The 119,706-nt window shown below is 53.7% G+C and overlaps 4 protein-coding genes across 9 annotated transcripts; 2 read left to right on the forward strand and 2 right to left on the reverse strand.

Annotated features, from left to right (window-relative positions):
* The first annotated feature begins 7,666 nt into the window (after positions 1-7,666).
* CBFA2T2 (CBFA2/RUNX1 partner transcriptional co-repressor 2) lies at positions 7,667-73,946 on the forward strand. Of its 6 annotated transcripts, none has more exons than XR_012045087.1 (12): positions 7,667-7,782; positions 55,196-55,339; positions 59,208-59,449; positions 61,611-61,700; positions 62,286-62,467; positions 63,113-63,366; positions 64,082-64,167; positions 65,248-65,443; positions 67,359-67,427; positions 67,793-67,983; positions 71,203-72,951; positions 73,104-73,946. XR_012045087.1 is itself a non-coding variant. In XM_072878763.1 (12 exons), exons 3-12 carry the CDS (start codon positions 55,222-55,224, stop codon positions 71,485-71,487), a joined length of 1,713 nt encoding a protein of 570 aa, XP_072734864.1. In that variant the 5' UTR covers positions 7,748-7,782; positions 12,388-12,546; positions 55,196-55,221; the 3' UTR covers positions 71,488-73,946. The 6 variants fall into 6 exon arrangements, 4 of the variants coding, with proteins under 4 accessions (XP_072734861.1, XP_072734862.1, XP_072734864.1 ...); XR_012045088.1 differs by having other exon boundaries at positions 71,203-72,122; positions 72,455-73,946; XM_072878763.1 differs by adding an exon at positions 12,388-12,546 and having other exon boundaries at positions 7,748-7,782; positions 71,203-73,946.
* A 524-nt stretch (positions 73,947-74,470) lies between these two features.
* Positions 74,471-105,335, reverse strand: NECAB3 (N-terminal EF-hand calcium binding protein 3). Its single transcript, XM_072878765.1, has 13 exons — positions 104,857-105,335; positions 99,813-99,837; positions 98,634-98,742; positions 91,626-91,651; positions 91,181-91,278; positions 81,739-81,875; positions 81,427-81,548; positions 81,025-81,104; positions 80,531-80,584; positions 79,752-79,864; positions 77,984-78,061; positions 77,544-77,635; positions 74,471-76,656 (listed from the first exon to the last, which is right to left on the reverse strand). The coding sequence occupies exons 1-13, from the start codon at positions 104,947-104,949 to the stop codon at positions 76,628-76,630; spliced, it is 1,056 nt and encodes a 351-aa protein (XP_072734866.1). The 5' UTR covers positions 104,950-105,335; the 3' UTR covers positions 74,471-76,627.
* On the forward strand, positions 83,450-84,577 carry ACTL10 (actin like 10). Its single transcript, XM_072878838.1, is given in 3 exon segments — positions 83,450-83,969; positions 83,972-84,129; positions 84,131-84,577. Coding segments are annotated over 3 exon segments (1,125 nt in total).
* Positions 105,336-110,443: 5,108 nt separating the features above from the next.
* E2F1 (E2F transcription factor 1) lies at positions 110,444-115,001 on the reverse strand. The gene is made up of 7 exons (XM_072879480.1): positions 114,650-115,001; positions 114,028-114,118; positions 113,192-113,411; positions 112,568-112,720; positions 112,297-112,411; positions 111,978-112,182; positions 110,444-111,735 (listed from the first exon to the last, which is right to left on the reverse strand). Exons 1-7 carry the CDS (start codon positions 114,842-114,844, stop codon positions 111,485-111,487), a joined length of 1,230 nt encoding a protein of 409 aa, XP_072735581.1. The 5' UTR covers positions 114,845-115,001; the 3' UTR covers positions 110,444-111,484.
* Positions 115,002-119,706: the final 4,705 nt, after the last annotated feature.

Here is a 119,706-nt window from a genome sequence, read left to right on the forward strand (position 1 = left end):
CATCCCAGGCCAGCAGCTGCACGGCGGGCGAGGAGCAGGTGGCAGCCCCACGTCCCCTCGCACGGGGCGCGATGCTCGTGGGATCACTGTGTCCTGGAGGGCCGGATTTGGGATCCCTGGCTCCGCTCCGAGCCCTGACACATCCCCAGCCCCGCCGGCTCCCTGTGTCCCTTCTCTCCCCTTTCCAAGGGAGGTTGAAAAATGCACCGAGAATCTGCTGGGGGGAGTTGAAAACCCAAGGTAGGAGCCAGCTGAGCGCCGGGACAGGCACGTGGTGGCTGTGAGCGTGACCCCCACACAGCCACGCCAGCCCCAAACCCTCACCGAGCTGCCGGGTGGGACGAGTGCACCCACGGCCAGACATGGGATGGAGGAGGGGACGAGCACCACAGCCGACCGGGAAGAGCCATCCCCAGCTGGGAGGAAGAGGCCGAAAGCACAGTGCCAAGGATTAAGCCGAGAAGGTGCGTTAGGAGCAGAGGGGTGAAATAAAGTCAAACAGCGGATGACGGCAGAAGTGGCGAGCTGCAAGACGCACCTAAAGCTCCTTCTGCTTCAGACATCTGCAAAAAATATCCTATTAAAACTGAAATCGGGATCCTACCCCTGCCTCCACTCATCCCCTATTTACTGAGATTCCGAACACCTCCCGGGTGGCAGCTGACTTTTGCTTTGTGCCTGTGTCAGGCACACATGTCCCGTTGCTGAAAAATTATTAAAAATTATAAAAACACCATAGCAAACCCCAGAAGAGGGCTGGGTGCACACATGAGGATGGGGATGGCCACAAGAGCTCTTCATGGAGGAGCAGAAAAAACCAGGGGCTCTCCAGGGGTGTGCAGCGAGCCCCCATCCCCGAGCCTGGCTGGGGGCTTTGGTTGAGGGCGAGCCCTCTGACGGGGGCTTTGGTTGAGGTTTGCGAAACGATCACCCCTCAGAAAAGTTACGGGATTTACCCCACAGGTGCAGGTCTAGCTGGAAACGGAGCACAGCAGCCAAGCTGGAGGCGATGCTGCCGCCCAAGCGGCATTTCCCACCACGGGACAGCCCTTCTGCCTCCCCAGAGCCCCTCTGGCCAAGGGTCTGCTCCGAGCATCCCCAAACCCTTCGTCCTCCAGCCCATCTGCCGCTCCCCGGCTGCGACGTCGGGGCAGCTCCTGCTCCTCATTAGAGGTCGCAGCCCCTGAGCAAAGATTAATCTGGCGCTTGTGCGAATTTATCTGCTTGAAAAGAGAGGGACCGGCTCTGACCTCACAGTCTGGAGACTGGTGGGGAGTTTACTATCCCCTGAGCTGTCAAGCCAGTTCCCTGCAGTACCAAGCTGTTGTTCTTGGCATCTGCTAGGCAGAAAGACTATGAAACACCCCAAATATCTGTTTGTTTTAAAAGGTAAATATTAATTTCAGGATGCTGTTTACATAAGCAGACTCTTCGAGCTTGAAGTCATTGCCTTTTGCTAGTTGTCACATGGTATTAGTGTGTATTTAACATTTATTTAACTCTGCTTGGTCCTGCTTGTGCCAGATGGCAGGCAGCCTGCGTGGCTAGGCACGGGCTTAGCTGAGTGCTGCTCTGAAGTGAGAAAAGGGGGTGGTTTGAGACTGAAATGGTAAAAGTTTGAGCAGTTTTGCGGCTGCAGGTCCCCGAATGGCACCAATGCACACTGCGGCTCCGGTGTCCCCGAGGCTGGCTGGTGTCCCTGCCCCCAGAGCACGGCAGAAGCCAAAAGCAAGACAACCGGGGAAGCACCATCCTCTGACAAGTCCAAACCAGTGCAGGGGCTGGGCCTTCCTCAGCTCTTGCTGTGCATCGGAGCCAGGGCAGGGTCTAACAACTTGCCTTTGACTCGCCAGCTTTGCATCACCTTGGCCTGATCCTGCCTGGCACTGAGCTCTCTCACTGCATACGGGCAGCAGGTCTGTGGACCCTGGCAGAAAGCTGTCCCTGCAGAGGCCATCGCGGTTTGCACGCACCGAGTGGGAAACCCAGAGCTGAAACCCTGAGCTGCAGAAGTGTGCGGGTGTCTGGCCGACCAGCAACCTGGAGGAGCAGATGACATGGGAGAGGACCTGCTTGCTGTCTCCTGAGGTCCTGAACATCAAGTTTCTTCATCTCAGTGAAGAGCTGAGAGATCTCGCCAAGTGATGCGTATCCCTGATACACGGCCCTGACAACTGAATGCTCGCACGTCTCTTTTCCGCCCCTCCAGTCATTTACTCTGCCCGCACAGGGCATTTTGGGGGTAATGCAGCACTGCAAGTGTCACTGCTTTCTCAAACAATAAAGAAATGCAGCCAGATGGCCTTTGGAAAACAAATATGATATTCAAGACAGCATCACCATCTTTATGGCTGCAGCAGGCACCCATGAGCTTGAATATACAAATGGAGGAGATCTGAGATGGTTTCAGGGACAGGATTATGGTTTCTAAGCTGGATGGGATGCTGTCGGGTTCAAACGTTGATGTTTGAAGAAAGGGACCTGTGTGATAAATAGTATCCCCAGATTTTATCACAGAATTATTGCCCGTTTGGGCTCGATAGCTGCTGTGTGCTCTGCCTCCCACCTGGTGAAGAGGTCTCATCCCACCCCTCCTCTCCTCCAGCGGTTCTTGCTCGATGAGGTCCCACCCTTCTCCCACCTGGCACTCCGGCCACTCCGGGCAGTGCTGACCTGCCTTCGTGCACTCACATCGTGCCAGGAGAAACACTGACCGGACACCAGGACTGACCTCGGGAAACTCCACCAAGCCCCAGACCTCCCCTTCCAGCACCATCTGCCCGCTCTCCTTTCAGTCAGCTCTCGCCCATGTTAATGATGCTTGTTCTAAACTTTCCGTTTGGCCTTGTTTTGAAAACCAGTTCCCAGTGAGGGAAGCAGGCAGGTTACTCTGCCACGACCTGCCCTGTGAGATAAACCCTTTATCTCATTTCCCACTCATTTTTATGACAGTAATTACTCTTTCTTCAGCTTTTTTAGAGCTACACACGCCTGCGAGATGAGAGATTTCCAAATAATGTTCCCTCCTGCTCTTGTGTTCGCTGTTCTTTGATCAGACCCATTAATCCTTGCCACTAGGTTTGCCTGCCCTGTAGAGGGAATGGGAGGACTGAGCTAGTGTGGGACCTGGGAGGCGACAGCGAAGGGGTGAGGAAGAGGCAGGACAAGGCTGAAGGAGCTGAGCTGTGGGGAGCAAGAACAGGCATACATCTTTGTCCGAGAGAGCTTGTTCCAGGCCAGGGCCATGGTCACCAGCTGAGACCTCCACCCACCTGGGAGCCACCCTGCTCCCTCCTTTTAACACGGGTCTGCAGAGAGGATAACAACCTTCGACTGCTCTCAGCTACTTCACCAGCTGCAGGGACCGAGTCTAGGAGCGATATCTAAGCGTTTCAGACCTTCTGGTGAGCCACCTCGGTCCGTACCCTGCTGTACAGGGCCTCCCTTGAGGTGGGGTCTCACACAGATCCGCACTTTGGAAGAACAGGAGCAAGGCTGTGAAGTCCTGCTCCCAGAGACTGAGCTTCCCACCTGCAGCCACCTTTGCCGTGTTGGTGGACAAGCTTTACTCAGAGGGGGACTCAAGGCCATGCAAGGAAGGAGGTTTCCTTTGGTAGGGCCTTTGCAGGAGCTGGGGCAGAAGCTGGAAGGAGCACAGTGAGTGAAAAAGCATCAAACCCAGAAGGGTGCTTTACATCGGTGCTCAGGTATGGGTGAGGACGTGGCAGGACAGCAAACAGAACGAGCTGTGGTGTGGGATGCCAGCAAATAAGCAGAGCAGGCACCAAGTACCTGCTCATACAGCAAGAACCGTTCCCCCATGCACCAAATAGAGGAGTGCACCATGGAAAAACACAGTCCATGACTTGACTGTTTGTCTGACATGCAAGGAAATGTGATCACATGTTTAAAGATGATGGGGGCATTTCCTGAGTTGTGGAGTGCACGTGTGAATATTTTAAGAGGTTTTGTGTTTTACCAGCCATAGATATATAACATGTATAGTGGCTGTGTATTCATAGTCCTAAAATTTTTTGCAAAACTGTGGATGCTCAGTCGAGTGTGATATGTGTATATATATTTAGACATACATATCTACCTCTCTAGGATGCATGTGCCCTCATACTGCACCGGGCTGAGAAGTCTTCTGTCTCTTGTCCCGAATACATCACATTTAAATGGTTAAAAAAAAAGGGTTCCAAACAAAGTCCATGTGCCTTTAGAACTTCTTCTCTAATATACAAGCCTATTTCAAGGACGTACAGAAACATCAGGTAAGTGAACAGGTGTTGCTCGGTTGGACACAGAACATAAATCCATACTCATAAAGGCTGGCTGGGTTTTTTTCTCTTAGAGCAAATAAACCCTGCTCTGTGTACCAATGTACCAACAGAGCAAAAATTGCAACCGCCCCCTTCCTTTGATGGCGGCTGCTGTTTCCCAACCCGTACCCCAGCTCCAGAGAGCACGAGACAAGCTCAGCTCACTGTATGGCTTAAAATCGGGGGGGCTGGAGGTGGGGAAGGGCTGCTCCCCGCAAGGCAGGCTACGGCAGCGTGTGTCTCAGGGTGATGTGGTCCCCCTGCTCACAGACCATCAGGATCCAGAGCTCATCCTCCCTATAGGACCATGCCCATGCCCCAGGTCTCGCCCACAGCCCTGGTACCACTCATCTCACATCTCCTGAGAAAGAGCACAGAGAGCCCGTTCCCTGCTCACACCTCTCCGTCTCTGCAGAGGAGATGTTGGATCCGCTTGCTGGAGGAGCGGCAGGACGGCCACATTTAAAACATGAGTTTGTTTCTGTGGAGAAGTCACATATAACTATGGAAATGCCCCCAAAGCTGCTGTCCTGAGCTCCTACGTCTTTCACTGGCATTGAGGTCTGCAAGATCAAGCCCTGTATGTACCCCATCCTGGTACTCCACGGGTATTGTGAGTGGCATTTAGTACAATCCTCTCCTCTTTGGGGTTTCCCTCTGCAACTGTTTCATCTTTAGAAACAAAGCATCAATGCACATAATGGAGCTGCTCTGTGCCCATCATGTCTTTACCTTGGGCGACGCCAAAGCTGTTGAACAGAAAGGAAGATGAAAATACATTAGCTCCTCCTTCGAAACTTTCCCCAGCACATCTCAGCACTCTGCTTTGCAGTCCCAGCCCTCCTTGCCTCCTCCCCATTCCGAGCAGTGACACTTCACACCAGGGCATGTCCCCCCAAGGTCATGGTGCCCGGGAGGGATGGGACACGGAGCAGGGCAGCAACGGCCCCACGCTGTCAGCACGGGAGTTCCCATCTCCTCCTCCGCACTCAGGCACATGGAGGGCTCCAGCATGGGTGAGACGCCAGGCTGCGGCTGGGGAGCACGGCCAGGAGGCTTAGGGAGCTGCTCCCATCACGTTGGTGAAGCTTCTGATGGAGCCCAGCCTGCCACTCTCCTAGCGGCTTCACAGGCTTTGGAGACCAGCTAAATTAAAACAAAGCCCTTATCAGCACCCACACAACAGTCCTTTCTGCTTCACCAGTGTACATTTGGCCACAGCAAGGCTGTAGATGACACTGAAATGAAGTGGTGGTAAACACAGGCCAGAGCCAAGCTGCAGCCAGCGCAGCAGGAGATAAAAGCCGCGCGGAGGATGCAGGCTCTGGCAGACAGGCTGGTCCAGGGAAGCGCTGGTGCCTCGCAAGGGGAGGAGGCAAAGCCACAAAGTTAAAATGAGGACGATGGGACTAGATGGATGCTGCTGTCATTTTAGTGCAAATTTGGATCTGCTCCATCACAGGATGTCTGGGCCCAAGAGATGCCTGTTCCTGGCCAGCAAACTCGAAACGAGCCCGTGGCTCCCTGAGCATCTAGAGCTAACCACTGCCAAGCTGCCGTGCGCCACAGCTCACCCGTAGCTGGGCTTTCAACAGGCTGCTGGCCAGCAACCACCAGCCCAGAACTGGGGGATTCAAACCCATTTTGTTGGGAGTGTGGTCCTACTGGGAAACAGCAGCCCTGACCTGTGTGCCCTTTTTTCCCGGGAGCCGAGTAGGGCTCCCAGCTCTTACTGCCTTGATTATACAGGCAGCAACTTGAGGGGATAGATAGTGCCTTAGGGCAGCCAGTTTGGATCTCCTGCTCCATCCCAAGAGCTCTCCTTCACTGGTGATGAGCTCTGCCAAGGCTGAGCCAAGAGGCGGCAGGACATCAAGAGCAACACTGGCACCAGCACGAGTTGCTAACTGGTGGTGAGGACATCTACCTAGGACAGGAGACTGGGTCATGGCCTTGCTTCCAGGACCACATATATATTTTATTGCTGGGAACAGAAACCCCAGCTATAACCCAATTTGCAGACACACGATCGTCCTCCTACAGCTACTTTCAAGGCTTTCGGGAAGTCCCTGACCCAGCTGGCCTACTTGCAGTTTCCCTAGAGAACACCCATCGTGGCAAATCCCTCCGGGATGGGAGCAGGGTTGTGCTTTGTTTTCAGATGCCGATCGGACGTCAGCACAAGGCTGCAGCCTCAACAAACCCCGAGCAGGACTCTCAGGCTCTCAGTGTAGCTCTCACAGTCACAAAGTCTGGCATTTCTGGGCTTTGAGGGACCTACCAGAGGTAAATGGTACTCAAGCTTTGGACTTTGTCAGAGTCAAAACACTCACGTCTCAGCTCTGACGCAGAAATTTGACTTAACTTCTGGGGTTTTTTCCATGTAAATCTAAATGTGTTTTCCTGTGTCCAGACTCCCTGGGGCATTTGTGGAAAAGCAGCAGCCCATGGGAGATCTCCTGACACACAAAGCTCCCTGGCCAACAAAGTCACACCTAACTATGACAGCTTGTAGCAAGGGTTTTCAGGTCCCCCCCTTTCCACAGAAGAAGGACCATGGAGTTAGCTGGTCCTTGGGAAGAGCCCCATTATTCCTTATGGCAGCCTTTCAATAGGTAAAGGCTTCTAAGAAAGATGGAGAGAGACTTTTTACCAAGGCTTGTAGTGACAGAACAAGGGGCAGCGGTTTTAAACTGCAAGAGGGTCAGTTTAGATTGGATATAAGGAAGAAAGTTTTTACGATGAGGGTGGTGAGGCACCGGTTGCCCAGAGAAGTTGTGGATGCACCATCACTGGGGCATGAAGGTTGGATGGGGCTTTGAGCAACCTCATCTAGCGCAAGACATCCCTGGGGTTGGACTAGATGATCTTCAAAGGTCACTTCCAACCCAAACCACTCCACGATTCTTCATCCCACTTGTCCTGCAACTCTTGAAACATCATCCCCAGGACCTGATGTCCCCTCCAGGCCAACCTGGCCTCCTCACCGAAACCAACCCCCCGGGCACGGGGCTGCAGCTGGGTTGTGGAAAGTGCAGGAGGCATCTCGGACACTTCGGTTATGATACCTGAGGCCCCGGTGCTGGGCTGCGGACTTTGTCCGTAGCCCAGCACCGGGGCCTCAGGTATTGTAACAGCCCTGTGTCAGCCGGGACACCTCAGCGCAGAGGTGGGGAGAAGGTGCGATGGTTTTGGGGAGGCCATAAACCACAACTAGGCTAAAATTAATAATTAAATTCATCTATAAAGCCTCGCCTCTGACCAAACAGCGGCCTCCCGCTCCGCTAACCTGCAGCAGGCCGGGCCTCCGCCGGCCTTGCCGGGGCGGGCCGGGTAGGCCGCGCCCCCGGTAGCGTCACGGCGAAGGGCCGGGCCGGGCCGGGCCGGTGGGGCCGCGGCGGGGAGCGGGAGGAGGCGCCGAGGAGCCGGGCGATGGTGGGGATCCCGGGCGGCTGCCAGTGTAAGAGCCGCGGCGCGGGGGGGAGGCGCCGACCCGCTCGGCGCCGCTCGGACGGGGGCGAAGGGCCTAGCGGGGCCGGGGCCGGGGCCGGGGCCGCGGCGGCGGTGGCGGGGACGCCTCGGCCTGGCCGGGCCTCAGGCGGCGGGGGGCGGCGCGGCCGGAGCGGCGGAGCGGGGTGCAGCGGTGGTGCCGGCCTCGCCACCGGGCTCAGCCCCCCCGCCCCGGGCCTGCCCTGCCCGGCCGGGGGGTGCGCAGAGGGGTGCTGCGCCCTGCTCGGCACTTCCAGCTGCGCACGTTTATATATAAACACGGATAATGTACGTGTTTGCTTGGCGTGCGTTCCTCAGCGTGCGGGTCATCGCCCTCGAAGCGTGAGGCAGCCGGGCGAGGAGCGGCCTCGGGGACCCCCACCTGCAAAACCAGCCTGGCAGCAGCCCTGCGGGGTGGCCCGCTGGGTTTATTTTTAATTTCCAGGCTGGATGGGGTTTCGTGACCCAGCGCAGGGCAGGGCAGGGCAGGGCGGGCAGCGGCAGGGCCGGTGCCGGCAGCCCCCGGGGTCACCCCGGCGCTCGGCCGGGAGCAGGCGGGTGGGCTCGGCGGTGCCGGACCTGTAACGTGCGCTCAGGTGGGCAGTGAGCGGGCGTGTGTGCGTACGTGAAGCCTGGCTGTTGCAGCATCCTCTGCTGCTTGGGGTTGGGAAGGCGAATACCCGGAGCTCCGTTTTCATTAATTTCTCAAAGCAGGAGGTTTGTTTCCCGAAAAGGTTCACTCTCTTTGAAAGCCATGAGGTTGGCCCGACAGCAGGGAAGCGCGTTGCTGCTGCCCAGGAGCAGGGTGCATGGTTGGCTTGTGCCTCTCACCATTTTAACCTCCTGATGATTTTTCTCATCTGTGCTTGTGCGCACAGCATGTGTTTATCCACAGTCGGGAGTGGACTGCGAGCTGTCCCGGGCTGAGGATCGAGGTGCCGGACGGAGCCGCGATGTCCGTGGGTCAGGGACGCACAGGCTGACAGCCTGGATGGGCCACTTGCGCACGGCTGGATGGCAGCCTCGAGGAGACTCTGTTGATAAGTCATAGTTCAGTGAAGGGAGAAAAGCAGTTAAAAGTGCATCCCAAAGCTCAGAGGAAATGAGGGAATTTTAAAATGAAGTGTGATTGCTTATAGGGAAGCAATGTAAAGATAGATGCTGACGCTAATGTGGAAGCCACCCAGAAGGCTGCATTCCTGATACGGAGAAGGAATTACCGAGTGCTGGAAATTGCAGAGGGTGGGTGAATACTTTATCGTGCTGCTTAGTGCAAAATGTGTGGAGATGTTCGGAGTGAGGTTGTTATCCCTTAAGGCAGTTACAAATATTAGTCTGTCAAAGCATGCGGACTTGAAACAGCCAGTGGCCCAGGTGGCTGCCGCGGGAGGAGTGCCCAGCAGTGAGCAAGCTGTGTTAACATCCACGTGGGTTTGCAGAATCCTGGGACCTGACTGACGGGCTCCTAACCTCGCTGCCAGAGCGGGCTCTTCATTTTGTCTGCCTTGAAGAAAAGACCCCACAGAAGGAGCTCGGGTGAGATCATCGCTGTCCCAAAGTCAGCCCTCTGTGCCTGATCTCCTTTCTCCAAGCTCCCTTTGCAGTTGCAGCAGAGGAACAGGCGCTTCCGAGGGTGATTCATCTCACCAGTCTTGGACACCTCTCTCTGGATGAGATGAATTACGTGCAGGAGGTGCCTGGGCTTTTTCATTGACTGCAAGGGGAGTCCAGGATAACTGGCTCAGCCTTTGGCACGAGGAGTTAGATGAAACAAATCCCACCCAGTGTGTCTGCTCATGGTGCAGCTTGATGGTGTATGCAGAGACTGGTCAGATTCCCTGTTTCTCTTAGGCTGAGCACTGGGAGGAGATGGGCCTTTGAAATCCTACTTAAAAATAATTGAAGCTAAGGGAGACAGCGATCTTGTGCCTAAAGGCATAGCTTCAGGGTGGGTATGTGAAACCAGTTCCTGCCTCAGCTGTGGCACTTTGTGCAACCTGGGGCCAGTTGTTTGAATGTTTTTCTGGATTGTGGCAGGAATGTATAAATGTATATGTAGCCACTCAGTTTTGCAATTTTAAACCATGTCTGAGAGCAGGGCTTTTCATCTGGGTCCTGTTGACAGAACCGGGTCAGGAAGCCATTGCACTGACCTTATGCCAGCAGGTACAGCAAGGCCGTAGCCCCTGGCCAGAGAGGGTGACAAGCATCTGGGACGCTTCTGATGGCTCAGCGGCAGCTAAAGGATCATTTCTTATAGAGCTTTAATATGCCTGTAGTTCAGCATCCATTGGTGAAGCGCTAGTGATAACCCTGAGCCATACAGCTGTTTTATAAGGATAAGCACATAAATATGCATTATAGCCTTCGGCAGCTTTATAGGTAGAGCAGGTAACGATGTCCTGTTAGCGCCAGTTATTGAACAGGCTGAATGAATGCTGGGGCACAAGACAACACTTAGTTCTTGGGTCTAGCATCTGCCCAAGAACACTGTTGGATTTTATCTTTGGGCTCAAGAAAGTGAATAATCAGCTGTAGACTCATAATTTTTATAAGCACAAATTATATGCATTGCCTTGGTTATCAGCCCAGTGATTTCTTCTGTATTATGAATACAGTTACTGGCAATGTCAGGAGGTTGCTTGATTTCTTTGTGTATGTATTACAGGGAAGTGGTTCAGCGCTCAGTGTGAAACTAATGATCTGGAAAGAAAGGAGAAATGTGGGACTGCTTGGAAACTTTGGGATGTTCTGTATTAGTGTAAGGCACATACTGACTCTCGTGAACATGCCTTTCTTACATGGGTATGTCCAATGCGCAGAAATTAAAATGGATCTTTCAGGGACTTACTCTTGATATTCATATGCTGTAAAATAAAAGGCTTAAGGTGTTACTCTTCCCTTGTACCAGTCTTCAGGAGAGTGAAATATACTGGCTTTTTAAAGCAGTCAGAAAAAAGAAAAAGTTTTTTTAATTATTTGAAGCTTCTCTGAGGATAGAAAAGAGCATATACTTCAGGTAGAGCCCATGTAGTTGACTCTCTTGAGAGCAGGACTGGAGTGGAATAGTGAGCTGAGTACGGTTTCCATCAGCCTGAGCTGCCAAAGCTTCGCAGCTGCCTCGACACGTTGCCATAAACCACTGGAGCGGGAGAGGGGAGAAGGACTCCTCGGGTTTCCCTTTTGCTGTCAAGAACCAGAGGTAACCTCTTTGACTTTGGAAGAAGGAGGTGGCTATAAAACCCATGCAAGTGAGAGTGAATCTCTCTCTTCCCCCTCTGATACAGAAAGTCCCGGAGGCAGTGCTTCCACCCAGACAGGTGATTGACCTGGAACTCTTCCAGACTGAAAACCACCTTCCTGAAGGCACTTGTCCAGCCAGTGTCTGGGGCAGAAAACTTCTCCTGTGTCCCTGTTGCCTTCCCATCCCTCCCTGCCGCACCCCACGTGTGTGCACACCCATGCTCGATTCAGCTCCGAAGCTGTCACTGGACGTTCATTTTGGCTGTATTTGTGCACTCCAGGTTAATCAGCCCTGACCTTAGAGCTCAGCTAAAACGTTCTTTACTCTATTTCATGTTCTTCTCGAGAGAGAAGCACTAACTTCTACAGGTAGTAACTTATCTGACGATTGGACTTTGAGGTCAAAATCTGCATGTTTTCCTCAAAGACATGCTTTGCGGTCTTGGTATAATTTAAAGGATGAGACTATTCAGGCAGGGATTTTCTCCAGTGTAGATTTATGTTGGTATTTAAGACAGTAGTTGATAATAGCCCTCAACCTTGGGTTAGAAGGATATTTTCAGAAGATAAATGGCGTGCTGTAGTCTTGACTTTGGGTCCATAGGTGACACTTTGAAGCTTTTTGAATATTATAGAATTCTCTCATTACAGGTATCATTTTGAATGGAAAGTGTAGCATTAGTCATTTTTTTTCTGCGAATGTCATAAAATAATCGGACAAATCCTTAGTGAATGCTTGCAGAAATACTGCTGCTTTTCTGTGAGTGGACTCGATAGACGCACCCGTTTGTTAGCATCAATACCAGTTTCTGCCTGAACTAAATACATCTGCGTTTTTTAATCCTCGTGATCTCTTGGGAGTTGCGCTTCCTAATAGTGCACCTAGTTGCTGTAGCAGCAAGTTCCTCCACATATATCACCTGGGACACTTCCGCCTGCCTTTTGTACGTGTTTTATCACGCCATTTCTGACAGGAGGCAACAGGGGAAGGAGAAGGAGGTATAAAATCCTACAGGAAAGAAAACAGGGAGGCTGTACGTGGTTGGTGTACGTGGGAGTAGGCTGGTCTGGCGAGGGCTGGTTGGGTCGAGCGGTCGCCGCACTGGTGGGACTGGGCTGGTGGCAGAGAGCAGCTCGGCAGTGCTGGGGAGCCCAGCCAGGGACCCTCCCTGACGCCCGCCTGGCTGGCGAAGACTCTTCAGCTGCCTTATCAGGAGTGGTGAGCACACAAATGCTTAGCCTAATAACTCATTACATCCCGGCTATCTTTTGTGTCTGTTAGCCAACAAATATTTGCTTTATACTTCTAAGTTGTTGTGCATCCTGCCTGCAGAGTCTCTTTCCATCTGGCTGGAGGTGCTTGAACAAACGGAGATGGAAGAGAGGCTGTAGCGCGGGGTACGTCTGTACGGTCGCACGTTGTCCTTGGCGGGCAGAGCTCTGGGACACTCACGGTTGTCAGCTTGGAGCACAGGCAGCTTTCTTTTCTTACGTGAGTATTGTGGGATACGGTATTTTGTGGCTGTACTCTTGGGAGCAAACATTTCAGTGGGTCTTGGTTAAGCAGAAACTTAATTTAACACTTTTTTAAAGGATGAGGATATCTCAGCCTTCGGCATTTCCAGGTGCGGATGAGATTAATTTGCTTATCTTAGGTGATGGCAGGTAATTGCATGTGCTGGGGAGGTACTGTAGTCAGGATGTTAAAACACAAAGAAGTCAAATGGCTCCCATGTTCCTCCCCCGCTGTGCAGGCTCTTTTGCATTAAAACACCCCGTCTGGCAGATCTGCAGGCAGGAGTCTTCCCTCCTCCTCCTCCTCCTCCTCCTCCTCCTCCCCGAGTAGGTTTGGTGGGGGCCAAGAAGCCACTGATGAATTGTGACTGCGAAGCACTGAACTTTGAGGGGAGATGAAAAAAACCTTTGAAACATTTGCTGCCCTGGCAGCGTGTACGTGGGTTGGTAATGGGGTTTATCTTCTGACATCATTAGGATCTCTGACATTTCTAGCTTAGAAACAATAACTCGCCTTATCCGTCGTCATGTTTTTGTAATTAAAGACAAAGCTTGGTAAATATTTTTTAAATGATTGAATTTCCCAAGTATGGAAAACACATGTCGGGAGTCAGGCTGGCTGCGTCCAATGTGCCTTTTCCCATCGCGCCCCTTGGAGCACGCGAGTGCAAATGCAGATTTAGAGCTGTGGGTGACAGGTTTATCTGGGATGATTGGCAAGGATTTATAAACCAGGAGGGGATTTACTTCACTCTCCCTCCCTCCTCTTCCCCCTTGTCTCCCCTGCTCCCCGACCCCCGTCTCAGAAATAGGAAATTGGGATCACATTAAACCCTAATTGGTTTGGCTCCAGCGCTAGTTCGGTGGCTGCCAAATAGTTAATTTATTGCGTGAGAGTTTGGCCATGTGTTGAGAGGCAAATTTGCTTGAAGCAAGGGATCTTTGTAAACGGTACGTCCATTCCCGTGCCAGGTCCTGTTTACAGCGGCACCGGAGTGGGGTGCGGGAGGTGCTCTCCGTACCCGTCCCAGCAGGATGGCGAGGGGAGAGACCCTGCCGTGGGGCTGCCGTTCTGCCTTCCTCGCTCCCCGGCCGCAACGCTTCCAGGAATAGTTGCCTAAAAGAGCTTAAAGTGATTTTAGCTGGACTTGGTGATCGACGTTTGGAAACTGCCAGCTAGATAAGACGTGGGAGGCTCTCAAGAGAATAAATGCATCTGTTTGGGAGATAACAGCAGGCCTGGGCTGTCACCGCGGAGCAGGGCCAGGTGGGGAGTCCCCGGGGGTGGCAGGATGGCTTTTCCTGGATGATGTGAGGAGGGGCAAACGGGAAGCAGGCGTATCTGGCTGGCTTCCTGTGGCCCTGCAGAAGCCCTCCTTGTTCCTGCCCTTCTCCGTGAGGTCGGTGGCCGTCAGACATCCCAGATTTGTCGTTGCTTGCTGTTGGATCCCAGGCATCTAGTTGCGTTTGGCTTCTGTGAAGGTTTCTGGAGGTTGGGCTCCAGCAGAAGAGCTTGCATGGGCTTGAAGGACAAGCAGCCCTTATTTAGGCTGTCGCCGATGCTGTGTTCACTGGCACTTGAAAGGGAGTTATTTGGATTAAAGAGGAAGCTGCAGCCTGAGTTAAAGACTCACTGCTAGCGTGGCTCCGGTTTTGGAGTATGATTTGAAAGAGGCTGTGTAAGGAATAAATCCATGGCTGTGGCACTTTCTTTCATTTCTCGCTGAGTTAAATAACAAACTTTGTGTAAGGGAGCTGCTTCCAGCTCTGAGGCAACAGAATTATTACCGCCGTGCTCAGCGTCGCCCATTCTGTCAGCTGCTATTTCCATTGTGAACTTGATACCTGAAGGCTCAATATTGTGATCCTTTAATTTTCAGCTGCTAAAACGTACCATGCGAGTTGGCTAAAAGGGAAGAGCTCAGAGGGGAATTTGAAATAGTTATGCTGTGGGAGCAGTGTGTTTCTTTGGGTATTTCTTAAGTGCTGAGCATTTAGGAGAAATTGGTAGGTAGTAGCAATGCACTCTTAGCAATACTTTTCCTTCTGTAGCTCCTGCTTCCTGGGATGTAATAAAATCCATTAAGTTCTATTTATGATCTAAGGCCCAATATAGTAATAGTTTTATTTGGATAATTGTGGCTGTTCTACCGATAATCAGAATACTGAACACTTCCAGGCATACTGCAAAACCCAGGCTGTGTATTTAGGGGGGTGCAGGGTTGGCACGGCCAAATGTTAGCCAGTTTTTCTGAGGAGCCAGAGAGACATCAGTTCAAAAAAAAGCCTGGATCAAGCCGAGCATCTTTGTAGGAAGGCAGCTCCTGCCCGCGGCCACTGCACTGCGGCCGTGCTGCCCTGGATTTGCCAGCCCATAGCATGGAGGTTCTAGCAGGGTTAGGCAGGCAAAAGGGAGACAAATTGGACAGGTATTGGAAGCAAACAGCAAGGGTTTGTTTTGGAGAGCATCTTTTCATCTTGGGTCTGAAGGCAGGTTAAACATTCATCAGGGAGCCACTCACCACTTGTGCATCTCCTGCTTAGTTTGAAATGCAGCCATTTCTGGGATGAGCTCCTGTAATTACTTTAAAGTACATCATACTTCCACCACTTTTGGCAGGAAGGAAGGAGGAATACTGTGCTCTATCGCCAGACAAAACAGAAATCAACAATTGGGATTTTTCTCAACGAGCAGATCTATCTTCTCTGCCATTAAATCGGAGTTGGATGGAAGCCTTGTGCCCATTTTGCTTTCGCGATGCGAGCGTGGCGTTCTGCAGCACGCAGCCCGTGTTCACGTGAAGATTTAAAGCAGCAAATTCTAGCCAGAAATTCTTTCTAGCGCTTTGTTTTCCTTCTGCTGTTTGCTTCCCACTTCGCACTACAGATGCTAATGGATCACCTTCCCATGGTGAGTAACGATACACGCCGTACTTTACGTTGTGCTGAGAAACTGTTGTCTTCAGGACAGTTCTTTCAGAGATGCATTCCCACTCCTAAATCATCGCAGATCGGGCAGCACTGAAAAATCTTCAAGCCTAGCTTGAGATCACTTGTGTCAGCCTAAACACCTACCTCCTGTTTGAGCCTGGGCACGTACTTGAAGATATATCAGTGCTTGTACCACGGTTGGGTGCATGTACAAGCTGATGCATCCAGGTTTCTAGCTTTCTGTGCATTCTCTACTCTCTTCTTCCTCCCCCTTCGTAGTTGGAAGTTGTATTAAACTTGACGTACTCATTGCAGAGTTGTCCGCTTCCCAGGACCAAATTTTTTGCCAGGAGACCTGCTTAGAGGTGGAGAGAAAAGGCAGCCATCTGGAGGATGGTTTCCAGAAAAAAAAATAGGGCAAATTTGTTGCAACCACGAAGCAAACTAGTTTAGCGGATCTGGGAGAGCATCCCCGGGACCTTTGCGGAGATTAAACCATTCAGGGCTGTGGGATGGAGAAGCACAGGGGTAGGAACAAATCCTGTACCTGGTCTCTGCTGTCATCCATGCATCCATTTCTCCAGCCAAGCCACCCCTCACCTGTAAAGGTGTACACAGAAAGAAGGGATGAGAATTTAGAGATGCAGGCAGTGGCTGGTTTGTAGAGCTTGTAAATCTGACCGTGGGGTATCAGGGACTGCAAATCAGCATCACACAAAACTGAATTTTTGGTGGATTGTCTGCATCCATTTACTACTGTTCGTTTACTCCTCGGCTGCAAAATACCTGACTCCAGATTACTGCCCTTAGCCCACCTGAGTCTCCACATTTCAGAATATACACTGGTCGGTACCTTCTTTTCCCCCAGAGGATGATTTTTTCCTGTGAAGGTGTGGTCTGCCCTCTGTATCTGGGCACCTAGAAGTTAATTTGATGGAATCTGCTAAGGAAGAATCTTGGATAGCAGCAGATACCCCTCTTTTGGAAAGCCTATGGATGAGGACCTTGCAAAGGGAGCAGCAGAGACGACCTGTGCCCGCTTTGATTTTAGCATTGCCATCCCTGCTGCCCATATCTAACAGCACCCACTTGGCCTTGCACTGGTTTTGCACTGCGGTACTCCTAAGATGTTCACAGGCACTTGTCCGTCCTTTTTCTACTTGAATATACTTGTCTCATTGAACAAACCTTTTTTTTTTTTCCCCCTGTGTAGCATTGATTTTAGCAAGAGGAAGAATAAAACCTCTTTGTGCATGTGAATGGGTAAACAACTATCAGAGCACACAAACTGTTGGGCTGGTAATTTTTAGATGTTTCTTGATTTGCCTGCTACCAGTTTTATTTAAATGTTAAGTCTTCAGTCACTGCAGCTACTGCGTTCATCGGGTTTTATTTCCCATTTAATAATTACAGCAGTTTCCCTTGAGCCCTGTACCTCTAATTAAGAAAGCGAAGTTTGATAGAAAGTTAATGGAATGAAATTTGTTATATTTTTATGGTAAAATGTGCTCACAAAAATAACATTTGTAGACTCAGTCACTACTCCGGAACATTGTTTACCACATCTCCTTGATCCTCCATCAGTGCTGATGACTTTTCTGATGGTGTATGGACAGTTGAGCAAACCATCAGAGACCTGGATCTCATCCGTGCAGAAATTCTTGCCTTCGGTCTCACAGATACCATGCAAGATAGTTTGGTTGGCGTAGGATCTCCCCTTTCCCTTTTGCATGTGTCAATAAGGATTGCCTCAGTTCCCACCAGCACTGCACTTTTACTGTCCTGCTGGTGCTCTTGGTGGTGTTAGGTGGCCTGGGAAGCCCTGGAGAACCTGGCAGCACCGCACGGAGCTGGTCCTGCTTCAGGTGGAATCTGGGCAGATGTGACCCAGCCACCATCCAGGCTCTGAGAGCCCAATTCGGTGAAAGCCCGTTGTTATTTCAGGAATATTTCTTATGCCCAGTGACCTGTGAGTGAGCCCTGGTAGGAACAGCCGCCGGAGGGGCACCTCCCCGCGCCGTGCCGCTGGGCTGCAGCAGTACCTCGGTGCCTCCCCCAACACACCAGCCACCCCGCTCTGCCCCGCACGAAGCCTTCCTCGGCAGAATTTTGCAGCAAGTTGCTTTTTGCGCTCCTTTGTGAAGATTTCTACAGCCATGGCTGGTCCTCCCAGTCTGAAGGCCAGGGTGATTCCGGTTCTCCAGACAGACCCAAAGAAAAGCAAAAAAAAACCCAGATGGGATGAGAAGCAGTGGCATGTGTGGGCTTGTTCAGGTGACCACATGCAGTAGTCCTCTCTCTGCTGACTCTGCTTCTGCAACATGGGGTGAATCTGTAGATCAGCAGGAGCAACCGGGATGAGGATGAGCCAACGGACAGATCTGCCTGCGTCCACGCGGCATGCCAAGAATTTAAATCCGTCACCGATGGTACTGTCCAAATGGCTGTGCTTCTCCGAGCAGTGGCTCCGTGAATGGAGATGCACCTCTTCGCACCTGTTTTATAACACAGAAGCAAAATATTCGGGGCATCCAAATAGTTTATGCCCTGACAAACAAATCTGGCAATGGGAGCGTGAGTTTCCATCTCATTAAGCTGTTGGCAAAGCTCTGGTAATTCCAGTCACTGATACAGCGCAGGAATTATCCCTCGACACAACTGGTTGTGTCAGGTCAGAGCATCACTGTTTTTTCTCAGCAGTTGTGTGTTTATACTTGAGGGTAAAAGAAAGTGTTGAAATGTCAGTTCAATGGGTTCTTCTCTGGTGCCAGAGCAAGGTCTCGCGAGGTCAGAAAACAAGTGTCTGAGGATTTCTGCACAATGAGCATAAAGTGGATTTTTACATCTAAGTTGTAATGCAGAATTGTTTTCAAATCTAATGGGTTTTTTAATGCAAAACCTGGCACAGATTCCCAGTTTTGCAGAGACTTGAAGGTTCAGCTTGGAGGTCACCAGCTCAACGGCAGCCCAGGTTGGCTTCGACAAAGTTCCTGCCTTCTCATGGCTGTTTGTTGGTCTGTATGAAATCAGGTCATGGTTTTGGTCCACTTTCTTGGGGACAGGTTGGCTATACCATGGTTGGTCCCATTTTCGGCACGCAGGAGGTATGCCATGAGTTGGAGCGATGGAGCTGGATGAGCTGGAGATTGTGGTGTCCTCTGGCTCCTCTGGCAGGCAGAGGATGAGGCATTTTGTTGAAGGGGTAGCACGCAGATGTCAATCGGCATGGGAAATTTGCCTCCAGTACTGTTACAGATTTTACGGTGTCTTGCAAACAAGAGCGAGCAGTCTGCTCTCCCCGCCTCGTGTTACATTACATGGCTTGAGACAGGGGCATACAGAATTCATTTTAGAGGTCCGTCGTCCAGTCCCAGAGACTAAGGAATGTTTTAGTAGGGCTTTTATAAAATTTATATGCTTTATCAAAGGTCCTATTGTTTCCTCATTAAAGCAGGATTATCCCTGTGGGATTAGCTGTTCTGCATGGGTCAAGAAGACAGCCACACTCCATTTTCATCGTAAACTCCTGCCTGCAGAGATGTACTGTGAAACGGCCAAGGCAAGTGGGAGGCAGAGTACCCAGGAGAAACAGGGATGCAGGTGTTTGGAAACGGGACCCAAGGGGAGCTTCTACAAATGTTGGTTTGATCCGACTTGACTCTTGAACACATGGAAAAATTTTAGCAGGCTGCACCTCCAGCACTACTTCTTATCATTCGAATGTCCCATCTCTGAGAGTCCTTCTGGCATTAAACAGCCTCTGTCGTTGGTGCAAACCTTAGGAGGTGAATTTGGAGTTTTTCCATATGCTGAAACAAGGAGGCAGGAAAACCTTTTAATTTGCACAGGGGTCTCCTATAGTCAATACAAGTTGACCCCGCAGGCTTTCTTGAACTAATTCCTGTCAGTTTGTCTTTGCAAGATCTAATTTTTGCCCTCAAATTATCTCCTTTCTTCCAAAAGTTTATTACATCTCATGGATTATTTTTCCCGTATGACTATGATTCTGAATTAGGTTCAAGTAATCTAAAAATCACTGCTAAGGAACAGATAGCTTCTTTTACCGATGCTGTAGTGTCCAGGCGTTTGGAGCCTACTGGGAAGTGGTTTTGTTTGTGTTTTTTTAACTGCAGTGTCTGTCTCTGCAGTTTGCAGTCGCAGAGTTGCATATTCTTGTGTTCCTAATATAAATGTTGTCATCACTGAACAAGGACTTGCAGGAAAATGGTGAAAAGAAATGCTGAAGCAGCACTGCTAATCAGGTAGATGTATTACACTGCTGTTTAGTTGTAAGAAGTCTCCAAGAAGAAGAATGAACTCTCGGACTAGAAGCCTGCTCAGACTGCAGTATTAACTTGAAGAGAGGTGTTATTTGAAATGGCTGCTGTAAAAATCCCTCAGAAACTGGTTTCAGTACTTCTCTTGCTCTGCTCATAATGACCTTCCCTAGAGAATATGTATTTGTCATCTATTTTTCTAGATCTGCAGAGAAGCAAAATTCAAAGTACTCACGCTATAGCGTGGAGCATCAGGTCAAACAAGAGCAGCTAACGGCACGCGTGGTCTGCCCTGCCCTGCGCCCAGCAGAGCACCCTGCGAGCCTCGCTGCCGGGAGCGCTTGTGGTGGCTGGGCTCAGCTGCAGCGTAAGTGTACGATCCTTGGGGCGTTTGATGCCGGTCTTCAGCCCTGAGTAGGACCGGCGGTGTGTCTGTCACTCATCTCTTCCACACCTTCAGGGGTTTTTTTGGTGGCTGGTCAGCGGAAAGCTGACCGTGGTCATTAACTGTACGTAAATGAGTCGTGCTGAACTCAGAACTCGGCGTGCACCATTTCAGGTTACTGGGGCTGAAAGCAGCCAGGTTGTTAACCACGAACGCAGCATTTACAATCCAAATACTGATACGGCCTTAAGTAGGGCAGGAGCTGCTCTAAGTGTAATCTCCCCGGCAGCGGGGCAGGGCTGCGGCAGGCCAGGTGTTTGCCTTGAGCTGCAGCTGCTCCATCTGCAGAAGCAGGTGGGGACGTTCAGGACCGTCAGCAAAGCACAGCTGGGAAAAGCTCAGAGCAGCCCCACAACGTGCTAGTTCACCTGGGCAGAGCACACCCCGAAGCAGAACCCCCGGCGATAAACACGGCTTCACCTCAGCCACGGCTCTGGGTAGGATTAATGAAATGAAGAGGAAGGAAATATATGCTCGAGCAGGGTTGTTTTTTTTTTTTCTCGGTAGCAACACAGCCAAATCAAATCGGCTATTTCCAGAATGTTGCCTTTTAACTGCCTGTGCCGTCAAATCCAACCCCACTTTGGAGAAGTTTTGCTTCTCTTTTTTTTCATCTCTTACTCCAGGTTTTTATTATTGTTTTTAAAATTAAGATGTTTCTTTCTTATTCTTTCCCGAGATCTTTTTTTTTTTTTATAACTCATGGTGTAGAAAATGAAGATTTTGACAGCTGTTGAAGTTTCGAGTTTACTAAATCTGAGTTTTGGATTGGAGGTAATTTTTGGCCTCTTCCTCTTTCCCCTGTGCATGTTAATTAACCTCAGTGTACAGCCATTTGACTTCTTCTAGCTCTTGACGGTTGTCTGAACGCCTACGTCCGGTGCATGGTGTGGAGGACCTTTGACTTCTTTGATGGGATGCTCTCACCAGACGCTCCTTTCAGTCTATTGAAAAATCTTCTCTTTGTGCCATCTCAAGTGTTTTCCAGCATCTTACCTGTCCGGTCTGTGGGAGCAGACGGAGGCAGGGGGTGCTGGGCGTGCAGGAAGCAGAGCAGGGTGCTGCCGACCGCTTGCTCTGCTCGCTCCACGGCTGCAGGGAGCTTGCCAGGAGCAGCATAAAGCACGAGCGGGTCCTCCTTTCTCCTGCATAGAAATGATAAGGGATCTGATGGCTCCTGTCCCTTTGCGTAGGGACGGCATCACCTGGATGTAAAGCGCTCAGATCCAGGGCAGGCAGCTCCTCGGTAATGGTGTGTTTCCTCTTAAGCACTTAGGATGGAAAAATAAGTTTTGGGAACTTGGCATGACTCTCTCCTCCCCATTTCTCTGACTCTGTTGGGAATCGTGTTGGTGGTGCTGTTGGGTTGACACGGAAAGGGCTCGAATGCCCAGGCAGCGAGTGGAGATGCGCACCTCTGCATGAGGTGGGTGCCCTAAATCTGTGCTGGGGGCAGCTCCAGCCAAAAGTGCCAGGTACAGACGTGGTGGTGTTGGAGGGAGCTGATGCCTCCAGCTATTATGGGCCTCCTCTTTAGCTGGGTTGGTCTTGAGCTTTTGCATGTTAAATCCTGAAAGTTTTTAAGGGTGGGTGGGCGGGCTGTGTGCTTTGTCAGCCTGGTTTTCTTCAGCTGTTTCTCTTGAGAAGCTAGCTGTATTTTTTTGAGACTTGATTTTCTGTACCTGTTGTGTTTTGTTGAATGAGTTTGTTTCAGAAGAATCTTCTGATTGAATCATTCTTCTGTTGGAAAATATCTGTTTGCCAAGACAGAAACTTTCCCTGGCACCAGTGTGTGCTCAGGAGATCAGAAACCACCCTAGGTGCTCTGTAATTGTATTTACTAAACTGTACAACATGGCCTAAATAAATATTTACTGGTTTGAATATCTTCTTTGGCATCCTGGTGGAGCGCTGGCTGCTTGACCTCTGGCTGTCCCGATGTCTCCTTGTCTTGTGTAATTTTTGAAAGAGGGTTGGGTTTTTTTGTTTAGTTTGGGATTTTTTAAATAACCATATGGAAGGGGAAGATTTTAAGTCCAGGTTTTACAGGATGGGGCTGTTTCTGCCCAGGCTGTTTCTTGCTGAAGGCAATAAATGGTGTCCTCAGCTCGAGGTTTAGCATTCAAAGTTGTACTCTGACAACATGGCTTTTCTTCACGGGGAAGCTGCTGCGAAATTTGGGTGTGAATTTGCAGCGTACCAGCTGCTGCACTGACGCCGTCTGCAGAGACGCGCAGGGTGCCGGAGCGCCTTTGTGCAAACCAGCTTTCTGCGCTTCCCTTTCAGGAAGGCTTCGCGGTGGCACCGCTGCCAGAGACCCGCTCTGCAGCTGGCACAGCCCTGCTTCGGGGTTAAAGCGAGCTGCCGCTCTCTACGCTGCCCGGTTATGGGCGGTGGTCGCACCATCACTCAAACCTCTCCAGTTGCTGGTGGCCGTGGAGAGGAGGGGGCTTGATCGGGGGCTGAGCTTGGGGGTGAGGGTGGATCCTGGCGGATCCTGGCGGATCCAGCAGCACCCCCAGACACCACTGCGGTCCCATGTGTGTGCTTGTTGGGAGGGAAGGGGCCAGCCCGGCGTGACCACGGGCCGAGCTTGGCTGCTGACCCTTGCAGGAACAGTAATAGGAATGACAAGGGATTTGGACCAGAGGAGAAAAATTCATGTTATTGCCTGAATATAGTTTTTCATCCTCTTAAAATTCTTCTGTTTCTTTGAAGTGTGAATCCCAGATGCTAAAAAAGTATTTTTCCAGACATGGCTATGCTGTCTTGCTGTGTATTTTCCACCAAATTGCTGAATTATTGTTTTCCTTCTGGCCTTCAATTTTTTTCATAGCTTTATCTTTTTGTCTGGATGTTTTACATGGCTAAAACTTGATCCTGTCTAGCATACCAATCTGCGAACTCCCACGTGAGACAGCGTCCCCACCGAGCTATCGCATAGGACAGGAATGCTGGCTTTTTTTCCTGGAAACTTGTAAACATGAACTTCCTGTTGACAAGAGCTGTAAATCTGCAAATAGGCTCTGCTTCCGACAGAAGATGAAGGTAATAAAATTTCAGGTCCTCGTTCACTGAGCCCGGTCCTCCTCAAGCTGCGTCCAAACACCCCAGAGGCAGTGGAAGTGCAGAGGCACAGGAGGGAACCTGCTGGTTGCTCTGCACCTCTGGAAATGAGTCTTTCCCTTTATTTTTTTCCCCTTTTCTTTAGGCACCCAAATATGGATGCAGTCCTAATAGAAGCCAGTTGGAGAATCTCAAAACCCTAATGACTCTAAAATGATGCTTCATCGCTTGTTTTCTCCTTTCGTTTCTCCCTGCCTCTCCCACCACAGAGCTGATCTTCACTTTTGGGGAGTTAATTGCTACATCCAAAACAGGCCTTTTTGGATAATCAGCTGGCCGAATTCTGGCAGCTGCTAGAAGACTTGGCATGTTACCACCCACATCACTAAATCTTGCTGTTATTTCTACTTCCGAGAGGAGATCTGGTGGGACGCATAACCCACGCTAGTTGTTGGGTTTCCCCTTCTATGTTTAATGCTTCGCTCTTCTGCGTTTCGTGCAGCAGCAGCTCGCGAGCCTCATCCCACGTGGGGCTGGGGGCTCCTGGCAGCAGCCGGCTGCTCTCCCTCTGCCCTGTAATGCTGATGCAACGTGAAGCTGTGGCTAGCGAGCCGTATGCTTCACCTTCCTTCTCCCGGTGCCCAGACAAGCATGCCCCAGCTCTCTGGGGGACGAGGCAGCAGCATGCAGACAATAGCCACCTGGTTCCCCGTGCCGGGTGTTTTTCGGAGGCCGATGCACGCTATATTTCTGGGTAGGTAGCAGACGCCCAGGCAGGTGGCTGAGCTCAGCTCGGATGCCATGGGCTTTAATGGTTGGGCATGACCGTGCTGATCTTCAGGATCGACTGTTGGGGATGCTGAGGCTTCTTTGTGCTATCAGGGAAGGGATGGAGGCAGGTGAGGGACTGGGAGATGGTGGAAGCAGAGAGTGGAGAAGGGAAGCAGAAATGAAGTGAAAAAAGAGATTAAAAGCATGGTAGAGGAAAGCGAAAAAGGATATAGAAAGGAAGGAGGAGTGGTTACAGGACATGGAAACGAGGAGCAACAGGCAGGATAAAAGGAAGATCTGGATGGAGGCTGAACTCTCTTAATAAGCATCACATTAATTAATAATTTCTCATGCGGCAGCACTTGGGTGTGGATGAAATCCAGCCCTTCTCAGCCTGACCTCCGCACTCTGCTCGCTCGCCGCCATGCTGGTTTCTCCTTGGCTTCCCGCCCTAAGCGAAACCGCAACCTTTCCGACTCCTCCGGGCAGAATGAAAGGCACATGGCAGCGGTGTAAGAGGAGCCTCTCGCAGTCGTCTGCGCTTGGGTGGGCGTGCTGGTTCTTTCGTAAACTAATAGCTCCCAGCAGTGCTACTAAATCAGACTTGGTGGAGCCGGGAGTGGAGAGTTGGAATGCCGGGCCAGGCGCGCAGGGCTGCGCTGGGTTGTTTCTTTTTTTTTTTTTTTTTTTCTTTCCCCAAATCCACCATTAGTTGGGTCCAAAGGGCCAACTGACAGCAGGAGAGGGGGCTGGCATGGGTGGACTTCGCAAGAAAAAATGTTTAAAAAATAAACCCCCAAAAATAAAAATGAAAACCCTCAAAAAACCCCATTTAAAACATAATTTTTGTTGTTGTTTGGCGAAGTGAAAAGAGAGGGAGCCCCGTTCAGTGCTAAACCTGCAAAGCCAACAAACTGGGATGCTACTGGAGAGCCCTGCTTAAAATCCTAAACTGGTGGTTTTACTTGATAAAATGAACAGAACAACAGAGGATTGGTTTTTTTAAGCGTCTTAAAGGCAGGCTGTGGTTTGGGTGAGAAATTTGGATTTTTTAAAAATTTTTTTAAAAATCAAGGTTAACAGGTTAGTGACAACTAATTACCGAGACAATAAACCTCCTTTGGTGCCTGTCCCATGCCAGGATGTGGCTAGGCAATGAGATGGGGCGTTACCACCTCCTGTGAAGGGCCAGGCAAGGACCAGAGCCCCAAAAGCACTGTCCCAGGGACTGGAGTGGAGGGAAGCTCAGGATGAAGGGGAAAGGATTCTGTTAAAGGAGCCCAAGATAAAGAAAGAAAAGCCGTTATCAGGGGAAAAGCCCCAGCCTGCAGGAGGGAAGTCACCGGTGCAGGAAGCAAGCTGGGCCGGAATGACCCTGCTGTAGGGAAGGGGCTGGGATCCATCACATGCATTTTATTGCTCATATTTTTGATTGTAAATGCTGCCCTTTCTGGAGCGAGACCAAAACCACAAGTTCTGCTAACAAGTCCTGCTTTGATAAGCTTTAACATGTGCTTTCTTAATTGTTAAAGATCTTCCACAGGGCAGGTGGTGGGGAGCGCCAGGAGCCCAGACTTCAGAGTGGGGTGTCTGATCCGGGACGCAGCTCTCAAAGCACATCATCTCACCTGCAGAAGGGAGGATTTCGGCTTCCAAAGCTTGGCTGCACCATAAACACACACTAAAGGGGCTGGTCCTCTAAGGACTCGGGAGAAAATGTCAGATCTAGGCAGGTAACTGGGTTTTCTGGAGTAGCAGGGTGGTGCCCGAGTCAGCTGCAGCAGAGCTCCATCAGCACCGCTTCCAAAGCCAGGAATCCTCCTGATCCCCCACCTGGGGCGTTGATGATGATGAGGGTCACCAAAATTACAATCAGAGGGGAGTGGACGTATGTATTTTAACAAATCCCTGTAATCAAAGGGAGCTACTATCGATCTGGAAAATATTGTCAAGCTGCAGAGCTGTTGGGCTAGACTTAATCCTCTGCAGGCTGGGTTTTACTCTCTCCAAATAGGATTACTCATTTTTTCCATATTTCTGTGTTTGGTTTAAATACCCGTGACAGCTACAGAGGCTTGGATTTCTAATCAGAGCAAGGGTGTTAGATTTAGGAATTGGTGTGTTGTTTTGGGAGGGATTTTCTGGATAGCCCATCAGTTCCTAGGTGTGTTTTCTTTACATATGCAGTCATATAACAGGAATAAGGTAGCTTTTGCTTAGATGCCCTCCCCCCCCCCCCCAAATCAGTGGCCAGAGGCAAAGTTTCAGTAACTTCTCTAGGTTGTGCTTAATTCCTTGTTGCACCTTTGCTCCCACTGTTTTTTCACCATGTCTGATCATAGTTGTTCTGGGTGTAAATTCTGCCAGCTCGGTTAAGGCCAACTTTTAATATGTTTTTTCCCCTCTCTGGGCCATATTTGAAGTGACACAAAAGCCAAACGCTGCTCACATTCACTCCTGAAGGAGGCAATATGATTAGATTTACCTGACAAATTAAGCTTGTTAACATAATCTGCCATGTGCTAATTTAAATAATGGATGTATTGAAAAGAGGATGTTTGTTAAATGTGATAAATTTGCTAGGAATTGAGAGGTCTAATCTCTGTTTGGGGGGGTGCATGCCTCTGTCCGCTGAGCTTGAACTCAAGTCAGCAAGCCTCCCATGCAACCCCACCAGCATCGCTTCAAAGGGAGCAGTCCCTTCTTGGTTCCTCTGGCTTGTAAGTAAGGCATAAAGAAGGCAATAAAATGTTTGACTTTCCTGCCAGACCTGAGCCTGGAGGAGGAGGAGGAGGATCCCAATTGGTTTCCATCAGATTCCAGTTAGCATGAATTTACGGTTTCCACTTAGCCTGATAAATGGCTTTGGCTGCCTGGGTGCATTTGGATTTATTTTTCTGTGCGATGGAAAGTGGTCAGCTTAAAAAGGCAAAGGCTTTCTAGGGTTGCCGTCAATACAAGTGAAACTTCTTTCCGAGGTAAGAACACAGCAGGCAAAAAAATAAAACCACGGCGTGTCATGAGCTATGGGTGGAATTGAAGAGAAATCAGAAGTAGTTCGGGTCTCTTGTGCTTGCTGTGGCAATGGGCTGTGATAGGCATAAAAATTCCACTGGAAACTGGAAAAATTCTTCAGATTTCCTCGCTTTCCTCAGAAACCACACTTAGCAGCAGGTATCAATAGCTCCTAGTGTTCAAACTTTGTTTGCATCGTTCTTTCCATGGAACATTCCCATGAGAAGAAAGCAGAAGCAGATTAATGCAGCAAGCAGGGGAAAGCAATTTCTCCCGTGCTGCCTGCAGTCCTCCTTCCTTCCACTGTAGTGGTGATGCCCAGGTTACAAAATCTATTTTAATGCATATATGGGGAGCAGGCGAGCCTCTTGGTTATGTACAGGTGGTGCTTGAGGTTGGTAGATGACATGTCTCGGTGTCTTCTATTAGTGCGTTGCCTCTGCTTCCCCCTGCTTGGTTTGTAAAGGTGGTGGCTGAGCAGGGCACGGCGTGCGGGATGCTTTCTCCCGGCTCGCTTTGTGGTAACAGGAGCTGCCACATCGGCACTGCTGGAGAGACCGGCTGGTGGTGGCATGCTTGCCTGCGGCTCCACGGACCTGCCTCTGCCGGCAGCGAGCTTAGGGATGGGTCACGGTTTGGGCAAGCTTAGGCACATAGGTTGTGTTTAAGATACAATCCATGCGCCGTTCAAAGGAGGGTTTGTAATGGCTTCTACTCAAGGCGCCCAGGTGTCCCCACTTTTAGTTTTTATGCATTGAGAGCCCAAAACCACTCATGCATCTTCCTTACTCCGAGGCTGAGCCATGAGGTCTGGCGTGTTCCTGCCCCAACCCTGGCCAGAAGTGGGGACGTCTGTCCTGAGCATGTTGGGTTTTTGGTAGAAGTTGGCCTGTGGACACCATGGCAAAGGGTGCGTATGTATTCATAAAGGTTTATGAAGTCAAATCATTGTGACTATACTTAAAATACTTGGAGTGGCCTGAGTTTTTGACATTTCAAACTACTTTAGGTTGTAAAAATAGGGAAAAGACTTATTTGGCTATGGGGTCACAAATGACAACTCAGTTGTCATAGTTGGGGGCAGCTTTTGTTTATGCAAAGTGAAACATTTACAAGCTGTTGCGGTCCTTAACTTAAAATATGATTAAAAAAAGAAGGTGGGGGAACATCTAGTGCTAGTTACCTATTTCAAATAAACCCTCCAAGCCCCAGGCCATCCCATGTACCTTATAAGAGGGCTTTCTCTGATGACTCTGACCCAGAGACCTTGCAGCTCCCAGGCTGCATCTCTTGAGCATCTTCTGTTTGTCATGTAGCATCCCCCTCCTTTCGTGCTTGGACCAAGGTCAGCTTTTGAATTCACTGGCCGGTTTCAGGCTGGTTTGGTGATGTCGGGGCAGGGCTGGGCAGGGAATAGTGGTATCTGAGGCTAAATGCTTAATGCCTTAAGCATAGGACTGCATCCATCTGCCTGGTACCATCTCCACTGGGGGCAAAGCTGCAACATGAGCTCGCTCCTTATAAGACATCAGGGAATCCACGAGGGCCACCGCTGTTGGGATGACCCCGGCCAGGAGGGCTCCTGTTGGGGACCTCACAGCACGAGGCGCCGGGGAGCAAATCATGAGACACAAGTCCATAGGAAAATAACTTTATTAATTCTGTGCTCGTGGAGCTGCTTGTTTTTCATCTCCCTTCATTGTCTGTGTAATTTAGAGATGATTTTTCCAGCTTGTGAAATATTGAGAGCTTCAGTATTTTGCGCAAACTTCATCAAAAGTGTCAGAAGCCCCAGCAAGCTAAACTTTCTGAAATTAAATGCTTTATTGACATGCCTTGCCAGCAGCCCTACCAGCAGGGACTGTGATTCACTTTTTTCTAACTGAAGCATGTGAAATCCCTGCTCTTAGTGGAGGTTGGGAGGTGGGAGGGTAGCTGTAGATCTGTGCCCCCTCTGCCTGCAGCCAGGCTGCCCTTCTTGGAGCGATGTGCTCACCCAGCAAGGCTGCAGCAGCTTCATGTGCTCCTACAACAGCGGAAAGTCTCCTGCCAGTTATCACCCAGCATCCTGCCTATGCTGGCGGGCCCGTCCTCTGCGGGAGGAAAACATGGCCCGTTCATGAATGTATGCTATGCCTGCTCACAGAATGCTTGTTAATACTTCCTTTAAAGCACTTTTTTTTCCTCCCCTTACAGCCTTTTCCCCTCCCAAAGGGAAGCAGAGGTACCTTAAACTAATTAGGGGTAAGAGGCAGAGAAGCCGGGGGTGAAGGGTTAGGTGGGATGCCAAGGGACAGTACTTCTAGAAGGTTTATGGACGTGGCTTGGCAGTTAGCGGTTGCCTACCAAAGCATTGGAAATTTTATAAAAAGAAACATTTTGCTGTCTGTGGGCAAGTAAATATCCCGCCACACTTATACCAGCTGCGGAGAATTCAGCTCATGTGATTTCTGGGCTTTTAAAAAACCAGCATCCCTCAGCTTGGGCAATGGCAGGCTTTTAGTTTGCTGTCCTGGCAAGGTATGTAGGTCTCTGGTTCTCAAAAAAGTAGCTGGAGGGAGAGTTAGTGTTGCCTGCAAAGATTTGGAAAGGATTATGTTGAGATCTGAAGCCTCTCAGCTCAGAGGAGTGTGGATTCACCACTCCAGTCCCTCCTGAGATCTGAAAATGTGCCTGCGCAAGGTCTGCAAGCAAAATGCAAATGTTGCTTCTCCTCCTCGGGTGGTTTTATGGGAGCTGGGAGGAGGATGGTTTGGGCAGTAACTGGAGGGGTGGTTGCCTCTTCGCTGGGGCAGTACCGCAGGCAGCCAGGGATGCCTGTCTGCATGGCAGGAATGCTGTTGTGTAAATCCGTGTTTCCCCAGCGCCCGGCTTGCGGTGAATGGTGCTGGGCTGATGGGATTAGTCAGGGGCCTCCACTTAATATCTGTTGTTCACGCTGCATGTCGGGGAGCGGCTATTCAAAATTATCAGGAGGTTTGTAGGTGGCAGAGCGGCCACGTCTGTGTATTAAGGGGGGAAAAATGTCGTTGTGTCCAGTGGGTTTCTGTTATGAGCATCCCTTGCTGCTGCGAGATCCCTGGTGGAGTTTACTCCCTGTATAAAACATTTTGGATTTACATTTTCCTTTAACACTTCCTCTTCAATCCGAGTAATATGTTACACATTTAATTGCTCTTCCTTTGAATTTTCCAGTCCTCGTTTGGTACCCTTGCAACATCAGTATCTTGTTATCTTGTTGTTGCTTCTAATTGCTAACACATGCCAGCTTTCCAGCGCTGCAAACTCCGGCGCTGGGGCTGGGAGGAGAGTTTACAGGGAAGATTTACATGCATGGGGAAACCTTCAGAAAATTAATTTGCTAGTTTACCCAACAGCTTATCTGGATTTCAAAATTGAGGGCTAAGACGAAGGCTGATTTACACCGGGTGCTGCGCAAGGCAGAGCTGATTTCAGGAGCGCCTGTGCCGGCGAAGCCCTCCTTTCCTCTCGCTGCCCCGCCGCCGTCTCGCTGTTATTGCCGGCCATAAACAAATTACGTGTATTTAACAAGTTAATGTCAGCCGGGCGGCGAGGCGCTGGTAGGTGTGTGCTTGGTGACATCAGCTGGCGAGCAGCCTGGCAGCAGCGCGGCGCAGGCAGGGAGCAGGCAGGGAGCCGAGGGTGTGTGCCTCGAAGCTGGGTATTCTGGCAAGGTGGAGAGCTGGTCTGTTTGGCAGGACCTTCCCATCTGGGATCCATCTGTGTTTCCCTGGAATCGGACAGGCGGCTCCAGGCAGTGAGAAATCGCAGATGTGCGGGACCTGACACATGTCCAGCTAATGAAAGGAGAAGGCAGGCTGGGCTCCGGCTGCGCTCGAAGATCACGAGCGGAGGAGGAGGAAGAGCGCTTTTATTTGTATTTCGAAGAAACTAGGTGTATTCAACAGCAGCTGGATCGGTGCAACCTTGCTGTTTAGGGTAAGCAGTAGATGGGTCTATTTTTAAACGGGACTGGGTAAGGGCGCAGCGTCTCTGGGGGCGGTGGGGGATGCTCGGGGGGATGCTCAGCCGCCGCACCGCCAAGTAGGTTTGAAGAGCGATGTGGGTTTCGCCGCGCTCTGGGGAGAGCCTCAACCTTCAGCGCAGGTAGAGGGAGAGGGTGGGAGCGGCACCGTCTGCGGCGCCTCGCCACCCAGCTGCCTCCGGTCACTGCAGTGGCTCTGCTGGGGGAAAACTTCAACAGAGGGGCCGGCTGCATGCGTGGATTCTGCAGCTGAAAAAATACTAAACTCTCTCTAAGGAGAGCTGCATTAGAGCTCTCTCTATGTTGCTATGGAATGGGTTGTTTTTTTTTTTCTTATTTTTATTCCCCCCACCCCCAATGAGCAGAAGGCTGGGATTCAGCATTTTCTGGGGAAATGGAAAAGCAGGAAGGTTTTTGTGTATTTTAGCAGAATGTATTTTTCCACTGTGCCTAGCCTTACTCTCACTGCTGCATGCTGATATTGAAGCTGGGGGGGTAAATCTGCAGAGACGGATTTCTTCCATCAGCTTCCAAATTTCGTTAATTTTCTCTGTGTTTTCAGTGCTGCTCTGCATTGTGGCAGAGGCTGCTCCCTTTTTGTCTTTGCGCTCCGCGAGCAGCAACTGATGCTACCAGCATCTAAATCTCTCGGATCAATTTTGCGGTACCGGAACAGACCTCCCTGCCCTATATATTTTTGCTGTTGGGCTGCAGACTGCTGTATTTTCTTTTATTCCATTGTAATCTCCCGATCCTGCATGTGTATTTTAAACCTGCACTTCCCCCCCCCTCCCTGTTTTTTGGGAAGGTTCAGCAGTTGAAATTGCTCCTCCAGCCCTCCGGAGTAGCCGCTTGTACAGATCCCTCTGTTGCATGTTTGCTGAGCCGCTGCCCCGGCTGTGCGCTCTGCGAAACATTACCGATTTTTTCTCCCCCTCTGCAGCAGCCCTTGGCTCCTGCGTGACGGTACTCGCAGTCCATTTTGCGTGCTGGCAAAATCCTGCCCGCCACGGGAGATGCACCAAAACCAGCACTCAAAGTTTGGGGAGCTAAAATGTGTCTGAGGATCGCTTGCTATCGAGCTGGAAAAAGCGAGAGGAATATTTGCTAGGCTGTCTGGTGCAGGATGGTTCCCTTTGGGGCACTTTGCTGTTGCTTTGTCCAGGTTAGTTTTAAGCGTGCCTAATGACAGGGTTTCCCCGGGGAGAGCGCGGTGCAGCCTGGCCGGGCTCCCTGGCAGGGTGCTGTGCTGCTGCATGGGCTGCAGCTCCGCACTCGTCCGGTTCTGCCACTGCATGTGCCACCTTAAGGTTTTCCTTCTCTTGCAGCACGCAAGCATTTGGGTATAGGCTTTTAAAAAAGGTATATTGTAAGTCTGCTTCTACAGACCCGCCAGACACCTTCTATGTGTCCCTCGCTGTCCCCGGAGAGGAGGCAGAAGGAGCGGGTGCTGCCTAATGCTCTGCGACTTCAGCATCTCAAAGTGCACCAGCACAAAGGAGGAATGAAAACCAAAAAATCTCCAGCAAAGCCGTACAAAGTGTGACAATATCTAAAAGCAAAGAGCTGTGCTTCTCTGCTGCGGCTCTCCCGAAGAATTCCCAAATTTGTGAACGCAGCGCAGTGTGTTGGAGCATCTGCTCCTGCGGTCTCTTTGCAGGTCGGGCGCTGATTAAGCAAACGGAAGTTTTACCGGCATCAGGGCAGCGTGAGTTGGCCATTAAACAACTAATTTGCCGGTGTCTTGCTCCAGCCCTGTGGGAAACTTTTTTTTTCTTCTCGGGTTCCTCTATTTTTGGAAAGGATTTGGGGTGCCTGAGGAGCTGAGTGCTTAGGTGAGAGAGGTGGTTGTATTTTGGAGAAGAGGGTGGCTTGAAACTCAGTGGCCAGTCGTAATAGTTTTATAGAAATGAGGTAGCGCATCCAAGTGAAGACTTTTTTTTTTTCTTTTTTTTTTCAGAATTGTCTGCTGGATGATGTGATTTTTCACTATTAATATGGAGAAGATGTTTAGTCTGATTTTTGGGACTACCTAGGCTTCACCTAAATGACTGGGGGTCTTTCCCAGCCAGGTACCCCTACCCCAGCACATCCACTGGTTGGAGAAACCTGCAAATAATGCAAAACTAAGAGGCCCCAGTGTAAGAAGCAAGGTAAAAGGGGTAAAGCAAAGGCAGTTTGAGCAAATATTGCCAACAGGAAAGTGCAGTAAGCCAAGTGAAGGATTTGAAGAGTGAGGAAGGAGCAGAATTGCTAAAGGCAAGGAGTATAAATCGTTAATCTGAGAAGTCTATTACACAGGGAATGCCCTGAGGAAAAGAGCAGAAACTCCATTTAATAGTGAAAAGGCCAAAACAGTGCTGCCAAGTCGGGTTCTGCTCTGCCCGGGGACTGGAGCCACGGCCCCTGCTTAGTTCCAAGATGCTGCTATTTTTGCAAGTTGCATCTGCTGGTTTTCGCAGAGGCTTGTTTAAACCCGCTGAAGCCAAAAGTGAAGGGAGCTTTTCTCACATGAACTGTGGGTCAGGCTCTTGGAGTTTTTTTCTTCTGTTTTATTCCTCTTGGTCTTACAGGATCAGTGTCCCTGAGAGAGCGGGGTTTCACTTCTTAATGCTGCCTTGTCTGTCGGATCGAGTGTGAGTCCCCAATTATTTTACTGTTGCTTTACAGGGCTTTGTCATGCATCGCTCACGGTGGATTTTGGCTTGTAGGGGTTACCGTTGGGGGACAGTAGGCAAGAGGGAAAGAGCATTGTTTGAGTTCAGGAGCTGAGTTTTCAAGGCAGCCAGCTCTTCGGTCCCCAAATCGACCCATAAACGCAGTTAACCATCAGCAGCGTTTTGCAGGAGGCAGCGCTCTCCCATGGATATGCTCTGGGATGGGCGAGCCAGGTGGCCTCTTGTTTTTTCCAGCTTTGTTTTTTTTTTAGGGTTTGGACAAAAAGCAAGATTTGTTTGACGTGCATGTGTGATGTTTATAGTATAGCTGGATAGCTGAGTAAAGTCATTTGAGGACTTGGGCATATGTAGCAGATTTAAGGCAACGCTGGCTAGTTCTTAAACGTGAACAGGAGACGGTCGTAATCTGTTGCCTGTTGGTTTTTTTCCCATAATAAGAGCTGGCTTATCTATGCTTGTTCTGGGCTAGATTGTAAGCTTGCCTTTATCCTAGCATCTAGTGACTATTTCCATATCAGATTGCTTGTTAGAAGCTAGGTATGAAATGTGTTTCGACAGACACTCCAGAGCGGTCCCTGGGGGCAGCATTGCTGCAGGTCTCTGGGAGCCTGTTCAACTTTTATTTTCATGATGGAGACTGTCTTAATTGATGCAGCGTTCAGGGAACGGCTGGAAAAACCTTTGTTTAGAGCAAGAGCAGAAGCCGGGAAGAACCGGTGAGCAATGATCCCGCAGTTAAAGTGCAGCACGGAGAGGCTTGGGTTCAGTTCCTGGGTCTGCAGGCAATTTTCTGAGGCAAGACCTTGACCTTAGCGCCGCTTTGTGTGTCGGCGGCTTACGTCCGAAAGGACAATAGCGATTTCAGAGGCTTCGAAGCATTTTAAAGTGTAACTGTCATGCCTTTTATTGGGCTGGGCAGTGGCATTTTTATAAGCCAAGCTTAAGGTTTTAGAATAATGTGTATTGAATTTCCTTGGCGCGCTCCCAGCTGCAGGACTCCTGTCTTTCGTGTCCGTGGCAGGACTTGTGCTGTTGAAGGAGGACGGTTGCAGGTGGCCGGAAGACCACTTAGAAGAGCCAGGACTGTTGCAGATCTGCTGCTTGGTTACTCTCCAGTCCTACGGAAACTACAAAGCCAAGAGTCAGTTTCCCTTCCAGCAACAGGACACCACAACCTGAAGGTGGGACGCCGCACAGCCATCCGTTTCAAAGGCATCTCTTTCACCAAAAAAAACCCAAGAAAGCCCCGAAAGTATTGATAACCATCACTGAGCTCGCCCCAAACGAGGGGATGAGGAGGAGGAGCACACTGCGGCCCCGAAACAGCTCAAACCTGTTGCTCCGTGGCAAGCTGTGAATGTTTAAAGACCGGGTATTACTTAGGATGCTGGCAGAGCGTTGGGGGAGCGGGTTATTGTGCGGGGAACAGATGTGCCGTGCGCTGTTGCCGCGTGCCGGCTCTGTGCCGCTGCTCCCGGCACCAGGTGCAGCCATTGTTCCGGCTGGTCCCTATTCATCCGCCCTCGGCTGCCGCTCCGCGCTCGCTCCCTCATTGTTTCTCCAGGAAATTAGCATTAAAAACCCATCCGAAACCCCCACGTCCCTCAACTGCAGGTGACTGTTATTGGCCCCAGCTGCCACCCTTGTGCTTGATTACTTCCATATGGGGTTGTGGCAAGAAGTAGGATCCACTTATTGATTTTTTTAGATTTTTTCCCCTTTTTTTTATTCCCCCCACCCCACACAGACACTTCAGCACTCGCAAGGAACAAAACCCTGAAATCTATTAAGCCCCCGATAGGCTCCAGTTGCTATTACAACTGGGATGAACATTTTACAAGCAAAGCTAATTACACCCTCTCCCTGCTTTCTTCCTTTCTTCAGCCCCCACCCCATAAATGTAAAATAACCAGAGGGCAATTGGTAGTAAATTAAATCTTTGCAGTGTCCTGAGAGGAGGTTTTCTTGCTAGCAGGAAGAAGTCTGCTGGGCTTTAGATGTTTGGTTATTTGGGGGGTGTTTTTGTTTGGGTTTTGTTGTTTTTTTTTTTTTTAACTAGAAAATGGGAAACTCTGGTCTCTGGCATATTGCTGTGGCACACCTATTAAAGGGACACACAGATCCCAACCTGGGTCTGGACAGAAAAGGAAAAAATAATTGAACAAGTGGGTTGTTAACTTGTGAGCGTAGTCAACTGTTGAGAGGAGCCAAAGAGAAACTACGCACCAGTTGAGGTTACAAAATTCTAGGAACGACATGATTTTCTCCTGGTACGGTTAATCTGCAGGGCAGCAGGGTGCATGAAACCCCAAACCCCCCGAAATCTCTTCTGGGTTTCCCGCTGGCAGAGTGGCACGGAGCAGCCCGGGCCTGCCTCGAGGCCAGACGTGCTGCAGTCAGTAATAGGAGAGAGGGAGGGGGGCATCTCTTGCTGCCCTCCCTAGGACTTGGAAATGAACCTGTTCTGCAGAGGCACGGAGCAGCTCCAGCGAGGAGTACGGGTGGGTCGTGTCCCGTGACGAGGGGACCAGCCCACGCAGCCCTGACCTGGTTTGTGCCAGGCAGGAATGGAGGAGAGCGGCAGCTCGTCTCCGCGCTGGAGGCATCGGGCATAGCTTTCCTCTGTGCTTCTGTTCAAACAACTTGAGTGACAAAGCCCCGTCCGAGTCTGGAGGTCGGTCGGAGTGTTTCTCTCTACGGAGAAACGCTGGGTTTCCCTGATGACGCACTGGGCCTCCCAAAAGGAGCTTGGCTGTGCTGCAGTGTTGCAGCTGACGAGGTTTGTGCTGGTGGCTCCAGACAGAGCCGCTTGCTGGCAGATAACGGTCCTCAGAGCACCACGACCGAGGTGTTGCATGCTGCTGCCTGTGCCTGAGCAGGCTGCTTGAAGATGGAGGCCCATCAAAGCCCGTTACGGCTTGTGAGGCTATTTCATAGTTAATCTGTAGGTTTTGTGTCTTTGTGTTCCTGGTGGTGCCTCAGCAGCCACTTCCATGGGATGTGCCTTGTTCCGTGCCGGTGGTGGGCTGGGCAGCCCTGGGCAGCTCATGCTGAGACCTGGCAGGGCGCTCTGGTGTGACAGTGGTGCCACAGTCTGCTGTTGCGGTACAGATACACAGATGCAAACCTCTGTCTAGAAAAGATCCTAGATGTTCTCCTCTCTCCTCAGAGCACCCAGTTAATAACTGTGAATTGTCCAGATTGAAGCAAAAAACAAAAAAATCAGTACAGACTCTTTTTTTACTTTACTTCTCCACTTTTTTCCACGTTATGATGAGTCTTTAGAAAATAGCTCCTACCAGCGGAGGAACCGTATTAGGATGCTTGGGATGGTCAAGTCTCTAGACTGGCTTTCTCCCCAAGTCAGAGAAGGGAATTTCCATTTCCCACCCCCATGTCTTTCACATGGAAGATATGTTCAAAACAGACAATGACTTTTTATTCTTGATCTTTATTTTATTCTTGACTATTTATTCAATGATAACGCAGCCCCTTTGGGCAAAGAGTCCCTGTTGCTACTCTGGAAGTAGATGCTGCAGGGAGTCTTTACTCAGATACAGAAATCTTTGGGAACGGCTGGGGCTTGGTTGGTTGATCTCAAGATTCGTACATGCAAACTTACTTATAGGTGGGGAACGGACTTGTCCTAAGACTTTGTGTCTCAGCATTGGTTCTTTGGCATTTTTGAGGTTGACCTCCACCTTGAGGTCCATCCTGCCTTGACAGGTGCCTTGACAACTGCCAATGCAGTTTGTGAGAAGGATTTAAAATAAAAATTCCGGTTGGCATCTGAGGAGATGGCTTTAACTGAAGTATTCAGGTTATTTAATGCATGTACCTCCTTCCTGATACAGACCCATCCTGGCTTGACTGCCCAGCGTGGACCACCCAGATCTTCCTGGGAAGCAGATGTGCAGGTGCCACAGCGTAGGTTGTGCGCATCTGGTAGTGGACGAGCGTGGGGAGAGCGTGGGGAGAGCCACCGGCTAAATCGGGTCAGAAGGATGGATGAAGCTAGCAAGACAACCTAACAGGGTATCTTGAGCGATTTTCCTCATACTTGTTTTAAACCCTTCAAAGTCAAATCTCAAACTTAGGGGGTTTCTTCTCCCTAATTAAATTAACAGGCCATATGGTGTTTACTGTGAGCGCCTGCAATATGGAAGGAGCTACCTCCTGGATCACTTTCTTTTTTCAAAAGAAGCTGCTTTACCTGATGTCGCTGTTCTGAAATGTTCTTTTCAGCAGCGGGCGCGAGGGGTTATTTCAGCCACCTCGCTGCTGTTGGTCTCACCTTCTGATCCAGGGGATGAGCTGTATCGTAACCTTCTCTGGTTCTGCAGCCGCCTTTGTCTTCTCCTGGCTTTTGTAATGCCGTTTTGCTGCTTAGTGGGAGTGTGGACAGGTCAGGGGTTTTTCATGCTTTTTCACATGCAGGTAATGATTCTTGTTCTTGGAGCTGAGGAGCATAGAAAACAGCTCGGGGTGGTGGGGTTTTTGGGGGTGGTGGGGTTATTTTTAACAACTACTACTAATTTTTTTTTGTTGAGGATAGCATTACCATCTCCGGAATGTGTGAAACTGAAAGTTTTGTAGAGTTTTGTTCTTTATTAAATGGACTGTTTTAAAAAAAAGAAGTTACTTTGCATGTGCTGCTTTTATCTTTACATGAAATCTGGAGGAGGAAATGAAGACTTTGAGGAAGAAAACCATTGGTTTGTTATCAGACCCTTGCATTTAGATGAACAGGAAAGTAGGGTAAGAATCTCTAAAACTGTAGGAGAAATGTAGGAATGAAAAGTCTCAGATTTTGCTGTCTGTTTTCAGCTACTCTAACTTATTTAGTAGGGTTTTTTGGTAAGCATATTTCTTGTGTGAGTGGACTTTGCTGTGAGCTCATCCCGCGCCTCTCCAGCGGTGTACGTTAACCTTTCTCTGCAGCCTTAACTTGTTGACGCATCTTTTCTGTAGGGGCTTGGTGTTAAAAGGAGGGCTGGATGACCCTTCATCTTCAGCCAGGCTCAGCTTGTTCTGGGGTATCCGAGCTCCCAGAAACAGATACATTTGCGTCCGCTGAAACCACCCTGCCGCATTAGCATATTCCCTGTAACTTATGCTCAAAGGGTGTTTCTTTGCAGAGAAGCCTCTCTAAAGATAGCATCGTGAAGTTCTGTGTTGTCAACCAGGGACACTTGATCTAAAAAACAACATTTGATACACAGACAAGGTTTGCAAGTGCCATCTGGATTCTGGGAGATGAGCTAGGTTGTCTCTGTTTTGCATACACTCACCAGGAGGAAAAAAAAGTACATGTGGGCAGATTAATTCTTCAGGATCACCTGAGCAGGACCGTTTAGTCCACACGAATGTCCTCGGTGACATGGGACACCAGTGTAATCCCATACCGCTGGGCAGCATGGGCCAGTGTACCTTCTTAGTGTGCTGGAAATAATTCTGTAGTTCAGTGGTATATTTACTGAAACCCAGGTGGAATCAATTCAAATTCCCTGGGGCCAGTAATATTTTAATCTACTATCAAGCATACTGCAAGGCAGAACCTGCAAATGATGCAAAGCCCTGCACAAACGGGCATATTTTTAGGGAGGTGGGGATGCAGGGTACGCAGATGTCTTTGTCTGGCTTCAGTTCTGCATGGTGGAGAGACTGTCCTCAAAAATATGCCAGCGCTAAGAGCAGAAACCTGGAGAACACGAACATCAAACACAGCCCTGGGTTGAACAGCAAACTTACTGTCCACATCTTCCCAGGGATATGTAGGTTATAAAACGTATTTTACTTCAGGGCCTGTTTCTTGACTTTCTAGTCATCCTCTCATATGCAAATCTAATTTGCCTAATGGGCTGGTGAGTGTAATTGAAAGGCAGCCTGCACTTACACGATAGTGAAACGTCTCACCTGTGCCCAAGCACAGATGGGTCTCTGGCTCGCTGCTGCATCATTAGAGGAAATTTATAGGCACTGTGTCACAGGCTTTGCTGTGACCGGGAGAGGAAAATAGCAGTTTAAAACAAACTTGAGGTTTCGCTGGGTTTTTTGTTTGTGGGACGGGCTCTCTGTTTCCTGGGTTTGCAGTTTTGGTGGTTGCAGTTCTTGGTTAACATCATCTTTGTCTTTCCCTTGTGAGCAGGCTGATGTGGGTTACTAGTAACTGGTTTAGGACAACCCTAAGAATGACGAGTTGGAAAGTCTTTTCTGTGCTGTGTTGCAGCCTGATGCTTTGAAAGCAAGTGCATCGACAGCTGAGCCAACACCTTCACTCCCTGGTCCCTGTGCGTCACTGAATCTCCAGAGGTTATCCATGGAAAATCTCCACCTCTGCTTCCCATGAGAGAGAGGGGGAGGAGGCACAGCAGAGACAGTTACTGCTGTGCTTCCATCTCTGCTGGGGTCATGCCCTGAAGAGACCAAGAAGTAGTGAGCTTTAAAGGCTCTCCTGTCCACCCCCATCTCTCCATGTCTGGGCTCTGCAGGAGATGCCGGCTCGTGGTGCTCCAGCACCGCACCAGTGGCCCCACTCCTAACGGTGTGTAGGTGCCCATCTACATCATGAGGCTCCTAAACACCTCTAAAACCCGTCTCTAAATGTGTTGCTCCTGTGCTTCCAGCTCCGTGGGACGGTGGAAAGCTTTGCACATGCTGATGGGGTTTGGGGCGAGGGGGAAGGGCGATTTGTGTAGCGACGTGAGGAGTGGTTTTAAGAGGCAGAATTGTCATCTTGGCAGGGCTCCTACGTGTGTCATTGATCGGGAGTGAATATTAGCTGGGCAGCAGTTAATGTACTTAGCGCCCAAGTGAATGAGGCATGCTCTCTAAAGAGAGCCAGCATGAGTTATGGTGTGATTAGCGAGTCTTGGCTACCTTAGGTACATTGACAGGGTAGCAAGATGGCTGTTAGTGCATGCAGTGCTGCCAGCATTGGTGCAAGGGCTGCAGTAGTAAAGCCACAGCAGGCTGTGGGGTGAAGAATGCTTGTGGTCCTCGGTTCGGACTTCGGTGCTTGTAGGAAGTTGTAAATAATGGGTATGAAGAAGATTTGCCAAATCTTTTCCAAGTTCCTCCTTGATTTCTTGGACAACTTGCCCAGTTTTGGATAAAGTTTGCTGGAACTGCAGCCCTGGAGCTGGCTGGTGGTGGGTGAGCTGCTGCTCTTCAGCCTCCATCCAGAGAAGGGAGACTCCCTGTTGGACTCTGCTTTAGATTTGGAAAAGAGAGCAATCGATAGGACTTCAGGGACTCAAGGGGGATTGTTTTTCTGTGTCCTTCCTTTATTGTTTCATTTTGGGTTTGTAGAAGAACTTGGATGGTGGTTTGGTTTGGGTTGGATTTTTTGTTTTGTTTTTGCAGAAATGACCATTGTTTTCACCTAAATTAGCCCTTCGGACTCTGAGCTTCTGGACTCCTTCCTTCTCCAGGTGGTCAGGACTTGTACCTGTTCTGTGCTTAACAAACAGTTTTGGTTTTTTCCAGTTTAATTTAGGCTTTTGGTAATAGCTTTGGGTGTCCTTGGTATTACTTGTGCCTCTCTGTGATCTAATTGATTGTTATGGATTAAATGTGGTGTTCTGCCTTGATCTTCTCACTTCTTTAAGGAATGGCCTTGCTTTTTTTTAAGTGGCGTTATTTACCAGTTATTGGTAGCGGTGCTTGGGCTGTTGGCGCTGGTACTTTGGGTCTGTCTTGTATGCATACACTTTTTAATCTCAGTTCCCATATTACTCAGTTTGAGTATTTTCTACTCACTGGATACCCTCACCCCTTAGACGCCAGATCTGCTGTACCAGTTCTCATTAGCTTCAGATCCCCGCATGCTCAGCGGTGTTCGTGATGCTACAAGAAATCCAGATTTGCTCAGTACTGGCTATTTTTTGAGGTCAGTGGTGGTTTTTTAGGTTGATTTATAGTGGTGGGAACCAAATCATCAAGGAGCACGGCTTGGAAGATGGAGGACTGAGAGAGGGATGTCTTCTTAAATTGTTGTTTTAAAGCTTCTGACCTAAACCTCCTCCTGTATGTCTTCAGTAACCAGGTTTAAAGTTCTTAAATCTTCAATTACTGGATGATTTTAAGGGGAATTTGTGGTGGGTTTGAGTCCATCCTGTTATTTTAAATGAGATGTCCTTCTCTAATGATTTCCAGGCTGTTCCCCTTTTACCTCGTATTGTATGATCTTCCAAGGTGCTCCGGGATGGCTCTGCCCTACGTCGGCTACATGTTTCTGTGAGGTGTGTCTGTACTTGCCTCTCCGGTCAGGCTGAGTAGTGCAGGACTGAGAACTTGTCCAAGGCATGGACAATGCCCATGTTTGTACCCAGTGAGGCAGGTCAAGCAGGATCACCGTGAAGGTGCAATCTGATCTCGGGGATGCTCAGGTAAAAAGACAAGCTTACATAGACAAGGGCTGTCTCTCCCGAAGGAGGCTTGTGTTTTCCTCTTGCTGCTGTGGTTGAAGCATTTCTGGGTTCTCTGACGACACAAAACTTGAGTAAACCTTGCTGTCAGCAGCTTTCTGCCAGCCCAGGCCATGCCATCGCTCTTCACGTGTGGGTGCTCTTCCCGCTGCCCCGCAGGGTGCTGCTGGGGCTGCCTGGGCAGCAGAGCCCACGCCAGCTCTGCCCGCTGTGGGAGTTGCTTGTGGGGTTTCTTGATGCCTCTCCTGGTTCACGTGGGCTCTGGAGGACAGCAGAAAACCTGCAGTTTTGATCCCCAAAGCGTCATGGTTATGAGCTACTTGGGAGTTCCCGCATGGCGGGCTGGAGAGCGGATGGGTGTTGAACTGACAGTCTGCAGCCAGGAGCCTCAGGTCTGGGGCGCAGGGATTTTTTTACCTGAGACCTATTGGTCTGAAAGATCCTCTTAATGGTCTGTGGGAGCTTCTGTACAAACAAAACAACCTGTACATATCCCAGTAGGAACTGGTGCTGCATGTGACCAGACTGGTTCCCAGCAGCTAACAGGGAGCAGAGGTGCAGCGGTGGGCAGGACTGGAAGCCCCAGGAGCCATGGCGTTGGGATCCAGGCTCCCCCGGCACTGCGGCACGAGGCTTCACACCAGCACTTAGCTGCTTGGAGTCAGGGGTTAAAAATGCACCAGGAAGCAAAATGGCCCCTGCTTGATGTGACGCTTTTCTCAAAGGAAACTCCCTAAATGATTGCTCCCAAGCAGGCAGGGATTCATCCTGCAGCGAGCAGAGAGGGACCGCTGGTGGGAAGCCTTTGAGCAAAGGGGTTCAGTGCGCTGACCCAGAAACAGCATCTTTCCTGACATCTGCTAAATTTCTTACAGAATTGGCTAGAAAATTACCTCCTCTTCCCCAACTTTATTTTTCCTACTGAAACTAAGAGCTGGGATATAAAATACCAGGTGGTGAAAAAGAAGGGTTGCTAGCCTGGTATCTCAGAATAGACCATCACTTTTTCCCCCCCCCCAGCTTCCAGGAATGAACCAGACTCGCAGCATGGAAGCTGCAGGACCCAGCAAAAATCCCCAGGGAAGGGGCCTGGATGGGCAACAGTGTTCCCCTGGGGAAGCCGTGGGAATACCGGACTCGCAGCGCTCGCCTGAGGTTTTTGCAGCAGCCTGGCAGGAGGAAGAGGGCTGCGTTGCCAGCGGGCGCTGCTGCGGTGTCGTAGCTGTGGCCTTGCTGTGCAGCGCTGGCGGCTCTTCGCCTCGGCCGTCTGTGAGCGGAACGGCGCTGCAAAATCGCAGTGCTGCTGCTGCTGAAATGCTTTTTGCAGATTCCCCTTTTCTGAACTGTTTTGTTAAAGAATAAAGTAGGGCAGCCGAGGAGGCGTGGGGTCCCAGACTTTCAAATGGAGTTTGTTGAGCAGTGGTGAGATGAATTTGTGGCTTAGATCTCTTCTGTCGAGGTCTTGCTGATGGATTTTGAGCAATGAGCACTGCTGATGTTGTGTCTGCTCGGACACCTCTAATTGCAACGTCCATGCAAGAGGCTCTTGTGCAGGACGTGCTGCAGAGAAGCTGCATAGCAGCCAAAACCCTCCGGGAACGCTTCCCCTGGGTGAGACAACCCTACAGCCTCCCCGAGGCTCCTCCAGACCTGTACCTGCGACCGGAGAAACCCAGCAAGGGCTGCAGTCGGGGTGACCCCGCGCTGGCTCCTCCACGGGGAGCCACGGTGGTGGCCTGGGTTCCCCCGGCTGCAGCGAGGTCACTCCTAGGAGCCTGCTCCAGCATCTCTGCTGCTCCGAAGCCCGTTTAAATCAGTCGATGCATTTCTGTTGACCATTATGAGCTGTGGAGAGCCCCTTGCAGCTAATTAGTAATAAGAAGATGCCAATTAAACACTGCTCCCTGGGCTCTACCACCACTTTTTCAGTACTGCTGGGCTGGAGAAGGTAACAAAATGGAGCTTAGTGCGTATGTGTTTCATCTGGAGAGCAGGAGAAGGGTGGAGCTGCTTGTTAAATGGCCAGCAATCCAAGTTTTAAAAGGATTTATGAGTGCTAAATACAATCATATCCTAAAGGCTGTCTCAAAGCCTCTGTTAAGTTGGAAAACACTTTCAAAAGTTAGAGCTTGTTTCACTGTTTTCCCCCTTTTGGGTCGCCCAAAATTTTACAGGTACAAAAGTTGCAGCTTTATTTACTGTACGGCATTTAGCCTAAGCAGGAAGAAAAAAAGATTGCCACTCCCAAAATTACAGCGCTCAGTTGTTCTTCTATATAACCTATGGAATTTTTGGTAACAAATTATTTTCTTTATACCTCAACAGAGTTTAGCACAACTTTTGGTTTAAACCAGTTCTTGCAAAAGTCTAAAGTTTTAAAGGCAGTTGCATCCCTTCTGAAGTTTTCTTTCTTCAGCACTTGGGTCCTGTTTCAGAATTAACTGCATTTAATGTTGTTACCCTGTACAACAGGCTGGTGCTCTTCCAGAGAGGGCTTACTCCAGCTGAAACCGGTGGGTATTGAATAGGCATCAGAACTAGACCGCTACTTAGAAATAAGAAGAGTTTGAGTTACTATAATGGGTCCCTCCACAGTCAAAAAGTGCTGCTGAGGAAGGTCGAAGATGGGGAGGAAAGCTGTGATACGCCGGTGCTGGGTGTGGAGCGGTGGCAGAGCTGGTGGCTTTGGTGTTGAAGTGCAGAGGACGGCTCGCACGTCTTGCACAGTCGCTGTGCTGCTGGACCGTGGCAGAAGTGAGCGTTAGTGTCCGACGCTTCACTTTGGGCTGCATGGTGTGTGCACGGGCGGCTGGAGAGGAGGGAGCCTGGGCAAAATGCCTGCCTTCCTTCGTAAACGTGGTCCTAAACTGCGGCAGAGTTTAAAGAATACTAATAAGCGGAATGGACGTCCGGTGCTGGCATTGTCGGGGAGGCTGGGTTAGCGTGTCCTTCAGCCACGAGTTTCCCACGTGTTGGGTCACTTTTTATTCTCTGGAGTAGACTTGGTGTTTACTCTCTGGACCCCAGAGGGGGGAATCGCCCTGTCCATGGCCTTGCTGCTCTGGGCAGGGAGCGATTTCAGACCTTTTGGGGGCAACCCCTTAAAGCCAACTTTTTTAATGACTTCATATCTAAAAAGTATCTGAGATGGTAAAAGTGCTGTATATCATTCATATAAGCATGGTTAACTCAAGTCTTGCTTTCACTATACATAGCATTTACTATAAGTGAAACTCAAGCTCTTTTTTTTCCTGACATAACACTTCTCTGTATGTAGAAGCCCCACAAAATAATAATTTAAAAAAAAAAAAAAATCTTTGATACCGAGCTGTTGCTCCAAGTCTCTTTCTAAATGGTATCCCTTTTGTACGGGTTGTGTCTGGGCTCCACTGGACTCGGGAGCCGTTAATCTTCCTGGTGTTTTTTTCCCTGCAGCAAATGAGAGACAGATGTTCCCATCTGGAAAGTTTGCTCCCGCCACCATCGTTTTGCTCGGAGTTGGAGGACTTGGAGAGCAGTGTGGCAGGCTGAGACTTTTAAGAACTAATTTTTCCATGATTGTGATAATTGCCTGTTTGATATCTGTAACTGCTTTCATTTTTCATTCAGAGTGCTTTAGCCTAATAAGTAAATAGTGCGGAGGAGTAAATGTTTCTTAATATTGTAATAGGAGTGGATGATTTTTTTAAAAAAAAAAAAAGGCTTGATTCTGTAACTTTAAATGGAACAACGAACTAATGAAAAATTACCAAAATACTTTAGCAGTAACTAATCAAATGAATTAGCAAGGATCTCCGGCTTGAACACAGCTGCCCTGCCTAGCCCCTGCCTGTGTCCCAGGTTATAACCCCGGCCAGGGAGGTCTGAGCAACCAGAGGGGCGGTTTTGGCGAGGGAGGAGCGCTCCCCCAATCCCCAAAACGCTTCCCATCCTAAAACAGAACCGCTGGCTGCTCTGTAGGCTTTGGTTTCCAGGAATATATTCTGCTGGGATATATTCCAGGAGTATATCCCTCCCTTCGGGGTGGCTGTCTCTGATGGGGGCAGAGCAAGCGGCTGGCGAGGATGAGGAGGGTTCCCCGCCCTGGGGCATCGCGGGCTCCCCGGCAGTGCTCAGAGCATCCCTGTGAGACAGCCCATGAGCAAAAGCTGTGGGCAGGGACTTCAAGAGTTGAGCTCGGGTCCCCAAAACTTAGTTGTGTGGGCAGGGAATTGCTATGGCATGTTGGTAAGAGCAGCAACAGCTCCCAGGTGGCTGCTGTACCGTTTTTAGGGCAGCTTTCACGGTCTGAGTAACCATTCCCGTGCTCCTTCATGGAAGAGAGAGCAGGAGAGTGGGGGGTACCACCCCAAAGTGGTTTGTGTTCTTGTAGAAGCAAGATGACCAGAACTTGGGGGGCTTGATGTATACCCCACTCTGGGGGCTGTTGGATGCTGTAGTTTGTGGGATGGATCCTGCGTCCATGGGTTTGCACCACTGGCCCTGGTATGAGTCCATGGACCGAGAGGAAACCAGAGCTAAGGAGGCAGGGATGCCGTGCAGGTGGGTTTGTGCTGATGGGTTTGACGTGGACAAGGTGACGGCAGAGCTGGAGCTTCAGCCGTCTTGTCAGGGTGGGAACACAGCAGAAGAGAACTGCGGTGAAGTCCAACGTGTGCTACTGATGAGTTTGTAGAGCCAGGCACATTAATAGGTTTTTATAAAAATCACTGAAGGGCAAGATGGATAAAGATCTGCAGTCTGCCTTCAGGAATAAATTATTAATCTTATTTCCCTTATTAACTGCGTTCTGGACTGGTTGCGAATGATAACATACTTTGCTCTTTCAAGTTCTTCTATCTGAGTTTCACATTGAATTGAGATTTAAAGTGAAACAGCTGTGTGTGGGAGAGGAATAGATGGCAATGGAGATACACGCGTTTATTTTTGATTTATAAAATGCCTATCCCAGGCTCAGCAGCTCCCTCCTGTGTGATGCGAGGCTCTCCTGCGAGGCGCCGAGTCCTCTCCACTCCCACAGCATCTTACAGCTCAGGAGCCTAGATGTGCTATAAAACCAAGCTAAACAGGGTAAAAATAGGCTGATCGCATTTAGTGGAGGAAGTATCTGTACAGTAACATAAGTTACCCGCTGCAACAGATGCTATAGTATCGTCTTAGCCAACTCCGTGCATTGGCGTGGAGGGAGGGAGGAGGATGGAGAAGGGCCTCAGTTGACCAACATTTGCTGCTGACCTGTTTATGTGACACGCTCGTGTCTCCCAGTTCTGGTTGTAAATTATCATTTATTGACTTGAACAAAGGGAGACCTCTGGAAACCACCCTACATGCAAATAAATGCCAATATTTGTATAGAAATGCAATCTTGACTGCAAACCTCTTAACATCTCCCTCTCCACCAAATTGGGACTAACCCAATCATCCTTTTTTTCCTAGGGCTGCTGTATTGGCTGCCTTGTTTCCTTCCAATGCTTATCTTCAGTCTTCCCCCTCCATCGCTTTTTGATGCAGTGATGCTGCAAAATGATAAAATATTGGCTCTTTCCTCGACAATGTGATTTCAGTTTGAGCTTGGGGGAAGCTATCTGGAAGCAGGTGATGGAGGGATTGCAGTGGAGTAGCAGTAAACAGCGTCTTCTGCAAGTCTGAGTAATAATACTCTTCCTTTGCATGTAGATAACCTCTCATCTGCATGCCTTGGAGAACTGCAAAGGTGCTCTACAGATGGCTTAGAGCCGTCAAGGGGAGGGAAAGGCAACCTTAGAGCGGAGGAAAGATGTTAATAAAATTTAAATGTAATTCTTCCCATTTCTCAGTTCCTAAATGTGAAAAATATTAGCTTGGTGGAGACTGAAAACAGATGGTGAGCAGTTGGAGCAGATAAGCATGTTATTCAAAATAAACATTCGCCAAAGCTGGGGAGGTGGCGAACCATATTTCATTTCACCCTATTTACATTATCAGGTCAGGTTACACTGATGCTGCCTCTCGTTTGCATTCAGACTATCAACAGGGAACCCTGCGACGCAAGCCAACTGCAGCGTGTCCTTTTCATCATAGACGTGTTTGGGCTGGAATGGATGGGTTTGGGCCATTTCCCTGGCTTTTTCTCCAGGACGATATATTGAGCTAGTTATCTTAAAACAGCTCTCCTGGGCTGTAGGCAGGGTCCTGCCAACCACCAGAGAGGGCACCGAGGTGTGTCCTTCCTTAGTTTCCCTCCTTCAAATGGTCTCTTTATTCGTTTAGACAAGCTTTGTGTTGCTTTATCTTAATCCAGAGACTCTTACCCGTGTAAGCAGTAGGGAAACAAGCCTCTGGCTCAAAGGACTGTTTCTAGGCTGTAGAACTGACTTGTAGGCAATCTATAATTCATGCCTCTAGTCCGAGTGGTCATCTAGGGTGGAAGGGCCAGTGAGGAGAGAGGTGTGTCTGGAGCGTGGCTTATCTCCCTTGCTTTGATGAATGTTTTGGGATGGGCTGAATCGCCTTTGGGAGCATCTGTCTGTGCTTTGGCTCCAGAACAAGCTCAGACCTGGCTCCTGGGTGACCAAAGAATTGCCTCTGCCAGACTTAACCTCAGCTGCTGCTACTGGGATGATTCTCCAGTCCCTTGCTCTCAAGAGGCAGGTATGATTTTGGACTCTTAACTTTTTTTGAGGTGAGGAGTGGCTTTTTAGGTTATGAGCATATTCTGCCTGTTCTAGATGAAAGTCAAAAACATCTGCTCTGATTAAACCTCTTCTTTCTGTATGAAACCGTTACATACTTTCTCTCCTGAGACTCTGAATCACTGGGCAAACCCTTGTACACAGTCTTTTGTTCAAAAGACATCAACTAAAACCAGAACTTCATTAATTTACAGACCTTCAATCTAACCACTTAATGGTCAAAGCCTTGTTGACAAGGTCTGATTTTTGAGTCTGCTCTCTCTGTCCCGCAAACTGCAGAAGGGAAAAGCAAACCCTTCCCTGTGCATACCTGCCAGTTATGCAGTGCTGTCTCATGTTTAATGTGTTTTTCTCTTATTTCTTCCAATGCGTTTCATGTTTTGACTTCTACAAAAAGCTGGAGCGCTCGAGTCTGGCAAACGGGTTTGTGAGAAGCAGTTCCAACTCCATGCAGCTTATTTATAAATAGGATCTACAAAATTGCTCCCAGGCCAGGCAGGTTCCTCCTTCCTTCTTAACTCTCGTGACAGTGAATCAAGGGGAATCCTACACCTGCATCAGGAATGGCTTGAAGATATCCATGTTCATGCTGTACATGCCCTCCAAACACCCAGACACGGACTTGTGGAGGAGGAAAGGCTTTACTGTCTTGAGCTGATAGCAGGGTTTAAGAGCTTGCACGTACTCCATGTGCTCACTCATAGAGGTTGCTGGATGGTGCCCATGCAGACGCTACCATGTAAATTCGTATAAAGCATCCGCGTTTTCTGCACTGTAGCAGTGGCTCTTTCTCTCTTCCCTTGCTCTCGGCAAGCTCGTGGCTCTGCCATCACAGCTAGATCAAGGCTTTCTCTTGAGCATCATCCTGCAGGGTGGAGCCGCCAGCCTCGGGCACTTGGTAGCTGCCCATCACCTCTTCAGAATGCGACCGCGCGTGTGCGAGACACAACCCGGGACTCGTAGCCCCAGCAAGGATGCGAGACAGGTTAAAGATCCGCTTTTTGTTAATAAATGTAAATCTCCCATCCTGATGTTATTCTGCTGTCTGTCGGAACTATGTTTTGAACTTTGGGAAGCGGATGGGGAGGAGACTGTTTGTGTCTGTCTGCCCCCCAGGGTTATTCCTGGCTCTCTTCTCCGGTTCCTTATCTTGCTTTTTGGGGGAAGGTAACATCCAGTTTTCCTCATGCAGTGTTTTTATTTCTTTTTCATTACTTAGTTTATTCTCTAATTGCCAAAGGCATGTAAGGATTAATTTAAATTCCAGTGTATTTGAGATACTCCCTAACTTGTCACTAGTTTATTTTCTTGTGCCTTTTCTCAAACCCACAGGCATGAAGAGATTAATAAAGCGGCTTCTTTATACAGTTCACAACACGAGTAAATGCTAGCCATTCTTCAGAGGTCACCTATCACAGCAACGCTCTCTTTGTACTAAACAGCATAGGTGGAAGACTTCTTTAAAGAAAATGAATATGATGAAATCTGTCTCAAGTGGGTGTTGAAGCTGCCCCTTCTAAAACGTGCTGCTGTGTTGGAGAGCTGGAGCCCAGGTCCCCCGGGAGCGCAGGAGTGGGACTTCTCTGAGGACCAGTCGAGACCCCAGGGTTTCTCCTGGTGTGCTGTCCTGTTGTCTCACTTAGCTCTTTCTCCTCTCCAGAAAGGAAAATCATCAGCTGCACTTAATCTTGACATATGCTCCTTTTTAATTTGTTACGCTAGGATGTGAACTGGAGCAGCAAAGGAAATACGGTGCATACCAACAGTCAACGCAGAGAGTCAAATAAAACTGCGGCCTTTCAGCGCGTCGCTGGAGAGCAGAGGGATGAAGGGTTTCAGGTGTATTCAAAGCTCTGGGGCTTTCTAGTCTTCTGCACACCTGGGCTCCTTAAATGGGACAAGCGAATATATAGGGCACGCAGCATAAACTGGTATGTGCCTACAGCTGTCCTCACCCAGACAGCAGCTTTGCAGCATCTGAAATCTGTTACTCCAACCGCTGTGAAATCTGGTCTTCAGGCTTCATTGGCTTTTGGAGAAGATGAAATTCTTGCATCAAGCCAAGACTAAAACAGCATCTCCGTGATCGGGTTTCGTTTTACTCTGAGTGAATCATCTTCCCATGCGAAACTCCAGCGTGTCCAAGGCTGGGGAGGCAGCTCTCCCACCCGGCCAGGTGGCCACGTTGCTGACGCCTCTTTCCCTGGTTAACCTTTGCAGGTCCTGGGTGCAAAGTTGAGTGTGTGTCACTGCAAAGTTTGACGTTTGGCAGCTTGACGGCAAAAGTGTTGTGCCATAAACACATTCAATCTGTGTCCTGCGGGCACTGTTTGAAAAACAATGACACAACATTTGTAAATGTTTCTAAATCCAGGTAGGGTTTGGAAGGAGGAGTTTTTGAAGGAAAACAACCCAATGTTTCCAGTTTAGGCAGGCGTCCTGCTCTGACACTTGGAGTATTCGGTCATTGACAACAATTATTCTTCTTGGAGCATCATCCAAAAATCTATTACGGCATTTGACTCTTCAGCGTGATGTCAGATGGCTGATATGGTGGAGTGACTTGCAGGCATTTTGAGGAGCATCTTGGCATCCTCTCTGTGCATCTGGGGGCAGCACCGAAATGTTGCCGTTGGTGAGCCAGTAAATATTTCTGAACATTGAAGTGCGGAAGAAAGAGCGGGAAGGCGGCGTTTCTCCAGGGACCGTCTCACTGGCTCACTTCTAGCCCCAGGTCAACTCGAGGCTGACTCAAGTCCTCGTTTGCAGTCTGGTTTGCTCACATGATTCTCATTAAATGGATGTATTTAGGCTAAAAATGAGGAGTTTTAGAAAGATGTTTTTTATCTGCGTTTATAGATGCCCCAGGTCATTAGCAGGAAGCTTTTAAATTTAACAATCCTGTTTGCTTCTTGTCTGTCGGAGTGAGCTCAGAAAAGAAGGTGTTGGCTTCTTGTGGGCTTCGGTTTGGGTGTCTCACGCAGTAGCCCAGCAGTAGCTGGTTTTATTTTGGGGTTATAAATTCCATGTGGCGCTTTTTCTCCCCCCGTAAGTTAACCAAATTAGTTCTGCTTTCTTAACGTACCCTAGGAGCGTTTTAGGAGGAAAGAGGAGAAAGCTTACGGATTGGTTTCATGCTCTGTTTCTCTCCAGAGCATGGCAGTATCAGGTTGGCCATGTATGCCTGGGGAACAGGGTTTCGTAGGAGGGGGGTGAAGAAGATCAAATGAGGCGGCGGGTGGCAGCGCGATGGTATTTGGGGTGCGCGGTGGGAGAGGGCGAGCAGCAGGCAGGGAGCGATGCGATGCTCTCCTTGGCATGCCTGCAGCTGGGCAGGCGTAGAGGTGGGCGGAGAGCTTGCAGAGAAGAGCGTGAGCCACATCTCACGTCTCCGTCCCGGGACTGCGTGCAAACAGGTCGTGGTTCTCGCGTATTAGCTCACGGTTTTGCAATTATTCCCGTATTCTGAGCAACCATGTTTCTGTGCCCTGATGGCCATCAGGCAGCTGGCACCGAGTGGTGGATAGGCACAATTAGCGCTGTTTTGATTGAAAAATTTGGGTCATTTAGCAATGTTTCCCTTCCCTGCCTGAGTGAGTGAACTCGGACTTTTTGTGGTAGAAATGCCCCTAACTTCATGCGCTAAACCTGCTCTCTGACTATTTTGCTGCATTTATTTAGAGAGGGAGGAAAGGCAGGGGTTTGTCTCCTCCCGTTCTTGCCAGTGAACTCACCTGCTGGAATGGGTACCTACGTGCCTGAATGATGTCATATTCCTACATCAATACATTGTTACTCATCTGAACGTCATATTCACGCATGGATATGGCAGGGAGAGTCTGCACATCAGTGTTAATCATACGAAATTTGGACCAAATGTATGTGAATAGTAGTTTGCAATATTATATTAATATGGTCATTATATGTTTAATAGTAGTTTCCCATGGCTTCGCTATCTCCCCGCTTTGTTCATGAAAGCAAAGTCTAGCAATTTTTTTTTTTTTTTTTTTGAAAGCAGGCTTAAATTAATGAAGACACAAACTTGCTGCCATGGAAGTATTGTGGACGCAGGTTTTACAGCGATTCCAGCCCCACCAGCCCGGTTATTCCAGCTGCACTGAAAGGGCAGCAAAACAGGGATTTTGAGCACGTATTCATCTCTGCTCCCCCTTCCACAGATCATCCTGCAAACAGCAGAAAACATGCTAGGAATAATGAACTTCATTTGTTACCTTGCTGGCATTAAGGATGACTTGCCATAAGGAAAATAAATGAGCCAGCTCGTGCCTGGTGTGTGGTGGCAGAGCAGGTGCTGGTGGCTCACGGAGCAGATTCCAGCCAGCAGCACGAAGGGCTCGGGTGCCAGTTCGCGTCTTCTCTGCTCTCGAAAGCAGCATTTTTGTTGTCAGGAGTTGCGAAGTAGCAGGTTTTGTGGCTGTATTTCAGTGCAAAACTTTGCCTTCTATTCAGTGCTTCCCTGCTTTATGGGAATACAGCATTTAATTGCTTTGCCAGAACTTGATAGCTGAATTTCTTACAGCTGATAGATATTTATTAAAACTGTGGATTACAAATTAGATTGTAATCTAATTTGATTAGATTACAGTATGCACTTTTAATACCTTTCCTCTGTGGCTTAAAGAGGCATCAGGACTGGTTCTGGGAGGCACAGAGCCCCTGTGCACGTGTCATTTTTCAGCCGTGCCCCCTTCAAGGGGGTGCACTGAGAGCCCCCTCGGCTGTCTCACCAAGCAGCAATGCTCGCTTGTGTCCAAAGCGGTGCGCTTGGCCGCTGCCCTAAAGCTCCGGCAGACTTTTCTGCTTGCCGACATCCGAAAACTGCCTGAGAAAATTCACTGGTCTGAAACCCAGCTTGCATGCACCGGAGAGAGGTGAAAGATGAGTGTCTGCACCTCCATTGCCTCCCAAGCCAGGGTGCAGATGGGCGTGCTGGGAACCCATCGATGTTCCTGCACGGGGCCGTGCTGGAGCGCGGTCACAACTCGTTAGCGAGCTAATCGAACGACGCGAGCGGCGGCTTGAGGAGCAGGGAGCAGTGACCACGTTCATGGAGGGGCGATTTGCCACATGTCACATCGTCTGGGGTCGTGAGCTCCGCAGCCAGGCGGGCGCTGGAGCCGCCAGCAGCGTGATGCGGAGCACCCCGGGGTGGTGGTGGCTCCCGTGGGAGCTGCGCTTTGGAGATGCTTAGGCTTTGTCTGCTGAGCTGTCTGGATTTAAAAAAGAAAAAAAACAAAAACAACTCCCCCCAAAAAATCGCCCAAAACCCCAAGGCTTGCATAAGCACGTATTTCCTCCTTTTCTCTCGTTTCTCCTCAAGCGTGCCTCCTGAGGCTGCTTTTAGCCACTGGAGCCAGGAGTGTTGCCACACTGTTCAGCTGAGCTGGGACATCCCACCAGAGCCTGGGTCCGCAGGAGGGACCCTCAGAGGCTGAAAAAGAAGCTGTGGTGTGAGCTGGCGATGTATTGGACACTAGAGACTGCACACAGGAGAGAGGGTGTGAATAGCCAATGTCAGCTCATCTTTACAACCCTGGGACCATTTCGGTCGCTTGCTGGCACAGCTGCACCAGTGCACCCTGCGCACCGGGCTGGCACCCCCCCAAAAACCGGGTCGCCTGTTGCATGGCTCTGCGAGAGGTTGCAGTTCCTCCCGAGAGGCCATCTCGGGGCCAGGCAGCGTGGACACAGGGCACGTGCAAGGCTGCATGCGTGCTGGCATGGGGAGGCTGCGCTGGGCAGCGAGGACCACCCCGGTGTGAGGGAGAGGGGGTGCAGGATCATTTAATTGTGAGGGGTTTTTTAAAAACAAAGCAAACACGCGAAACTGGTCAGAGAGCTGTTTGCCAAAGTGGCTGCTTCGGAGTGTGTTGTTGCTGGTTGGGGAGCAGGACTGGAGGTGAAACCTCGCACCCTGTGCTGGCGAGGTGCACGTGGGCATGCCTGGGGAGTATGGAGGGGGTCTTAAATGGGGGGGAAGCAAAGCAAACAGGCAGAAGTACTTTGAGGAAGCATCTTCAGGCATGAGGGGTGAGAAGGTGTGGGCGGTCAAGAGACTGGGATGGTGAACACGGGCATACTGATCCTGCCCAGCAGCATCCCGGGACGCGCGCTGCACCCTGGGTGCCTGCGCCCCAGCTCGGGGCCGTACCCTGACTCTTCCCTGTGGTGGCTCGGGGCCGTGCAGAGCAGCGTGGGAGCCTTGCGTGACTTCCCCCCTGCCTCTCATCTTCACCCTTGCAACTGTACTTCATGTACTGGGTGGGGAAATGCCTGTCTGTGACTCACTAAGTGTTACCACCTTCTCTTCATACAGTTGCTGGTGAGAAGAGGGTGCCAGTGATGCCCGGATCGCCCGTGGAAGTGAAGATACAGTCCAGGTCCTCTCCTCCCAACATGCCGCCACTGCCCCCCGTGAACTCCGGCGGCCCCCGGCCAGTGTCCTTCACCCCAACTGCACGTAAGACCCCAGTAACGCTGCTTTTCTGGGGACCAGCCCTAGCCAGGAGGAAAGGCTCTGCTTGTAGAAGTCACTGGGGATGTCTCAGCCATCGGCCAGGGCTGCTTGCCAGCATGGCAAGCGTTGACCATGCTGCACGGCTGTAAGGAAGGGGGGACTGGGGCTTTCCTGCTGTCCTGCTACGTATGCAGGACATATAACAGGGTCTGTAATTCCCCCCTACCCCACTGCCTGCTCCTACCTTGCTCCTGGTACTGCCTTGAGTCCTTCTCTTTGCAGGTGCAGCCTTGATTTCTGTCATAAACTCCTTAAGGAATTGAAGTCTTTTATCAGGTTGGCTTCAAACAAGCCAAGAGCTGAGCTTTTCACTGTATCTTTTGGAGGAGTTAATTCCTGCTCTGCTGTATCTCACTTTGCAGACAGCGTTTCTGCAGCTGAGATTAGAAAGTTTTCCTTTTTTTAATTTCCCAGCCTCAGAAATTCCTTGCTGTCCATCCAGATTCTCTTTTCTCCATCTTCTCTTTATAATCTCCTATTAAGCCACAGTCGATCATGGTCCTGCCCAGCCCTAGCGCAGCCTCACACCCACTTCTTCTAGCAGGGTGCTGCTCAGAGGTGACTCCACGGATGGGATGGATGTACAGCCTTTTCTTATAGCCTAGAGTCTTTTTTTTTCTCCCTTAGCCAACATTTAAGCCATATAATGCCTTTTAAAAAGCATTATTCCAGAGCAAAGCTGCTTTACTTTGTTGGGCATGGAGTTATCTGACCCTGGCACGTACATATTTTCCAGGCTCTCCTCACCTCTTTTCCCCCACGCTGACCGTCTCCCTAGCTGGTTCTGCATTGCTTTGCTGTCCACAGCAGTGTCTGGGATATCTCACAGTTTCACGCTGGCAGTGGATTTTGGAGATTTACAATCCAGCCTCTTTCAGGACACACACTAATGTATTGCATGATGCTGGCAATAGCACTAATCGCTGGGTTATCCCGCCAGACACGTTGTCCACATCTTTATGCGCTGAGGGGGTTTTAATGGCTCTCCTTTTGCTCAGGCAGAAAAAGACCATTAGCAAAGTGACAGAAATTAATTTTTCCAATGAGGTTGCTTGGCACACTGTTAAGGGCCAAGGAGCCTGAATCTGCTGATTGCAGATGACTTAATTGCCTCTTTCCAAGATAGATGAGAGATGCAACCTGTGGTGAAGTTCATTCTTGCTTCTTTACTTCTCACCGAAGTTGCACCGAAGGGTCTTGGTCAGAGTCAGCGGGTGTGTGCCCTGCCCTGTAAAGGCCCACGGCTTGGGCAGGCGAGGAGGAGCACGCTGGAGGAAGGCCATGCCTGCCTGTGGATCGCTAACAAAAGGGCTGGAGAAGCAGTGAAAGCCTTCGACTATTGAGGATCTATGGCAGAATTTAACACAGTAGCCCTAGATGATGACTTTTGCGTTCCCAGGAATTTAGCATCCTCCTCTCCCCAAACCAGTAATCCCACTGGTCTCAGTACGCCACCTCGCTTGCTTCAGCACGGTCTTCTCACCTGGAAATAGAGGTCCCAGCCTGGCTCTGTGGTCTGTGGCAGAGCAGATCCTGGTGATGCGCAGGATCAGATAACTGCCAGCCGCCCTGCGGTAACGCCGTTTGCAGGAGGGTCAGGCAGGGTAAGCCTAAAAACGCAGAGAGCGGTTATAGGGGCTGCATCTAACGGCAGCCCCGACCCGACGCCGCTCGCTCCACTTCTGTGGCATCACCAGAGTCCATCAACGTCCACCGCTCCCATCCTTGCAGCCCCTCCCGAGGGTCCCCCGCAGCCCCCTGGCCCCCGGCTGGGTCGCACAGCCCCTGCTTCTCCCGGGGTATAAATAAAGCCCGTTGCTCTCCCTCGTCTTTCATTTGAAAGAATAAGAGGAAGTGAAGTAGAGAAGGGAGTTAAGCGCCTCGGTCGTGGCCGCCGGAGAGCGCGGAGCTGCGCAGTCCTTTGCTGTTTGAGACGAGCTTCTCTGGGCGGCTTTCCCCCCATTTATAACACTTTTTTTGTGAAATAAATGCTCTTTATGAGTAATTGCCAGAAGCCTTGCCTTTCACATAGCTCTGCGTTTGCTGGCACTCTGTGGTAGCTAACCCTGCGGGTACCTGCTGGCTCTGCAGGACATCTCTGTTCCTTTGCTGCTTTGGGGAAGCCGGTGTGGACGGGAGTCTTTCGGGTTGCTTTGCTCCATAACAGAAGGCATGAGCTCGCTTTGCCTTTGCACCTCCATCCTCTCAATCCTGGCCTTTGCCTTCATTTCATCATCTCTCTGTCTACAAAAGGCCACGTCTTTGTTATGCCCCCAAAGAGCCTGTCAGCCCTTGGTTAGCAGGAACCACCTTTGATGGTCTCTTGAGCCTTATCTTTCCCTTGCATCTTAACTGACTCTGGTTAATCTTCTCGGGTTCCCTCCTGTGCTCACCACGGCAGGTCCAGGTGTGTGGAGCCTTTCCAGCCTCTGACCCTGGCGTGCCCCAGAGCGGTTTAACTGTTCCTGCCTTCTTCTCTGAAAAACCCTCGCTGAGGTCATGAGGATTTGGCATTATTATTGCGAAGCTGCAGCAGAAATTTTTGCATCTGTTTTTGCAAGTTGCTGCTCTATCACAGCATGCACCTTCCCCTGCCCGGCGTGCAAGGGGCAGCTCTGCCGGGTGGCTTCAGTGCTTCTCCTCTGAACGCCGTCGTTTGAAACGGTTGTTATAGCTTGTGGCCTTCTCTTCAGCGCTTGCATCCATAAGGGATTCAGGGCTGGGCTTTTAAGGATAACCCAGTGGATCAGCTAAAACTATATTTACGATGATGTACTTTTCACCTCTAAAATTCTGGGTTTATACTGAATTGGGGCCCCAGCACACAGCTGCTCTTCAGACAGGGCTCTGGATTGCACAACAGCGGCGCGGGGATGTCAACAATTTATTCTAATCCCTTGCCGAGTTCCCAAACTTCCAGCCCTTCAGTCTGTTTCGACATGTTCGCCGCTTACAGGAGGCAAAGTTGCAGATGGGACCAGGTTGGAAAAAACAACTGTGTTTGCAAAACTCCCTGTAAATCCCCGGGGAGATGTGGCGGGTGGGTGCTGCGGGGCAGGATGCTGTCAGCCCTCCTGGGGGTGAGGTGGAGGCACCTGAGCTGCAGTATCTGCTGGTGGGACCCTGGCTGCAATGAGCACTGATGACTTATCGTAAACGATGGGGCTGGGAAGGATCGTTGGGTTGTCTGGTGTAATTTTCTGCCTGGCACAGGCCAGAAAACGCTGATCGGTAGTTCTCGACAAGGGCTGTAAACTTTGAGCTGAAGCACATTTAATTCCTTGGGCCGAGCGTACGGCACAGCTCAGTCTGCCGCAGCGGTGGCTTTATGCAGCCTGACCCTGTCCCCCCGGGCTGCCTCAAATGTGAATAGAGGTGTGCCTGCTCTGCTGAGCCCTAATTCTGTTGGTGTTTGATGGCCTTGGATATGAAGCTCGCTGAGCAGAGGACAGAAATGCTGGGGCGGTCGCTGACTCTGGTGTAAATCACACCTGAGCAATCCCATAAGGAAAACTCCTGCGGATGCCTTGGTTCTCACGTGCTGGGGGCTGCAGAGCATCCCCACGAGCTCAGGGGAGGGTTGAGGAGAAGGCACACATGTTGCCGGTGACCGGCTCCATCGCTGGGTGCCCTCCGGCACAGCGTGTGGGCTCTGCTCTGGCCATTGCCCCTTTTCTGGTTCTTGCCCTGTTTGCTAGCAGCAATTAACCAGCAGCAGCGGGCTCTTGGGTGGAAGGTGGATCCTCTTAAACACCAGACCACAGGGACATGCCCATCTGATGCTCAGTATTGCTCTGTCTCCCATTTGCAGTGCCCAACGGAATAAACCATTCTCCCCCGACGCTGAACGGGGCACCGTCCCCACCCCAGAGGTTTAGCAATGGTCCTTCCTCCTCCTCCTCTTCCTCGCTGACGAACCAGCAGCTCCCGGCCACGTGCGGCGCCCGGCAGCTCAGCAAGCTGAAACGCTTCCTCACTACCCTGCAGCAGTTTGGCAACGACATTTCGCCAGAGATTGGGGAGAAGGTCCGGACCCTCGTCCTGGCATTAGTGGTAAGCCCTGCACGCCGGCCCAGGCTGCCTCGCGTTTGCCAGACCACTTTGGCGATGGGTTCCTGGCAGCCAGTGCGTGCCCACGTTACACAATGTTATCTGTTTGCATCTTTACAAGCAGAGCTGTTGACTGAGCAAGACTCTGTAATGTTTATGCTTTCTGGTAAACTTGCTGACTTATTTTTTTCTTGTCTTTGGTGGGTTTCAAAAAGCTGTTTGTCCAGTGGCTTTGACATGAGCTTGTGTGCAGCTAAACTTAAGGAAACCTGGAAGGATTTGGACAAAGCTTTTCTATAAAGGCCACAGGTCTGGTGCCGTGGCCTCGCTGGATGCCATGGGCTATGCTGGGCTTCTCCGTTTCCTCTGGTAAATGAAACTTTTCACGCAATTCAGAGGAGCCTCTAGTTTTGTACTAAGGAAGTGTTTTCTTGCTTGTGCAGTTTTATGATTGCTGATCCCGACCGCGTATCAGTTTACCTCTGATCTGCTTCCATACAAAGAAATGCCAGTTCAAGCCACCGCTTTGTTAGTGCTGTCCTGACTTCACTGTGCTCAGACTTTGCTTGGCAAGGCAGCCGGGTGTAAGGGAAAAAGTAGGGTCCTGTTGTTAGCAGAGACTCACTCTGGAAAGCTGGTGGTCCTTCTCTGCTGTTGAGTGTGTAGAGAATATCATGTCATTTCAAAGATTTAATTTATTGATACGCAGTGATGTATTTAATGGGCTTTTTTCCTCTTTATGGGCTGTTCCTGCATATCTTAAAACAAGCCCACTGGCACAGCAAAGATAACTATTGCCAAGGTCTGCGGAGGATGGGAAGGCTGCTGTTGCAAAATAGGAGGTCTGGGCTTCTGGTGTGCTGCTGCTGCTTTGTGTGATTGCATATTGGCATTACCAAAGGCATTGATTCTTCCAGTCATATTCATGCCTGTGGCAGTCTGAAGGTGCAGCTACAGGAAAGGGCTTGGTAAATAACTTTTATGCATCTTCTACCCTTCTGCATTCCCACGCTCAGATTTGCAGGAGCTGGGGTTGGTGGCAGTGCGTGCGTGTGCAAACAGCGTGTGTATGCCCTCGTGTGTGCCCTGGTGCCCTTTAGCAGCTAGAGAGAGCTGAAAACACCCTTCAAAACCCAAATGAACCCGTCTTGCTGCAGAATTGTATCTAATAGTTGCAGGTATACAAACTAACTGGTAGAAATGCTGTGCAAGCCCCGACCTTGGACTGAGACCCTGGAGCACAGCACCACGCCGCCTGCCCAGCTGCGGTTGCGTGTGGCATCCAGCGCTGCTCCCGAGCTGATCTCTGCTTTTTGGCGCATTTCTTTTGAGGCTCAGCATGCAGCGAAGGTAGCTAGACTGCAGCAGTCTGGAGTATTTCTGCTTCCAAGGTTGGCGTGGGCAGAGCAAACGTGAGTCTGTCCATGGCCTTGGGGGCTTTCACAGTGCTTGAGCGCTGGATGTAAAACGCTGCTGCTGCTGAAGGAAGGCACATATATTTCCATGGGTGTAAGGTGTAGTACCTTAGCTTACCCTTTTGGGAAGGAAATTATAAGCTGTCCAGGTTCCTCTGACTGTCGTTCTCAGCACTGATTGAGGTAATTGCTGCAGGGATGAACTTTGTACGTGCAGGTTACCAAATGCTGCTTGTCCCAGGGAGCACCCAGCCTCAGCAGCCACAGGGGGTGCGAGGTTGGGCCAGGGGAGGACTGTGCTAGCGGGGTGAGCAGCAGGCTGACGGATAGGTTAGATGAGGTGAGCTGAAAGGGAGGAAGGAGGAGAGGAAGGTGTGCAACTCTGAGCAGCTGGAGTCGCTGTCTGGCTCCCCGCAGCCTGCCCCAGGCCACCTGGCCCGGGTGCAGGAGATGCCAGCTGGGTCCTGCTGCCTCCCAGAGCCAGTCTCTGCCTCCCAGCCCCGGAGCTGGGAGGATGCTGGGCCAGGCAGCGCCCGGCTGTGCACAGCGTTCACCCCTCGCCTAGTGCAGCATTTCTACGCCATTGGCCTGAGTCTTTTTGGCTGCGTTAGGCAGGATCCGATGCAAACGTTGTCAGTCCTGTAGTGGCAGATGCAGTCTCCCTTCCAGTTCTGTTCGTTTGGAGCCGTTTCCCACGTGTCTAAAAATAAGAACAAATTGTCATTTCATTTCTTAATTTCTTTTCTCAGAACTCAACGGTGACAATTGAGGAATTTCACTGCAAGCTGCAAGAGGCGACGAACTTCCCCCTCCGGCCGTTTGTGATCCCCTTTCTGAAGGTGACAGGGAGCTGGTGGGGCTTGCCGACACTCCGTGTGCCGGTCTGTGCCATTTGGCAGCGTGTCATTGCTGGGAAAGCTCTCATTTCAAGCACCACAGCAATTCTGTTAAAGTCCAAGACAGACTGCACAGGCTGTAGCGGTGGCCATGTGGGACTGGCTTGCGGAAAGCTAACGTTATAATGAGTGCCACATATGTCTGCTTGTATGTTAGGGATAAAGGAGACAAACCAAGCTCCATTCGGCAGCTTCTGATCCTATAATCTTATTTGCAAATGTTCAGATCTAGGATATTTGAAGTGTTGGCATACGGAGCATGTCTGGGCTGGTTAGATGCTGGAAGCACAGAGCGCTTCCCGTGACACTTGGTTTTTGGGTGCGCCGACATCAGGCCATCCTCAGCTCTTGAGAAAATCCAGGTAAATCTGACAGTGCAGACCCCAGGAGCTGGAGGATCCTGAGTGGGGGCCACAGGCTCTAGGTGTTACTGCTCTGAGGTATTATGTGTGCAGAGCAAACCTTCTGCGAACGGCTGGAAACGCCTGCCCGCAGCCTGCGTAAACCAGACCCACGCTTGTTTTCCAGGCCAACCTCCCGCTGCTGCAGCGAGAGCTGCTGCACTGCGCCCGGGCTGCCAAGCAGACGCCCTCCCAGTACCTGGCGCAGCACGAGCACATCCTGCTGAACACGAACACCACGTCCCCCGCTGACTCCTCCGAGCTGCTGATCGACGTGAACGGGAATGGGAAGAGGCACAGTCCGGACAGGTAAAAAACAGCTTTCGTCACCCTGCCAAGTTCTCGAAGTCACGACTTCTGTTTCAGCTTTGCTGCTGTCAAAGCTTCAAGCAGCATCCAGGGCTAAACCGTGCGATCTTGCCACTCCCAACAACTATTCTGGCTGTTAATAAGACACCGATGATTGCTCCTCCTGCACTGTGAATTCAGGTTGGGATCCCCTTTCAGGGAGGTTCTGTCCCAGAGGGACTCGTTGGGTAGCACTGGAAAGCCTGAGCCGGAGAGCTGAGCTGTTCTCCACCTGCCCAGGCGGCGAGCGGAGGCCCTGTCAGGGCTGGGAAGGATGCGGTCCGTTTTCACCACTTTTTTTATTCCAAGTTAAAAGTTGTTATGTAATTATGTGGAGCATGCCTCAAATTCATAAAAACTGTGAAATTTTAATTTGGTCATGCTCAGAAAGATGAATCACAACTCGAGCATCTTGAACTTTTTCTTTGACGGGGTCGTTTTGTGGATTTGTTCACAAGTTCAGCATGTTTGTTTTAGCTCCCTGCCTTTGCCCCCTGGTAAAATCATCACTGCCCAAACTCTGCTGATTCAAAATCTGCGTCTTTCCCTTTCCGAGTACGTTTATGCAGTGCTAATGAATACCTCTCTCTGCTGGTGTGGTTGCAGAAGGGAAGACAGCAGCTTTGAGAGGGAGCCGCTGCCGACGGAGCCTCCGGCCAAGAGGGTGTGCACCATCAGCCCCGCGCCCCGGCACAGCCCTGCCCTGACAATCCCCCTGATGAACCCCGGGGGGCAGTTCCACCCTACCCCACCGCCCCTCCAGCACTACACCTTGGAAGATATCGCGACCTCCCACCTCTACAGGGACCCCAGCAAGATGTTGGAGCACAGAGAGATTCGGGACAGGCACGGCGGTCTTGGTGAGAAAGCCTGGAGGGCTTTTTTTAGTCGTAGGAGCTGTGAGGTCCAGCAGTTGAGCTTCCACATTGGTCCCTGCTTGGCCACTGGCATCCAGAGCTGTGTAATGCTGGGCACGTCCTCAGCAGAGTTTTTGCAGGGAATTCAGAGAAAACAACTGAAAACAACATGGGAGGTTAAAAATGGGAAGGTTGAGAGTATGTATTTCCCTATATGCATGTAAAGGCTGGAGCCTCTGAGGATGAGAAGGAAGGATCTGGTATGTGAGTCGAGTATAGCCAACCCAGCAGGCAAGAATGGAGGGCAGGGAAATAGAAATTAACTTGTCCAAGATCACTAAAGCAGGAGAGCAGAGCCTGACCCCCCGCCCCGTTTCTCCCCAGGGGTGTGTGGGAGGTGCATGCTGTGTTTCCAACAGGGCAGCCTGAATCACGAGCTCTGAGCTCCTGTGGGTTTATAATAAGGGAGCCAGCTCCCCAAGCAGGTCAGATCCAGACCCGTGAGTGGATTGTAGCACTTCCGAGACAGTGACACAGACAAGGATAAAAGCACCGGCGTGGAATTGCCCCTGTAGAGGCACCTCCTTGAGATGTGTTTTAAAATCCCAGCTATATGTAGCTGGAAATACAGCTCTTTATTATTGCTTCGGGGCCACCTTCTGCTGCACAGAAAGCGCTCGCTCCATCTAATCCCTCTTCTGGCTGGGGTTTGTTGCAGGTTTGAACGGAGGATACCAGGACGAGCTGGTGGACCACCGCTTAACGGAGAGAGAGTGGGCCGACGAGTGGAAGCATCTCGATCATGTAAGGAATGGCAGGAGCTGGGAGAAGCTCTGTGGGACGCAGCAACCCAGTGCTCCACCTGCTCCAGTTTGTTATTTTCGTGTTGTTGATACCTTATCCAGGCTTTCCTAGGGGCTTGTAGAGGAACAAGCCACCACAAGAAGGTGGATGGTGGGGAGGGCAGATAGGAGCAGTAGCACTTTCTTGGCAGGTTTGCTCTGCCCCTGGTCAGTAGAAGCCAAAATTGCTCTGGATGAAGTGTCTGGAGCTGGGGAGCTTCTGCAGAGCACGGCCACGTGCTGCCCTGGTTGCCTGAGCAACCAAACCCAACCTTGTCCCCGCACGGGTCTCTTCTGCAGCAGGCCAGGCCATCGCTGTACCGACAGGCGTGCAGATGTGCTACGTGCAGCAGGGATGTGGAGTTTACAGAATAAGTAAACCCATCGTTATTTTTTAAAGACTTTTTTTCCTGGGCTGCCAGCCTTTTATGGGCCTCAGCTAGGTACCAACAGCAAGACTTCTGGCAGACTTTCTGCAGTCTGTTTTTTCCCTCTGGGCAAGGCTGCTCATCCAAGCACTTCACTGGAGTGTTTCCCCCAAAGAGGTAGGACTGAAATTCAATTTTGATCACAATACAGAGAGACCCCATGCTTGCTTATGCTCTAAAGCTGTTTTGGGGGGTAGGTGTGGAGTAGAGGCCCCATAGCTGAATATTTGCAGGTTGGGATGTGGCTATGGAGAGCTGGCACCAGGATCACAGCCAGCCCTTCCCCATAGGAAAGTGGGGTTTTTTTCACCTCCACCTTTAGAAGCATGGCCCTAAACCTCCTACGGTGACCAAAGCCCCATGGTGCAGGTGTGATCACCTCCTTCCCAGCTGGTGCTGCTCAGCATTGCTGCTGCACGTGTGGACACGGGACTCAGTCAACCCAGTCTGCCTGTTTGAATACTGCATCATCCAAAATACTGTGCTCAGAGCATGTTCCTGTGAAATGACCTCATGTTTCATCTTCCTGGGATGGTCCCTGTGGTACCAACGAGAAATTCGGGAGCTGACCCCATGAGCGGGCAGCAAGACTGAAAACACGTTCCTCGCTGCAGGCACTGAACTGCATCATGGAGATGGTGGAGAAAACCCGGCGCTCGATGGCCGTGCTGCGGCGCTGTCAGGAGGCCGATCGGGAAGAGCTCAACTACTGGAAGAGGCGGTGCAGTGAGACGGCCGAGCCGCGGAAGGCGGGCAGCGAGCTCATCTCCAGGCAGCACAGCCCCAGCAGCTCCGACTCCATCGGCAGCGGTAAGCGAGGGGTGGGCGTGCTGTGCCAGGACCTTTTTAAGTAGGTGTCTAATTACGACAAAGCTATATTAGGCGTAAAGTGATGATAATATATTCAAATTATAATATAAATTAAACACTTAAGCAGTGCATAACTGTTCTCGAAGCTTGGAAGAGAGAAAAGTCATTGGACACGTGGAAGCTCCTGGGCGAGCTCCTGGAAGCAGCGTTGCTGACGTCTGAAGGCACCTTTGGGCAGCAGCAGCAGCTTCTGCTGGTGCCAGGAGAAGAGCATCTTCCTTGTCACTGAGCCGTACTTGCTGCAAACCGAGCCAAGTTCATTCAAAGCTGAGAAACCAGAGGGTGAAAAGGCAGGAGAGGTGGTTGGTCCCCCCCTCTTCCCCTTCCAGTATGCCTTGCCTAAAGGATTGTAAATGTCAAGGTCTACTAATTCTAAAAATACCGAAGACTGCTGTAAGTGTAAGAGCTACTACCTGAGTTATGAATTCTATTTTTGTATCATGAGTCAACTTAACTTTATTAAAGCTGACTATTTTTCCAGTCCACTATGCAGGGGTTTTGACCCTATACAAGAAACAAGTCTAAAATGCTGATTTTATGCGTCTGGATGTAATTCTAATTTCCATCCAAACAACTATGCTGCAAATCAAGGGCTGAAAAAAAAGCCCTGATCATTTGATAATAAAAAAATGGATGTTTTCTAACAGTAAGAATAAATGTCAAACTAAAAATCTCAATTTGATATATATTCAACTTGTTTGTATGCAAAATAGTGAATCCTCCTGCATGTCAAAAAGAACCATCCAAATCGGAGCCCAGCCCAGATTTAGCTGCAATCGAACAAGTTGATAGTTCCCAGACAGCAAGAACAAGCGTTTCCTGAGAAAATAATAACAAGCAGAAGGAACTAAAATAGAATATGTTAACCCGAGTTTCTCGGAAACCAGGCACCCGTGGCTCCGGCCATAACTGCAGAGCAGCGTGCGGCGAGCCCGCGGGTGGCTGGGGGTGTGTGACCACCTGATGAGCACAGCCAGCTTTTAGCCCTTCTATAGTTACGTGTATCATGACCAATATACTTACAGCTCCATGCTAAAGGTGATATAATTTAATTTTTCTATAAATTGGGAACATTGTTGATGGTTTCTCCCCTTGTGGGACCTAGGGCTAATTTTCCAGCTCCATCGCTGTTGTGAGAAGGTGCGGTTAAACATCACGAAGCATCCCCGGGTGTGCCGCAGGCTTAAATAACCTCACCGCCTTCCTGGAGTGCTTCGGTTCTCCCACCAGCCTTTACATGAATCCGTTTTTGTTTTGGCCCTTCAGAAAGTTACTCTGAAGCCTTAAAAAAAGGGATGCAGGTAGAACGCAGGACAAGGCTTCTGAAAAGCTTCCGTGTGTGACTGCAGTCTGTGTTTAGGTCCTCGCCTGACCGTCCCCATCTGTCACGTAGGCTCTTGGCAGGCTTGTGGGTGCTGGGGAATGTATACACCTCTTGCCATAAGGGGTCTTGCAGGACAGTTTATCCGTCAGCTCAAGCCTCCGTATTGCCCCTGGGAGGGGGAAGTGCTGCGTTTAATGTAAACTGCTGGTTGTATAGGTTGATGCTCTAAGTCACGGGACAGTGTAGATCTTTGATGGCATATATTTATAAGCATTGCCTGTTGTTATAGAATACCAGGAGATGGAAATGGGTTATACAGTGTCATAAATTATGCAAGGCACTAATTAAATGTTGTAATTTATCATCTGAGTGTTTGATGAATGGCTTTAACTGTAGGAATCCTCTGCTTTGAGTTTTAGCTGGTTAATTCTACCCTGCCCCACGATGTACCGAGGTACCACTGGGCACTTAAGCAGCAGTTGTGTGAGACGAGGCTTTGCCAACCTTTCCCTGTGTCCCTTATTCCAACAGATTCATTGCGGGAGTTCAGCAGCAGGTCGGGAACAGGCTACGTCACTGAAGAGATATGGAAAAAAGCTGGTAAGTGTTTGCTAGTAACATCGGCGAGGGATTCTGCCAGATCGGTTGAGGTAAACACAGATGCTGCAGATTTGCTCTGCAGAAACAGGAGAAGCCCAGCTGCAGGAACGCCCCAGGATGTGCACATCTGGCTACCAGCGCCCCCAGCCTGGGTTCTCCAAAGGGCTCTGCTTCTTCTGTACGATGCCAGTGGGCATCCCGTGGGGCTGAGCCTGGCCTCGCCGCTCCCAGGAGCGGTCGTGATGCTGGTGCTGGCCGTGACCTGTGGCCGTCCCAGCCGCAGGGAACACGCTGCTGCATCTCAATGTCTCTCAGAGCTCACCCCACTCCTCGGGTGGGTGGGTGAAGCTGCTCTTTTCTTCCAGAAGAAGCCGTGAACGAGGTGAAGCGCCAGGCCATGTCAGAGGTGCAGAAAGCGGTGGCAGAGGCCGAGCAGAAGGCATTTGAGATGATTGCCTCCGAGAGGGCTCGAATGGAGCAGACCATTGCGGACGCCAAGCGCCAGGCCACTGAGGATGCTTTCTTAGTGATAAACGAACAGGAGGAGTCTACAGAGGTAAGGTGTCAGGGGACATCCTAGGAAGGGCCTTTCAAAGACTCACAAAGTCTCCAGGTCCTGCCCAGCAGTGACTCGGAGCCTGCATCCAGGTCCCCCATCCCTTTTCCTTTGAGAAGTCTCTCTCCAATCAATAACTAAAGGGATGCACTGATACCATTAAAAAAACCCTTTTGCTTTTGATTTTGCTGGCAGGGGAATCAGCCTAAATGGTGTCTGTGGCACCCGCGTGTGCGCAACAGCCATGTGAAGGCACCACTGGGCACTGTGAGCTGGACCCAGTGTAATGACCAGGGATTTCTTGGGATTGAGGGAGGTGTGGAAGCAAAGGGAAAGGGGTGCGGTGGATGCAGCTCTCCATTTAGCTCAGAAATCTGCTGTTGTGGGGTACTTTATCCATGCAGAAGAGGAATTACTGTTTGTGGGCTTTAAAATAGCACAGGGTGGAAACTAGGCTGCAGGTGAAGCTACACGTACCCGATGGTCTATACCACACCCTGTGTCGGTGCAGACCAGCCTGGTGCATATATATTGTCTTGGATGTTCTTGTTTCACTGGCTCCCAAAACACGGGCCTGGGCCGTGTGCGGTCACCTCATCTCCAGCACCAGGCTCCCCACTGCTCTTGCCACACCGCCCCATATGTACAGGGCTAGGAAATGTCTGTGCGGGGTGGCTGTCCCTGCATTACGGAAAGCCGCGTGACACCTAATGAGACGTTTGCACATTGGGACAGAAGGGGTGACTCTTAGTTTGTCATAGTCAGCAACGCCTGCTGAATGGGTGTCTCTTAGAGAATGTCTTTCTACTCCTCCATCATCAATCACCTTCAGTGGTGCTTAACTGGAAGCTCACTTCGTTAAGCTTTGGAGGTCTCAGCTGGACCGGGCAAGGAGAATTGCATGGCTAATTCCTGTGCCGCCATGTCCCATCCACGTGTGGTTTGCTTCTTGTTTTAATTTTGCCACATGAATGCAAGAGCAGAGGCTTTGTTTCTGCCGAGAAGAAATCTGATGGGAATGTGAGTTAATGTCCACTGGGACTGTGTGGGCAGCAAGTCCGTTTCCCTCCTCCTGGAGGGCTTCTGTCCACCCTGCTGACCGGGGCTCGGGAAGGTCTGGTGCCGGGGTCCCTGTGCACAGCAGGAACCATGTAAGTGCTAGGTGGTGTGTCGTGGTTTAACCCTGGCAGCTCAGCCCCCCCAGCCGCTCGCTCACTCCCCCCCTTGGGATGGGGGAGAGAATTAGAAGAGTAAAAGTGAGAAAACTCGTGGGTTGAGATAAAGACAGTTTAATAGGGAAAGCAAAAGCCGCGCACACAAGCAAAGCAAAACAAGGAATTCCTTCTCTCCTTCCCATGGGCAGGCAGGGGTTCAGCCATCTCCAGGAAAGCTGGGCTCCATCACGTGTAACGGTGACTTGGGAAGACAAACGCCATCACTCTGAACGTCCCCCCCTTCCTTCTTCTTCCCCCAGCTTTACATGCTGAGCATGACGCCATACGGTGTGGGATGTCCCTTTGGGCAGTTGGGGTCAGCTGTCCCGGCCGTGTCCCCTCCCAGCTCCTTGTGCACCTGGCAGAGCATGGGGAGCTGAAAAGTCCTTCATTTAGCAGAAGCACTACTTAGCAACAACTAAAGCATCCCTGTGTTATCAACACTGTTTTCAGCACAAATCCAAAACATAGCCCCTTACCAGCCAAAGAAAATTAACTCTATCCCAGCCAAAACCAGCACATGGTATTACAGAGAAGTATGTCTATACTATTTCCTGATTAAATCACTGAAGGACGAATGCACCGGTCAGTAAACACATGATGGGAGTGGGTGGAACTGCTCAGGAAGCCATGGAAGAAATGAGGCAAGTAATGATTTCTCCGTAGGGGAATACTGGAGGAGTGTCCTCCTCCTCCGGCTGTCCCGGGGAGCAGTGCGGGACCGCGGGAGCAGCCGGGCATCCCCCTGCCAGCGCGAGCCCCATCTCCCCAGCACCCGGAGCTCTTCTCTGAAGGCCACGCTGAAAAACTGTCGTGTATTCTGGCACACCATGTAACCTTTGAAATATGGTTTAAAAACACCACTTGAAGTGTAAACAGCTGTAAAGCAGTGACCCAGTTTTCCAAGAGTTACCACAGACTTTGGTGCGGGTTTTTTTGGTCACAAGTCCTGCTTCTCTCGGGAGCCCCGAGGAGCCTCGGGGATGCGCTGGCTCTGGAGCAGCTCGCTCACGACCAGCTCGCTTTGGCGCTTCGCTGCTAGCCTGTAAATCATCGCCGGGAGCTGGCGGCTCCGGTGCAGACCTCGGGAGCAGGGAATCTCACTGCCCTTCCCCGCAACAGGGCTCTCCAATACAGGTCAGCATCTCCCAGCACCCCGCTTTCCTGCTTCGACAGCTTTTTGCTTGTGGTCGCAGAAGCGGTGGCCAGCCAAAGGTGCCCTGTTAGGCAGGATTAGAGGCAGGCAGGCTCTGGTGGAGGCTGCTTTTCCGCAGCTCAACTTGCCCTCCCCAGTATGCGATTGCTAACGTGCAAGTCCAGCTGCAGGAAAGCTAATCCGCCTGCTCCCCTCCTCGGAGCAGCTGCAGCCGCAGCTCCCGGTGCTGGCCCCTTGCCCCCACGCGCAGGAGGAAGCGGTGGCATGCCGTAAGCCCACCAGCTGACGCCTCTCCCAGCGGCCAGAGGGGCTTTGCTCCGCTTCCAGATTGAAGCTCGGGCTCTGGCAGTGCTTCCACCTGGCTGGGAGGCTTTCAAATGAGCTTTTTCTTTTCCAAATTAGCCTGCTCCGACCTCTTGTGCGGCTAGGCAGGGTGCAAAGCAAATGGTGCCTGTGCAGCATGCTGTAATCCCTGCAGAGAGCACTTGGCTGGGAACGATACCAAAATAGAGCTGCTTAAAACAGGAAATAGAAAGGCCGAACAGCAGCATCTGCAGCGTGTTTTTTAGTCCTTGCCTGCTGTTTCCTCTGTGCATTTGGGTGGATCTAGGGGAGAGGATGTGACCGGTGCAGTCTGGCAGGCGGTTTTGGGCAGACCAGAGTAGCAGGGGTTAGTACCCTTGGCAAAGGGCTGTGAAATAGCAGGAATTAATGGATTGCTCATTTTAATATTACCAAATCTAGGGCAGAGGGGGATGAACAGTCCCCTCCAGAGCTGTTGAGTCAGCACCGTCCCACAGCTCTTGGAAACTAAACCCCTTTTGAAGTGTGGCATCTTTGGTCTTGCAGAGTTGCTGGAACTGCGGTCGCAAAGCCAGCGAGACGTGCAGCGGCTGCAACATTGCCCGGTACTGCGGCTCCTTCTGCCAGCACAAGGACTGGGAGAGGCACCACCGAATCTGCGGCCAAGGCCTGCACGGCCAGAGCAAGCCGCTGGCTCTGCCCACAGGCCGATCGGCAGCCGCCAAGAGCCTCGACGGCGTGCCCAGCCCGGCCCTCGAGAAGACTTCGGCGACCACCTCCCGGTCCTCCACCCCGGCATCCGTGACAGCAATAGATACGAACGGACTCTGAAGGGGAAGTTCTGGTTCAGTCCATTTGATTAGTTTCCCTGGGCTTTTTTAAGCCGAAGAAAACCCCACAGCAACTTGTATCACTTGACACATTTGACACATCGCGCCGCCTCCTCAGAGTGCCGACACTCGGGCTTTGCCATCTCATTCTGCCTTTTTTCTTTTGTGGCTCGTGAAGAACTGGGGCCGGCCTTGCCCGCGGTGCCTCCGCGCCCGTCTCTCTGCAGGGGGGAACCAGAGCATCCCTGGGGACCTGGGGGGGGCCGGGCACTCGCTCGGGGGCACCTGGACTCGGTGGAGAGCGCTGCCGGCGCGTGCGGGAGGTGCTGAGCCCCATCCTCATGGGTCAAACGTGCTCAAGCTCCTTTCCCGAGGTGTCTGAGCTGCCTCCTCCTTCAGCTACCTTTCTTCCATAATATGCATCTATTTTTTTTTCCTTGCTCCCAGACAGTGGTGTCTCAGCTGGCCGTGCTGGCTGGTTGTTGCTGTGAACAGACCGGAGCCGATTTCCCAGCAGGAGCATCTTGTCCTCTAGTGCAATGGCAAAAGCCGAGCTCTCTTCTCTTCTCCTGCCTGCCGGATGGCAGCTGATGGTTGCAGAGAGGGAGGAGAGGATTAGTCTGCTCTAAACCAAATGTCAGTACCAGGGAAGTACGGACGGTCACTTCTGCGTGGCCTGGTTTTAATCCCGTTCTGTGACGGGACAGACAGTTGCATGTTACCCTGGGCGGGACCTTTGCTGGGGGGAAGTGCAGAGCAAACCTGGATTGGTTGTGGCCGGTTATTGCCCTTTCCACCTGGGTACCGTTATTTTGCTATGCAGAAAGTGATTTTTTTTGACTGCATGGAAGTTGCTGGTTTGAGTTACTGCCGTTGTTTTTAACCACAGAGATCCTCACGCGATTGCAATGGGTTATTTATAATCTGTTCTCTCCACCACGTTGGCCAAACTGTTAAAATAAATGCAGGACTTGGTCTCCTACACCAGTTCGTACCCCCCGGCCCCAGGGGGCTCCTGCCGTGCTGCTCCGACACCGGCTGTGCTCCTCTCCCCGGAGATGCCCAGGGATGCGCAGCCACCACCGCCTCGCCCGGCCTTTGGAGACCGTCCCAAAAGTGCAGGCTCAGAGCTTGAGGTCCCGTGGGGATGCCGTGGTCAGCCTGGGGAGCTTCATCACTCGGAGAGTCCCTGCCGTGGCTCGGAAGGAGGGATTCAGGGCAAGTGCAAACCCTACAATCGACACTGACCCACAGAAGGGCTGTTGCAGGGCGCAGCAGGGCTCATCTCGGATGCTTCACGGAGGTCATCAGAAGCGCAGCCCGTGGGAGGGATGGGCAGGTGCCCTCTGGGGAGCGGCACCGATTTTCCATGCTGCACACGAACAGGCTCTAGAAAACCATCTATTCAGTCAAGCCATGTTTCCGTGACTGTTTTTGTACGATTGCTGGGCTGGAGCCCAATGAGGCGAGTAATTCCCAAATTATTTTTGATCACTTTTTCAATTGGAGGTGAATAATAGAGATGTAATGAATCATCATTGAGATTGCAATGGTGTAGCTGGCTGCTGGCTGCCCGGGCATAGATGAGCGACCTGCTGAACCAGCTTTGTCCCTTAGGGAAAGCTGTTTCAGAAGCTGTTGTCGTGAGATAAAGCGGGTGATTCCCATGTCTGCAAGGTCATCTTACGCAAAACAAGCCACAAAGGCTCCTGGCGTTCAAGACAGCTCTCGAGTGGCAGTTGGGACTGTCTCCCGCGTCCCCCAGGAGACAGCACCAGGCTCCTGGCTGCGGCAGAGCCCTTTGCACGGACACAGCTCCTGGGAGCCGAGCGCGACGGTGCTGGGCCCCTGGGCTGGCACAGCCCTGAGCCAGGGTGGCACTCGAGCCACCCTGACCTGCAGCGGCAGCGAGGCCACAGCGGCCCGGGGAAGGTGTCACCCAGCCCGGAGGGTTTTACCCCAGGGGAGACGGAGGCAGTGGGGTCGGCCCCGAACTGCAGCAGCCCCGTGCTGCCCTGCGTGCTGCGCCCGTCGCAAAGCCCCTGGGAAGCGGCTCTGCCGTGCCGCTGCAGCAAGGCTTAAAAACTTTGGCCGTGCCCAGGTCTGTAGCATGGAGGAGGATGCCGTGTCGAGTGGGGAGAGCAGCAAACACTTTGGGCTTGCAAGAGCGCCTGGGCCGGGGGCTGCCCCTGCAGCCCCGCTCCTCTCCCGGGAGCGGGGGGCTGAAGGGCTTTCCTGCCGTAATGGGACACGTGCAAAGTCGGAGCTGCCTCAGGTAAATAAAGTCCGGTCGCGACGTCCCAGTCCTCGCTGCAGTCCCGACCGCACAGTGGGTCAGCGGCGGCCGACTGCCGCGAGGTCGGATGGGGAAAGAAGGGCAGGGCAGGGCTGGAAGAAATTGCTTGTAAATAGATTGTCTTCCATAATTCTCATGCAACTTTGATGGCCGTGTACTAAAATTAACACCAGTGTAAATGAATGAAATACTAACAGTCATGGTTAGAATGATTGCTTCTTTTTTCTTTTTTAACATGGAATGATAAATGTGAAATTCGGACATGGGAAGACATTGGGTTGAGGTTTCTATTTTTTTTGACATTTAATTCTGTAATAGAAATTTGTTACTTCATTCCTGTGCATAACTTATTTAATGTACTGTATAAAGGAACCCGAACTGTTACAGATGTATTTAGTTTGTTCTACTCAAAAGTAGTCAATAAAAAGACTATATTCATCATACAGCTCCCCCTTCCTCTCTTGGAAGGCGCAGAGGTTTGCTGCGGGGCTCGGGCCATCGGGGTTTCTGCGGGAACGCTGCCAGGCCGTGGCCGTGGCTAGGGGAGCTGCGGGGGACGAAGCCGGCCTCCCCTGCGGTGCTGATGCCGCTGCAGGTCCTGTGGGGAGGGAGCACCTGCGCGCAGAGCTGGCACTCAGCCCCGCACTTGGTGATGTGGGATTTCTTTGGGTTCATGTTTAAACATGTTCTTTTCTGAGCTGTTGTTTGGGGTTTTTTTAATTTGAGCACAGAACAGCCCGCAAGGTGCTGTCGCAGCTGGCTTGCAGAGCCAGCCCTGCGTCCCTCCCAGCCACGTGAGGGTGCCCGCTGCGCACACCTTTGCCTCATCTGAGGATTTCAGTCTCCAGGCCACTGCAAACACTAATCCAGTGGTTAAGAAATCCAAAACTGGGGGTGAACCCCACGCTAGTCTGGGGAGGCTGCAGCTAGCCGAGCCGGCAGCTCAGTAATCCCAAAGCCAACGCCTGCTGCAGCTCTGCCATTTGTGGCTGCCCTGGGTGCCTGTCTCCAACCCACCCCGGCTGCGCCCGGGCACAGTCGTCCCGTACCGATGGCCCCAGCACTGCCCCGGTCCCCTCGCATGTGGCTCCCGGGGGGAGCAGTGGGCTGGAGCTGCCTCTGCTGCCCCATGATCACGGCAAATTGTGGCTTTGGCCAGGGAAATTGGCAGTTATCAATAATCGGGTAAATAACTGGGCAGCAGGAGGATGGGTCCCGCCTGGGCACTGGGTCAGGCGCTGTGCTCACCCCATCCCCGGGCCGGGGGCATTTGCTGTTTGGTTGCCTGAGCCTGCCAGGGGATGGGGTTTGACGGTGCCGGTCCGAGCTGGCAGCAGTGGCTGCTGTTCCCCCCCTCCTCTAGGGAGGAGTTTTCCTGATCCCCTCTCTGCAGATCGCTCCCGGCATCAGCCAGGTCACCCTCCCTGCACCCCAGCCCCAGCCCCTGCCCCGCTGTGGCCCCACGGTACCGGGGCGGGGGGTGACACCATGCCAGACATGCCCAGCACTGCTTGTGTGTGGTGTCCCCGGCATGGAGCTGTACCCGCTGCCCCTTCAGCCACAAATTAACTGCATTTTAATTACTGCACCCAGGGATTGCAAAAGAAATAGTGAAATCAATGTTTGGGGAGCAGCACCCACAGGGAGTGGGAAAAGAGGTTGGGGGGGGCAGGTACCCAGGCGAGCGAGGGCTGGGGGTGCGGGCACCCGTGGTGAGCCAGGTGAACCACGCCGGGTGTCGGGGAGAGGCAGGGGTGCAAGGACGGTGGTATTTTCCATGCCAGGAGGCATTCGCTGCCCTGCCAGGCGCTGCCCGCCATGCCCGGCCCCGCTTGCCCTTGGTAGCCCTTGCTCCGTGCCGTTCGCAACGCCACGTTTTACACCAGCTCGGCAGAGGATCTGCTTCTGCAGCACCAACAAAGAAACCCTGAGTTTCAAAGAAAGTTTTCAAAGAAACCCACCCCACGGCCCAGGTGGGCTTTTGCTCTGCTCCAGCCAAGGGGGCTTCCCCGCTCACCTCGCCCCCCCACTGACCCCCGTCACCATTAATTCAGCTACAACCTCTTTCTGGCAGCACTGAAACTGGTGCTAACTCCAGTTTATGTTGATTGAGCCACAGGATGAAGCAACAAAGCTGTTAGCCACGCTTGCCTTCCCCTGGAGGTGTGCAGTGGTTTCCTGGGGGATGTGCACAGCCATGGCCATGGGCACAGCTGGGAGGAGCACGAGTCCAGTCTCAAAGCCGTTGCAATGGCTGCACAGGCTGCTGGTGTGGCCAGGGCCAGACCTGGCACACCTTGCCAGAAAAACTTTTTTCTATAAAACACTATCCACAATCCATACGAGGCGGCCCGGCTCCCTGGGCAGAGCCACTGCTGGCCCAGGGTGGCTCTGGCAGGCCGGGCATGGGGATGCCACAGCTGGCCAGAGCGATGTCCCCCAGCCTGTCCCAGCACCCTGCGGAGCCTCGGCCTGTCCTCAGAGCTGGGAGGAAGAGGAGCCAGGATGCGAGAGGGGCTGAGGGGCTGCCGGGACGCAGTAACCAGACCAGTGCTCCTCCAAGGGCTGGGCTGCCAGCCCCGAACGTGGCTCCCACGAGCACTGCTGGGAGTGCCCCGCTCCCCCCGGGCAGCACGGAGACTGGCTTGGTGGGGGGATAAATAAATTAACATGAAAAGAGCAAAGGGGTAAAACACTGCCAGGGACGATGGGCAGGCAGCCCCCACCGGACCGCAGGAGGGGACGAGGGACAGGGAGGTGACGAACGCGAGGGAAGGCGACGGCTGTGCCGAGGGCTCCGCATCCTTCCGCATGCCGACGGCGTCCTGGAAGCGGCTGCCCAGGGTCAGTTGTTGTTCATGATCCACCAGGAGGCTGGGGAGAGAGAGGGGAAGGGGTCGGGGATGTGCAGTCAGTGTTACGCAGGGGAGGGGCACAGGGGTGGCAGAGACGGGATCTGGCCCTGCTCAGGGGCAGCTGAGGCTTTTCTGCAGGACCCTGGCGCCTGGCTCTGAAGCACCCACCACCCCGGGGCATGGCCTGGAGATGGGTGATCCACTTCAGCTGCGGTGACTTCTGCAGGGGAGCACGGGGAATGTGTTCCGTGGGACTGGCAGGTCAGGAGGAGCACCGCCACGACGGGATTTAGTCCAAGTTAATCCATGTTTCATGTTCTTTTACACAAGACCCAGAAGTGACAGCAAACTGGGGCTTAATTTGGTCATATCTGTCACCAAGCTCTCCCAGTTCCCCACGTCTTGGTCAGATTTCTATTGGTACCACGGGGAACATGCATTTTCCCTGAGCTGGTCTCTCCCCTGCCTCAGCACCACTGAGCTGTAAACCCGGACGCAGCCACGGGGACTGACCCAGGAGGGCCAGTGCTTTGCAGAGCAGGTTCAGGGCTCAGGTGAAAAAAACCCAAATGAGGTATCAGGTGTATTCAAGACAGGGCTCAGCTTATCTGCCACCCGGGAATTGCCTCCAGCTACTTGGCCGTCCTGGCTGGAGAGCATCCCCCCAGGCCGGGGCGAGGCCCCGCAGAGCTGCCAGCACACACAACCAAACCTGCCAGGGCAAACAGGTCTCACTCTGGTTTGAAAAACACAATTTAGGTCACGCCCAAGCCAACCTTCTGCTCTGGAGGGAGCCAAGGCGCCTGTTCCCCACACTGCTCCTGCCCTCTGCAGAACACCTGGAGCAGGAGCGTGGGACTGCGGGAGCCCCGCAGCCGCCCAAGCCGGCCCCACGCTGCCCCTCACCTGGGAAGAGCATGGTGGTCAGCAGCTCCGGGGACTCCAGCAAGCTGATGATGGCCCGCTGGAAAGTCTTGCTGCAGCTGGACTGCAAGTGGCTGTAAAACAGTGTGCGGGCTCAGGAGGGTGCAGGGCTTGTGCGTGCCTCGCGGCTGCAGGAGAGCGGCTGCACGCCGGGATCCCCCCTGCCGGGGGACAGGGCTGCTTTTGCACCACCCAGAGCAGGACATCCACTCCTGCCCTGCTCCCCAAATCCTTTATCAGGGTGTTCACCCCCTTCCGCTGCAAACGGCCCCGGGGGCACGCTGGACCGAGCAGTCAGCAGCAGGACAGGCTGTGCAAGGAGGGGGAACAGTGGGGTCCTGGTGGAGCCCCGAGAGGGAACCCGTTTCAGCCCCCCCACCCAGAGCACCCGGACCCAGCCCCGCACAAGGAAAGCCTCCAACCTTCTCCACGAAGTCACGTCCTGCCAGAACTCGTAAAGGATGAAGCAGGCCTCGTCCGTCACCTTGCAGGCAGACACGCTGCGGGGACAGGAGCGACCCTGAGACGGGGCCTGGCAAGCTGGCATGGTGCGGCCACGCCGGTCCCACCACGCCTGTGCCCGGGAGCGAGGGGCACAGGTCTGCACATGAGCCTCACCATGAGGCTTTCAAAGAGCAGTTTGGATGCATCCACAATTTGTGGCTGCCGGGCCAGCGCACGGCTCTCCAGGGGATCCCGAACCCAAATCCTTCATGCTTCACAGTTCCTGCAGCCAGGCAGCAGAGGAGCTTTACAGCTATTAAACTGGTCCTTGCTGCTGCCCAGAAACCAGCGTGCTAAGTGTTTTAGTGAGTATTTCTTAGCGCGTCCCTAGCACTGCAGCACACAGCCTGGCGAAGGCGCTCATCCTTCCAGCCCTTTGGAGTAGGTGTGTGTCATCCCTCGCCCTTCACACGGAGAGAAACTGAGGCACGAGTGCAAGGAGCTGAGATCGCAGCATAAAACCACAGCTTGCTGCCCCCCAAAGTGATGCTGTTTCTCCAGGCGATGCTTCCCACGCTCCCTCCTGCCAGAGGAACAGGCTGGGGCCTTCTCCAGTCCATGGGAAGATGGAGGGGGAAGCAGCAGGGAGGCAAGAGAGCAAGGCTCAGGGTGCAGGGCCTGGGGAGCCATCTGCAGTCAGTAATTCCAGCTGAGGATGAACATTTCCTCCAGCTGCTGCTAAGGGCTGCAGGAAGGGATCAAGCCCTCAGGGGGAGAGCAAAGCAAGTCACCCAGCAGCTCGGAGGCTGCGTCCCCCTGCGCGGGGGGCCACAACGCGCTTTGCAATTCCCTGGCGTGAACCAGGACAGTGGAGTCTCCCCAGGCTTCGCTCCAGCTTTCCACTCATGTGGAGAGCCCGCCCATGCAATGCTACCCAGTTGTCTACACTAACAGTTCTCATGACAGAAAAGCCCATCAATTCCAAAGAAAAAAAATACCATTCTCTCTGCCACACGTGTCAAAACAAGTATCTTCCTTTTGTTTGGACTGAAAATGCAGTTTTGTGCTGTTGGAACTGAAGAGCTGAAAAATGACACTTTAAATGGGAACAGCATGAACATTTCCCGCTGAAAGCGGCTTGAAATCTCCCATGGGACAAGGAAAGCGCCTCTCAAAGAGCAGCTGTGCAATCTCCAGGGACACGCTGGCAGCAGCGTGTCACTGAAGTCAGACCTGGGCTCCATCCTCAGCTCCATCTGGAGCTCCAGAGTGGTGCTGGGGAGTAGAGCCTTGGTCTTATGCGGGGGTTAGCTTCAGGCGTTCACGGCCGCTTCCCACCAGCTGTGCACACACTTTACATGAGGCAATGCTGCGGCATGAGCTCTCCCCTTGACTTTTCCCCCATTACTTTCAAGTCCTCCAGTGCTGGACAAATGCATGCGTTCTCTTACACGTGCATGCCACAGCCATTTGTGCTAGCATGAAAAACAGCCTCGTCCTTGCCAGACGCTGACAAGCGGTTCTTGCTAGGGGAACCTGCAGCAGGACATGGGACAGTACCGCAGCTGTGACACTGTCCCATCCTCTCTGTGAGGTCAAACCTCCATACACTAAGCCCAGCCATGTGCTGACCGGCACACAAAATACTCTGCAAAAAAACCCCTTTGTCCCCCAAGGGTGCTGTGTTAAAAGTCCCCGTTTCTGGGCGAGCCATGCCACGAGCAGCCCCGCCACCCGCACACTTACTGCAGGCAGCTGCTCTGCCCAGCGGTGACCTCCGTGTAGGACCTGAAGGCCTGGCGAAACTCCTCAATGCTGCTCGTCGCCACTGAGATCTGCCTCTTCGCCACCAGGATGTGCTGCAAAGAGAGAGCAGACAAGCAGCATCAGGGACTGATCTGCCCTCTCCTGCCCTCCCTGCTCCCACCCAGCTGCGGGACAAGGCAGTGCTGAGCAAGCACAGCACCGCAGGGGAAGCCGCAAGAAGGGGCTGGCACCACAATGCTGGGGACAAAGCCAACATAAAGTGGCTTCTTCCTACCTGGGCCGGTTGCCTTTACGAGGACCACACCAATAGGAGATGCTCCATCCCCCGGTGGCGGGGTCCTGCTTTGGGGTTGCTGCAGTTGCCTGTGTCCTCCCCCCAGGAGGAAGGGGCCTCGGGACCCCTCCACTGGGGCTCTGCATGGTCTGCGGGCGCTCAGAGCAAACCTGGGGGATTTGGGCACTCACAAGCGGAGCGTTGCCTTCCTCTGGGCTGGCCGTGGGTGCTGCCCGGGGCTTTCATGGGCCTGATGGAGATGCATTTGCCCTGCGGATGGTCCCACGCCCAGCTCACAGCTCTGACTCCCATCCTGCTACATCGCTGGGCAGCGGACCCCCTGCCAGACCAAAGCCAGCAGCTCACCCAGGTGACTCCAGTCTCGGGGCACAGGGGCTGCGCGAGCACGCATGTGTGCGAGAGAGGGGATTTGTGCACACTACGGGGTGACCTGCAAAGAACAAGCAGCAGGACAGGGACTTACTGCATCTCTTCCTTTGCACATCGCTTCCTCCTTCAGTGGCTCCAGGCGTGGGCTCTGCATTTAACACCACCAGAAAAATCATCGTTACTGAGAGAACTTTGCAACAAGATAAAACGTGGCAGTAACCCACAGCCCAGCCCAGCTCAGCGTGACAGATGGGTACTGCTCTGGGGACGTTCCTTCAGGTACCCAGGGGAGAAAAGGAACATGACCTGCACATCTGTGGGGCTCGGTGGGTCCAGACTGACTCGTCAGATCAGCACAGACCACAGAGAAGCCAGGGGAGGGTCAGCAGAGCTGAGGGGAGAAGGGGGGCTTTGGAGACAGCAAGGGATGAGCAGCCTTGCGAGTCTGGGTCTGGTGAATAGGTGCAGCTCTGTAACAATGCCAGGACAGAATACCAGGGCTGTTGGCACAGGGAGAGGTCTCACTGCCAACCTGGCCAGCACCAAGGTGTGGGGCAGCCCCCAGCCCACCTCCCCTCTGCCACACACCTTGCACTCCAGCTTCTCAATGAGCTGCTGGAGCCTATTGATCTGCGCCATCCACTGGCTGTTGTCTTCGACACAAATGCCTGCACGGGGAAGGGCAGAGAGTTGTCACTGAAAAAGCTTGCTTTTATCACAGCAAAAGCTTGCTTAAGACTCAGAAAACCACAAAAGCTTCAAGACCTCGATTTAAATCAAAAAACTGATTTGGTTTCCTCCTGAAACTTTTCCCACTACTCAAGAGATACAACATCCCACAGAAGCTCCAGCTGGCGTCCGGGTGCAATGGTCTAGGCTCTGTCCCGGACAAGCCCCCGCTGTCCCATGCTGCTGCTCCCACACCCACTCCGGGCTCCAGTGGGGCAGGGGCAGAGACACCGACCCAACGGACAGCCGGGCTGTGGATACCTGTCGTTAGCATCCCAGAATAGGGGTCTGTTGGAGATAGACAGACGTTCTTCTGTCCTCTGCGCCCGCATCGTCTCCCTGACCTCAGGCCAACTGAGGTCTCAGATTTCTTTATGTCCTTTCTGAAAGAACAAAATGCAAAGCAGGGGTTGGAGTCATTCACTATATGGGTCAGCTTCACAGCGGGCTTGGAAAGGGCAGATCCCACTCCCAGATGTGCCCCCAGGGGTACCCGTGAGTCCTGCCCCATGCTGCGACCCCCACGAGTGGTGGTGGGGAGAGGGGGAGGACCGGCATGTCCCACCCCATTACCTCTCCTGTCCCGCCTGCTCCTCCACGGTGTCCACGGCACACTCCAGCGAGGCCTGCAGGGACTGCAGCTGGTGCATGGTTTCCCGCAGCAGGAAGCGGGTCAGGAACTGCTCCATCTTTGAGGAGGTCTCGTACCTCTGCGGGAAAAGGGAGAGGATCTATTAGATGACCCTGGCTCTGCGCAGGGGGAGCAGAGCTATGTCTGGAAGGCGTTGGCCCTTAAATAAACCCAACAGGGTGGATTCCAACCAAATTTTTAGGCCTCATAGGAAACGATGACACTGTAGGACAAAAGCATCCTCTGGCTGCACACCTGTGAGTCACAGCAGGGAATGCATGGCGCGACTCCCCACCCCAGCCCCAGCACCCACAGCCCCCGGCTGGCACGGCCCCCGGGAGCCGTGGACACCCCCAAGCCCTAAGGTAAAGGCCACCTGCAGAAATAGCCCCCAGCTCCAGGGAGGGCTCCAGCGCAAGCAGAGCATCCCTTGCTGCACCCAACAGTTCACACACTGCTCCGCTTGCACCAGGGCTCTTGGGACAAGGCTGGCGGGGCAGAGGCTTTGGGGCAGGCTAAGGAGAGCCCGCAGCAACCCCCCGGGTGCAGGCAGCCCCTCCCAGGGAGCACCCTGCCCCTGCCAGGGCAGGGCGGCCGGCTGGTTTCACGCCCTCTCTCCCCGGGAAGACGGTGCCAAGCCTCGCAGCTCTGACGAGAAGAGATCCCTGCTGAATTTCCAATGCACGCCTGCTCACGGCTCTTCCCGCTGACTTGCTCTTGCGCGGGGGCCGCCCCACATCCCAGCCCCACATCATCCACGGAGGACAAGTGACAGTTGCCGGGAGGATGGCTGCGTCTGGCTGCGAGTCCCAGGCAATCCACCCAACGGTGCTGGAGGGGTGTCCAACAGGAACGCAGGGCTGTGTGCCCTGTCCCCGCCACTCTCCTCCCTGCTCTGATGTGCAATGTGTGCACCACAGGCGTTAGTGCTGGGGCCATGTAGAGGCGGGTCCGGGGGGGGGCACGCAAGAAGCGCTGGGGAGAATGAAGGGGTCACCGCGCATCCTGGCAAGAAGGCAAGCTGGCCCGGAGGGCACCCAAACAGTGGGTCAGGATGCACACCATGCCCCAGGAGCAGGTCTGAGAAGCACGGAGAGCCAGGGAAGTGCCTGGACACACACACAGGCACTCCAAACTCACTCCTTCCTTTGCCAGCTCTAACCACAGCTGCCCAAGATCCTCTTGGGCAAAAATCTGGGTGCAATGAACAGCCGCAGCCCGGAGCACGGCTGCTTTCCATGTGCTATGGAAACTGCCAGCTGCTGCTGGCAGCACCATTCCCTGAAGCCTGGTCCACCCACTCTACTTTCCTGTCCAGTTTTCATTTGCTTCCTTAAGACCACCTGAAGTTTTGTCCTTACACTGTTAGGCGACCCAAGGGTCTGGGGCAAATCTCCAGCCCCCAGGGATGGAGACAAGGTACCCAAGGAGGGATGGTCAGCGAGGCAGGGAGCAAGGAGACAGGAGGAAAGGCTGGGGCACGTACCCAGGGACAGACACTTCTAGGGCAGGCACAGTCGTCCTCTGCTGGGGCTGAGCCACAGTCTCCCTTGCAGAGCAGGTACCTGGCCTGGTTTGCCCCCACGAGACCTCTTGCTCCACTGCAGGGTGAGGCTCTTCTTCCCTCCCCAGCGTCCCTCAGGAGTGCCAGTCATGCCAAAGCCTGCGGTCATCATAGACAACGGCAGCAGCTTTATCTGGGCAGGCTTTGCAGGCCAGAAGAAGCCCAAGTGTGTGCTAAGGACCGTGTTGCTGCATCCCTGCAGTGCAGGCATGACATGGGAGACCCAGTGGCATCCCACTACTGCTGAAAGCATGGCGGGCTTCACCGTAGCACCCAGGACTTACCCACTCTAGCAGGGCATCATTGCGGACTGGGATGGCATAGAAAACCTGTGGAGCCACCTCTTCTTCTGTGGCCTGAAAGTCCTCCCAGAGGAACAGCCCGTGCTCATGGCCAACTTCCCTTCTTGCCCCTCCACCAACAGGGAAAAGTTGGTGGAGGTGCTTTTTGAGAGCTTCGGGGTGCCAGCCCTGCACATGGCTAACACCGGGTTCCTCTCCCTCTGCACCTACAGCAGAGTCACTGGTCTGACCACGGAGGCTGGGGCAGGAGTCTCCCATGCCATCTCCATCTGCCTGGGCCAGACCTGGAGGGAGGCCACCTACCACCTCAGGGTGGCTTCCTCACCAGCTACCTGCACAGCCTGCTGATGGAGAGCCCCAACAACCCCTCAGTGCTGAAGGCCTTGAAGAAGAAGACAGTGATCCAGCTGAAGAAGCAATGCTGCTATGTCTCCATGGACTACGAAGGAGACCTCCACGACGAAGCCATCCAGCCAGCCAGACCTCCATCATCCAGCCAGATTTCAGGCCCCCAATGGGCACTGGATAACCCTGGACAAGGAACAGTTCTGGTGCCTGAAGCCACTCTTCCAACTGAAGCTACTCCACTAAAGCTCCCCAGGGCTCCACCACTTGGCCTTGCAGAGCCTCCAGAAGGTACCCAACCACACCAGGAGGGACACGGTGGGTAACGTTGTGCTGTCAGGGGGCTCCTTGATGTTTCCTGGCTTTCCCAAGAGGATGTGCTTAGAGTTGAACGCCCTGTTCCACGGCACGGGCTGCCAGATTCAGGTCCTGGTGAGCCCAGAGAGGGGCAGAGCAGCCTGGGCAGGAGGCTCAATGGCAGTGTGGCTCACGTCCTTCCAGCACACGTTGATGGCAAAGGGCGAGTACCAGGAGCATGGTGCTGAGTACGAGCACAGGATATTCCAGTAGGCAGACGACAACCATACATTCAAAGCATCCCACTGGCGGGGCATCGCTCCTGCTGCAGGAGGAGGGTCTCCTTGTTCCAGGCAGAGCTGCGGCAGCAGTGGTGACAGAGGGCCAGCTGCTGCGCTGCTGCAGGTGTGCGAAGTCAATTCAAACACTCCAAAAGAAGTAAACTGCTTTTCATTTACGCTCTGGGTTATTTCTGTGCTTTTCTACCATCACGCTAATAAGCATGTGTCCGATCAGGCTGGCAACACAACTGTGGCTCGTGCTGTGAATTGGACAGGCCGACTGTCTGGGTATAGCTGGTCGACAGCCGAGCCCCGACGCTCCAGCCTGCAGCATGGGGAAGGGGGCTGCTCCAGCAGGCAGGAAAGCTCCTTCCAGCAGGCAGCACAGCAGGACCCCCGAGGTCCATGGGGGGCCACAGGGGCAGGAGGAACGAGCTGAGGAGGAGAAGGTTCACATGGCGCCTGCACTGCAGCAACTTTACTACGGGAGGTGATTTCTGATCTTGGCACTGAAGCAGCTCAGCACTGGGTACAGAGGATGAGCTGGTGAAAACCAAGGAACTGAATTCGCTCTTTGTAATTTTGGTATAAAGGTCATTTGGTGCTTCAGGGAGCCGATTCAGCTCACTGAATGGGCAGGAAAGCACTCACCTGGCTTTGCTGCTTCTTTAGTGAACTGACTCAGCTTAGCAGATGATTAGAAAAGGATCAGAGGTTGCATGGGGGAAGCAGCTGGGAAGCACTGCCCAGCTGTCATAGCAGACTCCTTTCCCCATGGCCAGTCCTTGTGCCCAGCTCCTCAAGGGACACAGAAACCACTGGACGTCACTGTGAGCACTGAGAGAGACAGGACTGGCAGTGGGAGGTCAAGGAAGGAGTCTCCACATGATGCAGGAGGAGGGCTGGTTGCTCCACAGGAGCATCCACCAGGAGAGGTCAACCCCTTTCCTTGACAAGACAAGGAGACAGACTGGACCAGAGTCACCTCTGCCTTCCCCACGGTGTCCTCATGCACCCCTAAGGCTGCGGCACAGACCAGGAGCCAGGCTGCCTTCACCCCCCCGAGAACCAAGTCCAAAATAGAGTCCAGCAATGCTACCACATTACTCAGGTCAAATATTTCCAGTTCCTACTGTGTTTCTCTCCAACACAAGGGAGAACTGAGGATCTTGAATTCCAGAAGCTCTGCACAAAAGCACGTGGAGGTAACCCTTTCAATGCTGGTGTCAAAAATCTGTTGAGGAGGGGGGCGGCAGGGAGGGTCTTGAGCCCCACATGGCTTTCTGGTTCCTCTGCACCACAGCCGAGCCACCAGCCCAGTCCTGGGGCTGTGTCCGCCTGGGGCTGCTGGCACGGCTGTGGCTGGCCGGGAGGGGAAGGTAAGTGGAGAGGATGCTCATCTACCAAGCACTGCCCTGGGCTCATGCTGGAGTGGGCGAAGGACAGCCACAGCCAGTCCCCACACCCCACCACCACCTGGCAAGCAGAGCCCTCCGCCATGCTGCCAGGGGGTTTTCACCCGTGCTTGTAAACAAATCTCATTTTTCTGCCAGAGGAAGAGGATGGCAGCAAAGCCGATCTGATGAGGCCATGGGAAGCTGAGCTTCAGCTCTGCATCTCCTGGCTTTCCCCAGCCAAGCATCCCACCTGCTCCCACAAGGCTTCCTTCCCCACGTCCCCAGATGACGGAGAGCACAGGGCTGGGGACCCCAGGCAGGGACCCTGCCGCTACCTCTGCCCACTCCTTCACCTCCTCACTCCCAAGGGGTGCAGGCACCGAAATCCCTGCCAGCACCGCTCCTCTGTGCTTGCTCAGCTCCCGCCAGCCCAGACACGCATCCCCTGCTTACAGGGGAACAACCGACACTCAAACCTCCCCATGACAAGCCTGAGAAAGAAAGGTGAAGAATACTAATTGACTGAGTCCCCACTGGGGCGCAGCGGAAAGGATACATTATTCATCCACCACATGGCCGGGCACAGTCCGTTTCATTTTGGGAGTTGGTCCAAATCCAAACGCTGTCACCCCTCTTTCTGCACAGAGGGCACTTCCCACAGGAAGCAGCCTCCGCAGCCGTGTGGACCTGCTTAATGAGGTGCGCTCCCATCTCCGATGCATCCTCCCCAGCCCCCCGCCGGGGCCGGCTGTGGCCCCCGCAGCCTTGGCATATGGACGCTTCCCCTTGCATGGGGGCCGGATGCTTCTCCCCATCGCTCCTCTTCAAAGGGCCAGGTGCTGGGAGAAGCCCCGGCGTCAAGCCAGCCTCCCAGCACTCCCCATCCTCTCAACTTTCATCCTGAGGATGGCCTAATCCTGATGTCCTCTGTGGATGATGTCAGTGGATGGAGTTTTAACGCAGCAGCAGGCAGCTGCTCCCACCGACATCGTGTCACGGCTGCAGGGGGCACATTCAGCCTGCCCTGAGCCCTGCAGCTCGCCCCAGCGCAGTCCTTACGCCCCCAACATGCAGGCACCAGCCTGGGGTGCCACCTCCCAAAACCCAACTATCAGCCCAGGGCACGCCGTGCTCAGAGGGGACTCGGCTCTGAAGCTCGCCATGCAGAGGGGTCCCCATCCTCCTGGTCCCAGCACGCCCCAGCCCACCTTGCAAGGGCAAAGCAGGATCCCACGCAGACACGTCAGTATTTCGGGTGAGCATTGCACACGCCGAGCCAGCTGCCTTCCATCTCTCACCTCGTCAAACACAGCACGCCCAGGGGAACACGCCAGAGAGAAGGATGGAAATAACCATCTCTTGAGAGAGCCCCGGATGCTGTTTCACCCTTCTGCATCAGCTTGGAAAATTTCATGCCAATCAATTGAAAATGCACCTTCTCTTCAGTTCAGCTGCCCGGCCTCCTTCGCACTCCTCACTTGGGGGCAAACAAGCAAAACCCTCTTGTCAAGTGTTGCACCACGCAGTTCAAACCCCTCTGTAAACACAGGCTCAATAAAAATGTGCTCTGTCTCCCTGAGCACAGCATTTTCTGCTCATAGCAAAGACTCATGGAAGGGAGTCACGGAGGAAATAACTCAGCAAGCATGAGACAAGGCTTTTGGGTCGTGGACTGGTACTTCAGCTCTGTTGACCCAGATGAAAACCCCAAAGTTGCCAAGAACTGCTGTAATTCTGGTTTTGAGAGGTTTTATTAGTTTCTTATGATGATAGTTAAGCTTGGGTCAGAGTGGAATAGGTGATGGCATACTTCCTGCCAAAGGAGAAATAAAAGTGCCTGACTTGGAGACGTATTTATAGATTAGTTTGCAGCGTTTGCAAAATGGAGAATGGAAAGATTTTAGCATACAGATCCCCTGTGAGAAATATCAGACCATTTTCCCAAGGTATTTCCACAGTTCACTTCTTACTCTGACATTATTACATTGCAAATGCAAAGCTTAGCCACGGGATAAGCTGTATTTAGTATACAGCACAGCTATCAACAGTTATATTTTACGAATATAAGTGGGAATGACAGAATTTGGAGAAACACCCCCTCTTCCTGAAAAGGCTTCTTTTCTTTACCACGTTTCTACCAACCCAGTGAGGGAGGATGGGAGCATAGGAACCCCTACTGATTTGGTTTCCTCCTGCCAACCTGTGGATCCGTAACAAAGACCACGAGCAGGTTTGCTGCCCACACATATGCTATTATTTCCTACGGTAATTGCAGTCACTTACACAGCAAGAAGGACAAACCCAGCTTGCATTTCCCATGCTTTATCGCAGTGTTTATCCTGCAGTCGGCAACGTGCACGGCAGGCAGCAGATCGAGGAGCCTGCCAGTGAGGAGACAGCCGCTGAGACACGCCATTCATACAGTCCGGGTACCCTGGCCCGCAGCGACCACGACGGCACATGTGGAGGTGGGAATCCTCGATACCAAAAAGGCTTTCGGCGCCACGGCTTCAAACCACAGCTCACAAGCACAGAGCTGCGGCACATTCCCTCAGAGCTTTGGTTGCCTTATTTCCCTCTCTCTTCTCCCTGTAGCTCATCGCCCTGGCAGTCTGAGCAAGCCTTGCCACCTCCCAGGCTCTGCTTTTGTTGTGCTAATGAAGTAGCCCATGCTCTCTCTGTTTTCCTGCTTGTAAAGTGGGCTCGTATTTTCATGAGCCTTTTTACAGCTGTGGGGTAAGCACCTGGAGGATGCAGGGGTGAGCAATTCTGTGGCAGCAGAAGTAAGGAACTACCAGAGATGGACCATGCCCTAACCAAGAGATGCTGTAGTTAAACTGCTGAGACCCAGCTCAAGTCAGAGATCCCCTTCTTCTTCTTCTAGCCGGTCTGGGTATCCCTGTCTCCTCGGGAGTCACGTGAAGCTCTCTTAAATACAGCCTGGGGAAAAACAGGCAGGGACTGAAGATGCTCCAACATCTGTTGACTCCACAGCCCTGTTCTGGAAGCACAGCTTTATGGTGAAGGCCGTTGGAGCGGGCAGGTCTCTTCCAGTTTGCTCAGCGGGCAGCACAGCTGCATCTCCAGCAAAAGCAGCTCCCCAGGATGAAGTTTCACTCGGCTCTTCTCTGCCAAACTGGGGCTCTCCGTCCTCAGCCATGGAGGCATTAGAGGTGTTTGAATCAACAGAAATGAGGGGCAGACGTGTAATATGGAAAATCTCTGTTCTCTGCCCCTCCCCTGGCTCAGAGAGGTGTGAGCTTTGGCTAAAATCCAACCTAATAAACCCACTAATCCCGTAAGAACCCAAGATCGATTCCCATTCTGGAAATACAAACATGGGAATATATTCAGGTCACAGCAGGTAAGAATGCAGCATTTATCATCTCTGCCAGCCTCTAGCAGCGGCAGATTTCCCATAGCTCTGCAAGACCTCTGACCACAGGGCTGGAGCATTGCCCTGTCCTGCCTTCTCCCCAGCACAGAGCCCAGCAGACCAGGGAAGCGCAGGGAGATGCTTCCTGGGAGGGTCAGTATCTGCATCGGGGCACCCAGGACCTCAGGGCACCCAGGATCACAGCACCCAGATCCACGCAGACCTTGCCCGGGTGAGAGCAGTGCTGTGAACATCAGGCTGCCCTGGCTCCCTGGCTCCGGGCAGATCTAAACACGAGTGGAAAAGAGAGTCCACAAAAATCTGTTTCAACAGGGAAAACCTGCTTCTCTTTTGCAGGGAGCGCTTGTGGCACCAGGAACTATTAAGTGAATGAATTCATCATACCAATACTGTGAAGCAGACAGTAATTGCGCTGTCCTTTGGAGAAATACATGAATATACAAATTCATTACCAAAAAAAAACCAAAACAGAAAAGAACTGAAATAAAGCATAGCTCTCTGAAGAGGATTCATTCTCTCCCTCTGGACTTGCATTTAATAATTGTGACGGGGGCTGGGCAGCTGAACGAAAGAGAAAATGCATTTTCAGGTGATCCCCTCTCCTGGCATGAAATTTCCCAACATACAGGGAGATGCTGTTGAGGCTGGATGTGGCCAGGGGGAAACTCAAAGAGAGGGTAAGATCGTGACTGACACTGCAGAGGCACAAACACCACTTCGATGGCTCTGCAGAGCTGACAGTGGGACTGGTCCCCCTTTGCTTCTCTGCCCGATCAATAGGTCAGTGGATGGTGTGCACGTGGATGATGCCCTTCATCTGCCTCTTACCAAGCATCGAACCACCACATCGAAGGGAAAGAAAGGGCCGGCCCTTCCCAAGCCTGTAAAACAGCATCAGCCCCAAGCACACGGCTAAACCATTTAATACATTTCAGATGCAAAGGGGGCTGCTGGTCTCCGAGGAGCGTCCCTTCCAGTAATGGCCACTGCTTTTTCATGGCTGTATTTAGCTCGTGACACTGCGCGCTGCAGACCACTGCCCTCTGACGCAGAGGCAGGGGAGCTCACAAAGCAGGAGGCTGCCTGCCCTAATTAGCAGCCTCCGATCTGCCTCCCATCGGTACAAGCTGCAGGGAGAGAATTCACCGCAGGGATGAACTTGGCACAAGGCTGGGAGTCAGTGAATTTCACCCTTTCCTACCTTCTCCCAAGCGCCTCGCCGTTTCCCAAAGCAGCCTTCCTGCCACAGCGGCTCCTGCCCCCTCACCGGCAGCCAATTTTTGTCGCTGTGAGCACAGGCTGTGCTGAGCACAAGCTGCTGGGGTCAGTCCAGAGCAGGCTCAACCCTCGAGTCCCCATTTTGTGCCACACTGCTTTGTGGAAAAGACCTTGCTTTGGCTCAGAGACACAACACGGAGGTTATCAGTGATGCTCCCAGAAACAGTGTTCCCCGGCAGGACCCAGTGAGTGATCTGCAAGGAGCTGCTGAAACAACCACTGCCAGAGCCCTATGAGGAAGGAGAGCCCGAAGACGTCTCCAGAGCACAAAAGCACTAGCCCTACCCTTCTGCTCCTCCAGCACAGCTCCCCCTCCTCCAGGCATGCTGCAGGCTATGCTGCTGTGGCACTCACTGCATATGGACACAACCGAAGCACGCACAGGCAACCCCACTGATCTGGGAGGTACCACGTTTGCTGCACCTCTGGCACCTAAGTTTAACACTAAGCAAGCAGCTAAGATCACCACGGCTTCTGTTATGCACCCGCCTGCGCCGCTGCCCTCCCGCGGTCCCATCCTTACCAGCTTGGTTTTGTCCATGGCTGCCAGGACCGCAGAGTTGAGGGCTTCCAGGGCGGAAAGCACATTCCTGTATTCTCCGAGATATGCTGAGAAATAATCTGAAGCAGGAGAGAAGACAAGGGTGAGCTTCCCAGGAACCTCCATCCCTGCCTCCCCTGCGCCTGCTGCTTCCCACCCACAGCCCAGCGCTGCAGGGGGGCATTCACGTGCCTCTCCAGAGTCATGCTCCCATCTGGACTGAAATGAAGAGGCCTTTCCTATCCCCTGGGACAAAATGTCCCATCCCCTTAGGAAAACCACAGATGCCCTCTGTGCCGGGATTCAGGTACAGGGACTGTCAGTGCGACTTGACCGCCCAGCCCTGCCCAGGTCAGACACGTACAAAGCCCCACCACAGACTCGAGAGAGAGGAAGCCCTCTGAGGCAGGAATATGAACCTACTTACCGCACAATTTCTCCGTGTCCACATTGCTACAAGAAACAGAAAAACAAGCTCTTGTTAGACGATGGAGCTGGTTCAGGAGAAACAGTTGTGGTGAGCAGGGTCTCGAGGGCTTGTCTCGAGCCCCCAGTGGATTTACTGCTCCTCCCATGTATTTTCAAAAGCTGTATTAGAAAAACAAAAAGCTGCACACGTTTAGAGCCAGCAGCTCAGAAGCCATGCCCAGCACCTGCAGCACCCAGGCAGGGCTGCAGAGCATCACCTCTGCTTCAGGGGCTGAAGGAGCAAGCAAAGGTGCTCCACCATCACCTCCTGGAGCTGGAGTGTGCTGGGAAGGTGTCTGCGAGAGCAGGATGGGGCTGGGAGGGAGGTCAGGGAGGCAGGCAGCCCCCCGCACCCCTGGGCTGGCCAGCTCAGTTGGCAGCCCCATTTCTGAGCGCTGGAGCTGACAAGCCCCAGAAGCTGCTTCTTCAACCCAACCTCTTCCCCCAAAGGTGCGAGGCATTGAGCCAGGGCTCCCTCCTTGTGTCTTCCTTGACCTCAGCCCGGGTCCTCCCTCGCAGCTGCCCCATGGCACCAGGCACCCTCCTCTCCCATCTGCCCCACAGGTGCCCCCGGCTGCTCCTCCTCTTCGCTGCCTTCAGAGCCCGGATGACATGGGGCTGCCTTCAGGCTCCCAGGGCAGGGGACTGGATGGCTTCACAGCCCACGAGAGGGGTTGTTCCTGCTGTGAAGGCCATTAAAGCAGGGATCTTGGTCCAAAAACCTGGAGGTGGAGGCCAGCCCCCCACCCCTTTTCAGTAACAGAGCGCACTGCACTGGAGAATCAATGCTGGCATCCCTGCAGGGCTTGGACAGGTCCCTCCTGTTGCTAATAAAGGCGCTGCTGGGGTGCAGAGGGAGGAGGAAATGTCCAGAACAGCCACGTGTTTTTGGGACAGGATGTCAAGCAGAACTGTGGGTTCGCATGAAGCTGTTGGATCTGCTCAGGTGGCCAAAGCCATGGAGGCAGAGCTGCTTGCGATGCCCGGCACCACCTGCAGAGCCTGCAGGGAAATGCCCCAGGATATTGTTTATTCAAATCAGCCTCTGCTCAAGAAATTCTGCTGTCTCAAAATCCCCTAAATGATTACAACCATTTTTAATCCTGATTGGGAAAGTGGAAGAGAGCACGAAAGAGAGTTTTTTAAGTGTTTAAGTGCTGTCACATGTGGAGGAACCAGTGATACCTGGAGTTTGCTAAGCTGCAAGCGCAAGGACGGCTGCTGCTGCCCAGGGGAAGTCAAATCACGGCCACATTGCCCTGCCCCCCCGCTGACACTGCTCACAAGGCAAAGGGGCAAAAATGCACCAAGGTAAAATTAAGAGTAGAGTGTGGGAAGTGTCCAAAATGCCACGTCAAGTACAGGGGTAATAATTTAAGCAATATCTTCCTACAGCTTTTCCCCCAAACATTAAAGCCTGGTTTCTGCGTCTCTCTTTCTGCTGGGCTTCCACTTAGTGTACTTTAATAATAGGCAGTGCTTCAAATCAACAAAATATTTTGGTGCAAGACGTCATTGCAGACCCACAGCAGTGGGACTGTAGACCCCTCTGTTTAGCTAATTGCATCAGGCGCCTTCTTAGGCAATGGAGACAGGCAGTTTTAGGATGTGATTTGGCTCATCTATTTTAATCAGCTCCTGCGGTAGGTGTTTAAGGCAGGGCTCTGGCGCACTGTCCTGGCACTGCAGACAGTTTTTAAAGTGGATAAAAAGTGTTTTCCTTGAGACACAATACAGATAATCAGCAAAACCACAGCCCCTTCTTCTGCCGACTCCACTACATCAAACTTTGTTGATCCTATCTCTGAGCAGCTCCATGCATCCGACCACAGCTCTGCTAGATAGAGTAACTGGGGTTTGAAGCACAAATTTAAATTGGAAAAATGTCTTGCTCCTTCTTAATTTTTCCACATATTTCTGCCTGGAGCCTGCAGAGCCGTTGCTGCTGCACTGCCACAAGAGACTTGGCACCACAGCATCCGCAGCACACTTGTTAGACCCATGCCCCAGTGCAATAACTGCAGTCGCTGGTTCCCATCCAAGAGATGGGTAAAATTCACGAAAGAGGGGATATGGACATGAGATAACAAAATACACAGTGAAACACCTAATGCATTTGTTACCCAGGCGTTTGCATCTGTCCCCAGCGAGAACCTGGGGCTGGGACTGATTTCAGCAGGAAGAAGAAAGGGCCACCGGCTCAACCCACTGCCCAGTTCCCCACCTCAGCTCTAGCGAGCAGATGTCCGTGTGACAAAGAGCTACTATCAACACCAACCCTCTGGCTTCTAAGGAGAGGCCAGAGATTATTAATAACTCTTTCCATCTTGTCTGTTTGCTGCTTAAAAACAAATGTGAACTAATCAATCACTAAAACACTGAACAGTTAAACACTGAACCAATCGCCAAGATCTTGTGGCAAGAATCTTGAATCAGCGCTCTGGGAGTTGTCCAGTGGAAGATCTGCTCCCTTCCCAACGCAGCCTGGTCCGTCAGCAACCCTGCACGGCCACCTCTTCCCATGTTCTGCATCCTGCAGCAGCCCCCAGGGCACAGTTAGGGCCAGGACAGAGCACAGCAAGCAAATTGCAGGACCAATTGTGCCATTATCATGCTACCAGAAGCTACTTCATACCAGAAGCCAGGAGAAGCTCACGTAAAGAACCTGCACGTCAATTCCTGACCCATTTTGCAGGGCTGCAATGGGGCAGCAGGCTTTGCTCCACTCCTCTCTCTGCCATCCCCTCTCCCACTCCAAGAGAAGAGCCATCCTCTGCCTCCAAAGCACTCATCCTGAGACTCTCCACATTTCCACATAGCTGTATTTTGACTGTGCTCAAACCACTGATTAACTGTAATTAAGCTTGAACTGATGAAGGATGTTGTCATCATTATGCTGTTGGGATTTTGTCAGAATGCGCCTGGAATTTATGCAAGAAAACAGCAATCAGCTTCAGCAAAGCAGATGGGAATTTTTTTATTTTTATCATTTATCACATTGGGAACCTCTGCTGCCATCACAGATCTGGTTTCCAAACCTTTCCAGTGTGACCCAGAGTGTTTCAGTTACTATCCATCATTCAAAGACTGGCAGACGCTGCGGCTCCGAGTCTCTGACTGAAGAGAGGGGAGGAAACTTCACACAAGTCCCTTCTTCCACAGAACCAGAGGCTTGAGTTTATTTCCACTGAGAGTTTTTAAAAACCACCAGGTCAGCACTCCCACCTCCTTCCCTTGTGGCTCAAGCTCAGAGACACAGACTCTGGGCAATCTGTACCCAATTTCTGCCACCACCATCTGACCGCTCTCATGCAAAGGAGGATTTGCCAGACCTTATTTTTCTAAATTTTCCTGACAGATGCAGGACAGAAAGACATGCGAAGTCCACGCAACAATTCCCTGGGCAGGTTTCATAGTCCCCCGCAGAGAGCAGTAGGCACGCAACCTATGCAACACTACAACATTCCATCCAAAGCCCTTTGTAACCGACTCTCTGTTAAGTTGACCCTGTGAGAACCTGGGATTTGCTGCCATCCCACCCGGCTGGGCTGCAGACAGACGCACGGCTGCTCAGAGAGCAAACCGCACTGTCCCAAGACACTTCTGCAGCAATGGAGCTTTTTTCATCCCTTCAAAGACATTTGTCTCTTCTCACCTAGATGTTTCAGTGGATGAAAATGTACTTTTCCAGGAAGATGAGTCTTTCTGTTCTGCACCAGTGCCAGAGCTGGCGTGGAGTTTTCTGACAAGCTAAACCCAACGGTGGACCTAGCTGTTGTACCAAACTGCAATAAAGAGTTGAATTTGGTTTCAACATAATTTTTTAAATGTTAAAGAATTAGAGCAAGGAGACATTTTAAAGCCAAAATGGAACAATTTTCAGAAATGCAGAACAAAAAAGCCTTGTGGGGAAACATAAAATCTGAACTGAACCCAACAGAGGTGCCTGACGCACAGGCCACAGCATCCCACCTGAGCGCCGGGTGGATGGGAGGTGGAGCGAAGATCAGAGGGGAAGGACAGGGAGAAAAGGAGAGTGTGGTGTGGGGGACTCCCTGGAAGAACAAGTAATGTATGAGACCTCTGAAATATTCATCTTCTCAGATGTCAGCTTTGGGACCCAGGGGAGCAGCTGCAGGTTCGCAGTGATGGGTGAGGGTCAGGACGTGTCTGGGCAGCGCTCCCTTACCCAGACATGGAGAGTGCCTGGGTGTAAAGGTCTCTGTTACTGTCTCTCCTTGGGTCAGGCTGGCACTGACAAAGAAACACAAGTTTCGGCCTAGACCTGATGAACACAGCACCCTTGTGGCCAAATCCACCCACTGGATTAAGGGTGAAACTTTCCCATCATCAGAAAAGCTACGGGACATGAAAGAAGCATGACAGATATATTTGTAGAGCTTGTAGTTGCTTTCCAGCTTTGTAATACTCTGAGTATTACCTCGGGTAATAACTCTTGAATCTGGCAGCAAATTTCAGCCACCTCTGAAAAATATCACGTTCCTGCAAGTGCAAGGCAAGCAGGCAGCCCAGAGGAGAGGGGCTATCCACCCTCCCCGTCGAGGGGACAGCAGGGCACCAGCACAGCCCTTACAGGACACCAGAGGGTGCACAAAGGAGCAAGTCCCCCTGCACACCCCAAAGACAAGTGCCAGAAAGTCCAGCTCTACACATAGAGCCACAGAGACCTCTATGAGGCCCAGAGTGCTGAACACTGCTTGATTTCCATTACCTGACACTGTGCAGTGGGCAAGCAGTCCCTGGGCAGCTCCTGGAGACAGACAGGGTCATGCCTCCCTGGGGACAGGCCTGTCTCTCCAAGTCCCTCGTCCCAGCAAGCACGCGGCCCTGGGTCAGGATCAGAGTGCTCTGGCAGACGCAGCGCTGCCCCATGTTGTTTGCAGGGAGCAGGATGCCTCTTACCAGGCAATAAGCTGAGCACCAGGCTCCCTCTCTGGGAGGTCCCACCTCCCCCTCCTCCATGAGCTGGGGATGAAGCTGAAGAAATCATGCACAGTTCCCTGCTGCCACCTCCCACGTCCCGTCCTGCTCCCACCTGCTCACACTGAAGCTGTCCCATGCACTGACCCTGCACACGTGCGCACGGACCATGTCCCAGCCAGGGACAGAAACAAGAACTACACCTGCAATGGTCTCAGGGCTGGACTTCCCCATCTGCTCTTGCAGAAATGAGGACATCCTCGCAGGGCTGGAGGGACGGCGTCTCCTACATTTGCTTGAAGTCACTGAACGTAGGAATTTGGCAACCAGCTCTGTCGGCAGGGTCCCTTCTGCTCTTCATGGCAGAAAGAGATCAAAGACCCAACGGTCATGACCTGCTAATAGATGTCACTAGCTCAATGCTGCAACTGCCACATTGTCATAGCTCCTGCACCGTCATTATGGCTAACGAGTTATAGAGAGCACCACTGCAGCCAGGGCCATGCAGGGCTCTCAGAGACAGCCCGCTCGCACAGGACCCTTTGGTCAGTTCCGTTTATCTGCTCTAGACAGATGGAAGAAGCCCGACCTGAAAGTGATGGTAAACCAAATCTTCACCATTCAGTTAAGGGCACGGTTAAAACTCTCTGCTTTGCCACAACCCATGTTTTCCAGCAGTATTGTATGGGGGGTTACTCCAAGGTCACCCCAAAATGGAGCGAGAGGAAAGGAGCATTTGCAGAGGAAAGGGAACAGCTCACTACTAACTCCCGGGGTCACAGCCCAAAGAGACAGGTATTTTCAGGAGGCAGCTCCTGCTGCCCTCATCCAACAAGCCCAACTGGCAGGACAGGCAACAACAGGCAGCCAGGCTTAAAAGAAAGTGGCAGCAGGGGCTGCACACACCAGCCCACTTCTCTGCCCCATCACTAGAGTGGGAACATCAGCTAAACCCACCACCCCAACGCTCAGCAGGAGTCAATCGTCCCCGCTCCCCCAGTCCCGGGTGGATGATGTGGGGACTTGCAGCCAGGGACCGCTGGGTATCCGCTGTCAGTAGCTCTGTGGCATTCGGTGGCTGTTGACACCTTGGCGTGGCATGGGCCCTCCATGCTGCTGCCCTGGCTCCCTGCAAAGCCCTGGGACCAGCATGTGCAGCTAACGCTGCTCTGAGTTACCTCTCCCTGGTGGGGACCTGCTCAGACACTGCCCTGGCCAAGGGCATCAGAGGTGCGGGAGATGCTTCCTGGGGTACCAGGGAAGTGGCACAAGCCAGAGCCGAGCCTGCCGCCCAAGACCGGGAGGAAGCTGCAGCCACATTCTCCCCCAGCAGCACCCCTCCGTTTGAACAGGCAGCCCCCAGACATGCAATTTATCATCGGCCAGTTTCTCCCAGTGCCAAAACACGCTCGTTCACAGCGGCCAGCAGGGCAGAGGGACCCCAGCAAGGCCATGCTGATATCCAAAAGACTGGGATGAGAAACCCTGCTGAGCCCAACAGACTCCTCTAGATAGCACCAGTCAAGAGAAGACCAGGGCTAAGTGCAATTACTTCTCCTGTTCTTTGGGAGTTTCTTTTTTTAAAATTAGCTGTCCTAAATTCACAGTTACACTCATAAGGCCCACTTCTGGTGGAAAGCAGCTCTTACGTAAGTGAAAAGCAGTTCCCTGTGTCAGCAGGGATCATCGTCCACACATGCTCCTCCTGCAGACACACAACCTGCTCTGTAGACCTGTGTATTTCTGGAATACATTTTTCAAACTAACGTAATGTAATTTTAAATGGATGCTTGCTTTTACGGAACTACAGTAAATCTGATAACGACTGCTCTCAAAATGTCTGGCTTCTCTCCTCACCAATGCTCGTAGCTGGTGTTCAATGGGTTTTAACATCTGCGTGTTACACGAGGTAGGTTTATCTCACCCTGACTATTTATCGCACCCGCCTCCAAGCGTCCTACATCTACAGTTAAGCAGTTTTATATTCTCCTTCGTCTCCTCTCCTCTGTGCCACCACAGTACTTACTCTGAATGACATCTGTCAATGCCACTGAACAACTCCCACAGCTCCTCCGAGCTCAGGATCCCATCAGCGAAATAGTTCTTGAACTCCTCAAATGACAGCTTCCCATCATCTGCATTTAAATAAAAGGGAAGAATAATTATATATCTGCAGAAAGAAGCATACAGGCCCCAGCAATCCTCCCAGCAGCCTCTCTACCGGGAGCGTGGGATGGTTGGGCGTGTTGTGCATAACAATTAGAGCAGATATCTCATTGAAAGCATGTCCCACCAGTCCCCATCAAAAACCCAGGGGTGCTGGCAAGCAGGGCCACTGCTGCTGGAATTTCAGGTGGGAATTTCAGCCCCTTCCAAAAGACTCCACTGCAATGTCTTCAGAAACGCATGCAGACACTCTGTACTTAGATGACTGTCCAAGTTGACTGTCCAAGTAGAGAGTCCATTACAAACAGCACAGCGAGGACAGCGTCAGGTTTTCATGGAAAGAAAATCTCTCCATTGACTCAAGAGCTTTTTCCTTCCTCTCTGTGGAAGACTTCAGCTCCTGCGCTGCATTTTGATCTGCAACAAAAGCAGCTCCTGGAGCCTGCAAGCTACCATGAAGGAGAAGAGCCCAAGAGGGGGCAGGAAGGCTCAGAGGAATGACTTGTGATTTTGGGCTTCTTGGTTTATGGGTGCCAGATTAAAAATTGGGTAGCAGAGCCTAACTCTCAAATGCCAGGGGCTCCAATGGGCATCCAGGAACAGGGACAACCAACCGGGGGCACCTGTAAAACCCTGGACTGAGTGCAGAGACTGAATCAATCCTGCAAGGGACGGAGCAGAAGCCTGACGGCCCCTGCGCTGCCTCCTGCACAGCTTGCTTTGCCTTCCCTTCTCGCTGCTAGCAGCGCAGAGGAGAGGTCGTGAGCGTGCAGGCAGGAGAAGGGCTTGGAAGGGGCTCTGTCCTGCGTGGTGCATGGACAGTGAATTGGGGGAGCCCACTTCCCCAGCCCCTGGCCAGGCCCTTTGCTCCAGTGCCTTTTCCCCCAGGCAAAGCAGAAAAGCATTTTTCTTGCAGCCAGAGAGCTGCTTGCCCTTATCCTCCATTCTTTCAGCCAAACCTCCCAGCAGGGACAGGCTGCGCTGCTTTGCTCAGACCCTGGCAGGGAGGGGGAGGCAGCAGCAGAAACAAAGCACTCACCGTTCTTGTCGGCTCGTCGGAAAATCTGCAAGAGAAAATACGACAGGGTTTAGTGAGGCAGCAGGGAGAGCAGCACGGCTGAACAGCGAGCCAAGCAGCACCCAGCACTGCCACCATGGGAAAACTGCCTCCTGGAGCCCGGGGAGCCACGGAGAAGGCCCCGCTGCCAGGGCTGCACAGGCCAGCGCTGCACAGGCTGCTCTGGGGAAATTCCCCTTTGCAAACAATTAAAACCATTTCTCTCCTCTGACGCACAAAGCTCTTGGCACAGCCGCCGCCGCCCGAGTGAGCCCAGCACTCACACCGAGCATCTTTTAGGTGCACACAGAGGGAGATGAAGTAGAAAGGGCTTCGCTACATCCTTGTGATGGAAAGCGTTTAATTTTTCAGACCCCTTAAACGACAGAACATTAAGCATAAAGCCACTCCATAACGGGAGCACTTTGTGCATCACCGCTGACACTTCAACCGCCTGCACCAAGGAGCAGCTCTTGTCCTGCACTTTGTAATCACCCTTCACAACAATCCTTCCTGCAACACCTCGACATGCACACACGCTGTAATTAATAATTAATGTATTAATTAATCTGTAACTAATTCTGCCACAGAGCACAGCTGGAGAGCTGCTCCAATTCAGGGTCTCAACCCAGGTTCCCAACCATGAGGCTGCTGCCCACAGCCCAGGAGAAAGCTGGGGCTTCTTATCCCTGCCTGGCTCCTCTTTCACCAATAATTATCAGAAGGTCTGGGGCTGACCCCGGTGAGGAAGAGCATCATTTCCGAAGCCTAGGAACATCCTGCCAGACCGAACAGTATGAGGTTTTGACCAGCACATCTTAACAGAGCCAATGACAGAAAGTTGTGTGTGTGGCAACTCTCTTCTTTTTAATCATCCTTTTTAATCATCCTGGTTGATGACGAAATCTGAAGGTCTGAAGAAAGAACAGGAATGAAAAAGAGCAGGAAAAGGGGAAAGCGGACTTTGTTATATTCTTTTCCATGCACCTGCAAAGCGGAGACCGCTGATAAAACCGCCCCCGGACCAGCTCTGCTCCCTGCCGCAGGAAGACGCATCACTGCCAGCTGCCCCCCCACCCCCAGCTCCCTTCTGCACCGCTCACTGACAGCTTTGCTGCGTGTTTTGAGGGCACAAGCCCCTATCTAGCCACTGAAATATCCCTGAAAAATTGCTTTGAGGGAAAGAAACAGCTGCCCAGAGAAACCTCTGCTGCTCACTCCTGAGGAAGCTGCTGGCTTGCAACCGGGCAGAGGCTGTTCTGATGCTGGTCCCAGCAGGGAGCTCCCTGGTCCTTCCCCACAACCGAAACCAGGAGCTGGGACACCTCCTTGGAGGATGCTCTTCTGAGCAAGGCAAGCTCCTCCCAACCCAAGCTGCTGCAGGGAGCGGAGGCTGTCCTGAGGCTGACCAGCGTTAGGTAACCGTCCCTCCAGGACACAGGCTTCGAGCCGGCCAGGCTGCTTCATTCGCAGGAAAGCAGGGCAGCCGCTCTCTGAACGCCCCGTAGGACTCGCTGGATGCGCTTCGAAGCTTTACTGCTACCAGCTGAGACAGGAACCCGCAGCTCCCACACGCTGGGGATTTCTCTGGGTTTTAAAGCAAAACTTTCTCCAGGCTAAAGAGATCGTTTGCGCATCAGGGGTCTCACAGCTGCAGGGTTACCCATGCCAGGGCTCCGGGCAGGGAGCAGGGGCAGCTCTGACTGCAGGCAGGGGCAGCACCCGCGGGTCCCACACGCCTGTGCCACCCTGCCGCCTCCCTGCCTCAGGCACGCCACCTTCCATCAAGGCAAAACCTTAACCCTGCAGAGGTCTCTGTCATCAGAGGGACATGTGGCTCATGCAACGACATCTCTATGACCCCAAATGTCACTGAGGCCAGCTAGCTCATCCTAAAGGCAGCCAAGTATCACCCAGGCACTTAAGAAATGCAGATTCAAGTGAGGTCAAACCTCTTCCACTCCCAGGCTGGCCTTGCTCAGCAGGGTCTGTCTGCAGGCTAAGAAGAGGAAGAGCACAATTTCGGGCAGGATCCCATGGGGCTGAGAAGGTCTCTAATCTGGGATGAGCCCACCCTGGATTCAGCATAAACCTCAGCAAACAGAGCTGACACTTCTCTCTCGCACACGGGATCCTCTGCTCCAGCGGTGCGTTAGAAAAGCCCTGCCAGTGCACACGACAGCTGCCTGAAGCTCAAAATAAATAAACGTGGCACAAGCAGCGGAGCTGCGAGAGCCCTGCGAGGCGAGGCCACGTCTGCTCCCCGTCCCCCAGGGATGGCAGGGCTCCTCGCTGCCTCCAGTGAGCCCGTCCTCGGCCAACCCCAGCTGCAGAGGGGTGCCCCGCTGCGTGCTGCACGCACCATAAAACACCGATGGCTCCTGTGCGCAAGGCAGGATCCAACTCCAGCCAAGCAAAAATAGTGCAGAGCCGCTTCTATGCTCCACGGGGTGACCCCCAGCCCCCCCGGGGCACAGGCATGTGCACGGCAATGGCAGGTAAGCGCTGCTCCCGGTGCAAGAGCCCAGCACAGATGGCAGCCCTGGGACAAAGCCAGGGAAAAGTGATGTAAAGCCAGGCTGGGAATGGGATCATGTCGGCTGCTGGAGAGGCCCTACAGGCAATCCCTCACTTGCACTCGGCCGGGCTGGCGGTCTCAGAAACACAGGGGCACTGCCTCAAGCCTGAGAGAGGCATTGCTCCTAGCCCTCGGCTCCTGGGCTTGCATCCAAGTGGCCGCAGCCTCGCGCAGCGTCTGCAGCAGCAGACACGCTGAGACCAATGGAGGAAGCACTGAACTGGCATTTATGTGGGGATGAACCCCCCACACCCTGGGAAGGAGGGACATTATAGGGCTTCTCCCTGCCTGCAGGGCTGGAAGCAACTGTGGCTGCCGGACACACAGCCAGGGACACGCCGGCTGTTGGGGAGGGGACAGCTGCCCTGGGGACACTGTGCTCACTGACCCACTGCAGGCTAAAGCGGGCTGCGGCCACGTGCCGGCGATAAACAGTGGGCCGTCCAAGTGGCTTTTCTGAACCTCTCATACACCGAGAGGGGAGTAAGCAAGGCCCGAGCACCAGCCTGGGGGACGAATCTCCCAGAGGTTTGAGACGTCTGCACAGAGAAACAACTGCGATGGCAGCACTGCAGTTCATACTGTGCCTGCAGTGAAGCATCGCAGGCAAAGCCATCCTCCTCCTCACCTCTCCTGAAGGCAGGCGATCTGCAGGCAGGGAGACGATGGCTCCGGTCCCAGGGGAAGCACTGGCTGCCACCTGGGATCTGTCGTGGGCAGCCCTGCCTTCCCGCTGCCTGAGGGGCAGGCTGGGGTCCTGCCCCGCTGTGGCGGGGGGCAGCTCGCCCTGACAAGCCTGGGGGGGCAGCTGGAGACCAGCCAACTGCCCAGACCCGAAAGTGGAGATATTAAACTCACCCTGCCAAGCTCTGGAGCTGAGGCGGGAGCAAAGGGAGCCACAGGGAAGAGGAAGGGAAGCCGCCAGAACCCGGAAAGCAGCAGCCGCTAGTGCTGTTAACACTTCCCATTTTAATTGCCTTAATGACACCCTGAGGGATAGATGTGGGACTCAGCGAGTGCCCAGAGGAGCTGAGCTGGAACACAGCTGTCACCGCCAACCCCCCTCCAGCCCATCTTCCATCAGCCAAGTAATTAGTGCGGTTAATGATGCTGGCTGGAGAGCCCTGCAATCTGAAATCCCCCCACAGCAGGAGAGAGACCCTTACCCTCTGCTGGAAGCTGTGAGCTCCACCGCGGCTGAGGGAGCTGAGCCTTCCAGCTGCTCCCTGGTGATGCCAGGAGGTCTCCCAGATGGAGAACCGGACCAGGCATGGCATTCACCTTCCCAAAATGCTGCCCAAGATCTCCTGCTCCCCTCCTCTGGGATGAACTGGGACACGGGGGGTGGCAGCACCCAGACCAGGACAGGACAGAGATGACAGCTGGCACCGTCCTGGGCTGTCCAGGTGCTGGGACACCAACCAACCCTCGCTCTTAACCCTCACTTGCTTGCTCCTCCCCAGCCCCTGCGGCAGGGCAGGGGCAGCACCTCTGCTCACCCATCTCCTTGGCTCCACAGGGTGACTTAGACCCCAGTGGTGCCGGACACAGGGGAATGCAAGGGCTGGTGGCCCATCAGGGACATTCGGGCACTGCCCGCCTGACCCAGGCACCTTGCAGCTCACGAAAGACAGCCAGGAGCAGGGGGGCTGAGCACCTCTGATGTGCTCCGACCCAGACTGTGCCACTCGCCCTGGGAGGTGGCCAGGCATGCAGCCGCCTGCCCGCCCTGCCGGGTGCCACAAGGGAAGAGGCACTGCCTCCCCCAGAGCCCTGGCCCCAGGGCGCACAGCTCCCTCTCGACAGGAGCACCCTCGCCACAGGGCTTGAGGGGACGCGGTGTGACGGGAGGCACTGTGCCAGGACCTGTCTTGTGAAAACGAAGATGGCTACTATCTGCATCTTCAACTCCCCCAAGCCACCCACAGGGATGCCCGGCCGATCTCCAACCTGCACAAAGAGCATCTTCCTCCACAACTCCTGGCGCGTTAGGAGCTGGCAGGGACGGGGGCTGCAGCGGGCAACAGACACGCTCTGCCTGTGGGATCCCACAGCTTTTAACAGCTACACGGTACCTTCTGCAGCTTTCCTGCCATCACACAGCTCCCGCTCCAGGAGTCACAACGGCCAGCTCTTGAAAAGGAGCGGGCTATTTCTGGCCACTCAGGGGCCCATAATTCAGAAAAAGGACACAACACTGAGTATTATTTAAGACATCACGACCCACACCTTGATTCACAGCTTCAGGCCTAGAGCAGCAGCAGGGCCCACTCGCTTGTCCCTTGGGTTTGGTTCCTTGGCCGGGGCTGGCGGGAAAGGGCCTCACCCTGACACCTCCACGTGCGGCCCCGCCACGGCTCCCCGTGAGGCGGCACCGCCGCCCGCCTGGCCCGCGCTAGCCCCGGGGGTGGGCAGGGGCTCGCTGGGGGCCCGCCCCGCGGTACTCACGTCGTGGAAGATGGGGAGCGGCTGGCGGCGGGGCGCGGGGCCGCGGTCGGCTGACAGCAGGCACACGGCCAGCAGCTCGGCGCACGCCATCATGGCCCCGCCGGGCGCGGGCGCTGCGGTGCCGTAGGGTGCGGTGCCCCGCGGTGCGCTGCCGTAGGGAGCGCTGCGGTGCCGTAGGGTGCGATGCCGTAGGGTAGGGTAGGGTAGGGTGCGGTGCGGTGCGGTGCGGTGCGGTGCGGTGCGGTGTGGCGGTGTGGCGGTGTGGTGCCGTACGGTGCCGCAGGGTGCGGTGCCCCGCGGTACGCTGCCGTAGGGAGCGCTGCGGTGCCGTAGGGTGCGGTGCCCCGCGGTACGCTGCCGTAGGGAGCGCTGCGGTGCCGTAGGGTGCGGTGCCCCGCGGTACGCTGCCGTAGGGAGCGCTGCGGTGCCGTAGGGAGCGCGGCGCGGAGCTGCACTCACCCGAGCGGCCCCGCAGCCGCCAGGCAACTTTGCCTCCGCTGAGGGCCCGCCCCCGCGGCGATCCGGTTGGCCGCGGCCGGTGATTGGCACCTCAGGGCAGTGCCTGTCGTTGGCGGAGGGGAGAGGGGCGGGGCGGGGCTGTGCGGGCCGCGGGGGTGGTGGCGGAGGCGCGGCGCTGGCCACTGGCCCGCCCCTGGCGCTGGCCGCTGACCCCCGCCACTGGCCGCTGCCCCCCCGGCGCCCCGCGGCTGGTGGCGGCTGCCGCTTGTTCCCGGGGCCCGGTCGGCTGTGGGGTTGCCCCGGGCTGGTCCCAGTTGGATCCAGTGCGCCCCACTGTGCTCCCAGTTGGCTCCAGTGCAGCCCACGGTGGTCCCGGTGCGCCCTGGGTGGTGTGACCATCCCTGGTTGCCCCAGCTGGTTCCAGTTTGGCCACGGGTGGTCCCGGTGTCGTCTCTTGTTGGCCCCAGGGTAGCCCTAGTTGCCCCAGATGGTCCCAGTGTGGCCATGGGTGGTCCTAGTGTGGTCACTGCTGGCCCCGCAGTAGCCCTAGTTGCCCCAGTTGCTCCCAGTTTGGCCATGGGTGGCCCCAGTGTGGACACTGTTGGCCCCAGGGTAGCCCTGGTTGCCCCAGTGTGGCCCCAGTTGGTCCCAGTTTGGCCATGGGTGGTCTTACTATGGTCACCGTTGGCCCCACAGTAGCCCCAGTTGGTCCCAGTGCAGCAATGGGTGGTCTCAGTGTGGTTGTGGTTGGCCCCAGGGTAGCCCTGGTTGCCCCAGTTGGCCCTGGGGTGGCCCTAGGTTGGCCATGGGTGGTCCTACCGTGGTTGGGGCTGGCGCTGGGGTGGTCCCCCTGCCACCCAGAACAGTTTCAAATTACTCCGGTGGTGCCAGGTCCTCCATGCCCACGGTGCCGGGCGACCTTTGCTCGGTGCTGCTTCCCTCCGGTGCAGCATGCCGGGCATGAGGGGGTCGTACCGATGGCGCTGGGCCTCCAGTGCCTCCAGCAGATGTAAAACTCCCTTCCCGCCCCAAGTGGGGGCTGCAGGACTGGGGGATGGGCTGGCTAGGGAGGAGGAGGAGGGGGAGGACGAGGAGGAGGAGGCAGGACCTGCCTCCATCCCTGCCCAGCACAGGCACCCGGAGGCCTGTGCATGCAGAGAGGAATAGGATGGACATCCATGTCCATACCCCAGCCTGTCCTCAAAGGTTTTCACAAACGAGAAACAGGTAATTAGATGAATAAACTAGATAAAGCCGTGCCTGAGCACGAGCTTCACATCCCCAGAGCTTCACACTGCTCCCGGGGTACACGTGGTGCGGTGACTTCTTGGGGTGGCAGGCTTCTTCCCGTCCCTCTCAGAGTATCCTGGGATTTCACCTCGAAAAAGGGGCATGCGACCTCTTCGCCCAGATGCAAAATCCCAGCCAGGCTTGCCTTCACATGGACCTCTTGAGGCCAACCCATTTTGCTGAGCTTGGCTTCTCTTAACTCAGCTCTCAAAACCGAGACACTTCCCTAGCCCAACGTGACCGAGCCATGGCACGTGTAGTTCGCTCGCTGTCCTCCTCCCTCGGGGACAACTGGCTGCAAGCTGAGCCCGGAGCAGTTGCAAGATGCATCACAGTTATTTTTACCATCTCCTGGCTGCTCCAGGTGTATGCAAGGGAAAAGAGGCGGAAATAGTGCACCTGGGACCTGACGGGGGTAGCCAGGGGTTCTGGGGAGCACGTGCGCCCAGCCCACGCGGCACAGGGCTGTCCCTGCCCCTGGGGAGGCGGAAAGAGGTCCAAGAGCTGGAGCTGTTGAGCGTGGCCATCATCAAATCAAACTAAAATGGAGGCAGGTACTAGAGAAATAGGCAGGGGAGGCCCTATGGCAGTGGGGACAGAGGACCACCTTGCCAGGGAGTGCGGGAAGGGGCTTGGGCGATGGCGGGGCTCTGCTGTGGATCAAAGCGAAGCCCTGGGGGGGGCTTTCCGCACTCCTGTGTTGCTAAAATCCGTGCTTGGTCCCTATCGGGACGCCTCGGGGTCAGCATGAGTTTCAGCGTGGGAAGGAGAAGCTGGAAAGTGAGGGCGAAGTCCAGGGAAAAACTTCTGTCGGTAGCAGGACGCAGCGGGTGCCCCCAGCTCCTTCCATGAGTGCCTCCAAAGCGTGCCCCAAAAGCCACTGGCAGGGCAGGGGGACACGGCCTCGGCCCCAGCTGTAGGGGGGACGCCAGGCCTCTGCTCCCCAGCACAGGGGGCACAGGACCACAACCAGACAGCAATTAAACAAAGCACCCACTTAACCAGCATCTCGTGAATAAACGACGCTGCGCTTCACCTCCCCGAGTTACTTCCTGGCAGAAGAAATGCGAGTGGTTTTCAGAAGCGGAAATATTGAAGCGTGGGGCGGGAGGCAGAAGCAAGGCAGGCAGCAGGCAGCGCTGGCAGGGGCATGGCACCCCGGGCCAGATGTACCACAGGGGCCTATAGAGACCCCAAAACCTGCCCAGACCCTGCAAGGGAGATTAGATTAAAGGTATAAATTCTGGCAAACTTGATGCTGTCTCAGCATCTAATGCTGCACCCCAGCCACTGCCAGCCTGTCCCAGAGCTCGTCCCACTGTTGGGCTCTCCTGACTCCTCCGAGTCCAAACCTTGCAGCACGGGGACAGGAGACCCCATGACTGCCTGGGCTCAGCACCACGTCTGCATCCGGCACAGCTCAGCCTGCGGATGCCCACCAGCCCGCGGCAGTGTTTGCCGGTGCCAGTGGAGCCGCCACCGCAGCCTGATGGCACTGGGCACCCCCAGGGCTGGACGGGGACGGTCCTTGCAGGGTTACTCCCAGGGAACGGGAGATGGGAGCGAACGGGAGCCGAGGACCCATGGGGCATGCAGGATGTGTGCAGGGTGCCCATCTTCCACACCGTGTCTGCTTCGCCCAACGAAGACAAGCATCTGCAGTGCAGATAGCTCATAAAACCAGGCAGCACCCGGGGCCGCTTCCCAAAGCCGCCATGTGCTCTTCGGAAATGAGAGCCCCTACGCAAGCTATCATCAGCTCTTTCTCCAGTGATTCAAAATAGCAGGAGGGAAGCCCTTCAGCTGCATCGTGAATCATCCCTGGGAGGCAGGGCGGTTATTTTTATGGTGCTCTGGCTCACGTGGAGCCACCAACGCGCTCCCCCCGAGATGGGCTGCACTGCCGCAGCGGGGCATGCGGTCCTGTCCCTGCCGGGGGGGACCGGGGAGTCCCAAGGGCTCATCATCCCGTGAGATTCCCTATTAGGGGAATGTGATGGTGAATGCCATCAGAGAGGTTCGCCTTTGCTCAGGGGAAAAGGGAAAAGCTGTGCTGCTGCTGGGGGTTAGCTCGCTCGCAGGAACAGCCCTGCAGAGCTCAGGATGTTGGTGTGAGTCCTCTCCCCTCTCCCTGCGCCCGCCGGCTCCCGTGGCCAGGAGTGGCCAGTGGCCACTTTCCCCTCACCGGGGTCTCGCCCCTTTGGGCAGCACCACAGGTCACCATCACCCTCCACGGAAACAAAACTAAAAGGAGAGAGGAGAAGGAGGGCCGGATCTCGCTAAGCGCGGGGAAGAGGGTGAGTTGGCATATGGCTGGGCTGGGCTGGGCGCCCCGCAGTAAATCATAAAAGCTTCAGCACCTCTGTCACCTCAGGTGACAAACATTGACCTTGCAAGAAGGATGCAGCAGGCTGGGGACCGGGGGCCATGCCCACCCACCCTGGTCTCCCCATCCTCCTGCCCCTGGCTCTGTGGGGCAGGACTCCCATGGACCGGAGCAGCCGGAGAGCTTTCAGTTTAATGGCCTGAAAAAGCCCCATCTGATGGGGCGACAGCGTGACAGCAAGCCACTGGCTCATCCCACTTAAGCACAGGGGACGGACAGGCTGCGTGTGCCATTGCCCTCCTGGCCGCTGGGTTTTGGGACAGCACGGCGCGCTCCCCGGCTGGCCCCGCTCCCGAGCCCTGGCCAGTCCTGGGGGCCGCGGGGAGGAGGGCCGGGAGCGTGGATGGTGCGGGGAGCTGGCACCAGACGGGACCGAGCCGTGGGGTTTGCCACCCTACACCGGCACACCGCTACCCACGCGTGTCCCGCGGTAAGAACAATCCTGCGGCAGCACAGCGAGCCAGGGACTGCGCTCGGGCGCGGGGATGGAGGCACGAGGGCGGAGGCGGGAGGCTAGGCAGCGGTGATGGGCTCGCCATGCCACCCCAGCACCCGCCGGCAGCCTGGCCCCAACCCGGGCTCCCATTCCCTGCAAAAGCCGGCGCAGGAGCAGGGTGAGCTTACGCGACACGGTCCGGGGTGAAATATTTATCAGGCTGTTTAAAGGAGCAACAGGCAGGAGGCCGGGCAGAAAGAGGAGGGGAGCGAGCACCAAGGCGGGAAGTGGCACATCCCTGCCTGCCACCGGGCCGGGGCCATGGCCCCTTGGGCCTGCTCCAGGCTGCCAGGGGGTCCCTGGAGTCTCCAAGCACCCCTCCCCGGGGGTCCCCAATGTCCCTCGCTCCCCGGGAAGGGGACGGTGTGCCGCAGAGGGGGCTGGGGCACTCGGGGTCAGGGCTGCTGCTTGCAGTCAGCTCGTCCCCAGCGAGCGGGGACACGGGGACCTCAAACTTTGGGCCACGAACTGGTACCGGCAGCTGCCTTCAGGCAGGACCAAGAGGTGCTGGGGCAAACCGGGGAGCCGGGGGAGCCTGCTGGTGCGGTGGATGCACGGACTGGTTTCACATCAGCCCCACGCTGCCTTCCTCCTCCCCGCACAGGAGCTGCAGCCGCGGGCCCCCCGTGCAAACGCTGCCCCAGAACCAGGGGAAGGCAGGAGAGGAGCCGAGCGGGGACAGGGCTGCCGAAAGCAGAAGCGATCCCCCCATCCAGACCCATCGCCCCATCCCCGTGGGGCACAGCCTCTGTGGAGGAGCAGAGGGTGGCAGGGGGGGAAAAAAAACCCCAAGGACCAAAGCACTTCCTGCAACCCCAGGCAGTGACATATTTGCTCGTGCGTTTTAAGTTGAATATGGAAGAAACCCCCACAAATTAACCCAAACCCCCTTGGTTTCTCAGGTTGGAGTCCCCACCACCCCTAACAGCACTTGAACGCAGCCCTGCACTGAAGGCCAGAGTCAGTAGAAACCTTTATTAAACACGAAGCTCAGAGGAACACAAGCTTGTTAAAAGGCAGTAAAAGTGAAAGTGCGTCTCCAGCCTGGCCCCAGGGGGCCCCGGGACCCCCCTTTCCTCCTCTCCGCCTCTCCCAGTGGGCCAGAGAGGGGGAGAGTGAGCTGAAAGGCTGAACGGCTGCACGGGGAGGGGAAGAAAAGCCTGGAGACAGCGTTGGGTCCTCACCCGCAGAGATGCACCCCCCCTGGGACACCCCAGCGTCCCCCCGAGGGGACATGCACCGGGTCCCGGGGCCGCCAGCCCCACCCAGCCCTGTCCCCTCTCCCGCAGCCACCTGCCACCGCGGTGGCCTCGCCAGCAGCCCCGTTTTGGCCACAAGCAGCTGGGATGTGCCGGCGAGTCCCTTGCTGACCCTCCGTGTCCCCCGTGCCAGCACCATCCCCCTGCTCCCTCCTGCCCCCCCCGTCCCAGGAGAGCTCCCACACACCATAAATAATAAATAAATACCCACTCAGCTGGGCCACGGGCAGCCCCCCACACTGGGGGGGACAGACCCAACCCAGCACCCCCCACATCTCCACCACCCCCTTCCCAGCGTGACGAAACCTCTCGGCACCCCCACTCTGCTGCACGGCTGCCCCCCCAACCCCCCAGGCAAATTAAATGCTGTCCCCAGGGGACAATAATAAATTAATCAAATCTATACACAGGACTGCTTAAAGCTCTGTAACGGGCACCTGGGGGGGCAGGGGCTCTGCCCTGGGCAGCCCCCCCCCCCCCATGATCAGGGCCCTGCAGGGGGTCCCCGAGGTGGGACCCCCACCCTGGCATCCCCCTCGCGGGGCTGGAGCTGGGGACGCCACGGCCCCCACCAGGCTGGGGGGGCTGGAGGTGTAAGAAGAAAATATTGCAAAAACAGAGGGGGAGAGGAGCTGTGGGTGCTGCAGCCGGAGGGGCTGCCTGCCCTGCCTGCGAGGGCAGGAGCCTGGGGGTAGCCCCCCCGCCTGGCAGTTCCCCCGCAAGCATCCAGGCAGAGCCTCAGAAGTCCAAGGGTGTGAAGTCCCCGAAGTCACAGTCAAAGAGCTCGCTGATGCCCTCGCCCTCCTCCAGGCCAAAGTGGTAGTCCTGCGCCTGCGGCGGCGACAGGTTGATGAACTCGTCCGCCAAGAAACCTGAAAAATCCTCCCTGCTCTGCTCTAGGAGGGTGTCCATGGAGGCCAGTGGCGAGAGGCTCACCTCCTCTGCCAAGCACTTGCTGGGCAGCGCACTCGTCCCCGGCAGCAGTGTCTCTGCAGGGAAGGGAAGCAGTCGTAAATCCCACAATACTTGCCAAAAAACTCAAAAAAGCAGTTTTCGTCTACGCAGAACGCGCCTTCCCCGTCCCTGCCTCGCTGAGGTGCCCAAGCATCACCCCAGCTCCCTGCTTGTGCCGACAGCAGAGGGGCTCACAGCTGCAAACACAGCAAGAGCCCCTGGCCAGAGCCACTGTGCCATCACGCCAGTCCCCCCGTCCCCAGCCCCGGCCACCCACCTTGCTCTCCGGGCAGCAGGGGCATGTTCACGTCCTGGGCAGGATGCAGGAGCGGGGAGGCTCTGGGCTGCGAATGGCCGGGGGACAACTCCTCTGTGGGGGCTTTGAAGGGGCTCTTGACGGGGCTACAGACCCCTGAGCTGTCCTCAGGGCAGAGGAAGACATCGATGGGGCCCTGAGTGCTTCGCACAGAGACCTGGAAAGCCTGGGGAAAGGGGAGAGGAGTGAGACAAGGAGGCACAAGGATGCCCGTGGAGCCTGGGCTGGGTTTTGCTAGGGTCTGTGCAGACATGGGGAGCAGAGGGTGGCCCCAGCTCACCTCCGCTGGGTCCGAGACCTGCAGCTGGGTCTCTGGGGGGGCTTTGATAACCATCACCATTTGCTCTGAGGGGTCCACAATGCTGCGGAGATCCTGGCAGGTCACATAGGCTGCGGTGTGACGGGTCAAGGAGCAGACACAGGGATGCTTTCATGCGGCAGCGGGGCGGGCAGCAAAACGCCCCACCTGGAACATGGCTGGGCTCACTGCGGGGCTCGACCACTTGCCCCCCGCCCAGCCAGCCCCGTCCCAGCCCCACAACGAAGGATATTGCTGGTTGGCGGGGTCCTCAGTGAGCAGGCGCAGCTGCACCGTGCACGTCTGGATAAGGTCGTCCAGCTGCCGCTCGGCCGCCTGCAGCTCCCGCAGCTCCTTCTCCAGCAGCCGGTGCCGGCTGGGGGGGCCCACGGTGGCCTGGCTGCCCCTGGGGAACACCACAGCCATCAGAAGCCAAACCTCATGGCTCCCTCTGCCCCACACCATAACTGTCCCCACGCACTGTCCCCACCTGTGCCAGGCTAAATCCCACCCCATACCCAGGGAATCAGCCTTGCGGGGATTTCACAGTAGGGCACAGCCCTGGGGTCCTCTCCTGGAGCCTGGATGCAGCCCCCCCCACTCCCTGGGCTGCTCGGGGAGCCCAAGGGGGACTTGCAGCTGACACAGGCATACCGATACTCGGAGCCACCCACGCTCAAGCACAGCCCTTGCCCGAGGCAGTGACCCACGTGAAGGGGGAGCCACCATTCAACCCCCCGAGCAGATACTCCAGTGACAGCACTCTGAGCTTCTCCATCCCAGCAAGACCCTGCTCCACCCCAAGCCTGGCCCAGGCGGCTCCCCCATCCCAGGGGACAGCCAGCCACAGCCCCACGAGCCCGGCCCAGGGACGTACAGCCACTGGATGTTGTTCTTGGACTTCTTGGTGATGAGCTGGATGCCCTCCAGGACGTTGGTGATGTCGTAGATGCGCCTCTTCTGCACCTTCAGGACCTCGGCCGCCCAGTTGAGGTCCACCACGCCATCAGGCGACTGGCTCAGCAGCTCCAGGAAGCGCTTGGTGGTGAGGTTCAGCGAGGTTTCGTAGCGGGACTTCTCCCCGGGAGACTTTGCCCCTGCCAGCCACCGAGGACAACCGTGATTCAGCCACAAGGGAAACCCAGCGCTGGAGCTCAGGGGTCCCAAAACACCCCCCCACACTCGCAGGTGGCTTGTGGACCAGGGCTGGCACCCCAAAACCCATCTGCTTTCTCAGGGCAATGGGGTGACCTCCCCACATCCTCCACGGGAAGGATGCTGCAGGACCTGGCATGGGCTCCCACACCCATGCTCAGTTGTGACTGCAAGCCCGGTTGTGACGCCAAGGTGCCAGGCAGGGCTCAGGGAGATGATGGAGGATCCAGGTGAGTCCACCTGGGATGCTACACCGACACGTGCTAGCAGCTACAGCTTCATCCCAAGGGAGGAGCGGAGCCAGTGTGGTGCCCAGCAGATGGGCAGGACAACTGTGCCACCAGCCCAGGGGACAGCAGCACAGGCTGGAGAGAGAGCAGCCGCAGACAGCCCAGCCCCAGGAACAGCCTCTCCAAACCAGTGCAAAGAGATGGGGAGAAGCAGCCAGGGACGAGCCCAGGCGCCCAGCCCAGGCCGTGGGCAGCGGCGCGGGGCTACTGAACCCCCTGCTCCGGGCCGGGCTGGCTTGGGGAGAGGTCGGGGGGAGCGGGGCTGTACCTTTAGCGGGGTTCCTGGCCTTGCCCCGGCCCACCGGCAGGCTCTCCGCTATGTACTGGTGATCCGTCTCCAAGTTCAGCTTCCTCTTCACCTGCAAGGGATGGGGCTCCTCAGCGGGACGGCCACCACCGCAGCCCCACTGTCCCCACAGCGCTGGCGACAGAGGGCGGCGGCGCGGGCCCCCCCGAGGAGGTCCGGAAGCCCCCGCTCCCAGCAGGAGCAGGTTGATGGGAGCGGCTCCCGGGCTGCCACGCATGCCAGCGGCGACACGGGGGGCTGGCCCAGCCGCGGGGGGCCCTGCCGCGCTGCGGAGAGCGCCCCAAAGCAGCCGTGGGCCGCAGGAAGGGGAGGCGAGGCACGGCCCAGCGCCCGGGCGGGCGGCTCCGGCGCGGCGGCTGGGGAAGGGCCGCGCTCAGCAGGTGTGCTGCGTGGCACGGCACGGCGCGGCGCGGCGTGGGGCAGAGCAGGGAACAGTACAGCGCGGCGCGGCACAGCACAGCCCGGCGCGGCATATAGCCCGGCGCGACGCGGCCCAGTGCCCGCAGTGTCCCGGGCTCCGCAGCCGCAGCCCCCGCGCCGCCGCCCTCCCTGTCCCTGTCCCGGTCCCGGTCCCGGGGGTTACCGGCGGGCGGCCCAGCGCGGGCCGTCTGGGCGCGGCGCCGGGGCGGGCGGGCTGCGGCGTGGCGAAGAGCAGGAGGTCGGCGTCGGGGTGGCCGCCACCCGCGGGCTCCTCGGCGGCGGAGACGATGAGGAGGTGCGGGGAGGCGCTGCCCAGCAGCGCCGCCAGCCCCGCCGCGCCGCCCGCCGCCGCCGCCATGGCTCACATGGCCGCCGGGGCGGCGGGCGGCGCGGCGGGCAGGGCGCGGGCAGGGGCGCGGCCCATGCCGGGCGCGGGGCCGCTCCGCTGGGCTCGGCTCCGCGCCCGCCGCCGTATTGTTCGGCGCGCCGGCCCCGCGCGCCTTTGCGCGCCAAATCCTTTTTGCCGCGAAAGCGGCGCGAGCCTCCCCGCCGCCCGCCCATTGGCTGCGCCCGCCGCCGGGCGCCGCGGCGGGGGCGCGGGGGCGCCGTCCCATTGGCCGCCGCCGCCGAAGCGACGGGCGGTGCCGCCCGCCTATTGGTCGCGGACGGCGGCGCCGGACGCGCTGACAGGCGGCCAATCGGCGGCGCCGCGCCGAGGCAGGGGCCAATGGCGGGGGCGGCTCGGGGACGCGGCGGGGGCGGGGCGGGGCCGCGGGGGCGGCGGGGCGGTGGAGGCGGGGGGGACACGGCGGCGGCCGCCACCGCCCCCCACCCCGCCGTCCCGCCGCCCCCGGGCTTCCCGCTCCGAAGCCTCCTGGGGCCGTGCTTTGCCCACGCGTGTTTGTTTTTAAGCCTCGGGAAAAGCCGGCCACGCAACACCGGCGTGCACGGAGGCGCTCTCCGTGCCCCGGAGCCGGGCTCCCGGTCCTGCCCCGTCGGGGTGACGGGCTTCCGGCTGCGGGCACAGCTGCTCTCCGGCTGGCGGAGGAGGAGGAGGGCGCTGGCACGCACCCACGAGCAAAGTTCATATCCCCCCTCCCGCGGACTCTGCCCACCCGTGGCACCCAGACGAGGCACTGGTGGAGAAGGGGGTGGGTTTGGGCTCTACAGGGGGTCCCAGGCTGCCCCTTCCCCGGGGGGTGACGGTAACCCCAGCCTTGCCCAGGCTCGTAGTATCCCCTCGCCGCAGGCGCAGCCCCGCAGCAGTGCCCGGCTTGTCAGGAGCCGTGGGCATCGAGGGGTGCTCAGCCGGGCTGGGGTGGGCGCAGCCTTCGAGCGGGAGGTCTGCTGTACTGTGGGGCAACGTTCTCTGGGGGCTGTGGTACCGTGTTTGTAAAACTGGTGGAGGGACGAAGGGATGAGTTCAGGGGCGTCCCATCTCCCTCGTTGCAAAGCTGCCCCGAGACCACGGACGAGGCTGTCGGGCAAGCCTGGAGGCTTTGGGCTCTGATACTGCTCGGGGGGGGTCCAGCTTGCACAGCAACATCGGGATGCTGTAATCTGCTCCGTCCCTTCGCCGGATGATTCATGGCATTTTGTGTTTCCAAACAGTACAGCTGTGGATCTCGGCAGCCTCTTCAGCTGTAGTTGATAACCCCTTGCAGAGCGCCACAGAGAAAAAGCTCTGCTGGAAGCAAAATCCGCACTTGACCGTGGCAGCAGCTATCTCCAGCGATGGGACTGTGCGGCCAGGGGCGAGGCAGGGGCAGAGGGGGTGGCAGCCACAGCCGGGAGTGGTCCCGCCACGCTGAAGGAGCTGATAGTCCACCCATGACATGCATCTCTCGCGTGCAGGACGCTGATAACCCTCCTGCTGCATGAGAAGGCAGAATTAAAAAGGAAAAAAATATATACATCCTTCTAATAAAAACACCCACATTTAATGACTGGGCCTTTCCCAGGGCTCAGAGATGCTGTAGCTCATGGGTGGAGCGTGGGTCTCTCCAGGCACCCAAAACCCCTCTGAGCCAAACCCAGGGTTTAACCCCTCCGTGCCCCCCATAAGCTGCCCCACGCATCCCTGGAGGGCCCCGTCGTCGAGCATGGTGGTCCCCAGCCCCTTGCTGCTGCCAGGCAGGGCTGTGGGCTAGTACTGGCTTCCGCCCTGGCCCCGCTGCCAATCCCGAGCTGCCTGGGACACAAGAGACAGGGTGTTTTTTCGACCAGTGCGTGGGTTGCAGGAGGCATTTGCAGCGATGAGTTAACTCCTCTGCTGCAGAGCAGATCCTGACATGCAGTGCCCCTGTGCTGGCCTAACAGGTTTCAGGCTTTAAAGGATTTTATGCTGGATACTTTGGCAGTGGCTGCAATTCCCCCGAAGGACAGCCAGCGTGCAGCAGTGCCGTGATTTCCCCGGATCCCTACGTCCTTAAATATGCCAGTAACATATTGTACGTCTGTGACCAATCATATCACCTCTCCGTGCCTCATTTCTTAATCAGCAGAGAGCAAATAGAAATGCTGCCTTGCTTAAAGGAAATTAATACAGTTAATTAATGCTTGGCCCTTGTAATATTCAGGGGCCTGCTCTCTAGAGCCCTTGCACTGCAATATCATCGTTACTGTGCAGCATAAGCAACGGTTAGGCCAGATGTTTACATACAGTTAATGTTTCTTCCATCTGGGGAGGGGGGAAAAAGGCAACCCCAACAGCCAGGCGGGAACGAATGGCTGCTGGTGCTCTCCCCGTCCCCGGGGAGCCTCGGCCAGGCGCTTCCTGGGGTGACGCGGGGTTTGGGACACAGCTGCTGCACCAGCTGCTCCCGCTCTGCTTACAAAGGCTGGGTTCCCCCCCCAGTTCATGCAGGAGCCTCTTCGGGGGGAGCAGGCTGTGCTCTGCTCCCCTCTCCCCCGAGCCACCGTGCTGCCTGACTGCGCTGCAACTTCTCCAAGGCTTTTAGTGCTGGCGGCACTGAAAAGGGGCGGTTGCAAAGACAAAAGGCAAATGCTGGTGGAAGAAGGAAGGGCAGGGGCTTTTCTTGCATGCATATGAGGGAAAGCAGATGAATGCTGTCTCCTGCACAGCTGCAGCCTCCTCCCGGCCTCGCCAGCGCTGCTAAGGAGTGGAGACGTGCTCCCAAGATTAGCTGTCTGGCAGGTGCTGCACAAAGATAAAGTCCTGTCTCCACGGCCCCACTGGGTCACCGAGAGGATCAGGAAGGCTATTCATATGCTTTGTACCCCAGCCGGATTTACCCCGCAGCAGTCACCGAGTTCGGGTGGGTCGGGTTCGGGTGCCTTACACATCGGGACAGGCTCAGGCCGAGGGCTGTCTGCTGGTCCCTGCGCTGAAGGAAAAGCGCAGACCCGGGCTGCAGGCGGAGCCGGTATCTATGCTGCAAAATGATCTCCTGGCAGCGGGAGCAGGCGAGAGGAGAGCTGGGAGGATGCAAACCTGCATCCCTGTGCTCAGTTAACCTTAGCATGTAGGTGTCCCAGAAGCACATTTACTGTCCTTGTCACCCGTAGTGTGGCCCTGCCTTCAGCAGTTCCCATACGGACTGCGCTGAGCCGTCGCACTGGAATGACTGTTGTGTGAAGGGAAGGGTGACTTCCCCCAGGGTCTCCTGCCAATGCTCCTGTTCCCAGCGCTTTGGTTCAGGTGACGGCGAGCCGACAGCGTGGCACGCTCTCACTGCAAGAGGACCTGCGGAGGGGACAGGCACCTGGGGAAAGCCCAGGGTCCCCATCATCCTGCTATCCTGACCTTACTACCCTCCACCTCCATCACCTTAGCCATCACCTTTTTTCTACAGGAACGAAAGCAATTTGATGACAGCACAAATAGAATAACTAAAGCTTGCTTGCGGCAGAAGGAAAGCATCACTGGTTTAGGTCTCTTCTCTCAGACCCTGGTCCCAAAAGCTAGGAACTGTCTGTTCCCTTGCATCCTGTTACAGAAGACTACACCAGCAGTTCTTCTCCCAAGACATCAGGTCAGCTACTCTCTTGGACGCTGGGCACAACAGACTCAGCAGTGTTACTTCCTTCTTTCATATGATGGCATCTGTTATTAAAGCTCCAATCAATCCGTAGAGTCTTTCAGTAGAAGCGACAGGGGCACGGAGCCCGCTCGCTCCCCGCTCTGCTCTTCACACCCAAACAGGGCAATCTTGTTCCAGCCTCTGTAAGACAGAGCAGTACAAATGCCTGCTTCCCACACCAGTTGCTAAAAGCCACTCTGTTAGACGAGGCTCTTCGACTTCCTTCACTCAAGGTAGGAATGGAGAGGCTGAGTGTTTCTCTCCTTGCACAGCGGTACGTTGTGCAAATAGCCTGGGAGTCGTCAGGGAGTACATTTGGGAATAAGCCCCTTGATGTTGCCTTCTGTGCTTTAGCTTTTACCTAGACTTAGTAACTCTAGCCAGTCCAAGTTCACTTCCTAGCAGGTTCAGAGCATGGTCATTGGCACTGTGAACCCAGAAGGCAAGGTAAAGTGTCAGAGCAAAACCTGTAGCTCACTCAGAGCTTCACTTGGAATGGAAGAAGGGCTCAGGTACAGTATGATGCTTTGAGAGGGGAAAAAACCACTGAGATAGGACTGACATCAGTTTGGAGGTGTTAATTTGGCTTTTCATGGGCCCAGGCTAGACACACCGGTATTACAGCAGCTACAAAGCAAGAGGTTTTGTCTTACAGCTACTCAGCGCTCCCCTTGCAGAGGGACCTTCTTCTGCTTGGGATCAGGACCTCCCTTACCTGCCCGTGCAGGAGGAAGCTCCTCACACAGGGACTGCTTTACCTCCACTACCACAGCTGTGACCTCTACAGCATATTCTCTCTGTAGCTCTTAGCTTGGAAGAGGCAGCAAAATAATCTATATACATCCCTTATTTTGTCTCACTATTTGTATACATCCTTATTTTGTTCAGCTAATGGGCAAAGCAGGTTCAGACTCGTGTCCAGTGCCTTGTACCTGCGCCCTGCTCTGGCAGACGGTCCTGCCACAAGCTGTCTGCCCTGAAGACGAGTATTTGGGCAAGGACCAGGCGCACAGATTGAAGCCAGGACTCCACACGTCAGTGGGGCAGTCACCGACAGAGCTTCCTCCAGCTGACTTCTCTTTGAACAGCTGTACGCTCTCTGCAACCACTCGTGTGTGTTCCCGGCAGACTGCAAGGCACCAAGGAGCAGTCTGTCCTGTAACCACGTCTCCCCAGG

The sequence above is a fragment of the Ciconia boyciana genome, chromosome 14, assembly GCF_034638445.1.
Source record: "Ciconia boyciana chromosome 14, ASM3463844v1, whole genome shotgun sequence".
Lineage (NCBI taxonomy): Eukaryota > Metazoa > Chordata > Aves > Ciconiiformes > Ciconiidae > Ciconia > Ciconia boyciana.

Coding starts and splice junctions, on each gene's coding strand:
- CBFA2T2 (XM_072878760.1), top strand. CDS start 7,755: ATGGTGGGGATCCCGGGCGGCTGCCAGT. Junction 59,450..61,610: donor CCCTCGTCCTGGCATTAGTG/GTAAGCCCTGCA, acceptor TTCTTTTCTCAG/AACTCAACGGTGACAATTGA. Junction 61,701..62,285: donor TTGTGATCCCCTTTCTGAAG/GTGACAGGGAGC, acceptor CTTGTTTTCCAG/GCCAACCTCCCGCTGCTGCA.
- NECAB3 (XM_072878765.1), bottom strand. CDS start 104,949: ATGATGGCGTGCGCCGAGCTGCTGGCCGTGTGCCTGCTGTCAGCCGAC. Junction 91,279..91,625: donor GGACACGGAGAAATTGTGCG/GTAAGTAGGTTC, acceptor CTCCTGCTTCAG/ATTATTTCTCAGCATATCTC. Junction 81,105..81,426: donor TTCTGGGATGCTAACGACAG/GTATCCACAGCC, acceptor TTCCCCGTGCAG/GCATTTGTGTCGAAGACAAC.
- E2F1 (XM_072879480.1), bottom strand. CDS start 114,844: ATGGCGGCGGCGGCGGGCGGCGCGGCGGGGCTGGCGGCGCTGCTGGGC. Junction 114,119..114,649: donor CCGCGCTGGGCCGCCCGCCG/GTAACCCCCGGG, acceptor CATCCCTTGCAG/GTGAAGAGGAAGCTGAACTT. Junction 112,183..112,296: donor AGGTCTCGGACCCAGCGGAG/GTGAGCTGGGGC, acceptor CCCTTTCCCCAG/GCTTTCCAGGTCTCTGTGCG.